Raw genomic sequence first — 144,179 nt, forward strand, 5'->3', positions numbered from 1 at the left:
TACTATCATTTTCACCAAACACCCTCTGCACAAGGACGACTTATTGCAGTCCCACCCCACAACATTACGAGCACAACTGTTACTGAAGCCAATTTACACTGAAAAGAGAAAGAGTGAGCTGGGCGGCTGAAATGCGGGAGCGGTCTTTCATTTGAATGCAGCGACCACCTGCCTTAATGACCTGGCGGCAGAAGACTGTAAAGTGGGAAGGCTGAAGCTTGTGACCAGATACGACAAATGTTTAACTGTAATTGGAGATTATGTAAAGAAGTGGAGAGAGCTTCACGTATGTAAGAGAACTGTTTTTCCAGTAAATACTGGGTTTTCATTTTGTATAGCTAAACATCTATATTTTCAGGTTGTTCCTCCTTTCTCCAAATAGGGATTCTTTCTGTGGCATGGTTCACTACCCTTTTGGATGTTGGACGTAAGAGGAAAGGAACTAACGGAAAGATGAAATGTTAATTCAGTCCGCGTGGCATGCTCAGATAGCTCAATTTCCCATTTCTGATTACAATTTTAATTTCTCATAGAATACTGGGTAACACGAGAACTATGAACTCGACCTGTTCAAATTCTCAAGTACTGATGTCCAGTGTTCCAATACCACCTCCGAGGAAAAAGACCTCCCATCTTGTATTGTGCAATTATTCATGTCGGCAGCACTCGGGATCAAAAGGAGAATAAGTCTACGAAGCCTTTAGCAGGGGATTCCTTAGGTAAAAAGTTCCTATTTACCTTCCTGCGTCAAATTTAGAAAAAATCCAAGCATTCTGTGACAGTTTCCATCATCGTCGTTGTAGGCTAAGTCTAAGTACCGCCAAACAGACGATGCTCCAACTTCTGTGCCCAGAAAACGGCATCTGGCTGGATTACCTAACCGAGATGACGCATGCTGAAGTGGAGCCAGAACCTCCATACACTACGTTAGAGTTCGCTGTCCAGTGTCGCTTGCAGCCAAGTCTTCCTTTTTCCAGCTTTCTTTATCAAGTGTATGCTTGCTTGCATTGCTATGTGCATAGCCAGTGTCTCTGATGAAGTTACCATAAAGTTCCCACTGCTTTCTTAACCACAGACTCCCAATAGTTCGATACGTGGGCAAGCTTTCTCGTAATTTCAAACGTAATCTTGTGCTTACGAAACAGGCAATTTTCGGCCACCACTGACTTCAAAATTCCTTTATTTAAAGTCACGTTTGATGTTCAGTACAGTGACTGCCAATATTCTGTATACACTTCGCCCGTAACTGATGTCAGCTCGCAAGGAATATTACAAACGTAAGTACCATTCTCGGTCGAGACGTCGGTAGTCCTTGTCAAACTTCCATAATATTTCGCCGGTGACACTGACCGACGTCTTCAGCTGCGGGGTAAACACTGCTGTGGCCTTTTGATGCGAGTCTGAGGCGAGACTGCTTAGGAGCGTCCGCGCCAAATTCGGTAACCAGTAGCGCAGGTATCCTGATCCGTAGCGAAAGAGTTCTCCCAGTACAGGAAACAGTGTGGAATACAAAAACATTAAAATTCTCTCGTCGACGTCTCCGGATTGGGACAAAGTTATTAAAGAAGCAGTGGAAATCCGCAGCTCTACTAATCTGCTGAGCAGGGTCAGGACATCATGGGCAGCATGGGACCATAGCGACCGCAAGGAAGAATTGTTGATCCTGCAAGGGAAGACGCAGCAATGGCGACATAGATACTCGAATGACAACGTCGAGGAGGGGCACACGCCAGCGCGGGCAAGTACACTATGTCATCAAAAGTATCCGGACACCTCCAAAAACAAACGTATTGTGCTGCCACCTACTGCCAGGTTCTCCATATCAGCGGCCTCACTCATCATTAGACATCGTGAGAGAGCAGAATGGGACGCTACGCGGTATTCACGGACTTCGAACGTAGTCAGGTGATTGGATGTCACTTCTGCCATACGTCTGTACTCGATATTTCCACACTTCTGAACATCCATAGGTCCACTGTTTCTGATGAGATAGTAAAGTGGAAACGTGAAGGTACACGCACTGCACAAAAGCGTACAGGCCGACCTCGTCTATTGACTGACAGAGACCGCCGACAGTTGAAGACGGTCGTAATGTGCAGTAGGCAAACATCTATCCAGACCACCACACACGAATTCCAGACTGCATCAGGAACCACTGCAAGTACTATGACAGCTAGGCGGGAGGTGAGAAAACTTGGATTTCATGGTCGAGCGGCTGCTCATAAGACACGTCACGCCGGTAAATGCCAAACGACGCCTCGCTTAGTGTAAGGAGCGTAAACAATGGACGATTGAACAGTGACAAAATGTTGTGTGGAGTGACGAATCACGGTACACAATGCGGCGATCCGATGGCAGGACGTGAGTATGGCGAATGCCCATTAAACGTCATCTGCCAGCTTGTATTGTGCCAACAGTAAAATTCGGAGGCGGTAGTAATATGGCATCCCTTGTTGTTCTGCATGTCACTATTACAGCACAGGCCTACATTGATGTTTTAAGCACCTTCTTTTGTCCCAATGTTGAAGAGAAATTCTGGGAGGGCGATAGCATCTATCAACACGATCAAGCACCTGTTCATAACGCACGGCCTGTGGCGTAGTGGTTGTACGACAATAACATCCCTGCAATGGACTAGCCTGCACACAGTTCTGACCTCAGTCTTATAAAACACCTTTGGGATTTTTCGGAACACCGACCGACATCGATACCTGTCCTCAGTGCAGTACTCCGTGAAGAATGGGCTGCCATTCCGCAAGAAACCTTCCAGCGCCTGATTGATTAGATGCCTGCGATAGCGCAAGCTGTCGTCAAGGTTAAGGGTGGGCCAACACCATACTGAACTGCAGCATTACCGATGGAGGGCGCCACGAACTTGTAAGTCATTTTCAGCCAGGTTTCTGGATAATTTTATACTATAGGGCATTGAGTCTGAGACGGAACTGCGCAGGCGTGTGCCCACCTAATTTCAACAGAACCGATATCCTGGCCAGTAGCGAAGGATTTGTCTCAGTACAGGAAACAGTGTGGAATAAAAAAACACCAAAATTCTCTCATCGGCGTCTGGGTCCGGGACAACGTTGTTAAAGAAGCAGTGAAAATTCACAACTCGACTAATAAGCTGAACAGGGCAATGGATACCAGCTTAGCATACTACGGGATCACAGCGACCACAAAGAAGAACTGATGGACGCACAAGGGATGGCGCTGCGGTGGCGATACATTTATTCTAACGACAACGGTAAGGACGGGCCCCCGCCAGCGCGGGCACATGTATGGGCAGGCGGTTCCCGACAGAGGGCGCTGGGGCGGCCGACAGCAGCGCACGGTATGGTTCGCAGTCTCTGCGCCTAGCCGAAGCTGTTGGTTCCCCGACCGACTGGTGTAGTAGCTTTGTCTCTCGCTACCGGTTTGTATATCTGTATTACAGCCTACCGAATTTGGTGCGTTCACACCTGTGCAGTGTCTTCTGGGACTGGCATAAACTGGAGGTTTGTATCGCATAGTCAGTGAAGCGAGCGATTTTACTACTGTCCAGTAGAAGAGCCACCACAGCAATAGTGTAGAAGAGCTACACAAACCACGCGAAAGACGCGTTGACGAGATAGAGATAATGAGCACGTACCACACATTGCACCATCGGTGGTACCGCCCACATATGCCCAAGATCCAGATTAAACAGCAGCGACTGAACAACAAGAAACTAACCACCTCGAACTACTCGTGGTACCACTAGTGACCATTTGCAACACACAGCGCTACCTTGAACTCAAAGACGATCAGCTCGCTTCTCGACTGCGGTCTGAAGGCCATTTATCAACGGGACAGAATAAAACTTCGACATGTTCGCAGACCAGCAACAAACGATGTTCCTTTTTCGACAACCACAACATACATTCTTTTACTCACCAATCTCCGGAGAATAAGCTGCTAAAAGACGTCATTAAACGCCTGCCAGAGCAGGTTCCTGAGAAAGAAAGGCTGAAAACACTACGCGAAAAGGCTACAATGTCATCGATCTACGTCAGCACCACAAGAGATACGGGAAAATTAAGAAACTCGTCGCAATCAGCGTATTGTGTACGGCTAACAAAGGGAAAACATAAGATCTACGATCTGAAATATCTCCTCTGCATAAGAGTGTGTGTAGAAACCTAAAACTCCAAGGATGGCCCATTCTAGTGCAAAGTATTTCAAAGGGGGCAGCACGGCAAATTTCTGATGCCTCCCACCGAGATGTGTCCGATTTGGTGACTGTCATAAATTAGCGGACTGTCAAGTAAAAAACAGAGAAACCTACATGCGCCAGTTTCTGAAAGAACCATCCCGCGACACTGGAGAGAATCAGCGGTGTCTGCGCAGCACCCCATCACACCAACCATCATGGATATCACCTCACTATTGACCTCACTACATCAAAAACTGAGTACCATTCTCTTACTGGTAGAGAACCTCTCAAAGCATTCGTTTCGCCCTACAACGGGCGGCAGACTCCCCTCAGTGCACCTCGCATGTGGAACGCGAACTGCGTCAAAACGAAGATGACAGAACTAACAGACTTCCTGGCACGCCACAAGATTGACGCTGCGCTCATTTCGGGGACACTTTTAAAGGAGTCGACAAGTACCGCATATGAAACGTGCACATGGGCTATACAGATCAGGTCGCTGAAACAGGAGACTGGCCTGCCATCCTAGCCAAAAAAGAAACTCATCATCACGAGGAACAACTTGCAAGGCTGTGACAATTGGAAGTTACGGCAGATAGTGTCGCCACAGCTGTAGGAAACATCACGTGTGTTGCTGCATACCTCAGTCCAAATAGGCACTGACTACCTGAAGACCCACTCTTCAACCGTTTCGACGGGGTACTGCTTTGAGACGACCTCAACGATAAGCATACTGCTTGGAACGCGTGAGAAACGAATCCGTGGAGTCAACAACTATTTGATCTGGACCTAAACATTACTGAGATCGGTCAGAGGGACTGTACGAGGGTGCCACATTTTTTTCCACCACCAAGCAGAAGCCCTTGATATAGCTGTTGTTAAGAAAGTCAACGTGAACCTTCAACTCCATCGTCTGGTCACAGTTTCAGTGTTTTCTGGACAACAACTTTCTGTCAATACAAACGTCTCATCGAGGGCTGCCATCCACGCAGCGGCACGGACTCCAGTGAAATATTTACAGAATATCTTGTGAGGATACAGTATTTCCCCAGTTTCATTATTAATTGGTGAACAATGTTGAAGTCTTCTGTCAGAAATATCCGTCTTTGAGAGCATTTAGCAGAGTGAACACCAGCGTTGCCTTAGAGTGTGCTGCGAAATTATAACAAGGCACGTTGTACACAGCTGTTATCTTAATGTCACCTAGCCGTGAGCACACAGTCCATCTAGAAGGAGACAATCGTGGTGACTTAAGAGTTTATGTGTAGGAAAGGCCTGGAAAAATTTAATTGCAGGTGTATGGGCGGAAACATGTCTGTTCAGCTGCAGACGGCTGGGCACTGTCTGCTGTGCTGAGCTGCAGTAGAAAGTGCTTTAACGGGCAGCAGCTCAGATAGGCTGGCACGGTCAATAGGAGGAGAACAGCCCATGCAGGCATACAACTTCCTACCTTGAAGGGAGTTGTCAAGTAGTTTTAACTAGAAATAGCTTATAGTGGTGTTTTGGTTCAGGTTGGTAAGCTCTCGCGCCGTACTTTATCGTGAGCTTTCTCGAGGTCCAAAAGCACTACGGCGGAGCTGAAGTTTGGAGGAGAGTTGACTAGAATCCGAATTCTTCCAGTTGGATCAAGCTGTACCGTACGACATAGTGTCTTGTAGTCTCTTGAGTAATATCCGTTCGAGGAGCTTCCCTAGTGTTGGTAGAAGACTGATCGGGCGGTAATTGTTCGGAAGGGAGATGTCCGTCCCGGGTTTTGACAGCGGCACCACCCTCGTCGTCTTCCAGGCCTCTGAGAAGTATCCACGGTGGATAAAACTGTTGACTATTCTTGCGTTTAGGATCAACGGCCTCCTGGGAACATGTTTTAAGACTTCCTGGTGACGGAGTCGGGTCCCAGCGAGTTGTTGGCCCGTTTACGGATGAGTAGTTTAATTTCCGCTGGAGAGACGAATTGTCTGGAACTGTGTTGGTGCATTCCGGAAAGTCGCAGATGCGGTCCCCCTCATGTTATTCCTAGTATAGGACTTCGTCATGTTATGCCGCTGGAGTTAGAGTTGTCATCTATGCCTCGGCGTTGCCAATGGATCGTTCATAAGGCAATCTGCGCCACGTACTGCTTAGGCTTTTGGGTGACGCAGGTTCTTCACCACTGCCACTCGTCACGCGTTGGTAACAAAAAGTCGCACATCTTGGTTTCCCAGACTTCCTGACATCATTTGTAGAGTTGTCTGTTCAGCTGGTACATCTGTCTTCTATCGTCAGGATTCCTGAAGCCAGTCCAAAGTCTATGGAAATAATTCCGTTACGTTTTGATGGCTTGACGAAGTGTGAGAAACGCCACAAAGTTGATGTCTGGTTGAAAAATTCGTGTTGTTGCCCGACGTTTCGAGGTTATTTTTAAAATCGAGTGACTGTTACTTGGCTATGCGAACTCTTTGCCCCGCTGTAGCTGGAACCAGTATGGTCACGTTGTTTCCTTGCAGTACGAACGTAAAAGAGATAATCTAAAATGACGCGGAAAAGACCTTGCGAAAGCTGCGATAACTACCTGTGAACGTTAGTAATTAATGAGAGCAGAAATGGCGTGATAGTGCCGTAAAAAGAGGAGCAAGCGATGCCTGACATGCGAAAGTTGAGTAAGTTCATGGAGAGCAAATTACAGAAAGGGCATGATGGCGAGTGGATCAGAATTCAGGTATTTGTCCCAAAGAGGAATAAGTAAATTGCACACAATAAATATTTCGTTAGTATATACAAACGTGTTATTGGACAGCAATTTCTGCAGTGTTGTGAACAAGGTAAGGAAATACAATCGCCGTAAAATAATTCATATCTTAAGTAGCACAGAACTGGACTTCCAGGCTACCAGAAATAGTGTTCCATCCATGCTATCTGAATTTGAAGAAGGCCGGAATGAACGAATGATAATGTACGGACGTGAGAACGTACTCCCAAAAAGAGCGTACTACCTTAAATGGTTTAAATGAAGCATAAGAACGAAAGCGACAAATGCTTTATTTTGACGAAACGTGTATTCATGTATATTTCACTGTGAATAAATGTTGAAAAATTGCGAGAGTTCGAAAAGCGTCGACAAAGAATGGTGTCAGCTGATGTTCAATTGATGTGAATACAGAGATTCGCTTCGTGTTCACTTCTTATTTGTGACTACATCGGGAAAATTTACGACCATTATGTAGAAATGGAACGAAAAATTACTCAATAAAAATCTATTTAATGTATCACTTTTTAAATCAGACTAAAACGTTACAATGATTTCTCCAAGTTCGATACATTTTCCTAACCCCATTGAGATAGCCCTAAAAGTAATTGTGAGATCCAAACAAAAAGTATGGGACGATACTGTACATATGTGATGCGTGAAAAATTCGAGTGTTCCGGTTGAAGTCTTTCAAGTATTTTTATAGCATTCGCCCCAAGTTTCTCATTTTAAATCTTACAATTACTTTTCCTTTCTATTAAAACTTCAAAATTGCAAAAGTTTTAGAACTTACGCATCGTATATGAACTTCATGTGCCCCACGTTTTTCGTGTTAAATACAATTATTTTTCCTAGCTATTAAAAATTAGCTAATGGTAGTTTTTTAGGAGTTACTTTATGAGATTAAGAATCAATTTGGGACTTGGAGAAATGATTGAACATATGTTAGTCCGATTTGGAAACGCGGCATTTGGGAATAGATTCTTTTAATAATTATTTTCTTCTTTTTAGATATGTGTATGAGGAATTTTGTCAGTTGATTTCAAACATTTTGAGATTACAACACAGACATGTGGTAAATTTCAGGTTCGTTTCAGTCTATCTTTGTCAGAAACAACCGATATATTGTTTCCCCCCACCTGTGTCCCGCGAAAAGACCGTGAAAGCAAAAGTTAGAAAAATACAACCGTTCATGGAGGCCGACCAGCAACTATGTTCTCGGGAACCACTCGCAACTGGGACAGGATTTGGGGATAAAACAGTGGTAGACAAGCTAACCGCGCCACACATCAGACAATAAACCGAATTAATATTGCATTGCCACCCAGTTCCAAGTATGTAGCTCATCGAGAAACGATAATGGTAAATGAAATATCCTCTGCTATGCGTCGCACAAGAACATGAGTTAATATTGCGTTGTCATCCACTTCTGAGCTATATTGCAAGTTTCGAGACTCTAGCTCACAATTTGTATACAATCAACTCCGAAGTTTGTACCCATCGGACAGGTAAAGCAGAGAGGAAATTAAATAAAAACGTGATAAAATGAGTCATGTATGTACCAAATTGGGTTGATATTGCTCCAGGCATCCCTCAGTTACGATTTACACTACTCCTTTTCATACCCACCTTCAGCGTGCTAGGGGGTCTTACAGTCACAGCAATTTTTTTTCTTTTACGTTTTCTTTCCGGTTTGCAAGTGGTAGGTGAGGTGACTCCTTCAGCGTCGTGTAATGCACGCACTTTGCGCCCGTAAAGGCCGTGACGCAGTCCGCTAGGCACATCATCGTGCAGGAATCCCAGTTGGACTAACGGTGCACTGTGTTATGCTTCTTTGTCACCCCGTCTCGGTCCGCCCCCGGCAGCTGAATGGTCAGCTCGATGGATTGTCAATCCTCTGGGCCCGTGTTCGATTCCCGGCTGGGTCAGGGAATTTTCTTCGTCCAGGGACTGGGTGTTGTATTGTCCTTATCATCATCCTCGTCGACTGGAGATCGTCGAAGTGGCGTCAAATTGAAAGACCGGCACCCGGCCAACGGTCTGCCCGACGGGGGGCCCTAGCCATACGATTAAATAAAATAAAACACCGTCTTGACTCTCGTTCCTCCCCTTGCCCCAACGGTAATGCATTGTTATCCGGTTCTGAGTTACGTCCAAAATTTCAGACCTCTAGCTCATCGGGAAGTTAGTTGAATATAAACTGCAAAATTTGTACCGAAGAGGCAGACAGATAGAAAAGAAAGAGAGCTAATAAATCGTGGTAAAAAATTAAAAATAGGTAGAGACAAGGGAAGCTGAATTTATTGTATTGATTAAGGACCACAACCTTCTCCCATTTTGCAAGTGAATGTTTCCCTTCCCACTGGCACCATAGCATGTAGACCTAAATCTTATAGAACTGCTGTGCAAACAATAAGATCCATAGTCGTAACACTGAAGCATCTCTAACGTGTAAAAATAACGACTTTCCAGTTTTAAACATTACGGCAAGATGTAAAAGAGAGAAGAGGAGGGAGAGAGGGAGTGATATATATGCGCATATGATAAATACCTTTCCCCAAAAATATTTCCCTCCTTCATACCTCCTCTGTGTTACCACAGATGACGTGTCACTGATCTCATTTGTACTAAGATTGCAGTACACGCGAGCGGCCTATTAGCTTCCACCACCCTGCGTGGAATGCGTAAGTTCTAGTAAAATTTCACCTACCTGCAGTCTTCTATAGCTGTTGTCTCCAGCGCAGAAAACATCACGATGTACTCTTAGCGAGGAAGTATTATTTTAGAAATGATTAAATTTCCAGTCAGTTTGTTCATATGAGATGCCACTCGCTTTTTGTTTTCAGAACACGAGAAACTGCACAACTACATTCCACTTTAGAGTCACAAATAATTTCTATTCATCAACAAATTAATAAACTGCATTTTTCCGTAATTACTGTCCCACTGATCTCAACTATATGTACCAAATAACCATACGTTGCCAAAAAAGTCTTAACTAGCACCGACCGCGGCAGGCAACATGTTTGTCCTCCTACATTGCCGAAAAAGCTCTGATTTACAAACCATGGATCACTAATAAAATCTTTAACTGACACTGATCGCGGCGGACAACATGTCTGTCCTCCGACACTGCCGAACCAGCTCTGATGTTACAGCCGAACCACTTCGCCCACCATACAGGTTAGGTGCGATCCAAAGATCACCGAAGTGCTTCGTCTGCCTTTTCGTTTAGCAGTTGTTTACTGTTCTGCTGGTTATTAATACTTGTAAAATAATGGAATGATAGGACACTATTAAGGGATGCTGTGATTATAAAATGCAAGCAAATACACTGTTTAGTTTGTCTAATATTAATAACAGAATATTGTCATTTTGGCGCTCAACTTCCGAATGCAGCAGCGACCACAATTTAGGTAGGCTTCCTCACGATACCCGTACCGAACAAACCATATGTCATCGGTACCTTACATCACATTACGTCATCTTGCCACGTCTGCCTTCTCAGCTGCTCTAAGAAGAGCTTCTTGTACATGGATATGATGGCTGCAAAGCCAGAAACATTACAACACGGCTGTCCCCCCTGTAACCGTATGTACGTTTCATCTTAACAGTCACCCAGCCAAGGGGTTGCAAATAATTGTTTGGTGCAGTGACCTAGGTTTTGGACACCTCTGAGGATGTCGAAACCTAGGTCAATGTACCAAACAGATATTTTCAGCCGACTGGCTGTGTGATTCGAAAGCTGAAACTGACTCTTTTGCTGGTAACAGAAAAAAAAATATCCAATTTGGTGTAAGCCTTTGGACATAGCGCTAGGGCCGCAGCTCGTGGTCGTGCGGTAGCGTTCTCGCTTCCCACGCCCGGGTTCGATTCCCGGCGGGGTCAGGGGTTTTCTCTGCCTCGTGATGCCTGGGTGCTGTGTGATGTCCTTAGGTTAGTTAGGTTTAAGTAGTTCTAAGTTCTAGGGGACTGATGACCATAGCTGTTAAGTCCGATAGTGCTCAGAGCCATTTGAACCATTTTGACATAGCACTATTTCGGCTACCTGCGCGCCAGTTTAGCTGCTTTTTATTTAAGGAGCATTTCAGTTGGTCTCACAAGGCTGAGTGGACATAATGGCAGACTTCCCACAGGGAAAAAAGGTCTGAGCTGTGCGTCGGCAATGAAACCGCGAAGCCACGGCGTCTCTGGCTAGCAACCCTAACAGCAGGACCACGTGCTCAGTTTGCTTTTGTTGCTACGCCTTTAACGTTTTCTGTTTCCGTCCTGGTGGTCTAAATGTTCAAGTGCGTGTCTGGAAAGCGAGAGGTCCCGGGATCGAATCCTGGTCGGAGAGCGGAAATTTTCGTTCTACCTGGCGTTCACCTCTCAACGACGTTAGGAATCAAGAGGATCAACACTTTTTCGGATTCCATTTGAAACTATGGGTCCTCTGTCCTCGGATGGATAACAAGGATGGGATGGGCACAAGCGAGACCCCGAAGTAGAATCCAACTGAAAGATTTGCACTCGGCCACTGAGCCACACGCCATTATTATATTATCTTTTCCCACTGTAACACAAGGAGACTAGAAAGGCATCCTAAACTGACAAAAAGTGTGTGATCACAGGAGAAGAGATATTTTAACAGTCGAGAATACTAAAAATGTAATGAAACCAGTCGGCACAGATTCAAACAGAGAGTTGGTATTATTATCCGTGACTAAAACAGCAGACGACGAAATAACGTAGACACCTCTGGAAAACAGCTACGTCGCTGGAGAAAGTAGTTTTACGACACTGACACTGAAGCGTCGTGAGCAACTAAAGTGAGAACTGTCCTAGTTCTGAGTGAGCACTTCATTCAGTGGCACGTACAGACGTGTAGCGTGTGACAGTCCTCCACTTCTAAAACACAGGAGTACTAGAGTGTACTCATTCCCCTCTCTGCTTCTCTGGCGTAAAAACGACGGTGCCGCCTCCCCCCCTCACGTAACCAACTCGCTTTTATAGAGTAATAGCTATATTTCACTTCCTTCTTTATTATTTTCTTAGGAGATATCTCCTAGTGAAGTCCCAGTTGATAAAGTAGCTCCGTTTCATGCTGGTTTCGTTTTATTTATTGATACATCACTTCTTTTGCGAGTAGTTTCAGGGTTGCAGCCCTTACTGAACAAAATAAATATACTATAAAGTGTAGTTGTGTAACTTGCATTTCCAAAACACAGACTAATTACATGATTTGGTGTAATGGTGATTATAAATGATGATACGATAGCAAATGAAGATCTCGTAATATATTTTTCTGTGTAAATACTAAACCAACATTGCATCTCAGTAAACTTTATATTGTTAATGCTGAATTTGCTGGTCAACGTAACATCAGTTGGGTGCGTCAAGATTTTGTTCACATTACAGCGACGGAGCAGATGGGCTATAGCTCCGTTTGTTTCAGGCAATAAGCAATTAGATCAGTGGTCCCAATCTCCTAAAGCATAGAAACAAATTTTATGCATCATGAATCAAAAACGGTTTAACCATATTTCGATCACGAAATTAAATTACTTTTAGAAGATCACTACTAATAACATTATTTTAAGAATATAATACTCATTATGTAACTTACTTTGACGCATAACACAATTAGGTGGAGGTTATAGTTCGTGAAATCAATGTGTAACATTTTTCATACACATTACCCCCGCTATAAAAATTCTTCGTAGTACGACAGTAAAATTGAGGCATGTGTATCATATATGCAGACTTCGCGCTGTAGGTAGTTCCCCCAGTGGAACAGAAACTGCTCCATAATTGACTTCACAACTGAAAGACGAGACTATTGACAGCATAAACAATAGTAACTATGTAACTACGTAGCTGTAAGGCACACATTAGTGTTAGTAGTAGGAGGGGGAGAAGGAGCAGAAGCAGGAGTGATCAGGCACAAAGCACTGGCAGGCTGAAGTCTTCCAGTTTCTGCCACTTAAGAAATTCAGGGATTAAATGATTTACAAACAGTATGTGCAGCGCAGACATCATAACTTGTCAGGTTTTAAGTGAAAAAAGGATCGCTAGGGAACGAAGTGGTGGAGAGGAAGCATGATTCGTAACAAGTGTCTGTCCTCAGTACGGATAATCAGCTTCCTTTCTGAGGAGTTATAAGTAGCATTCGCGATGCACTGGGAATTACTTCGTTCTATAAAAAAATTTTATTAGAAAAAAAACCGTGCCAAATGTCTCATTCACTCTTACATCCTGGTTTAATAACACGTCTACAAAAACTAAATATCTTTCTTTCTTATTCTAAACTTTGCTGATGATGGGGATGTAGGGGCAATCGCTAATATCTTATGGGACTCAGGGATAATAAGAAAGATTGGGAACCACCGAGCAGGACTGCACTCGTGAAATTCTGTCGTTCTCGGCTGTGTAAACGAATCACTTTGGATCTCGAGAACAGTGTCCTCGATTCCTTGACGCTCTCAACTTGAGACGCATAGCTGTCCGGCCCGACACCGGGATACCAGATGTCCGGTCAAACTATAAGCCGGATAAGAGGGCATCTGGTGGCCGGATATTCGGCAGAGCGTTGTTACGGGATATGTCGGAACGTGTACGTCTGAGCGACCCTGCGGATGTCAGGCGTGAACAGTCGGGCAGATTCGGGCAAATTAGGGCATCACCAAAAGAATGACATATTCATTGACTGACTTGACTGTTTGATGAGCTGTGAACTGCGTCCATTTTCACTTGTTATTTTAGGTTACTACTGGTAATAATTTGAAAATTGCAAAATAAGTTAGGAAGACATCGTCGATAAAAAAAAACGATCGCCTATTTTCAAATATTTTGATATTAACATTAACAATAATAAATTTGCCGTTCGTTTGTTGTGCAGTGTTCAGGTTTCTTGTGGCAGAGTAGAAGAAACAATAGGTACATACCAAGACCTTGGCTTGTCTTTCATTCTTTCGTTTTGCATTGTTTCATTACACTGAGAAGCAAGCTGTTTGTCCGCAGATATGAAAATTAATATCGCAAAGATGGTACATATTTATCTAGTCCATTAAATTTCGGGCATGCAGCCGCGCAAATAAAATTTTCTCCATTGATACTTCGTCCGCGTATCCTCAGACTGAGTCACTCTGGAGATGGTACGTATCTATCTAGTCCATTAAATTTCGGGCATGCAGCCGCGCAAATAAAATTTTCTCCATTGATACTTCGTCCGCGTATCGTCCGGCCATCCTCAGAGTGAGTCACGATACGCGCCAGAAATATCAGTGGAGGAAATTTCATTTGCGCGGCTGCATGTTCGAAATTTAATGGACTATTCGCTGCGCCGCCAGGGTTGAAAATGCACAACTATTTATCTATTTGTAATTAAATTTGTTTGGGATGTGCGAGTACTTTTATTGGACATAGTTTTAAGAATTTGTTTAAAGTAATAGAAAATACCTAACTTACCCTAAAACTAAGGAAATTTACATTACCTGATGGGTACTTTAACTACGAAAAATTTGTTGAACACTAAACGTAGACATAAATTCCAAGTAATTAATAAATATATAGGCGCATTCGTGCACACGTCATCTTCAACCATCTCCGGTACAAGTTTGTCTTCAACATCGATAGAAAAGCAAGTGACAATGCCCCTATCTTCCGACAGCAATTTCCTGTGGAATACAAACGGCGCAAAAGCCGAAGAAATTCATTATTCAATTCAAACAAACGGTTCTAAGGACATCACACACATCCATGCCCGAGGCAGAATTCGAACCTGCGACCGAAGCGGTCGCGTGGATCCAGAATGAAGCGCCTAGAACCGCTCGGTCACAGCGGCTGACCATTAAGCAGTGGCAGAAGTGATTGCACTACACAAAGAACCATTATCTATCGTGGAAAGAATTGGATTTGCCAGACTCCTAGAACAAGATTGCTCTCGCTATAACACCGCCAGAGCAGGTTCATTTTGAGACCTCATCCGCAGCAGCTCTTTCGTCCTAGTAGAATGAGGATAATTTCATTACGAAAATGGGCAGATCTTACAGGTGGCAGCGATGGACTTGTTGTGCCTATCACCACTACCAGTCACGTATCGTAATCACCACTGTAACTGTCAGAGTGGAAATCTGCCCTGCTGCTTGCTACACTACTCTTACAGTACTGCTGAATCCGCTGTTTGAGCAAGCTGACCTGCCTTGCAACATTGCGTCGGCCCCGTTGAATTATTAGTGTCAATACTCTCGGTCGCCTGTTGTCAGCTATGCTGCAATACGCCAATCAAGCTCACACCACTATGCGCATATATGGTCGGTACGCTACACCACTATAAAATGCCGAGCCGTAACCACTTTTCCTCAAAACTTTATTACGAAATTCCAACAGAAAATCTCCAAAAAAGCCATTCAACGTGCTCTCACGGTTTATGTAACTTCTTCTATGTGGATCGCATAACAATACCAACTTCTCAAGGTTGACAGCTCAATGCTTGTCTTCTGTATTCCAGCTGCAACATGGAGCTCCTGATGCGAAGCGTTTTCTGGTTTCTCAAACTGGGGAGAATATAGTACGAGAACTTCATACAAAAATGGTTCAAATGGCTCTGAGCACTATGGGAATTAACATCTGACGTCATCAGTTCCCTAGACATAGAACTACTAAAACCTAACTTACCAAAGGACATCACACACATCCATGCCCTAGGCAGGATTCGAACCTGCGACCGTGGCAGCAGCGCGGTTGTGGACTGAAACGCCACAACGGCCGGCTACTTCATACAGACTGCTGAGATACTCAAGGAAGTAAAACACATTATTCCTCCGTGGCAGTGGCTGTAACGTGGTGAAATGTGTCCTAGAGGCTGAGTATGATTCTGCTAGATGATTTATCCATTCGCTTCACAGCGCTGTAACTGAGCCATTGAGGTTCCAGCCTGAAATAACAGGAGTATCACTATTGGTAGACGTCTCTTAACGCAGTCCAATCATTGAAGCTTAGCTCGGCGATGATCTAAATTTAATGGAGAATCTGTTGGTCCAAAATATCAGCGCAAGGAGTTATTTCACATTTTATACGGTAAAGTGAGTAAAGTCATGTGAGATGACTCACTAGGAGCCCCGAAGGTCAGTTCAGCTACACGGGTAATCTATCGTTTGCACCGTAAGCATCTTTCATTTGCAAATTGTGAGCTTGTGTGCTTCTTTAATTGTAACTGTTAAGTGTACGTAACTGTAACGTGCGTGCGTGCATGTGTGTGTGTGTGTGTGTGTGTGTGTGTGTAGTGTTTGTCAGGTATGAGTTGGACGACGATGAGAGAAGGGAGAGGGCGAAATACGGTGCGGCGCATAGCCATCTTCTAGGGGGTCGCAGTGCTTAACATCCCCATCCGACGGAAGGATCAGCAGTGTCGTATGCCCTCATAGCGTGACACACTGCGGAGACGTTTGGAATTTAATCCAGGAGACTGACACAAAGACTGGTGATAAGGGCTTCACAAAAATGGTTCAAATGGCTCTGAGCACTATGGGACTCAACTGCCGTGGTCATAAGTCCCCTAGAACTTAGAAATACATAAACCTTACTAACCTAAGGACAGCACACACCACCCAGCCATCACGAGGCAGAGAAAATCCCTGACCCCGCCGGGAATCGAACCCGGGAACCCGGGCGTGGGAAGCAAGAACGCTACCGCACGACCACGAGATGCGGGCAAGGGCTTCACACCAACAAGCATTCTGTTCCCTCTGCCATGAAGCAAAGAGTAAATTGCTAAGTACGACGTAACGTGACGGTGATCTATCCAAGTACTTACCATGCTCGAAGGTGCTTAATTTCAGTGATCTGGGGCGAACCGATGTATGCACCGCGGAATGCCCGTTGACAGAGTTACATGGTAAAGCTTTTGTTGGAAGAGATAGAGGCTGTATTGTAATGATACCGATATTAATGTGACTTTTCATCAGTAACCTTTGAAGAAGCATTGAGTTGAGCTTTCGAAGCCTTCTGAAGAAACAAAAGAAAGAAAGAGTTCTGGTCTCTCTTGCGTATTCGAAGTAATACCATACGTTGCTGTATTAAATAATGGCGATCAAAAGATTCCGTCTGGGAGCGTTGCCGCAGGCGTATATGCAACGTAAGAGATTAGTGTGGCATTCATACATTTCCATGTGGGTGCGGTAAATGCGGAAGCGTGACCTGTGGTGACGTTGTTACCAAAAGCGTTCAAATAAGATCAAATTGCTTTTATTCCTTTGCTGGTGCCAAAGTATAAAGACCGGTACAAATCCGCCGGAGAACAAGAATGTATGTGGAGCAGGAGGTCTGTTGAAAACCGCCGTTGAGGAATGTTTCATCGTAGTCGCGATTCGACAAAATATCCCAGTCGATCTGAGAGGTCATCCTCAATCAAAGCCAACCCAAGTGGAAGACACGCGAACAACATCCGTAATGTCTTGATGTCTTTCATTGTGAGTGTTAAGCCGTCAGTCCCTTAGAAAAGACCCTGAATGGTAGACGTTTCCTGTCGGACACGGTTATGCGACATGCAGTTGCAGACTTCTCTGCACAGTAGCCCACCGAATTTTAACAAACAGGTATCTTCAAATTGGTGCGTTGTTGGTATGATTGCCTCAACGCCAACGGCGATTTTGCCTAATTGGCATACCGATTCTTGTGTATATAGCCTTCGGGCGAAAGCTTTTTGATCGCGCAGTCCAAAGAACACCTGACCTCCCATACATGAGATCCTCGTTGAAATCGGAAAAAGAAAGTTTTTTCAGCTCCTTAAATTAGGTTCCAAATTACTTGATTGTAATTAGTCTAGATCCAAGAGACATGATACGTGGGGGTTCCTGAAGCTAAATCGACTCGACTGAATGTCCTGTTAGAAGCTCCCACCACACCCAACAATTTTCATCTGCAGTGACTACTAAAAGTACTAGAGGAAGCGAGACTGAATCAAATGTGGCTCACGAAGCTCATGGTAGGAGTTTGGGATTGTTTTAACGAGATGAAAGTTGAAAATAATACTCAGTGTGACTCTCAAGAAACAAACGTGACTGCAAGTAAGATTAATTCCAAGCAAGATTAACTTTTATTTGAAGACAATTCGAACTGATCACATTCCAGACCAATACCTTTGCTGTTCAGCTAATACGAGAAAGTACTTTAATTTGACAAAGTATGGAAAATTTATCGTACAACGCCTAGCAGTAGTGCATACTATTCGATCAAAAGTATTCGGTCGCTCCTGTGTAATGGTTAATTAACCCCTAGATGTCACTAGGGGCCGATGCAGCAGTATACAATGAGGTGGGGAGCATTGTGTTGCAATATCAGTATGTGTTGTTCAGGAGGGCTCAGTGACTTTGAAAGTGGACAATCATTGGACGTCACCTAGGAGATAAATCCATCAGTGACATTTCATCCTTCTAAAGCGACTATACTTAGAAGAAGCAATGATGGGGAGAAAGTTTGAAGGTTGGGATCAAAATTCAAGGTGAAACGATTTCAATGATAAGGTTCACTGAGGACATTGCTGTCGTCACTGAAAGTGAAGAAGAATTACAGGACGTGCTGAATGGAATGAACATTTCCATGCGTATAGATTATGGACTGAGAGTAAACCTAAGAAAGACTGAAGTAATGAGAAGTAGCAGAAATGAGAATAGCGACGAACTTAATATAAAAATTGGTTATCAGGAGAGGACGAAGTTAGGGAATTCTGCTACCCTGGAAGCAAAATAACCCAGACGTACGAAGCAAGGAGGAGACAAAACGTAGACTAGCACAGGGATAGAGGGTGTTTATGACCAAAGGAAATACATTAGTATCAAACATAGGTCTTGATTTGAGGAAGACATTTTTGAAAATGTAGTGGGTTATGAACTTCGGGAAAACTGGAACAGAAGAGAATCAAAGCGTTTGCTAAGTGGTGCTTAGAAGAATGTTGCAAGTTAGATGGACTACGCGGTAAGGAGGGATCATGTCCTCCGCAGAATCATCCAAGAAAGGAACATACGGAAAACAATGACATATACAAGGGATAGGATAAAAGGACAATAAGTTGGCTAAGTCGACAGTTGGTAATGTGACTGTGAAGAATAATCGTGATGGAACGACCAGAGTTAAAGCTAAACCAGGCAGACCACATTTACAGACGGAAATAGATCGTCGACTGTTGCGGAGTGTATCCGTAAAAGACAGCATGAAATCAGCGGAAGGAATCACTCGTGAGTTCCAAGGTAGTAGCACTCCAGCTAGGACGATGACTGTGTGTAGGGGCTTAAAAAGGATGGGGTACTACGGTCGAGCAGCTCGTTATAAAGTAAACATTTGTGTAGTCAGTGCTAAGCTATAAGGTGGTGTAAAGAGCGACGACAGTGGACAGTGGATGACTGAAAAGGAGTGATTTCGAGTGGTGAATGACGCGATACACAATGGTGGTAATACGTTTGGCGAATGCCTGGAGAACGTTACCGGCCATTGTGTGAACTATCAGCTGTGAAGTACAGAGATGTGGCGTTATGGCATGGGGGAGTCTGTCGTAGTTAGTGTTTGATCTCCTTATTGTGGGTAACAACACGCTAAATGAGGAGGGATATGAAAGCATTTTACAGCTTTGTCCACTGTATTCACTAGAGGAACATTTCTGAGACGATGGTTGTTTGTATCGGAAGGCAAAACGCCCTGTCATAAAGTAGTTGGAGGCAATGGCTCGTGGATAATAACATTACACCATTGGACTGGCCTGCTCAGAGTCGCTGCTCGAAAAAAAATGTAATTATCGTTTGGATGAGAAAGAACGTCGATTCGCTCCCAATCACAGCGTCCAACTTCACTAACTTCACTGGTTTCGTCTCTTAAGGAGCAATGAACTGTCATCCCTCCACAGATATTGAGGTACCTCATTGTTTCCAGCACAATTCAATCCACGTTAAAGGAGATGGGTAGACACGTCCGATGTTAATCTTTACTAATAGGTGTCCAGACAATTTTGCTCAAAGAGTCTACATATCGCAGAACTTTTCTCTAAGGCTATCCTTCTTTACGAAGACAAATGATATAACTTAATATCTTTTAATTCAGAGAAACTGCTATTCATTCACCATAATTTACTTCTACTTCACCATGAGTACTAAACGGCGTTTTGTTTTGAAGATATTGTGGTTCTATTTGTATTTACAGCGTCTTACACGTGAATTAAGTAAAGTCGATTTCACGAAATTTTCATAATTTATTGAAAATTCGGTACGTGCAGTATGTGTACCTACTATTTGGTGTCTGGTTGCACAACTTGCAATGCTTTTTCTGGCTGTATTTTTTTGCAAGCTACGTTACGGCTAGTACAGTATGTCATCGTATTACTTTATGCAGGCTTTAGTGGTCCACGCAAACCCTTAGCCAGGATCCACGGCTCCCACCGCGCAACAGAATTATGCTGCAGAGTTGTGGACGTGTGGAGGTGTGGGTTGCGTGTAATTCTTTGGTCTTCTCAGATGGTTCAAATTGTTCTAAGCATTATGGCACTTAACATCTATGGTCATCACTCCCCTAGGCTTAGAACTACTTAAACCTAACTAACCTAAGGACACCACACACATCCATGCCCGAGGCAGGATTCGAACCTGCGACCGTAGCAGCAGCGCGGTTCCAGACTGAAGTGCGTATAACCGCTCGGCCACAGCTGCCGGCCTTTGGTCTGCTCTTTAGTATTATCTTTTAACTGCTTACAGCAGACAGACTTCTTTTAATATATATACAGGGCTATTCCAAATGATTGAAGCGATTTCATAAATTCACTGTAGCTCCATTCATTGACATATGGTCACGACACACTACAGATACGTAGAAAAACTCAAAGTTTTGTTCGGCTGAAGCCGCACTTCAGGTTTCTGCCGTCAGAGCGCTCGAGAGCGCAGTGAGACAAAATGGCGACAGGAGCCGAGAAAGCGTATTTCGTGCTTGAAATGCACTCACATCATTCAGTCATAACAGTGCAACGACACTTCAGGACGAAGTTCAACAAAGATCCACCAACTGCTAACTCCATTCGGCGATGGTTTCGGCGATGGTATGCGCAGTTTAAAGCTTCTGGATGCCTCTGTAAGGGGAAATCAACGGGTCGGCCTGCAGTGAGCGAAGAAACGGTTGAACGCGTGCGGGCAAGTTTCACGCGTAGCCCGCGGAAAATTGGCTCATGCCAGAACTGGAGACCGACAGCGCCGACTTCATCTTTCAACAGGATGGTGCTCCACCGCACTTCTATCATGATGTTCGGCATTTCTTAAACAGGAGATTGGAAAATCGATGGATCGGTCGTGGTGGAGATCATGATCAGCAATTCATGTCATGGCCTCCACGCTCTCCCGACTTAACCCTATGCGATTTCTTTCTGTGGGGTTATGTGAAAGATTCAGTGTATAAACCGCCTCTACCAAGAAACGTGCCAGAACTGCGAGCTCGCATCAACGATGCTTTCGAACTCATTGATGGGGACATGCTGCGCCGAGTGTGGGAGGAACTTGATTATCAGCTTGATGTCTGCCGAATCACTAAAGGGGCACATATCGAACATTTGTGAATGCCTAAAAAAACTTTTTGAGTTTTTGTATGTGTGTGCAAAGCATTGTGAAAATATCTCAAATAATAAAGTTATTGTAGAGCTGTGAGATCGCTTCAATCATTTGTAATAACCCTGTATATATATATATGTGTGATATGGATGGAATTTATTTTTCTTAGGTTACTTAACAATCAATTATTAATAATGTAAGAGCATGTTTGTGTAACAAAACTAGTTTCTTTGAGTAGTGTAGGCCTACTTCTTAATTTTGTACATATTGCGTAAATGCATGATCTGTCAGTGTTTGAATCATTGTGTACCATAAATTACATTTATATTACATTATATTATTACATTTCCATTGATTGAAATCCCTGGACTAGCAGGACAGCGCAGGTGAGGTTACATTAGTGGAAATGGGCCAAAATAAGATGTAGTCAGTTACACTCAACATATAAATTTTATTACTTAAAATACACAATAACATAAGCAAGAATTAAAAACTCTCAAGGTTTTAACGAAAGAGCTCCTTTGATTTGATTTAAATCGGCGAAAAGCCACGTACGAAAATTCAGGGCCCAAGGCCTAAGCAATGAATTGAGGTCCAGGGGTTCTTCTGGAAGTTTCACTTCTTTAAAGAAAATTTTTTTTTTGCTTCAATAAAAATAGGCTGAAGGCCACACATTAAGCAAGAAAAGTGTTATGGCTTAAGGCCAAAACGAAGATTTTCCATGTTAATTCTAAATAGGCTGAAACCCAGCTGAAGGCCGCACATCAACCAAATAATTTAACAGCTTAAAGCCTAGGAAGAAGGGCTTTCAATTTAACAGGCTGCGGGCCTTAGCTTAAAACATTTCATGCAAACTCGACTGAAGGTCTCATATTAAAGAATACCAATGTTATGACTTAAGGGAAGACCAACATTTTAAATTTTTAGTTGAAGAGAGATTGACACTCGGCTGAAGGACACATACTAAAGAATACCAATCTAATGACCTAAGGACAAGACCACAATTTTGAAATTTTAATTTAAAAGAGATTAAAACTTGGCTGAAAGCCACAAACCAAGTAAAAACAATTTTAAGGCTTATGGCCTAGGAAGAAGAGCTTTCAGTTTGAAAAGGCTGAGGGTCTCAGTTTAAAACATTTCTTGCAAACTCGGATGAAGGCCTCATACCCAAGAAAATAACAATGTTATGACTTAACACCAAGAGCAAGATTTTAAATTTTCAGTTTAAGAGAGTTTAAAATGCGGCTGAAGGCCACACACCATGGAAGAAATAATTTCACGGATTAAGGCGTAAACAGAAAAAAACTTACAATTTTAAACTAAAACTAGGCTGAAGGCCTCACAGAGTGCTTAGAACTAAAGGAAATCACGATGTAAAACACTAGGAGCACCGCTCAGAAGGTTCCAAGGGTCAGCCTGGGAAGTAACACTAACGCACGTTTAGTGCAAATCAGTTCTTCTCCACCCGACGAGCAAAACGACAACAAGAAGTCAATAGCTCAAGATTCTGTATACTGGTTCCCAATCCATCCAAGTCGTAATAAATGCCCAAAACTACGAACACACCTCAGCTGTCGAACTACACGCCATGCTAGACAGCAACAACACAACGAGGAAAATACACTGCTAACTATGTTGTGTTCATGTTTAGCGTGGATTTTAGAACGATGTCTGGCAACAGACTATTCTAATTACTTCTGCTATTAATTAAATTCATGCTTAATGGTCCGCAGCTCGTGGTCGTGCGGTAGCGTTCTCGCTTCCCACGCCCGGGTTCCCGGGATCGATTCCCGGCGGGGTCAGGGATTTTCTCTGCCTCGTGATGACTGGGTGCTGTGTGATGTCCTTAGGTTAGTTAGGTTTAAGTAGTTCTAAGTTCTAGGGGACTGATGACCATAGATGTTAAGTCCCATAGTGCTCAGAGCCATTTGAACCATTTTCATGCTTAATGAGATATAACTTGCAGTTCCTGACTGATGTTCATGTTACTTGTTGTGTATATTTTGTGTGTTTTATGTTGTGTACGTTATTTGTGTTATGTCAGTGTTGTCACTGTCACTCGTTACATCGTTAGAAGTGGAACTACTCTCGCTGTCTATGTCGGCCTGTCTTTGTCTTGTGCACCTTCTAAGTTGTTCAGTCTGTCTGTATAAATCATCTACCCATCTCCTTCAACGTGGCTTGAATTGTGCTGGAAACAATGAGGTACCTCAATATCTGTGGAGGAATGACAGTTCATTGCTCCTTAAGAGACGAAACCAGTGAAGTTAGTGAAGTTGGACGCTGGGATTGGGAACGAATCGACGTTCTTTCTCATCCAGATGTTAGCAATTGGGTTCAGCTGTGTCCTTGTATCAGGACTGCTGTGTGCTTCCTACAGTGTATTTTCCGCTATGTGTTACAGAAATGCCTGCTCTAAATCATTTCAAAAGGAAGCGTACTGGGAAACCAATTCCGCCATATGATCACACATAGCTTTCTTAAAGAGCGTGGTATAAGAGCCGCGTCTATTCGCAAAATTAACCATGCTCAGGCCGCGGTCGACACGGCAACTCCACCGGGTGGTCAATTGATAGCGACCAGACCAAATATGTCACGAAATAAGCGTCAAACGAAAAAACTAAGAAGAACGAAACTTGTCTAGATTGAGGGGGAAACCAGATAGCGCTATGGTTGGCCCGGTAGGTGGCGCTGCCATAAGTCAACCGGATATCAACTGCGTTCTTTTTAAATAGTAACCCCCATTTTTTATCACATATTCGTGTAGTACGTAAAGAAATATGAATGTTTTAGTTGGACCACTTTTTTAGGTTTGTGATAGATGACGCTTGATAGTCACAAGCATATGGCTCACATTTTTAGACGAACAGTTGCTAACAGGTAGGTTTTTTTAAATTAAAATGCAGGAAGTAGGTACGCTTGAACATTTTATCTCGGTTGTTCCAATTTGATACATGTACCTTTGTGATCTTATTATTCCTGAGAACGCATGCTCTTATAGCGTGATTACCTGTGAATACCACATTAATCCAATAAATGAACAAAATGATGTCCGTCTACCTCAATGCATTTTGCAATACGTGTAACGACATTCCTCTCAACAGCGAGTATTTCGCCTTCCGTAATGTTCGCACATGCATTGACAATGCGCTGACGCATGTTGTCAGGCGTTGTCGGTGGATCACGATAGCAAATATGGTTCAGCTTTCCCCACAGAAAGAAATCCAGGGACGTAGATACGGTGAACGTGCAGGCCATGGTATGGTGCTTCGACGACCAATCCACCTGTCATGAAATATGCTATTCAATACCGCTTCAACCGCATGTGCCGGACATCCATCATGTTGAAAGTACATCGCCATTCTGTCATGCAGTGAAAAATCTTGTAGTAACATCGGTAGAACATTACGGCGGAAATCAGCATGCATTGCACCATTTAGATTGCCATCGATAAAATAGGGGTCAATTATCCTTCTTCCCATAATGCCGCACCATACATTAACCCGCCAAGGTCGCTGATGTTCCACTTGTCGCAGCCATCGTGGATTTTCCATTGCCCAGTAGTGCATATTATTCCGGTTAACGTTACCGCTGTTGGTGAATGACGCTTTGTCGCTAAATAAAACGCGTGCAAAAAATCTATCATCGTCCCGTAACTTCTCTTGTGCCCAGTGGCAGAACTGTACACGACGTTCAAAGTCGTCGCCATACAATTCCTGGTGCATAGAAATATGGTACGGGTGCAATCGATGTTGATGTAGCATTCTCACCACCGACGCGTTTGAGATTCCCGATTCTCGCACAATTTGTCTGCTACTGACGTGCGGATTATCCGCGACAGCACCTAAGACGCCTTCTTGGGCATCATCATTTGTTGCAGGTCGTGGTTGACGTTTCACATGTGGCTGAACACTTCCTGTTTCCTTAAATAACGTAACTATCCGGCGAACGGTTCGGACACTTAGATGATGTCGTCCAGGATACCGAGTAGTAGACGTAGCACACGCCCGTTGGGCATTTCGATCACAAAAGCCATAAGCCATACATCGACACGATATCGACCTTTTTCCCAATTGGTAAACAATTTATTTTAACACGGGTAATGTATTACGAAGAAAAATACGTTTGTGACTATTACAGCGTCATCTATCACAAAGCGAAAATGTGGTCCAACTAAAACATTCATATTTCTTTCCGTACTACAAGAATATGTAATAAAAAATGTGGGTTCCTATTTAAAAAAACGCAGTCGATATCCGTTTGACCTATGGCAGCGCCATCTACCGGGCCAACCATAGCGCTATCTGGTTTCCCCCTTCAAGCTAGGCGAGTTTCGTTCTTTGTAGTTTTTTCGTTTGATGCTTATTTTGTGAGATATTTGGCCCGGTCGCTATCAATTGACCACCATGTATAATGGCTCCCGGATATGAACAGACTCGACTGTCCGGTTGGACAGTAAAATTTGGCCAGAAATCTGACAGTTGCCAGACATTCCTTTGAACTCTAGTCTCAACTACGTGCGCGCCTGGCCACCAACTGCGTACAGCGAAGGAGACAGCTTACGGTGTGCTTAGCGATGTCGCGGGTGGGCCTTGAGCGGTGGGCGGCGTGTGGCATGCTGCGCGCGGATCGCTAAGGAAGCCACTTGTCGCGATCCAATTTAGCGGCCGCCGTCGCCGCCGCCGCCGTCGCGGCCCATTAGTGGCGCTTGGCCGGCACGCCGCCGGCGCCTCGCCTCACCTCCCAGGGCCACTCAGGCGCCACCGCCGGCAGCGCCAACGAGGCCAGCAACCAGAATTACTACACCGCACGGACATAAAGCTGTGTTGAGAAGCAGTCTGAGGCTGCTATAACGTTAACGTACGTCGTATTAAGTAGATATGGACAACAGAATAGTTCATGGCGCACCGTCACTTAAAGAAGGGGTACGTAGATGGGCCACGTCCTGAGGCACGGAGGAATCGTCTTTTTGGTACTGAAAGGAAGTATGGGCGGGAACAATTTTAAAGTGAGACCAAGGCTCAAATACAATAACCGGGTTCAAGTACACTGCCTGAGAAGAAAGACTGAAGCACCCAGAAGCGGAGGAGGAATGGGCTGAGTGGGTATACGATCTTTGATAAAATAATTTTGGGTATTGAACCGCGTCATTGTAAACTACTAAAACAACTAAATTGCCGACGTTCCGATCAACTTTCTGTTGTCCTTTTCAGGAACTCTTCAGCACCCTCCCAATCAGCCACCAGGCTACCACAGGCAATATCGTCCCGTACAGCCATCCACTCTATAACAACGTCTTAAAATTGTCGAATAACTGCTAAGATACGTGACGTCGGTAGCCACCAGATAACCGAAAATGACAGTATATAGAACAATACATTCACCAGTATACAGCAGTGAACCGCCCTGAAGAAGATTGCAGAAAATCGGTCGAAACGTCAGCAATTTATTACACACTACCATGCACGAGGGACAACCGCAACCACAAGTAGACACTTCGAACAATAACCACTTGGCTACTCTTATAAGTAAAACGGACCCGATTTCCGCCACCGACACGGTTTATCGCTCAGTCCATAGCTGGCCACTTTTTTTTGTCTGCATCTCCATGCACTGTGGTCTCCTGTATTTACGACACTATGGATGGTTCAAATGGCTCTAAGCACTATGAGACTTAATATCTGACCGAGCGAGGTGGCGCAGTGGTTAGCACACTGGACTCGCATTCGGGAGGACGACGGTTCCATCCCGCGTCCGGCCATCCTGATTTAGGTTTTCCGTGATTTCCCTAAATCGCTCCAGGCAAATGCCGGGATGGTTTCTTTGAAAGGGCACGGCCGACTTCCTCCTCCATCCTTCCCTAATCCGATGAGACCGATGACCTCGCAGTTTGGTCTCTTCCCCCAAACAACCAACCAACCAACTTAATATCTGACGTCATCAGTCCCCTAGACGTATAACTACTTAAACGTAACTAAACTAAGGACATCACACACATCCATGCCCGAGGCAGGACTCGAACCTGCGACCGTAGCAGCAGCGCGGTTCTAGACTGAAGAGCCTATAACCGCTCGTCCACAGCGGCCGGCCACTCTGGATGGAAAGTGTTCGTATATCCAACGGTTAACCGGTTAGGTTCGTCCTACTTTGGTCCGTTTTAACTCATGGTATGCTTGTGGAACTGTGGACACATAGTTTTCGCTTACCTGACGATCCACTAATTGCGTCATTCATTCACATAAAAGAAATGTTCGGTACCCTCCATGTTCGAACTTTAATGTCATCACTCGCTATATTTAACCTAATGATGTTGGTTGGTTGGTTTTTGGGGGAGGAGACCAGACAGCGAGGTCATCGGTCTCATCGGATTAGGGGCGGATGGGGAAGGAAGTGGGCCGTGCCCTTTGAAAGGAACCATCCCGGCATTTGCCTGGAGCGATTTTAGGGAAATCACGGAAAACCTAAATCAGGATGGCCGGACGTGGGATTGAACCGTCGTCCTCCCGAATGCGAGTCCAGTGTGCTAACCACTGCGCCATCTCGCTCGGTAAACCTAATGATGTGGCTTCTAGGCTACGAAACGGGTCGTCAAATATATTATTAACAAGAGCAGCTTAGTATTGTCATTCAAGATGTAGACAGTTTAATTTTTTTAGTAGTTTACAATAATGTGGCCCAGTACCCAAAGTTATTTTAGCGAAAATGACACAGGCTGTGGAAGCCTACGAACCTATATCAGGGTATATGATGTTTCAGCGGTTACTAAATCGAGTCAAATTAATAAAGAACTTTCCGTTATGAGCCGACTCATCCCTATGACGTTACATCCCTAAACTGGTTGATTTGGGAAAGGTGGCATGAAGCCGCTGTGCCCTCTCCTGAGTCTTTGTTCAAATGGCTCTGAGCACTATGGGGATTACCATCTGAGGTCATCAGTCTCCTAGACTTAGCACTACTTAAACCTAACTAACCTAAACTAACCTAACACAGATCCATGCCCGAGGCAGGTTCAAATGGTTCAAATGGCTCTGAGCACTATGGGACTTACCATCTGAGGTCATCAGTCTCCTAGACTTAGAACTACTTAAACCTAACTCACCTAAGGCCATCACACACATCTATGCCCGAGGCAGGACTCGAACCTGCGATCGTAGCCACAGTGGCCGGCAAATGTTAAGTCTCCTTAATATCCTCGATACGGTAGTGGACGGAGTTCGTCCCACACGTATCGGGGACAGATCTGGAGACCTTGCGGAGTATGACAACATCATGTAGATATTTCATAGAAGTGCGTGCCACATGTTGACGAGCACTGTCCTGTAGAGAAATTGGACACTGTCAATCCTGTCGCATAAACAGTAACATCGGACGATGCAGAATATTTATGATAGACCATTGTGGTGTCAGTGCCAGTTGTAATCAGAAGTGATAATCAGTAGCCCCCGCACCATCGCCGCGCCTCTTCAGAACATTGGATGTATGGGACTTTTTTCCAGTTCACCTCCGTACTTGTCGAAGATCGTCGTCCGAGGTAGTGCAGTATTGTGATACACCACTGACCACAGTTCGATGCCATTTATCAGCAGTCCTTGCCTCCTGGTCACAGCACATCTCAAAAGGAGCCGCTTATGTTGTGGTGTAAACGGCAGCATGGTGTGGGATGATAATCTACTAGTCTCTTGCCAGTAGTGCGGGATGAAACAGAACGTTGCAGGGACTCCTTTCCTTGGTTATCAGGCCTCAGATATGAAGCGGTTACGATGTACTTGGTGACCAATACGGCCGTTCTCTAATCTGACTGTCAGATGTGGTCCAGCAGAACTTTGACGACCGGCCTGTCACCAATATTTTCATGCAGCCTAACTTCGGGCCATTGCTATATACGAATGTCTCACAAGTCTGACATTGCACGATTCGACCAGCTTGCCAAAAAGAGAGCCACGTTGAGGCTGTTTAAGAGACTGTGAGGTGTTGGTAATGGGATATCACACAAGTACATGACACCTCCGTGTGCTTCACAATGACCACTCCGTATCTGATGTTCACGCCATTTATATACCTTACTAGGCTTGGAAACATTATCCAGAAGTTACAACACTTATGCATTTTGGATGCCATCCTACCTGTAACATAGATGATTTATGTAGCCGCTGAGTGTGTGTGTGTGTGTGTGTGTGTGTGTGTGTGTGTGTGTGTGTGTTTGTATGTGTGTGAACAAGTTACGTTGACATACGACCAGGTCTTCGCCGTGCTTTACTTTTGGTGTCACGCAGTATACACTGACGGAAAAAAAATCACAACACGAAGAAGGAGTTTTGAGACGTAAACGAAGGTTGGTAGGCGTGTTAACATATCTCATTGATGATATCTACTCAGATTTCGAGCCAGCTGCAGAAGAGTTTCGCTATTAGCGCTACTATAAGGATGCAAGTTATGTTTGCTTTAATTGCACGCTGTAACGGTAATGGACGTTAGGTATCTTCGAGATTGGGCGTGGCAGGTTGATGTTAAACAAGAATGCCTTCAAGGTGACAACGACGCCGTTGTCAACACCTCACTGAACTTGAAATAAAATTAGAATTATATTATTACCTTCAGCTGCTGACGGGTGTTAACTGGGACAGGTGAAAATGTGTGCCCCGACCGGGACTCGAACGCAGGATCTCCTGCTTACATGGCAAACGCTCTATCCATCTGAACCTCCGAGGGCACAGAGGATAGTGCGACTGCAGGGACTATCTTACGCACGCCTCCCGCGAGATCCACATTCTCACCATATATGTCCGCACACTACATTCGTAGTGTCCCACCCCAACACACTCATTACTTGTGGAAGGAAAAAAATGGTTCAAATGGCTCTGAGCGCTATGAGACATAACATCTGAGGTCATCAGTCCCCTAGAACTTAGAACTACTTAAATCTAACTAATCTAAGGACATTACACACATCCATGCCCGAGGCAGGATTAGAACCTGCGACCGTAGTGGTCGCTCGGTTCCAGACTGACGTACCTAGAACCGCTCGGCCACACCGGCCGGCTACTCGTGGAAGACATTCTTACCAAGTCCCTTAAGACTTCCAGGAATGTGTGTGCATCTGCACAGAAGAAGTAAGTCATGGCCGGTACTTCCAGAACTATATACATATAAGATCTTGAAATAGGTCATGTAAAAGGGCTAAGAGAAGTTGGATGTTACTTCTGCGATACTGCAGAAACACTTGGGAAGAAAGTAGCCACTGTGAATAAATGCTGGCAGCGGTGGTCACGAGAATGTACTGTCACAAGAAGAACGCGCTCTGGATGGCCACGTGGAACTACTGAGAGGGAAGACCATCGTGTGCCGCGTATGGCTCTGACACGTCATACTGCATCTGCAGCAGCAGTTCGACCAGATGTTCGCCACAGTAACTCAATGAACTGTTACAAATCGGTTACTTCAAGGAAAGCTCAGAGCCAGATGGTCTGAAGCGTGCATTCCACTGATGTCAAACCACTGCCATTTGCCACTTCAGTGGAGTAAATTGAGAGCTCATAGGAGAGCTGGGTAGAGGCCTGCTATATTTTCTGATGAAAGCCGGTTCTTCCTCGGTGCCAGAGATGGCTGTGTGTTGGTTGGAAGGAGGCCAGACGAGGTCTTGCAAACAGCCTGTCAGCGGCCTATACAAAATGGACCTACCTCTGGAGTCATGGTTTGCGGTGCGATTTCCTATGACAGCAGGACCACTCTCGTGCTTATCCCTCGCACACGTACTGCAAATTTGTTCGTCTGTATGGTGGCTGGACCTGTTGTGCTGTCATTCATGAACGCCATTCCTGAGGGTGTTTTCCAACATGAGCTCGAACAGAAAGGTTTAGATGTTCGTTTTTCCCGCGCGCTGTTCGGGAGTGGAATGGTAGAGAGATAGTATGATTGTGGATCGATGAACCCTCTGCCAAGCACTTAAATGTGAATTGCAGAGTAATCACGTAGATGTAGATGTAGGTGTAGATGCTCGCCTGCAGACTGCTGTTGTAACTCAGCATGCTGTACAGAATGTCGACACGTCGCCTTGGCCTGCTCGATCACCAGATCAGTCTCCCATCGATCACATATGGTACATTCTGGTACAACGCCAGCGTCATCCAAAACAAGCATTACCCGTGTCTGTATTGACCTACCAAGTTCACCAGGCATCGAACTCCATGCTACAAACTGGCATCCAGCACCTGTACGTTTGCGCGTTTACATGCTTACATTCAACACTCTGACGGCTACACAGGTTATTAATGTACTAGTTCTTTCATTAACCTGTAATCTTACAATTTTAATCACTTAAATATATTACCTGCACAAATGTATTCACGAAATTTCGTTATTAAACATTAATTATTATTTGGTGCTGCGATTTCTTCCGCCAGAATACATGAAAGTGCAGTAGCTCCACTATGCGATCAAAAGTACCCGGACACCACCAAGAACATACGTTCTTCATTCTAGGTGCATTGTGCTGCCATCTGCAACCAGGTACTCCGTATCTGCGACCTCTGACACCGTGAGAGAGCAGAATGGGGCGCTCCGCGGAACTCACGTACTTAGAACGTGGTCAGATGATTGGGTGTTACTTGTGTCGTAGGTCTGTACGCGAGATTTCCACACTCCTAAACCTCCCTAGATCCACTGTTTCCGATGTGATAGTGACTTGGAAACGTGAAGGGAGACGTACAACACAGAAGCTACACGACGACCTCGTCTATTCACTGACAGACACCGCCGATAGTTGAAGAGGGTCGTCATGTGTAATAGGCAGATATCAATCGAGACCATCACACAGGAATTCCAAACTGCATCAGGATCCACTGAAAGTACTATCACAGTTAGGTGGGAGGTGAGAAAACTTGGATTTCATGGTCGAGCGACTGCTTGTAAGCCACACATCACGCCGGTAAATGCCAAACGACGCCTCACTTGGTGTAAGGAGCGTTAACATTGGACGATTGACAGTGGAAAAACGTTTTGTGGAGTGACGAACCACGGTACACATTGCGCGGATCCGATGGCAGGGTGTGAATATGAAGAATGCCCATTGAACGTCATCTGCCAGCGTGTGTAGTACCAACAGTAAAACTCGGAGGTCGTGGTGTTATTGTGTGGTCGTGTTTTTCATGGAGGCAGCTTGCACCCCTTGTTGTTTTGCATGGCACTATCACAGCAAAGGCCTACATTGATGCAATTCTGGGATGGCGAATACATTTTGCAACACGATCGAGCACATGTTCATAATGCGCGGCCTGTGGCCAAGTGTTTACATGGCAATAACATCCCTGTAATGGACTCGCCTGCACGGAGTCCTGACCTGAATCCTATAGAACACTCTTGGGATTTTTTGGAACGCCGATTTCGTGCCAGGCCTCACCGACAGACAATGATACTTCTCCTCAGTGCAGCACTCCGTCAAGAATTGGCTGCAGTTCCCCAAGAAACCTTCCAGCACGTGATTGAACGTATGCCGGCTAGAGTGGAAGCAGTCATCATATAACTCCATGTCACCATATAACTCCAGCATTACCAATGGAGGGCGCCACGAACTTGTAAGTCATTTTCAGCCAGGTGTCTGGATACTTTTGATCACATAGTGTGTGTAGAGATAGACAGACTGGCGTAGAAGAGACTGACGCTAAATCAGACCAGCACAACAATAGTACTACGTATCTCTGGCTGGCTGATTCAGTCCATCTCTAGCACCTCTCGCAGCACCCCATTTTATTTATTTATGCTTTTAATTTACCTTACAAGATTACATTACCACACACCCGTTGTACCTCATTACAAAGTCTATACTACACGAGCCATCACCCGAGCCATGATAAGCGATATGTAGCTGGTTAACGTACGCAGTTCTGCATGCAGAACCTGAGGGATTTCTGACACCGATGCGACATCAAGTCATCGCGACGAAAAACGTCAATGAATAGATAACTACTACAGGGAATGTGGGTGATTAAAAGGAGACCGTTTCATCGTCTCTGTCGTAATATCGGACGCGGACGTTGTCCCAAAGCGGGTTGTCAGAAACCTACAGAGCCTGTAACTGAGTTCTCCCTTCTGTTGGCAGTTGCCTTGTGCTGTTGTACTCTAAGAGGTACAGAACAGTTTGTCGGATTGTTGGAGAACATAGCTAACTTAGTACGAGTTGTTACTTAAATGAAGAGAACCAATGAATAATAATAGCGATAGGTACAGCAATGAATACACGAAATTTAAAAGAAGAGGTCACCAATTTTTTGTTAAGGAATTCCTGATTGTTGAATGTGAGTGGACCTAATGACACTAAACACAGATATATGGTAGCAGTAAGTGTTGTACCTGGAGTGTAGTGCACCAAGGAAAACACGATGTTTTCTGCTCGGTGCATCAGTTGAGTGACTAATTTCAGAATAACACCGAGAAACCCGCATCAGAAACTGTCATAAGCATTTTCCTCCATTTCCTAAAGCTTTTGTTGTAGTTAGAAATCAGGTGGTAATTTGCGTAGCATTTACAAATATTTTCAGGTTCTACAAATTTAAGTTCTGTATATATTTTTGCAATATGTTGTAAATTTTTCAGGTATAGACAAAGTGCTATATATTTTAGGAATTATTTATTTAAGATGCGGACGGTTAAGCCAACTCCTCGGTCGTGCATTACCTCGAAACAGGAGGAGGTCTTTTACCATGGAACGTATGATATGTGCAAATAAAGTCAATTCGTTAATGTCTTAACAATTTTAAATACACTGGAAGCAGTCTTGATCGCATAATTTTTTTTAATGTGGTGACAGATTCCGAACTTATTATAAGATCGGAACCGGTCACCACATTAAAAAAAATTATGCAATCAAGATTGCTTTCAGTTTATTTGTAATCATTATAGATCGCTGTTAGTAAAATAATAACTATGTTCTTTAAAATCTTAACAATTTTACCTGTTCTCGAAAATGAAAATTTGTTTTAGTTTCCAGTAGTATTTATTTCAAAATGTATTTAATTTCTGTTGTTTCCATAATACTAAGGCTACAATATTTCAAATACTGATTATTGGTGAGTAGTAAAGAGATGATGAGACAGATTATTAAGTATAGCATTTACAAGATTTCTCGAATCCAATACTTTTAAATTTGAATATAAAAATACTTTTATTACACGTTTTCACGTTATCAAAACCTGAATTTTCAAGGTAATTTTCATAATTTTAGGAGAAAGCTGCTACACATAAAAACTGAATTCCGTCATTTAAATATGGAATAAGAAAATATATTAAACTTGTATTACAGAGTTGGCTAGAAGCGAAAGTATGAAAAGTGTACCAAGATACAACACTTTCTCCTACAGAAGGAACCAAAGACGCAGATGACTGGAATGAGGGACCGCGAGACAATAGAGTAAGTGTAGCAGATGAGATGCAAGAAGGAAAATGGGTACAGGTGAGAGACAGTGTTGACAATGTGACAGACACAGTTGGACGGAAGGAAAGTACTGCAATTGTGCCGAGAGGAAAACTACACCAATGGTAACACACAATACTTTAGGAATACAAAATGGATTCGAATGGGACACACTACTAGGCTGTACTGTTCCATAGTTGTATCGCTGACATGAAGAAGGAGTATATAAATAGAAAGTATTTTTATACAAAAAAGTAAAAAAATCCGAATAGGGCTCACGCTTTGAGGGTTCCACACAAACTTAATTATCTATGTAGGTGGATCATCTGTAAGATGAATGAACCTGAGGAGTTTCTATCAAAACATGTGACACAAATAGCCATACCATTTGAGTGCATTGACTCGTAATCTTAAACTTTCTACACTTGCAGGAGACCATAGACCTTGGTTTTTGACATAAATTTCAACTATACCTCTACCTGTTATTGAGAAGAAGGGGTCTTAACAGATGGACAGAAATACGGACAACAAAGTGATCCTATAAAAATCCCGTTTTACCAATAGAGCTACGGGACCCTAAAACTGAACATGACGACATTGATGGTTAACTGGACGTATTTGGCTAAACTGGGGAACAACACAGTACCCGAAATGGAATAGCTACTATCGTGAGCACTTCGATACCAATTAGGCATCTGCATCAATGTTCAGGAACAATCTTAAGGTATGTGATAGATGGTACTTCCGGTACCCCAATAAACTCTCCCTTCCACCTTTGCTGTTTCGCTTAACCGATGTTTTGGACGACTATTGATCAATTTCCGTATGACCTCTAAAATTTGTGATTTTCCGCCCATTGAGCATCAGAAGATGTATATGGCAGCAAGTAATATGTTGACTGATTCTTCTTGCAATGGACACTGCCTGAATTTTAGCACTAAATCTGTGTGAGGAGCATACGCCCCTCCTAAAAGTACTTAAAAGACAGATCAGAATCACTGGGTCGCTTGAGAGAGGACAAGTTACTGTTATTAAAGATTTTATTACAACCTGACGCACCATGAGTGAGACTAGAAATTTAATGGCCTGAGCAAACATTGACAGATCCTGGCAGGGCGCTACAAGCATGAGGTGTTTTTATGGTTCTTAGCTCGTAGAAACTGTGTGTTGGGAGTCGAAAGGAATTGGCAGCATGTCCATCCCTCAGTAAATCTTGCCAGACAGGTCCATAGCCATACAGGGCAGACAGGGCAGCCCTTGTCAAGACAGGTCTCCAGCAGAACAATGTTGAGCTACCTGCTGCAGCGCCAGCAGAAAGCTGGGCTGAGGGTAACGGACTTAAAGAACACATCTACACAGTGGAGTCTTAAACTGGACAGTGTGTGCAGAGCCATGCATAATAAAAATTCACCTGTTTTAGTGTTCACTGATAGTTCAAGTAGGCCAGTGAACCACTCCCCCAGCCGCCTCGGTTATATAAAAAAAATCCGGCATCTGATATATGTTTGGAGATTATTATACATCATAGATAGGAATAACAAGCTCTGAGGCCCAGGTGATTTAGTTAAAGACCGTTAAGATTGTATCTGTTCGCTTGTTGCCGTGGGAAGCGATACGGCTTCGGAGAAAATCATTTTCCTCCTCTGGGAATTCTTAAAAAAAGCCAGTAATTGCCATTTTTTTCCAGTCGCGCAGGTTTCTTAACTCTTGCACTGGTTCGACATGAGTTTGTGCTGTCGTGTAGAAGAGGAGATTTAGTGCCTCCAGAGCCCTGTGATTGGTTCAAGATGGCGTGAAGGTGGTGTCGTTCATGCACTTTGCGGGAAAACGGATATTTTTTCTCAAAATGTGCGAAGCACTCAGATAGGGGATATCGGTCTGGAAAGCCCTTCTGGTCGATTCTCTGGCATGTGTGGTTGATGCTTCAGATCTGTTCTGAGACTGAATTCAGTTGTGAGTAGTTTAGACTGGGGATCCTGTGGTGAAGTTATTACTGTACCAACAGTGTGACTTCAAACGTCTCGGACTACTCGTTTGCTGATGGCACACTTATTCGTTTTTGGTTTACCAGTCTTGAAGCTTGGTATCCTTATGCACTCTGTCGTATAAGTGAGCCAATTTGGTCCTTGATACGACCAGCGAATGGGTGTGGCACACTCTGAACTCTACTGTGATTACAGGGCTATGGTAGCGAGTAAATTGCGATTTGTCTGACTGATCGCTAGACTGTGAGATTTTTGCATTTCTGTCGTGGCCACGATCGATTCACAGGTGCCGCCTCAAGTCTCACCTCCACCGCACAAATCTCACCAGCTGCAAGTTACATCGCTGCTTGAAGCAAACAGGGTGACATACTGCCACTGCGGCATTGTCAGGGCGTACAGATCTCAATCGCCACTTGCTCTCAGCTTCACCTATGTATTGAAACTACAATAGAGTTTGTCAATGTTTGCTGAGTGTCAGATCAATTCAGACTGCGCTATCCACTTTTTTAGGGTCAGAGTACTTGATTCCCTCTGCCACCAGGATCCTTCTCCATTGTAGTCTTAAACCAACTGTTGGTTATTTAAATTATTCAATAAATAACTTGTTTAGCATAATTTATGTCTGGTTTAGTAAAATAATGTTGTTAGTAAATTTTACTTAATTATCAATCATTTATATAGTACCCACGGGGGTTACCTATCTCGCCCTCACAGTAAATAAACGAAACTCTGACCTCTTGTATTGTATTGTATGGAACTGGGGACTCAGAAACTCTGGAGAGGCTTCGTCCCCACCGTAGCTCGCAGTGGTTCACAACCCCACAACAGGCTACAGCAGTCCACTCACCCCAACCGCCTCCCCACCAAATCCAGGGTTATCGTGCAGTTCAGCCCCCAGTTGACCCCTCGGGAACATCGCTCACCAGAGAAGTGTAACCACAATGTTTGCATGGTAGAGTAATTACGGTGTACGCTTAGGTGGACAAAGTGTTAGCGCAGCAATCGCCGACATAGAGTAACTGAGGCAGAATAAGGGGAACCAGCCCGCATTCGCCTAGGCAGACGGAAAACCACCTTATAAACCATCCACAGATTGGCCGGCACACCAGACCTCAACACTAATCCGTGGGCGGATTCGTGCTGGGACTGGCACGCCTTCCCGCCCGGAAAGCAGTGCGCTACGCCGCACGGCTACAGGATTCAACTCTGACCTAACTCGCCCAATACATTGAACCTTATCTACCGCATCCATTAATCTCACCAGCAAAGGTTGTACTAAAAACCAACACATAAAGCAGGCTTGACGAAATAAAAAATGGTTCAAATGGCTCTGAGCACTATGCGACTTAACTTCTGAGGTCATCAGTCCCCTTGAACTTAGAACTACTTAAACCTAACTAACCAAGGACATCACACACATCCATGCCCGAGGCAGGATTCGAACCTGCGACCGTAGCGGTCGCTCGGTTCCAGACTGTAGCACCTAGAACCGCACGGCCACTTCGGCCGGCCACTTGACGAAATAAATTATAAAAACTGGGGACCTAGTCACTTGCCCTAACTGCAATTCGCTCCTGCCCGAGATATTCAAACTGTTCTGAAAGATAGGACAGTTGCGTACTTTCATACATGTCTGTCAGCAGTTGTAAGTATTTCTTCTCCTGAAATGTGTTTGCAATGACGAAGTCTGTACGGTATTCTCTGTGCAGCCAACCTTGGCTCTTTCATATCCTGCCCTACGTATCTTATAGGCAAATAGAATAAATTAAAGTTCTAAGGTATGATTGGATTGGATAACCCGAAAGGGAGTTTCTGCCCCATAGTAGGAAATTTTTTTCCTCTCCTCCGCGCCCACAGGCGCCTTTCCTCCGCGAAGTGTGAGAGCCGTGTACATAAGTGTTAAGCGTTACTGTAAAGAGTGTGTGCTCAGTGTAGTGTCGTGTTCATGTCAGAGATGATGGCAAAAGAGAGAGGGTGAAACCCGGTGCCCCCACGCTGCCTACTCCTGTCGAAGGCCACTGAGATCAACGTCCCCATCCCTCACTTCGTTTAACACTGTGGTGAGGTTTGGAACTGAATCAAGGACACTGGCACAAAAACTGGCTGTCATGGATTTTTACTTAACCAATCCTTCCTGTCCCTACTGTCATAAAGGCAAAGGGAAAATTGTCGACAAATGCGGCGTGCCCAGAACATCACCCATCCAAATACTGGCCATGTCCAATAGTCCTTGAGTGATCTGACGGGAACCGGTGTATACACCGTCTTTTTCCGCATGGCAGCCGTTTACACTGTCCACGTTTTTTCGTGGAAGCACAAGAGGAGGGCCGGGGGCAAAGAGGACAGGGGTCACCCTTCCAAGGCTTGGCCAGAATGTTCCATTCCCGCCTTCCTGGAGCCAAGGAAGGAAAGAGGCCTAAGAGGATCAAGAGATTTGCATTTCAAATTTTTTTTGCTTTCTTTCTAAGTCATCTTCTCGCAAATTAATGGAGTGGGGACTCCCTATAAACCGTTTCCTTGGAGGATCAATCATGTTCTGTGAGTCTTCTTTGAGTGTGCCTTCTCGTACTCGGAACGCCCCAATGGACAAAAGGAATCACGAATAATGCCCCTAAATAGTTCGCTAATCGTGTCTGGTCAATGCGTGCCGGTGGAACGCCTCGTGAGTCATCGTCAGACGAAACCACAAGTCGAGAGCACTTTTGAGCGCGGCTTGCAAAATGTAATACATCACCACGTCCTTCGGCCAGTTGAAGCGTTCGTTCTGGTGGTGGGAAGGTAAACAGTATCTGGACGTAGTTCGTCCAGCGTGATAGAATCAGGCTGTCGCCTCAACAGGAGCGCCAACATAGGTTGTATAAGATCCCAGCAGCTATCCTTCATAGCAAATGTCAAGCAGTGTGCATCGGAATCGACGACCGCACATTGCGGGCACAAAGGGTTGTTCAGAAGGTGGATGGAATGGAGGTGCTGTCGTGTTGCTAATTTACCGTTCACCACCACGTAACACAAGAAACTAGCGTTCGTGGTGAGGTGTATGGTGTGGACGGCTCACCACACTCTGGTCTAGCGGATTGTCAGGTTCTGCTGTCCGACCTTGTTTGGGGGTTGTCGTGCTTGGTAGGGGCGGTAATAGTCTACCGTGCTCGGCGCTTTCGTCGAGGCTAGATCCTTTGTCATGTAGCTCAGTTCGATCAGAAAATCTCGGTTGTAGGCGAGAGACGGAGCTTTGTGACCCATGGCGACCGGCAGTCGTAGATCTCGGGGTGCGATGATCTGAAAAGTGATCTGCTGGAGCCGCCACAGACCACACATGTCGCGTCGTCTGCAGGTGTAGCGCTCAAACGCAACTGTGGACCGTAGACCTCCAGCCAGCGGACATTGAGTATGTGACCTGTACTCACGAAATGTCAATACGCCACCTGGAAACTATGGGCCACAGTGACCATTAAGGGATGAATGTATCTGAAATAGTTAAGTTCGGACTCTAGGTAAGTGTTAACGCAACACGTCCAGAGAATCCCATCCATGTGGCAGAATTTTCTGTTATGGAGCAGTGCACGGGTCCATTGTAATAGCCAGTGATACGTGGCCGCAGCATTCAGTAAACTGTACAGGAGGACTGCACTTTCAGTGAGTTAAGTGTGGGAACATTCCGGAAGGGAATCGCTTTCCGGCAGAGAAGGCCTCTTCCAACATCACATACGTCGTCCTTGGCATGCTGTGCAGCGCCGGTTCGAGGGCCGCCGCGAGTAAGACCTCTGATACACGACATTCCTGTTGCACTAACCGTGACGATTGTGTTCAACTTAACGGCCGTAACAATTCCAGGAGCGCTCGCCATGGATTAAATGTAGGAGCACACCTGCTGACACCTGCGAGAGGCTCATGCTTTCAAGCGCAGCATGAACGAAACCTGCTCTATAAGATCAAAGGTGTGATCAAAATCGACGGCGACAAGGACACCTCGGAGGCATCAGGCGTTGCCAGCGACATGATGTCACGTTAGACGCCAAATGCCCTGTGGATCTTCGAGTCACCGCCTAAACATGCCTTGTCAGGATGGATCATGTGTCCGATTGTGGCCAGAAGACGTGCGTGGTGCGTGAAGGATACGATGGAAAAGTTTGTAATCTGAGTTTAGGAATGTAAGACAACGATAGTAATTACAGCGGTGTTAACTGCTCTGTTTTGGAACCAATATCATCATGCCTTTGAAGAAATTCGTGGGGACGGTAAAATCGTCGAGGAAGAGGTCATGAAAATCTGAATCCCGAGTGCCCATCAGTTCAGTAAGCCGCCTGTTCCCGGTGATTTGTTTAAGGCGCCAAGCGCCAAAGCCACTATTCTTCAGCAGTTATGGGCGACGAGCAAATAGCGCAGGATGGCTTCCTGTCGCGGACGATCCTTTCCATATAATGTCCTGTAGTGATGGACGAACACTGTGGCGATGGAATGTTGCGTGTCGATGCGTCCCACGCTGTTGTCTCTACTGGCGTTTTAAGTAGGCGCTTTCAGTGGAGCTTCTCTGGAATGACATGATACACAGAAGCCTGGACTGGGGCTGCGTCAGTCTGTTCTGCAGTGACACTGGCTAGTCAAGCTTTGAGACGATTAACCAGTGTCAATCTCGTGACGGCGGCTGTGTCATTAGTTGCCACAGCACTGTGTAATAAAATTCCGATGTCGCCCGATACCAGTACACTCTGTTTCGGCCATATCCCATGAGCGTTAGTTGGAGAGCCAGCTTGGAGCTGTCGACCCACCAATGTAACGCAGAAGCATGTGCATGCAGACTCCAGAGGCAGTTTTCGCACGTAGCAATGATCTCCCACTGACATGCGTTCTTGTACAGATAGGAAATATTAAATATGGACCACAGATTTGGCTTGCGAATCGTCAGGGGAGTGTGACCAAACAGATATATACCAAATGATCAGAGAAGGCTGTTGGCCACAGTTCTGTGTCCGTTGTCGTGGCTCCAAGTACAAGGGAGACGTGTATCTGGTTGAGGCAGCTGGCAGAGTTGTCGGTGAGGTATGTATATACAGTCCCCATGAAGGAGACGCCATATGTCCACGCCCGATCCCACAAGGGTGCATGTAGTGCCAGACAGGTCGAGCAGCACACCTCTTGGTCTGTGGCATCTAGGATCCTATTAAAATTGCCACCTAAGATGTATTGCTTTGTATTCCCATGCAGGAGTGGAGCAATTTCGTCCGAAGAAAAGGTGCAGTGAGATGTAGCAGAGGGTGCGTGTACATTGGCAATGTGGACTGTCCCCATAGTAATGGCTAGGCCTCATGCAGCCGGCAGATACGGTGATATCCACCGCGTTGATGCCATGACGGTTCCACCGGCACAGTCAGTAGATGGTGTGCTGTAGACTGTGTACCTGCAGATGTCTAATCGAAGACTTGGGTGGGCTACCTGAAAGAGAATTTTATCCAGGTCTGCCGCCTGGAGCATGTCATGAAACGTACTTGTGTTTATGACAGCATGTGTGATGTTGACGTTCACCAAACCGACATGGTAGGATTGGGATATCTTAAAATGGAGTAAGTAGATACACATGGCGGCCCCTTGGTGGTAACGAGGTGCTTGCCTACCTAGCCTTGTGGTGGGCCACTCTGCAGATGTCAGACTCTCGCCATGTGGGGCACCAGCCCCGTGTGGCGGAGGATCGTCGAGGGTGTCTGGTGCTTCTCCCACCTCTATTTCGTCAGCACAGTTACCAAGCGCCGGATGGATCAGTGACGGCGTGTCGTCACGGGTAGAGGGCTTCATCACCTGGTCCTCATCCTAGTAGCGTCTGTCAAAGGATCGTCTGGGGTGGGCCAGGCCCCTGTCCTGTCTGCATCATTGGATGCCTGCCTTGGTGCGGTAATGGTGGAGCCCGTTGGATGGGTGAGTCAGAGGCGGTGTCGAAGTTTGCTCCCTGTCTCCACCCCACTTGAAGTCATTCAAAGAGAGGCAGCGTTGCTTTTGAATCTTCGGCGACCATTGTTAACAAGGCCGTTGTCCACCCCTGTTAAAGGACTAGGATCAGCACGTCAGCCGTGAGGCCGACTACCAAAAGTGATGCTCCTGATGCGACGACGGTTGTGGTGGCGGAGCGTGTCGTGTCCTTCAAGTGCACCTCTTCATGTGGCACCGCCATCACGGCCTCATCGGCGGTTGAGTTCGTGTTCGATTGAGGCTGCGGCATGGGCACGGTGTCTGTGCACAGCGGCCGTTCCACTTCTACTTACGAAAGTCATGATGCCGTCGTCACCGGTATCTGTACTGGTTCCACACATGGCATCTGGACGAAGCGGAGCCGTAGGCAGTCCGATCTGTCATAAATAATGATAGTTCGGCAACCGCCGATGAACACGTAAGACAGCGGAGTTCGATGGGTACCTATCGGACGCCATTGAGAACGTGATACGTTTCAAATCTGTTACACCTCTCTTCCATGTAACTTAAGAGCTTGCCATGCGGCCGTAACGCCTCAAAGACGAGCGCGGCTGGAATTTAGATTGGCAGTTCGATTATCCTCACCGTACGCACACCCATAACCGTGTGGTCCATGGTTAGCGTGCCGACTTTACCGTCAGCATGGCGAAAGCGGTAGCCGTTGGTGGAACGTCGTACTATGTTGATTCCAAACGCCTCTTCGTTCTTCAAAAATGGCTCTGAGCACTATGGGACTTAACATCTATGGTCATCAGTCCCCTAGAACTTAGAACTACTTAAACCTAACTAACCTGAGGACATCACACAACACCCAGTCATCACGAGGCAGAGAAAATCTCTGACCCCGCCGGGAATCGAACCCGGGAACCCGGGCGTGGGAAGCGAGAACGCTACGGCACGACCACGAGCTGCGGACCTTCTTCGTTATTCATATTGAGTTAGACTGTACTGGAAATGACAGACAGATGTATGCCTGTCAGGTCGTGGGGCTCGACACACATGTCGTCTCTCAAAAATTCTTTCGATTGCATAAGCCTTCGGTCGCATGTAGAATTCGGCGAACGTAAATTTCACCGTCGCCTAATGGTAATAGAACGCCATATCACAACCACGATTGCAGTACCTTCGCAAGCGAGTAAACAAACACAAGTGTGGAGCGCTCCTCGGAGCACCAAGCGTCCGAACCTTGTCGCGGCTGAAGGCCGACTGTAACTCGACACGGCCGTTGACGAGCTGTAGAAATAAATATGTTTCAGTGAACCCATAGTGTGTTGTGGCGCGACCCCTCTGTTGTAGAAACAATTCGAAGGCCATTAAACAATATTTAAGCCATCTTTGAATTTGAATTATTCCTAGAAAAGAAATATGTCCTATAAGGTCGGTCTTTGTGGAATCTACGTTGATTCCCGCAGATTTCTGCCTTCAGCAGGGTCATAATGTATGAGCATTAACCTTACTCTGTTTAGACACTGTATTCATGTGAGCAGTATACAATTTATTTTCGAGACCTTTGTTGTAAATGCGAATGTACTGCACCGTTTTCCACTACCTCGTATCGCTTTTCACTTGCGACGAGCTGATGGTAAATGAAGACCTTCTTATAATCAACAGAGAATCATACAGGTTCCTCATCATATGATGCTGCCTTTACTTTTGTGAGTTCTATTATTTTACTACTTTATCAGATTTAACCTCAGTATGTACCATTCGGACGTTCGGACGTTCCAACGATTACTGTAAAGACAACCCGTATTACGAACGTCCCCAATAAAATGATGTCGGAAATAATTCGGTCCTCACTTTACGCTTCCGATGCTATTATGCTCATGTCAATCCGTAGAGACAATTTTGATCCATTCGTGTACTACCATTACATAATACACTAACTTACTAGATATTTTATAAGACTGATGAGCAAAGTTTTACATTAGAGTTCGTTCAACGCATCACTCGCTGCTCGTCTAACTCTCACTTTTGCATTGGCCAGCTTTCGTTTGGGAGGAAAGCTTTCACTCCATTTACAGTCCCATTGCTTTAGTACCAACTTACTGCCAACAGTTACTGAGCGTCGTTATACGGGCAACCTTCAGGGACCTGCCCACAGGTTCACCTGATCACCAGTTCGTCCGCTTTCCCCAACCTCATTGCGCCCTCCAGTCGCTGCTAGTCGCCCTACCCCCTCCCCGCCAAATATCTCCGCTCCACACCCACAAAAAAAACAATCGCGAGTTTTTAGAGATAACACCACTGTGAGAAACGATATAGCGAAGAATTAACAGAACCACATTGCTAAAGGAATTAAGAAGAATTCTTCCTCTCAGGGATGATAATACCGATACGTGATTGGGCTTGAGAGGAAGAATAAACTGCTAGGTGGCTAACTGCAGCTCTGAATCGGTCTTGAATCTATGAATTGAATTCGGATGACGCAGTCAATAGCGCACAAAAGTCACGTATGCGCGTTGGAGTGCCATCCTGTCAAACAGCGATGAACTGGTCTAAAGTACCAGCCGTAGTGGACGCAATGCTCAAGGGTTAAAATGTCACCAAAACCGAAAACGAATTGGCAGGCGTTGTGAAAGAGTAACAAGCCCAATATTATTCCATTTTCTTTTTAAATTCCCTTAGTACTCTTTAAAAGAAATACAGTCTCGGTTGCAAAATCTTTCTTATTTACAAGGAATGACGCGTTTCGCCATCTGGGGTATTATCAGATTGACGTAAAAATTGTTGGTGGAAGCCTAACATTCGTCCATTAATGTCCAAAAACGGAATTAAGATAAAATTTATAAGGAACCGTCGTCCTTTCGTCATGGGACGCGTTCCGGTGTACACAACATGAAGCGATGCGTAAAGCTAATAAATAGCAAATACTGCGGACGAGTACAGGATACCTGCAATCGAGGCAGTTTCATTTCAAGAAATTCAGGACCATTTGCTGTACCAGGCGCCCAGCATGGATTGGAACCATATCCATTTGTAATCTCCCACCAATGGACGCAAATTATGAGTTAACTTCGTGTTAGGTCGAAACTGTGTGCCGGACGGAGATTAAATATCGGAACTTTGCATCTTGTAGGAAATACTCTTACCCAATCATCCAGGTACGAGTCACGAAGCGCCATCAAATACTCCATTTTCACAGTACATGTTGAAAGGAGTGTGCATTTGTACTTTTACTTCTCATAATTTCGTGTCGTGGTTTATGACCCCCAGACGCTCATGTGCATCATGTTCACAGCCTTGCATACACGTCTTAGGAATTTAAACTGCTTGACTCCACTAACTTACTATCTCGGACACAAAAATTTTGCTTTTGTACAAGAGTTCCGTTTCAGAAACTATAAGCATTGCATTTAGCTACAGTTTAGTGTTAATTTGTTCTTTTGAAGCCACCTGCTGATTTTACTGTCTATTCCAGTGGTGTAGCTACACCATTTATGCATTTCGGGAACAAAATGCAACACCATCAACGAGATGAATATTTTTTTGACAAATGACACGTAGTTCATCACTGTGGGAGTATACGATGACAAATTCAGATCAAGTCAGACACACATGCCGTACTTCAAGCTTTCCTAATCGTTGAAATAGTGTACATCATATCTGCGTTTAAACTCTGCAAACCTCGTTGCGGTGTGCCGTGGAGGGTACTTTGTGGTTCAAATGACTCTAAGCACTATGGGACTTAACATCTGAGGTCATCCACTCCCCTAGACTACTTAAACCTAACTAACCGAAGGACATCACACACATCCATGCCCGAGGCAGATTTCGAACCTGCGACCGTAGCCGCCGTGTGGTTCCGGTCTGAAGTGCCTAGAACCGGGTACTTTGTGTACCACTATCACTTCCCCCCTCCTCTGTTCCAGTCGAGAATGGTTTGCGTGAAGAAAGATTATCACTAACTCTCGTTGCGGGCTCCGTCCTTCAGGCTCCATTCCCGTTTCGCCAAATATACTTTGGAAGGAGCAATATAGCTGCTGACTCTTCTAGAAACGTACGCTCTTGGAATTTTAAAAATGAATCACACTGTGGCACAACTTCTGGTGCTCGACTTGGTTGATCATCTCTGTGACGCATTCGTGCTTGCTAAATGAACCTGTGATGAAATGTGCCCTTCATCTTCGGATCTTGTCTATTTTCTCCGTCAGTCCTATCTGCTACGGGTCCCATACTGACGAGCAATATTCAATAATTAACCAAACAATTGTTTTGTAAGCTACCTTCTTTGTTGATGAGCTGCACTTGTTGAGGATTCTTCCAACAAATTTTAGTCTGGCATCTACCTTATTTGGGACTAATATTATGTGGTCGTTCCATTTAAAACCGCTCTGTACCTACACTCCTAGGTATTTTATGAAAATAACTGCTTCCATTGATTGTTCTGCAATCAAGTAATCATGGTCTTTCTGTCTATGTTTTCGCAATACCTTACATTTATGTTGAAAGTCAAGTGTCACTCAGCATCAGGCTTCAATCAGCTGCAGGTATTCATGCATTTCGCTACAGTTTCTTACCGTTAGGATTTCTCTGGATACAGCAGCATCATCCGCGAATAGCCTTTTGAAGCTTTCGACCTTATATGCTACGTCAATTGCATATACCGTGAAAAGCAATGGCCTTATAAAACTCTCCTGGGAGATACCCGAAGTTTTACGTCTGAAGACTTCTCTCTCTTCAGAATTACGTGCTGTGTTCTGCTTGCTATAAATTCTTCAGTCCAATCACACATTTGGTCTGATATTCCGTACAACCGTATTTTGTTCACTAGGCGGCTATGCGGAACCGTATCCAATGTCTTCAGAAAGTTAAGAAACACGGCATCTACTTGAGCTTTCTGACGGTTTCTGAGTCTCGTGGGCCGTCAGGGTTTCAGAAGATCGTTGTTTTCTGAAGCTATGTTGTTTCCTGTACAGGAGGTTTTCGGTCTCCAAAAATATTATAATACTAGAGCGTAAAACACGCAAAATTCTACAACTGAGATGGGCCTATAATTCCGTACGTCTGTTCCACTTCCCTTCTTGTAGAAAATGAATGACATATGCTTCTTACCAGTCCTCATGAACACTTCGCTCCTTCAATGACACTGCTGCTGAAAGGAACAGTATCGTACAGTATGGCCTTTCCTCTGTTGAGTGATTTCCATTGCTTATTCCGAAATAACCTCATAGTGTACTTCCTCTGGCGACAACCCAGGAGCGTATTTTCGCACGCAAACGATCATTAAGATGCCGAGGGCTATCCACCTGCAGATGGTCCCCAGCAGCTTGCGTCTTTTGTTGCAATTTGGCAATCGTTCTTGCAGACCCTAGAGAACGACTAAGCTACAACTTCATCTTGTCCCATGCGTGTTCGCCTGGCAAGACATTTGGTAATCTTGCTGACCAGAGCATTTGTTGCATACTGCGAAGAGCGCGTTGCGTCTTAATCAGCATGTGTGGAAGTGAATTGTCCTCCTGCAAAAGCAAATCACCTTTCTATCGATGAAACGAGAGTAGGAAGGGGATAACAGCCTGTGCAAATTAGCGGGCACCGGTTATTTTACACTCCATAACGCAATAACATGAATTAGAGTTGTTACTGAGGCTTCCAATAGCATGAAATGTCGGGTGGTATCTGTGTGTCGTGGGCTGTGCACTCTGGAATAGGCAGCTCACCAGATGCACGCCATACACGTGTACCTTCATCACTGGCCTACGGATGGAAACAGCTGTTGCCACTGAAAACAACAGAGTGTCATTCCGCTCTCTAGTCAACTCTTTCACGATAACAAAGTAGCCATGCCTCGCAGTATTGTGGTATCATTTGTAGCGTGGTCAGAGGCACACGTAATCTTAATCCTGGTGCGAGCAGACAGTTTCCAACGGTTTCTACCTACACAGCAGGCGCAACCTGTGTCCTAACTTCGTCACTGGATGACATTCGATCGGCCAACACTGCTCGAACACTGCGTCGATCTCGACGTCCGTCTGTATTATGCGGATTTCCAGAACCTGGTCTACAGGTGCGGGAAATTTCCACAGACCTCTGTAGAAAGCGTTGGCACAGCACCAGTTTATTATGCCAAAATGTGATGCAGTCAGTTGATACGTCCGTCCAGCTTCCCGTAGGCTCACAATGCGACCCTCTTCAAATCGCTGATGTGCTCAATAGGCGTTGTTGCAGCGTAGAATGAGTAACTACTTCCCGAAATGGGAAGCTCTGAGATATTTATCGAGTCGTGGAACGTATATCGGAAAGACAAAATACAAGTCATAGGGGGAGGTGGTTTTAACTTTGCTAAGCGTTCCTCTGGCCAAGGGACAGGATAAATGCTGATCTCACTTTGCACTTTAAATTTGACGTTAAAATCATAACAAATTCTGTGGAACCATTTGCTTTCTCCACGACGAAAATGGGAGTCGTGCACTGACTAGATGAGGTTGGAGTAATTACTCCCAATTCCCGTTAGCTAACTCGGCCTTCACTACATCATGCGTTGCGAACAGAGCATTTAGGCAACGTGGAATGCTTGAGTGAAATATATGAGTCTAACTCTTTGGCCCTAGCCTGTGTTGATTGGAATAACTGCTTATAATTACCTAATAGAGAGTCGACCGGGGTGGCCGAGCGATTCTAGGCACTATAGTCTGGAACCACGCGACCGCTACGATCGCGGGTTGGAATCCTGCCTCGGTCATGGATGTGTGTGATGTCCTTAGGTTAGTTAGGCTTAAGTAGTTTTAAGCTCTAGGGGACTGATGACCTCTGATGTTAAGTCCCATAGTGCTCAGAGCCATTTGAACCACCTAATAAAGATTTTAACTCTTGAAACGATGCCGAGGTTAACCTCGCCAATTGAAAGAAAAGTGGTGAACGAATCAATTCTAAATTAAAAATAGATACAGCCGATAGCGAACTTATGATTTGTCATTCCACGTTCTTGTATTTTGCCCGTACAGTAATTTGTCCTCGTAAAAGGATCTTTTTCCAGCTATATGAAACAACCTGCTGCTGTGTTGAATGCCGCCAGAAGAACCCCAGATGCTGATAAACGGGGTTAATCACCTGTATCCACCTGGAACTGGCTTGTAATACCCGAACACAGAGGACTGGTCATGTTCTGCTGCACATAGTGTATTGGAGATCGTTGGGAGATCAGCAGTGCTGTTTTCCTGCCCTAACACACTGCTGCTAAGTGACCTCGCTTGTGAGAAGCGTAGCATGTGTCGAAGAAATGTGAACACTGGTAACGCTCGTGGCATCTTCAACAGTCTGGGCAAGACCTAAGCACCAGTGGGGGAGAATATACATATTTCACTGGACAGAAATGAGCCTCTTCAGAAATTAAGTGGTCAGGTGCTACACGTTCGATGTGTATGGATGTGGATAGCGCATTTTTATCCAATGAATGTGATCTACTTCTAGCTACCCACATAGGCTGCGCCTATTTAATAATTCCACTGAAAAATACTTGAGAGCAAGAAACGTTTACTTGCTGAGGACAGCGTAATTGTCATCCAGGGAACTAACATGTAAGCACGTGACGAAAAACTGAGATATTTGTCAACTATCATATGTTCTCCAGACACATCAAATATTTTGACAATATTGGCGTTTGTGCTTAGCTCGTGAGTGGACGGTTCCAAAGCTCTAGTCTGGACATCGTTGTCCAGTAGTAATCTGGAAACTGCGTCTCTGATTAAAGAATCTGTGTAAGAAAAGCTGCAGTTAGTACCTTGAAACTGGCATTTATTGGTGTGGCTTTGCAAATCCGTAATCCACGATACACAAGACTGATCACTACGCTTCCCGTATTGGTTAAACTGCAATCGCGCTGCGCAATATAAGTTTAATAGCAGAAATGGTAACTCAGCATATTACACAGTTTGGTAAATTCTAATGCTTTAGAGTCCGAGCGCGGGCGCTGCTTCTGAACAGTTTCATAACGACTACCACTACTGCTAAGTAACACTCTGGGCTACAAGCTCTGATATGTTTCTTACCTTGCAACACAGCATTAACATACGCACTATCGTCAAAGTCACCAAAGCCGTCGTTGAGCGCACTGGAGCTCAAACCGCTGGCTGCATGTCGACGTTTCGGATCAACAAGTGTTTGATGAGCTCCTGTGGCCGTTGAACGGCGTCTGTTCCTGCTGTTGCTCTCACAGCGATATTTGAAGCTGTCAAAGCTCCAGAAACTGATGATCCTTCGTTATGAGCTACATTACTTGCCAGAGGCAGACTTATCTCCATTTTTGTAATGAAATACTTCGGTGGGTAAATGTCACCAGGCGCCTTCTCTGGAAAGCGCTAAGTGTTCGAAAAAGGCCGAGTCGACGACAGCAAACTACAGGGTGGCAGTTATTGTATTGAACTACGTGAAATAAAATCCTCATAACTTCTGAACGGCTCTTTTTAAAAAAAAATCCGTTATTCTACCAATAATATTAATAAATAATAACCCACCAACTTATACATTAGTGGAGATTGAGTTTCTAGAATACAGTTATTTATTTTAACAGCATTGTTAATATTACAAATTTCCTACCTTCTTACTTGTTACAGGATGTGAAAGTGTTTATTTTGTTATGGGTAAGTGCTACAGTCTACTTAACTCTATGTTACTGTACTAGCAAGCTACTCCTGCAGCGTTACAGATATGCCAGTTGATTTATAAACTTACATTTTGGCCGTGCCCACCGAGCTAACCCCAGTGGGCATCCCCCTGGCACTGGGCTGGCCTTAAACTGGAAATCGCTGCACGTACTGTTAGTGAATATCCAAAAATCTATAGTCTACCAAAACTATAGTCTACTTACTATTGTAAGTCATTATTGGTGTGCTATATGTCAAATCCAGCATATTTTCGCCACTTCCCCCTACTCCAAGACGCAGCGGATTCGGACCGTCACGGCGATCGGCCAGTCCACGCCCCGGCGGAATGGGATAGGTGAGGCTGTGTCATATTATGATCAACGATTTATATAATTTTCCCTACGATATTCTTGCAGGACTTTTGCTGATATCTCGATGCTCTTGAATGTGGATGGATCCCTAATCAGCTGGTATGTGTCTTTATTAGGTAACTGGCGTCTTAGATCGGTGCTACGTCATCGAAAATGTGACACTCGTTGATCACGTGGTCCGGAGAGCCAATTTAAGTACCATAGTCACACGAGGGGTAGCTCTCTTCCCGAGCCGGCAAAGATAAGCCAGATACGGCCCATGACTTGTAAGGTAGTGCAGCAATCTCTTGCTTGGTTTAAAGTGCGAAAGTTGGAATCGTTCCTTGATATTTGGCAACAGCTGGTATGACCTCCCTCTTGTCATTTCTCTGTCCCAGAGTTCGTGCCACAGTTCATCCCCTCTTTTTGTAACTGCAAATTTGTCCCCTGCCCGCACACCCAGAATGTGTTCAGGTTTTTTTCTTTTCCCCTCTTTTAACCCAGTACCAGGCTGCTTGTTCCCTGATTTTAATATCTAAGGGACATAACCCCATGAGAATTAACATTGTCCCCGCAAAAGATGTTCTGTAAGCTCAGATCTAGCATAAAAGCATGTTGCGCTGCACCCTCCTCACAGCCATGGCAGGCATGACCATCGTGAGCCTGTGTGCCCACACCCCGGGCCCGTAACCCACGATTCTGAATGGTTTGCTTTAGGGTGCTCAAATTACATGGTTGGCGGTGGGGTATGTAAGCAAAATTGGCACTTTTGGGGGTTTGAGAATCCGCATTTCGCGATCGAGAAGTCTCTTCAGTCTAAATGGTTGACTGTGTGGTTTGCAATGCCTAACCTCGGAATAATTGATGTGATTTTCCTTGATGGCACTGTGATTACCGAATGTTACGTGAAGTTTTAGCAAGATGATTTCGTCCCCATTATCCAAATTTACCCCGATTTCGACAAGGTGTGGTTCATACAAGAACTCGACCCAATCGAAGCAGGAGAGTATTTGATGTCCTGGAGGAGCACTTCGGGGACCGCACTCTGGCTCACTGGTAACCAGAGGCCACTGGGATGGGCCTCGATTGGCCGCCATATTCTCTGGACATGAACACATGCGACTCCTTTTTGTGGGGCTATATTAAAGACAAGGTACACAGCAATAACCCCCAAAACCATTTCTGAGCTGAAAACTGCCTTGCAGGAGGTCATCGAGTGCATTGATGTTATGACACTTCAGCGGGTCATGCAGAATTTTGACATTCGCCTGAGCCACATCATCGCCAATGACAGCAGGCATATCGAACATGTCATAACCTAAATCCGAATACCTGCAGTGACGTTTACATGTTGACATAAAGTGTGCGCACGTCGTAGTTCGTAACTAATTTACGTTTTTTTTTCGTCGTATAGTCAGTAATTGTCAGTCTGTATATTCATATCTGAAGAACAAACCGAAAAGTATTCCATTTTGAAGCCAAGAAATGTAAACAGTGTAGGAACAAAACCTGAATTGCAAACTGAGATAAATAGGCAAAAAGAATTGTGTGCAGATGGTAACGTAGGCAGTCCGGAAGTACTGGATACATTAACAGAACTGGCCGAGAAACGCTGAAGCTCCTTCCATATTGAATACACCACCACCACCAGAGAATCTCGAAACTGGTGCGTCCATGATAGAACACTTCACCTTGATATCATTGTCCTAATCTGGTGACGATTCTAAAATATTTCTTTCTTTGTACCTTATTTTAATCGCAGCTGTGAGAAATCATTATTTAGGATTGCAAGCCGGCAATCAGTAGGAAATGAATAGAAATAAATAAGCGAGATCAAAGAAGTGGAAGTGAATTCATGACTGTAATAATAAGGGTGTAACCCCCCCACAAAATAAATTCCTTAACCTCCCAACAGTAAAAAGCATAATTATTTTTATCATTCACATTTAGTGTAAGCTTCCAACATATTTATTCGGTAACCTCCCAACAGCAAAAAATAATGTAAATAATATTCTCATTTAGCGTAACTACCCAACAGTGAAAATATGTATAGCATTGACATTTAGCGTGACCTACTAACAGATAAATTGCCTAACCTATCAATAATAAAATGCGACTAATCTCTCAATAAAATTGCGACTCACTTATAACCTTTCATAATTGACTTTGAATTTAAACTGGTAAATTTTGGACGTCAGCAGTGCTGCGTCATGGCCCTGAAAATTCATTCTGAATAAATTGAAAAATCTTACCTCAATTAGGTCTCCGGATAACGCGTATATATCTGCTCCTATAAGAAATTTTTGTGGCGCAGCTCTGTGCAATGCTGCCCGATAGATTTGTCATGTATAAAAAGAAACAACTGATTTTTCCTTTCAAAAATAGGGATGACCAAGGATTGGAGAAATTAGTAAATGCTTTAAATTGAAATGAATGGTTGTCAAAAGTTACTTTTTATGAGAAAAATTATTATTAAGAGATTTTTAAAACATTTACATGGGACTTGATATAATAATACTACATATGCGCGACGCTGCTTTTACCTTACACTACAACGCTCAGTCTCCGCCATCGCTCCACACGACCGGCCCAGCCAACTCGATACACCAGACTGCTCGCTACTACTACACAGTTCCTACTGCATACAACACTGCTCTCTGGTCTGAGATTCTCTTATACCTTACATATCGCAGGCAGCGCGTGAGCAATCCATCGAAATTACATCTGCTCAAGTGCGATAGCAACGAATTTCTTAATCATGGACCTCTTACAAGGAGTTGTTTAAAAAATAACTTTTTCTGCTACCAGTATCAGTTTTCTTTTTATTTGTATTTAGCACGATGCGTTTTGGAAAATGATTCCCATTTTCAATTACGTGTTCTGTGTACTGTACGACTTACTTGTGATGTTTTCGATGTTTGTGATGCTGCATTTTTCTGTTGTCTGTGCTATAATACACGAAAAAACACCCGCAATGTTTAGTTGGTGATCGATGTTAATACAAAGTTAATGGCGAAATTTTGAGATAACTTGTCCTTACGATTTTTTTCTGGTTCTTTTGTGCAGGAACCCACACTTCCCAAACATCACACCTATTTTCTATGCACAGTAGATAATGAAAGCAGCAAACACATAGAAACTAACAGTTACACAGGTAGTTTTACGTATAGTGAACAGTGATAACGTCCTAGGTATCATATAATTTCGTACACAGGATACGAGTATTTATCTTAATAATCTCAGTCATCATTTGCCTATTTATGTTCACAGTGTTAAATGTTTCTGTGTGTCACTACTTATATTTAACAATACTGTCGAAGAATCTGAAGAAACTTATAGATTTAATCTATAGTTTTTCATTTAATACGTTATTTGCCTTAGTTACTTTACGATTTTTATGATTACGGATCGACTGTTGTAACACGTTTCGTCAGTACTGATAATACAGAGTAAAGTACCAGCAACTGGACTCTGATATTCTGCTTCCTGGGGACTCGACAGTGCGAGTTTGCATCTGTTATTAGGCACGACGGTGATTACTAGACTATCGCGGCTAGGAACTGATACTGACTACCAGAAAACAAGATAGCACCGCAAGTTACAGCCGTGGGCGCTACCAGCCATCGGAACATCTCCCTCCCCCCTCCCCCCTCCCACAGTTCCCCACGCAGTTCTAGTCTCCTACCCAGCGGACTAATCTCGTTTCCGCGGTAAATGAATTTCGATCCCTGCCCGCTCTGACTCGCTCTCTGAGGTTTCCAGCTACCAATGCGAAACTGGCGGCTGTGTCCTCTGCCTCTGAACGCTGCACACGTATTGATAATTACTAACCTGCAGTATTTCTCATATATTCTTTTTTTTTGTATGAACTGTACACATCAGGGACATAACGAGATGAGTTTTTTTTTTCCTCATCAAATGAAGTGGTACGACGTTCAACACATAAAATCAGAAATGTTAGTAGGAGAAAATGAAACTGCACAGACACAAAACTACCAACATCTGTTAAAGAAACATTATGGATGATTCACGATTATTAAATACTAATTATTCTGCCGATTTCACTGAATAACTTGGCAGACGAATTATGACGTTGTACGTCGACAAAAATGCTATCATGTATCAGCATTTACGGTATGTATTACTGAGGTTTCTATGTAAGTGCCAAATTTTAATAGTAAATTTATTGCCATAGCTCATTATTTGTACCATTCATTTAGGAGTGCAGATGTACCAATCTACAAAAGCAAAGCAGGGAAATGGAATGTAGTAGAATTAAATCAGGTGATGGTGAGGAAATTAGATTAGGAGACGACACACTTAAAACAGTGGGTAAGGTTTGCTATTTGGATACAAAATAAATGATGATGGCCTAAGCAGACAGGTTATAAAATATAGATTGTCAATGGCAAGAAAAGCATTTCTGAAGAAGAGACATTTGTTAACATCGTCTACAGATTAGAGAGCAAGGAAGTTTTTTCTGAAGATATTTATCTGTAGTGTAGCCATTTACGGAAGTGAAATATGGCCGATGACAGTTCAGACAAAAAGAAAAATAGAAGCTTTCGAAATGCGGTGCCGTAGATGAGTGTTGAAGATTAAATCACCTAACTAATGAGGAGATAATGAATAGAACAACCACATACACATTTCTCTCCTGGCCTTACCCTCAAGCTTACAAGCAATGACGATCTCTCACCATTAAAGTTATGTGACCTGTGATATAACATAAACGATAAAGAAGTAGCCTCAAACAGCAATATGTCGCTTTACAATATTCTTTCAAGTACTTGATACCACTGACCATGCAGTCAAATTGTTTCCTTAACTCGTTACACAACCGTAATTAGTACTTTACATAGAAAAACCAAGGAACGGCATATGGTGGTCGTCATTTTGTGCATGAATGGTCATAATACTGATTGATTTATGAAGGTTAGAAGGCAAATCGCTACAGACGAGTGCCTTTATATGAACACCAATATCATCAAGTCTCATAGATATTCGTCGTTACCTGGTATCCTTAAAAGAAAACAGAAGTGCAAGATACTATTATTATTTATATCCTTTAGAAGTTAAAACACTGTAAGGCAGCTAATATCTAAAAGGCACACTCGCAAAACCAATTCCTCCCTTTATTTTTCCGTTTCTTCGGAGTGTATCTAAGCTATCTCAGCATAATCAGAAGACAGTACTCCGTTCGGCAGTGGAAGGTATCAAACGCACATAACGGGAAATAAACACATACGACTTTTTATAATTCCTATTTTATGAAATAACTCTAATAAAAACGACCAGCTTAAAAACTGGATATACAACTATAAAGACCACCAATGAGCATAGCTACATGTCTTTTAAAAAAGTCCAGTTCAACCGTTCAGTTAGATAAAATCCGTTTGTGGAGTACATCATCTCACAACAGCTTCAAAAATAACTTGGGGGTCCGGCGTTTCCATCTGTTTTCTTCTCACACAGATTAATTACGATTCAGAGGCATCACACTCTTCAGTGATCTGAAACACAGATAAAAATGTTTTAAAATTAAATGAGTAACTAAATTCTTTTAGACTTCGAAAAGGACGAGGAACACCTTGTTACATAATGTGATCTGAACACAAAGTAACGGAGCCGGAACAGACCTTAGCCGGCCGGAGTGGCCGTGTGGTTCTAGGCCTACAGTCTGGAGCCGAGCGACCGCTACGGTCGCATGTTCGAATCCTGCCTCGGGCATGGATGTGTGTGATGTCCTTAGGTTAGTTAGGTTTAATTAGTTCTAAGTTCTAGGCGGCTGATGACCTAAGAAGTTAAGTCGTATAGTGCTCAGAGCCATTTTAACCAGAACAGACCTTAAATCAGAGCCCCATTGAATGAAATTGTACTTTTAGCTACGACGTAAATAGCGAAGTTTTACTAATACTTGGAAGAAATATCAGGTGTTAAAAGATTGAAACAACTTTCCCGCAATATGATTTCAAAATCAGCTTGCATGACATGAATCCCATTTAACGAAAATTCTCTCTCTAAAGTAAACAGATCAAAAATCCTTACTAGGAGCAGAGGTATAAAACATATTTTCCTTAAAACAATTTTCAAAAATTAGTTACGATAAAAGTGCCTGCTCATACATAATTTTTAACAACGTTACACCATTAAGCACCAATATGACTACACAACACTTAACAGCATTCGACAAAAAAAAAGAAATCGAGGAATTGTCTAACCACAGAGTGTGCCCCTCACAATATACGTTTGGACACACTGCTCTCAAACACCGTCAGACTGTTAAACAAAATAAATCAAAAACGGTTCAAATGGCTCTGAGCGCTATGGAACTTAACATCTGAGGTCATCAGTCCCCTAGAACGTAGAACTACTTATACCTATCCAAACTAAGGACATAACTCACATCCATGCCCGAGGCAGGATTCGAACCTGCGACCGTAGCAGTCGCGCGATTCCGGACTGAAGCGCCTAGAACCGCTCGGCCACCGCGGCCGGCCAAAATTAATCGGTGTCGTACGTTGATACCAAGAACTGACGTTTGACTCTGTATAGCTCACCGTTTATTCGTTTGCATTCCCCCCTTCTTTTGCTACGACGAAACTCCACGAACAGTACGGTGAAAACCAGCCAAATCACCAAATAACACGAGCCACACTTGTTGCGTCTGCTAACCTTCAGATAAAGGAGACAATACATTTGGCAACGCACACATAACTCGTAATCTCATCAGAGAACAACCTGGGCCAGCAAGCATAACGCATTTCTGTCAATGCTCAGTTTAAATTCCAGACAGAACTCAAAATTCAACTTCACTTCCAGGTGAATACATAAATCTGTTACAAATGCTGCCACTGGTCCTCCGTCCGAGGTAACACTGTGCCAGTGCCGCAGCATCATTTCCACACGGGGACAGCTGTTACACAGAACTCATTGGCTCTTTCATTCCCTGGATGTGAGAAGACCATGCGCCGATCCGCGTACAGCGCTTTAAAGCTACATCGCTCGATCTCGCTGCAGCCTACTGGGACACCGGGCAGGGCGTTGCCAAGAGACGCAGCCTTGGTATCTATGAATATCGGTAACGAAACGACTTATCCTGCCTCATGTAAACAAAACCAAGGAGGACTAACCACTACTCGGCTTCCTCAACATGATGACCTCTATTGTCTAACTCGAGCTGGCTTGCATAAACCCGAATAAATCTCTAGGGTTTTCTGTACCAAGTAACTGACTGGTGTCATTTTTTGGTCAACTTTACTTGGTACTCTGTGTAACAGTTCTGGTACTAATTGTAGCACTTCTGCTACTAAATGTAACTGAGTTTTCTCTTTTGATGCTAGTCAATTGTCAGGATAAGCATTACTGCAAAGGGCATTTGATTCTAAAGCATTATGTCAGGGTGAAAATACTAAATTAATTACTTTTCTCTCTTAACAACATGTGGGCAGGGTGGGTTCTTCCTTGGCTCGGGTATGAGGTAGAATGAAACAGCATTTTTACATCAGATAACTTTTATTGAAAGTTTTGTACAACTGTTTCTTACTGGATGTCCTGGCTCGGAGAACGGCAGCTGTGTCGATGGCGTAGCCTTCTGCTGCGGCAGCGGCGGCGGCGGCGGCGGCGGCGTCTGATTACGCGTAGCGGTGTGTATCTCGTGTCGCCGTCTCGCCCAGTTGACTGGAGACGCGCCTCGTGCGGTGGCCCGTTTAATTATTGAGAGCCAAGTCGTGCATCGGATGGTGATACCTTGGATGTGGCGTCCCAGTGTTTCTCTTCTCTAAGCGGCCGCGTGTGTTGTGCGTCGGCCAGCGGAGCGGCGCGGCGGGGGAAGGCCAGTGTCCTGGACTCGAACAACGGACTCCTGCTTGCCAGTCTTCGGCCATCAGATCTTCATCCCAGCTCACAGGTAAATGCTGATGTGAGGCCGTCTCCTTTCCGTCCTCACGAGTCACCTGGGTAGGTAAAAATCAGACTTCTAATACCTTTTAACTTCTGTCTTCTGGCGCTGCGGCTGCTGCTTGCTACTCCATTACAGCGGCGGACTTGGTGCGTCTGTGCATGATGTAGTCTCTTCTTGCATGACGGACATCAGCACCGAAACTGACTGAAAACTACTGCTACTCTTCTCTTCTTCCTTCGTCCTCTTCGTCTCTCGTCTTTATTCACTTCAGTTTACTGGAGGTGAACGGCTTCACGGTCATTGCCTCTACTGTCACGTTGAAAAGCTTCTCGAAGAATCTTCTTAACGTCGGTCATTGGCTCTTAGAATGTAGGCGAGGGCCTTTGCTCACATGCGACAACTGAGAAACAGGTGAGCCGGTCGGGCGATGCCCTGACGGCTGAATCGACAGTGCCCGCTTATGTGGAACTTGCTGACTTCACGGTCATTGTCTCTTCTGCTCTGCTGTTCTGCCCGCTGTTTGCCAGTATGTAACTCTCTAAACTAAACCAAATTTTTCATTTATATTCTAATTTCTACTTCACTTTGATTTCACTAATTTATTTACTTAAGTACCACTCAACATCTGAAAAGCAGTAACATCTTTTAGTTATTCCCTGTACAGATTTTGTAAAGAGAACCTCCACTACGATCTTTGTTGTACCGTCTAGCCTGCCTCTGATGTACGAGAGAGATGTTGTGATACGCCGCATGCCATCCGAGTTGATCTTTCCAGTTGGAGATGGACAATAGTCCACAAAGTACTAAGCGGAGAATTATTAAAAAAGCCTAACATGAGCTTAGCAGGGTCTTACGCATTTCATGTATGGCGGTGTTAAATTCATAAGCGAACCAGCTGACTGTACCACCCCGCAGTGATTGTTTGTGGGAATGATAAATGAACAAAGCTCACAAAATTCCTACTGATCCACTCCCCAAAAGGATGGGGAAAATGAGGTACAGTGGTAACAGGAAAAATGGCATGATCGAAGCAAAACTTCATAAAAGATCTAGATACATAGACAACCGAATTACTGGACACCAAAACTTTGAGCGGTTCAAAAATAGGAGGAATGGTAGTCAAACATAGTATGATAACATTCGCTGTAATTGACCAATGAGCGAAACAAATCTACTGACCTCGCCCACAGCAAGTAATACGCAGCGACTTCCATCATTAGTACAGACAAGAGGTCATAAGTAATCAATAAATGATATTTTCCCTGGAAGAGCAAGTCAGATCCTGACGTGTGCTGGGATTCAGCTTAGCTACTTTACACAACTAACACTGACCGACTAGCTTCCTAGCGCCTTTGTAAAGTCCCTTCCAAGTCAGGTAGTCCTTAATCTTTTGAACAGTCGTGGCGGTATGAACACCAGACCAAGACAGACGGAAATAATTGGAAACAGGTGGTGTCAGGTACTTTGGAAACCAAATCTTCAGCTGACTGTTATACTTAGTTCGGTAACACAATAAACCTGTTTCAAACGAATACCTATCCGTTATGTCACCTTTACAAAAAAATTTTCAGAATTTTCCCAAGCTCTGGATCTTATTTCTGCCTCTCTCTCATACTGCTAAATAAAATGGGAAAGTCGATTAAGACTTCTGCAACACTTTCTGATGGCTGTTCAGTGACATGGTGATGCTGGGTTGGAGGCTCTTCCTGAAACATCCGACTCAGCGTATCAGCAATTTGATTTTCCGTCCCAAAATTGGCTTAACCTGCAATTTAAAGGCCGAGATTCGTACCGTCCGTCGGACAATGTGACTTGTTTTCCTAGCAAATGTCCAGCTCAATGCGTTCCGAAACGAAAAGGTAAAACCAAAGCTTTTCCAGCTAATGCATCCAACTCGTAGGCCGAGTACTTTTGCTCAGATTACGGCAGCGATCATTGAGCATACAACGAGGGCTGCGTTCACCTTCCTTTTCTCGCCACTGTTCCACGGGTCCCACTGACACTAAAAAAACCCTACATGTAATAAAAATAATCGATATAAAAACACCACACTCACACAAAACATAGCCGAAAGATGAACGAACTGTTGAAGCACAATTTGGGGTGGAAGGAAGTATTTGTTTTGGTGGGGATTTATTTTATTGCAATGTAGCACATAAACTTCGTATTCTTCTAATATACAGTGATAATTTCTGCTACGTTTACATTCATTCATTACAACATGACCAAAGTCGCGGTTCCTGAAGGAGACGGATGCAATGCAAACAAAGATGATTGTGCAACAAGACAGACGTGAAAAGCTGATATCTTGAATTTACTTTTTCAGTTTATGGATGATCATTTTATTACACGGACTAGAGACCTGAGCTGACCCCACACACACACACACACACACACACACACACACACACATACACACACACACACACATATATATATATATATATATATATATATATATATATGTGTGTGTGTGTGTGTGTGTGTGTGTGTGTGTATGTATGTGTGTGTGTGTGTGTGTGTGTGTGTGTGGTCAGCTCAGGTCCCTAGTCCGTGTAATAAAATGATCATCCATAAACTGAAAAAGTAAATGTGTGTGTGTGTGTGTGTGTGTGTATGAGAAAAAGTACCGCCACAGCTGCATCTTGAGAAAGTCTTTTTCTAACACACGACTTGTTTCGACTGCACATTACCGCCATTCTCGAACCCACTGCCAAAAGAGTATTTGATTACCTTGGTCATAGTGCATGCGCCAAGGAAATCAGATACTCTTTTGACAGGCTACAACCGTGTTTCACTCCTTTCCCAACCACTGCTTTCCTTTCATGCCCCTCGACTCTTAAAACTGCCATCTGCTTTCTGTACAAATCATAAATAGCCTTTCGCTCCTTGTATTTGACCCCTGTCACCTTCAGAATTTGAAAGAGAGTATTCCAGTAAACATTGTCAAAAGCTTTCTCTAAGTCTACAAATGCTAGAACGTAGGTTTCCCTTTCCTTAATCTAAGATAAGTCGTAGGGTCAGTATTGCCTCACGTGTTCCAACATTTCGAAGGAATCCTAACTGATCTTCCCCGATGTCGACTTCTACCAGTTTTTCCATTCGCCTGAACAAAACTCATGTCAGTATTTTGCAGCCGTGTCTTATTAAACACCTGTCAACACCTGCTTTCTTTGGGGTTGGATTTATTACATTCTTCTTGGAGCCTGAGGGTATTTCGCCTCTCTCTTGCATCTTGCTCACCATACGGAAGAGTTTTGTCATGGTTAGCTCTCCCAAGGCTATCAGTAGTTCTAATGGGATGTTGTCTGCACCTGGACTTTGTTTAGACTTAGGTCATTCAGTGCCCTATCATATTTTTCACGCAGTATCATATCTGCAATTTCATCTTCATCTACGTCCTCTTCCATTTCTATAATATTTTCCTCAAGAACATCGCCCTTGTACAGACCCTCTCTATACTCCTTCCACCTTTCTGCTTTCCCTTCTTTGCTGAGAACTGGGTTTCCATCTGAGCTCTTGATATTCATGAAAGTGGCTCTCTTTCTTCCACAGGTCTCTTTATTTTTACTGTAGGCTGTATCTATTTTAGCCCCAGCGATATATGCCTCTACATCCTTACGTTTGTCCTCTAGCCATCCCTGCTTAGCAATTTTGCACTTGCTGTCGATCTCATTTTTGGGACGTTCGTATTCCTTTACGCCTGCTTCATTTACTGCATTTTTATATTTTCTCCTTTCATCAATTAAATTCAATATCTCCTCTGTTGCCCATAGATTTCTACTAGCCCTCGTCTTTTTACCTCTTGATCCCCTGCTGACTTCACTCAAAGTTACCCATTCTCCTTCTATTGTATTTCTTCCCTCCGTTCTTGTCAATCGTTCCCCAACGCTCTCTCTGAAATTCTTTACAACCTCTGGTTGTTTCCGTTTAGCCATGTCCCATCTCCTTAAATTGCCACATTTTTGCAGTGTCTTAAGTTTTAAGCTACGGTTCATAACCAATAAATTGTAGTCAGAGCCCACATCTGCCCCTAGATATATCTTATAATTTAAAACCCGGTTCCTAAATCTGTGTCTTACCATTATATAATCTATCTGAAACCTTCCACGGTCTCCAGTCCTCATCCACATATACAGCCTTCTGTCACGATTCTTAAACCTTGTGTTAGCTATAATTAAGTTATGCTCTGTGAAAAATTCTACCAGCGGCTTCCGCTTTCATTCCTTGCCCCCATCCCATATTGACCTACTAATTTTCCTTCTCTTCCTTTTCCTACTATCGAATTCCATTCCCCCGTGACTATTACATTTTCGTCTCTCTTCAATATCTGAATAATTTCTTTTATCGTATTACAGATTTCTTCAATCTCTTCATCATCTGCAGAGATAGTTGACATATAAACTTGTACTACTGTGGTAGGCGTGGGCTTTGTATCTGTCTTGGCTGCAATCAGGCGTTCGCTACGCTGCGAGTAGTAGATTACCCACGGTCCTATTTTTTGTTCATTATTGAACCTATTCCTGCATTACCCCTATTCCATTTTGTATTTATAACGGTAGGACATGTTCTGAGGCATCAAGGGATCACCAATTTAGTATTGGAAGGCAGCGTGGAGGGCAAAAATCGTAGGGGGAGACCAAGAGATGAATACACTAAGCAGATTCAGAAGGATGTAGGTTGCAGTAGGTACTGGGAGATGAAGAAGCTTGCACAGGATAGAGTAGCATGGAGAGCTGCATCAAACCAGTCTCAGGACTGAAGACAACAACAACAACAACAACCCTGTATTCACCTGACCAGAGGTCTTGTTCCTCCTGCCATCTAACTTCTCTAGTTCACACTGTATCTAACTTTAACCTACCCATTTCCCTTTTTAAATTTTCTAGCCTACCCGATTAAGGGATCTGACATTCCACACTCCTATCTGTAGAACGCCAATTTTCTTTCTCCTGATAACGACTTCGTCCTGAGTAGTCCCCGGCCAGAGATCCGAATGGAGGCCTATTTTACCTCTGGAATATTTTACCCAAGAGGGCGCCATCATCACGTAATCATACAGTAAATCTGCACGCCTTCGGGAAAAATTATGGCTGTAGCTTCCCCTTGCTTTTAGCCATTCGCAGTACCAGCACAGCAAGTCCGTTGTGGTTAGTGTTACAAGGCCAGGTCAGTTAATCATTCAGACTGTTGCCCCTGCAACAACCGAAAAGGCTGCTGCCCCTCTTCAGGAACCATACGTTTGTCTGGCCTCTCAACAAATACCCCTCCGTTGTGGTTGCACCTGTGGTATGCCTACCTGTATCGCTGAGGCACGCAAGCCTGCCCACCAACGGCAAGGTCCATGGTTCATGTGAAGGATGATTGAGACTCATACTTCCCATAATTTATATTACAACGATCATCCTCATGGAATACAGCAATATATTGTAATTTATCTCTCCAAAACATTTTGTCAATGCTCGGGACTAGCCGCTTCACAACAGCTACGTAGCCTCCCCGTCCCCACCACTTCTGTCTCTATATTTTAATAGCAAATGTAGTTTGAAGCTTTTGCAGGGTGCGTGGATACGTGGATCCTGTTTTGTTGTGAATAGCTTGTACTTCTGAACGGTTTTAAACTTAATCGTCTGCTTATTGTCACAGGTAATCTCTCGCTAATTTAAATCTCTACGTGTATTCTGTGCAAATCTGTAAGACTCAGACAGCAGTTATGAAATGTCGTGTTTCTGCTGATTGTAACAATCAGTAGCTGAGGTTTTAAGTAGTCTACCTGTATTCTCTTTGTAACACTTATCAGCAATCATGAACACAATTTATGATTCATCGCTGTACTTCCGATATATTTCACAAACATTGTAAATATTTGCTAGCGTTATGCTTCTATGTATGATATTGTTTTTTTAATGATTGTGACGAACAGCCTCCAGACAAATTTCTTGATTCCACTTGCATAATCCACCTCATCCTGTGATTTTAATCGTCGAATTTTATGAAATGTTTGTACGTTGTTTTGACAAAATTTTTAGTGATCTGTATTGCCTCTACAATCCTTTCTAACTGTGTACCTACTGTAGCTGATTGATACAGCCACTTGACATTATTTAATGTAAAGAAAGCGTAATGATCATGTTATAACCACAAAAATGCTTAATTGTAGATTCACTCGATCATTTTATATGTTATACAAACATGGAAAATATTTAATCCTTATGTTTCTAAGTTAGCATGTAAAAGTCTGCTATCACCTGCTGGAGCCCATAAACAATACGTAGGCCGTTTGACTAATGCCCAGCAACGTATCATCGGTTGTGAAAATGGACACAGCTAGCAATATCCTATGAGATAAACGTATATCATCAAAAATTTCTTTGCGTGTTTGACACAATCATGGTTTTACTGTGTAAAGTGCAACGCTACACTGGAACATTTTCTTTAGTGAGTTATGTAGATCATGGACATGTTAAATTTTATATGTTTGATGTTGGAATTTTCATAGCAGTTGTTAGTTGTATCACATTTGTTCCCCGATATGTTGATGACTCAATGGTCGTGCACTACAAACAGTGGTACAATGGTCTCTGTACATGGTATGTAATACATGTTTAAAATTGCTTCTTTGTGATCAACAAAGATTACTAGATTGCAAAAAATTTGTAATAGTTTTTCAGATCTAAAGATGGCAATTTAAGCTGTCCAAACCAGTAGTCTCTATATACGATCTCGGCAAATAAACATATAAGATTATATTATAAATAATTTTATTTTGATCTTGTTTTCTAGATATGTGTCCTTTTGCACCATCTTCTTTGTCTGTGTTTCATTTCTGTCTTGTTCTCAAACCAAAAAAATGGCTCAAATGGCTCTGAGCACTATGGGACTTAACAGATGAGGTCATCAGTCTCCTAGAACTTAGAACTGCTTAAACCTAACTAACCTAAGGACATCACACACATCCATGCCCGAGGCAGGATTCGAACCTGCGACCGTAGCGGTCACGCGGTTCCCGACTGAAGCGCCTAGAACCGCTCGGCCACTCCGGCCGGCGTTTTCGAACCAACTTTGGTTGCGTTATGAAGAATGTATGCAAATATAGTGAAGGTTCTCATTGTAAATTACGAAAATATGCAGTTTATGTGCTATATTGGAATAAAATAAATCCTTGTCAACACATATCATGCCTTCCTTCCTAAAATCGTGTTTCGGCAGTTCATTTGTCTTTTGGCTTCGTTGCATGTCAGTGTGGTGGTTTTACTCTCTTCTTTTATTACAAGTTGATGTCATATTGTAGTATATTGTGAACATCCAGTGAGTCTGAACACAGTTTTTCTGATTGGTAAATATTGGAACCTTCATCGAAGGCCTTATTATTTGTAATATTAAACAGTAATTGTTAACCAGTATCATAGACTGTATTTTCCTAATATGGAACATATTACATTAGTTTTGTCCTGTTAAACTGGTGCTTGCTTGGTGAAACTATACTGAACAGCTTCTAAAAACTTGATGTGATGACAGTCCATTCTACGAGTTACCACTAACACAAAATTGAAATGTCAGCGCCAAATGCAAATATTACAAACTTATACCACTGTGACACTTGATAATAGCTTTGGAACAGTTTACTTGTGGAAATATTTAATTTACAGGCTCATTGCGGCATACTGCTTACGCAGATGTAATCATAAAAATTACCTACTTTAGATGTGATTTTTTTATTCACATGCATGTTGAAGCATGACAGTCGGACTGGGGTACTTGTTTGAGAGTTCGCAATGTTGTTTTATGCACAGAATTGACAAATGTGTATGTGTGTGTGTGTGTGTGTGTGTGTGTGTGTGTGTAGAAAATAACACTATCATAAGTATTTAAAGTAAACCCCATCCTCAGCAATAACGTATTTCTAGTTTATCAATCACATTTCATAAGCAAATATTGATTTTTATCCATTTATCGAGAGTATGTTTTATACTCATTCTCATAACCCATTACGAATGCTGTACAGTTTCCAACGACATTTACTGATGTGACTGCCAAGACATTTAGTCCACAAACAGTTTTTGGTAGGAAGGAATGGAAACATTTTTCTTAAACATGCGTCCATATTAGGGAATTCAGTCGATATATAATGTGTGTGTGTGTGTGTGTGTGTGTGTGTGTGTGTGTGTGTGTGTGTGTGTTTTCCTGATGTATTTTAGATGCGCAAATACTGTAAAGTAGTTTTTTTGATAAATAAATCAGGTCCTTCAGACAAATTTGGGTGCAGCATGATGGTTTGCACTGTGAATGGTTCTTTCACTTGGATGGCCACTGAAGTACGCTCTGTAATTGGCTCTTCCATTTTAATGGTGCCGCATATACTCTGTTCTGAATGCAATAGATGGGAAGTGTTAAAAAGAAAATAAAACTTGGCTAATGCCACCACCCTGGATTATTTTCATTATCATGCAAGCACACCTGGGTTATTACCGTCATCTTGGATTTTGATTGGTTACTTCATTGTAATAGCCCCTAAACTACTATGCTTTGATTGGATCGAGAAAGGAAGTTTGGGAGTGGCAGAGGGAATTTGGGGATGTGGAGGCGTGGCTTCAAACTGCAGAATTACACCAGTGGCTAGCTGTTCGCATACACTGGTTCATAGGAAGGCTTGCCTGAACCTCCTTTGGGAGGGTTCGGTCTCCCAATTCCTGGCTGCTAGTGAACGTATGAACAACTAAAACAGTGGTACTATTATGTTTTCTAGAGTTTGACCCTCTTTAGTTTTCCCCACACCAGTATTTAAAGTTTATCAACTATCTGGGCTTCTTCCCTAGAAAGCCCTTTACGGTGTTTTTTGCGACTGTTCTTTTATTTATTTTCTTTTTTGCTCCTTTTTTCATCAGTTTTGTGACTAGTTTGATGTGGCCCACCTTGAATTCCTTTACTCTGCTGACTTCTTTATCTCTGAGTAACGTTTGTAGCCTATGTCTTCAGTTATTTGCCGTATGTAATCCAACTTCTGTCGTACGCTACATTTTTACTATCTACAGCTCACTCTAGTACCAAGGGAGTTATTTCCTGATGTCTTAACATATCTCCCGTTATTCTCTCCATTCTTCTTAATAGAGTGTCGTGTATGGCCTTATCTTCGACGATTCTAACGGTAACATTTTCTGTCGATGAAATTCCTTACGTTATCAGTCTGCCGAATTTTCAACATGCATCTATAGTATCTCAAATGTTTCGATTCTCTTTTGTTTTGGCTTTTCCAGTCCATATTCACTACAGTACAATGCTGGGCTCCAGACGCACATTCACAGAAAATTCTTCCTCAAATTAAGTCCCTGGACTCTTTGCCTCTGTTAGTCTACTTTTTGAGCCCTTCTTGCTTCATCTGTCTTGGGTTATTTTATGTTTATGTAGCAGAATTCATTAACTTCATCTACTTTGTGATCCCCAGTTCTGATGTTAAATTTCTTGCTGTTCTCATTTCTGCTACTTCTCATTACTTTCATGTTTCTTCGGTTTGTTCTCAGTCCATTCCATTCAACACATCCAGTAATCCTTCTTCAATATCAGTGACGACAGTGCTGTCGCCAGCGAGTTTTACCACTGATACCTCTCCACCTTGAATTTTAATGGACATTTCTTTTATTTCTGTCTCTGCTTCTTCGATGTGTAGATTGAAGAGTAGGAGCGAAATACTTCACCCTTGTCCAACAAAATTTTCAACCTGAGCACTTTGTTCTTTGTCTTCCAGTCTTAAGGTTCCCTTGCGTTTCTTGTAGATATTGTATATTACCCTCCTTTCCCAACAGATTACTCCTATTTTCATCAAAATTTCAATACTTTGCGCCATTTTACATTGTCGAATGCTTTTTACAAGTCGACAAATCCTATGTTCGTGAGTTAATTTTTCATCAGTTTTGCTTCCATTATCAGCCGGAACTCAGGACTGCTTCCCCAATGTGGAACGTTGTCTGTCCCTCATCTACATCTAAAGCTAGACGACTGCTTTATTTGATGTTTAGGTCTCCCACAACTCTTTTGATTTCTGACTAATACTGGATCACATACGTCTTCCTTAAGGACTTCTCCTGTCACGTCATCAGACAAGTCTTTTCTCTCATACAGGATTTAAATGTACTTTTTCCATCCATCAGCTATTTCGTCTGCGTTTAACAGTGGAAATCCCATTCCAAATGTCGCCATCCTTGCTTCTAACTTCGTTTCTTGTTCTATTTCTTCATGTGTTTCATCTATTCATTCCTCTTGGTTTCACTGCGCTTCCCATTTTATTTCATTCGAAGTGATTTATATTGCTGTATTCCTGTCTGAACATTTCTTACTCTTTCGTCGGTCAGTTGAAGTTCCTCCTCTGTTACGTAGGTTTCTTTGCAGCTACCTTCCTAAAACCTAAATTTTTCTGTCCAACGTGTGTGACTGCTCATTTTAGGGATGTCCATTGTTCTTAAAATTAAGTGCAAGCTCTTCGCAGTATCCGCATCTTTAGTGAACTTCAGACGCTTTTCATTTTACTTCACTACCTCAGTATCCCACTTCCTTCCACGCTAATTCTTCCGTACCCTTTCCTTAAACTTCAGTGTACCATTAATAATTACTAAATTGTGATCTGAATCTGCGTCTACCCTGGGTAGACCATTCAGTCTAATATCTGGTATTGGGCTCTCTTCCTGCCCTGATGTTATCCAGCTGGAACCTTCCTGTGTCTCGTGGTCTTTTCCAATTATACATCCAATTGTTGTGATTCAGGAACTAGCATTCTTTATTACCAGCTGCAACTTTCTGCAGAACTCAGTTAGGAGTTCTCCTTCCTATGCCTGCAATCAAGCCCATATTCTCCGGAAACACTTTCTTCTACTTTCTCTCTACATCCACATTCTAAATCCCCATGATTATTAGATTATCGTCAGCCTTTATCCTCATTTGATTTCTCTATCTCATCATCTTCTGTCTGCGACATCGGAATTTATAGCTGATTTTTGTCGGCGATGGTTTGTTCTCGATCCTGATAAGACAAATCTTATCACTGAACTGTTCACAGTAGCTCATTTTCTGCCATACTTTCCTATTCATAACGAATTCGACTCCCTTTATAGTTTTCTGCTTCTCTTGATATCACCATGTATTCATCGCACCAGAAATCCGTGTCTTCTTTCCATTTCACTTCACTCACCGCCACTATATCTAAAATAGACCTTAGCGTTTCCCTTTCCAGATTTTCTAGTCTGCCTGCCACGTTCAAACGTCTGACAATCCAGGCCCCTGACTCATAAGGTTTTATCATTTTCGTTCGTTATTGAATCTTTTCCTCATAGTCACTGCCGTCATGGCAGCCCCCTCCACAATATCCGAACGGTGGATTAATCCGGAACCTGTTGACAATGGGGATATCATCATGACGCTTTTTCAATTAGCCGACCACATGTTCTGTTGATACACATTATGTGTTTTTAACACTGTAGTTTCCATTACCTTCTGCATCCTCAAGCCATTGATCACTGCTGATTCTCCCACCTCTTTGGGGCAATTTCCCACCCCACGGGCAACAGATTGCCCTGAACCTTGTCCGCTTCTCCGGCCCCTATTACAAGGCCGTTGGTACAAGGCCGTTGGTAAACTGAGAGTGGCTGCTACGGCCGACATTGCTGACCACTTATGTTCAAAATTTAGGCAATGGCGGGGTTCGAACCCTGGACCGAGAATTTTTTGATTACTAATCGAAGACGCTACCCCTACACCTCGAGTGTATGGCGTACAAGTTTGTCATTTCAAGCGATATGCTCGTCTCCGGTAATATCGGCTTCTCGTTGTGCAAATGGTAGTCGGCCGGAGTGGCCGCGCGGTTAAAGGCGCTACAGTCTGGAACCGCGCGACCGCTACGGTCGCAGGTTCGAATCCTGCCTCGGGCATGGATGTGTGTGATGTCCTTAGGTTAGTTAGGTTTAAGTAGTTCTAAGTTCTAGGGGACTTATGACCACAGCAGTTGAGTCCCATAGTGCTCAGAGACATTTGAACCATTTTTGCAAATGGTATAAAGCTATATAAGTACACTTCTGCGTCCTGCCTGCGCGTCCACCACCAACGTTTTTCCGCTACACGTCGCTCTATTTTTCTACGATCTCCATCCCCTTCTAGTCCATGATCGTCCACCTGTTTTAACACTTCATTCCGCAACTTAGCTGGTTTCACGGTACGAGGTCCGAGTATCTGTATTGCAAATACCTTGCAGTTTACATCTGCTGCTTGTCGCTTGCTCCACTTCACAGAGGTGGAACCTGTATTGCACATCTCTCATTCAGGCCAACAGCATTTCTCTGTGACGCACGAGGTTTATGAATCATCTAAAAACCAATTAGCTGAGTTTTACCACGTTGTAGGTTGGGCTCTCAGATCCTTTTGCAGGTTGTCAAGACTGGCCGAAAGTTCAGACCACAAGACGGTGACATAGCAGGTAGCAGAGTACGTCAAACAAGGATCTATTTATTCCTTTAGCCTTTGTGGAGTGAACTAAACTGACGGATCTGATGCTGCTGGAGTATGTCTTTTGGAATCCTGGTTAAGAAGAGTATGGCAACAGGGTTTACAATCCTTGCCACTTCCTGATTAGCATTTAGCGTGCCATTGGAAATTGGAAAATCATCTTTTGTGGTATCCATTAGCTCGCCACAACAGGAATTGATGAGGAATTACATGAGGCTACACTTCTTGCTCCATTGTAGGCGTAACTTCGAGAATGGTCCAGAACGTTTGTTGGGACGATTGCTCTTCACGTTTTACGTTAATGTTCATGCGGTCAATATTAACTGTAACGTCAGACTTTTCATAGATGATACAGCCATCTGTAATGAAATACTGTATGAAAGACGCTGTACTAATATTCGGGCAGTTCTTGATAATATTTCAAGGCTGCAGATTTTTGCAGCTTGACGTAGATGTTCATAAATGTAAAGTTGTGCATTTGAACCAACGAAAAGCGACAAGACGTAGTGTTCTACAATTATAAGTGGGTCACAGCTTGAATCGGTCAACCCATACGAGTATTTGGTTGTAACTCTTTGTAGCGGTGTGAAGTGGAACGATCACAAACGCTCACTCGTCGGTGAGGCAGATAGTAGGCTTCCGTTTATTGATAAAATACCAACGAAATGCAATTAGTCTGCAAAGTGGATTGCTTACAAAACACTCGTGCACATCATTCTATAATACTATTGAAATGTGTGGGACCTGTGCCAGATAAAACTAACAGAGGACGATGAAAGTATACAGAGAAGGGCATCACAAATGGTCATAAGTTTATTTGACTTGTGGGGAGAGTCACAGAGAAGCTGGAAGATCTAAAATGGCAGACATTTGAATATAGGTATAAACTATCCCGATAAAGCCTACTTACGAAATTTCAAAAACTGACTTTAAAAGATAGCTCTAGGAATATAACCCCGTATGTGTCACTCTCGTAGGGATCGTGAGGACAAGGTTAGATTAATTACAGAGCTCACAGAGGCATTTAAACAGCCATCCACCTCACGATCCAAGAGTGAATGTAACGAGAAAAAGCCCTAGTAACTGGTGCGATGAGACGTACCCTCTGCCATGAACTTCACAGTGGTTGGCAGGGTATAGATGTAGGTGTACACTGCTACCCTCAGTTAATACCGTAATCACATGTTCTGCAGCCACTGCATTACAATCCACCACTTGTGCGATTTGTCAGCATGTTGCTTCCATTCTTCTCATGTCAGTGTCTCGACCTCTCTCGAAATCCGAAAGACTGTGATAAACTGCATGTGCAGTTCCTCTGGGCATACTGTGTAGCGCATTCGGGAGGACGACGGTTCAATCCCGCGGCCGGCCATCCTGATTTAGGTTTTCCGTGATTTCCCTAAATCACTCCAGGCAAATGCCGGGATGGTTCCTCTGAAAGGGCACGGCTGACTTCCTTCCCAATCCTTCCCTAATCCGATGAGACCTATGACCACGCTGTCTGGTCTCCTTCCCCAAACCAACCAACGAACCATACTGCGTTGCAATCTCCAGTGACGTTAGACACACACTACAGTCAGCACGTACTCACACCGTTCTTCAATTGTAGCAATGGGCTTGCTCTGTACTGAACATATGCTGGTATATGGATGAAATTTGAATTACCGTATCGTTTGGTGAAGGCGTTCGTGGCGTACCACATTCCTTTTCAGTCAGTGAGGTGGAACACGCCAATTTAAAACATACGCTGGTTCTTTTTTTTTTCACTTACGTAGTCATGACGAGAGGTACTATTTTACGAAAGTAGAAATATAGTTTCTGGGATCGGGACCTGCACACAAATTTACATTTTTCTACTTAACAACAACGAACTGAGGCTTTCATATGAACAGTCAATCCTTATTTCTTTGCCGCTACAGTTATTTATAATGTTCGATCCGATTACTGAATTTGCGCTGATAATCTTAGTATTTTTCTATAGCTGCCCGACCACGTTCTGCTGTGGGTCGTTCTGCTTAAATGGAAAAGAAAGTACAGAGGAATCTCACATTCTAATACGTATGTATATTGGATATACGTCTTTATCTCTTTCTCTCCCTTGTCCTGTCCATCTCTCCCTCCCGCTTTCATTGTCCACCTCCACTTCCACGCTGCTGTCCACTACCTCCTCAGCCTCTCTCTGTCCATCTTCTTCTCCCCCTCTTTCCTTCCATCTCATCCTGTTCCCTCTCGCTCTTGACCTTGAGCCTTGTTTATTGTTATTGCAAATTCATATTCTGTAATAGTGTTTAACCTCAAACCAGTAAGGGTAAATACAATGATCCTCTTTGTTAACAACACTTAACTATTACGAAAAAGTACATAGCTACATTTATAGTCTACTTATGTCTAAACGGACAAAAATTAGTAAGTAAATCGGCGGAAAAGTACATTTTGAGATTTTTAGTAACAATGTTTTCTCTTTAACACGTGAGTATTCGAAAGTAACGTTGTATCAAAATTTAAAAATAGTTCTGCGTTTCTACTTATATAGAAATTGTAAATGTTCTTGATCGGAAATCTCCGAAAATTTTTTGATCAAAAGCTTTGAATTGAACACTTGATATAACGTTGCATTGGAATAAATAAATATATATATATATATATATATATATATATATATATATATATATGTATGTATGTATGTATGTATATGTGTGTGTGTGTAAACTCTTGAAATAACCCTGCATTGGAAAATATTATATATATATATATATATATATATATATATATATATATATATATATATATATATATATAAGAAATAGGTACCTAAAAACACGCCTGCCTTAGATAAACGAAACGTTATGTCGCAATTTCAAAGCAATCGGTCAAGAAAATTCGGACGTACACGGTTTTGAACAAACGAACATTTACATTTTGTTTATAGAGATTGGAAGAATATATGCTAGAGAAACTGTCAGCAAAGGAACGCAGCAAGTAACACAACCGTCGGACGTTTAATTCTGCGCAAGTTGCACTGACGGAGAAAGCTCCCAACACCAAAACATAATTAATGTATAGTAATGAAATTTAATTACTACATTTGTCTAGGTAACATGTTTCAGTTACTAACACTGTAAAGCCACAGGTTAATATAGATGCGAGATAAGCCATTGCAGATGTGCAATGCTGGTCCTTTAAAAACCGGTATAAGCACAAGAATGTTGAGAACAAGCATGCAGACGTGCATTCATTGTGTTGTACAGGTGCCAGGTGGTATGGATTTCAATGTCTATTGCACTCAGTTGGTCAATACAGGTACGGTTATTGCTGGTTGCCGACGACGTTAAAGTTGTCGTCCAAAGATGCCCCATATGTGCTCGATAGGAGACATTTCTGGTGATCCAGCAGGCCGAGGCAACATGCCGACTCTCTGTAGAGCATTTTAGATTACAACAGCTGTATGTGGTGGAGTGTTCTACTGTTGGAAAACATCCCCTGGAATGCTGTTTATGAATGGCAACACACGCGCGGAGTAGCCGCGCGGTCTGGTCGCCTTGTCACGGTCCGTGCGGCTCCCCCCGTCGGTGGTTTGAGGCTCCATCGGGCATGGATGTGTGTGTGTGTTGTACATAGCGAAAGTTAGTTACCTGAAGTTAGATTAAGTAGTGTGTAGGCTTAGGGACCGATGACCTTAGCAGTTTGGTCCCATAAGACCTTACCACAAATTTCAATTTTTTTTTACTGAGCGCTCCCTTGACACTACTGAAGTCCCAAATGGCAGTGGTTTGAGGTCAGTGGAACGCAGGATACAGGGACTCTAGCTTGGAGCGGCCCTTGAAATAACCGGTTTGCAATAGTTCGTTGTGCCAACTGCTGCTGAAATTGCTGCTGCGAATGCAGAACGATGCGCCTGAGGCTTACACCGACCACGATGGTCGTCACACGCGGTAGAGCCAGATGGCCTTCAGTAGCACGGTCTTCTTGTAACCTTACAATCTCGAGACCACCATTCCCAGCAGTCATGTACAGTGCCTACATTCCTGCCAAATCTTTTTGCAGTACCGCAGAGGGAACATTCAGCTTCTCGTTGCTCCGTAATACGACTTCATTCAAATTCAATGAGGTGTTGGCAATGACGTCTTTGTCACCTTAAAGGCATTCTTCACCATGTTAAGCGCCAAAGGTAACTAACGTGCACGACCGTCATAACGCGTATTTAAAGAAAACCTGATTTGCATCCTCATAGTCGTGCTACTAGCCCCATTCTTATGCGAGTCGCACGGTATTGATACAGACATCATCTATTACATCTAGTAACACGCCTCCAAACTTTCTATAATGCCACACAATTCGTTCTTGGTGTTGTGAATTTTTTTCAAGCATTTTACCTCTTAAGGTAGTTTATCGCTTGTGGAGTGCAGGTGAAGAGAAAGAACGCTGATTGAAATTCATGTCTGTACGTTAGCTGTAAGTGTGACAGAGAAGAAGCGGTGAAAATTCATGCTGAAAACACCGTTATACAGGGTATTACAAAAAGGTACGGCAAAACTTTCAGGAAACATTCCTCACACACAAAGAAAGAAAATATGTTACGTGGACATGTGTCCGGAAACGCTTACTTTCCATGTTAGAGTGCATTTTATTACTTCTCTTCAAATCACTTTAATCATGGAATGGAAACACACAGCAACAGAACGTACCAGCGTGACTTCAAACACTTTATTACAGGAAATGTTCAAAATGTCCTCCGTTAGCGAGGATACATGCATCCACCCTCCGTCGCATGGAATCCCTGATGCGCTGAAGCAGCCCTGGAGAATGGCGTATTGTATCACAGCTGTCCACAATACGAGCACGAAGAGTCTCTACATTTGGTACCTGGGTTGCGTAGACAAGAGCTTTCAAATGCCCCCCTAAATGAAAGTCAAGAGGGTGGGCCATGGAATTGGTCCGCCTCTACCAATCCATCGGTCACCGAGTCTGTTGTTGACAAGCGTACGAACACTTCGACTGAAATGTGCAGGAGCTCCATCGTGCATGAACCACATGTTGTGTCGTACTTGTAAAGGCACATGTTCTAGCAGCACAGGTAGAGTATCCCGTATGAAATCATGATAACGTGCTCCATTGAGCGTAGGTGGAAGAACATGGGGCCCAATCAAGACATCACCAACAATGCCTGCCCAAACGTTCACAGAAAATCTGTGTTGATGACGTGATTGCACAATTGAGAGCGGATTCTCGTTAGCCCACACATGTTGATTGTGAAAATTTCCAATTTGATCACGTTGGAATGAAGCCTCATCCGTAAAGAGAACATTTGCACTGAAATGAGGATTGACACATTATTGGATGAACCATTCGCAGAAGTGTACCCGTGGAGGCCAGTCAGCTGCTGATAGTGCCTGCACACGCTGTACATGGTACGGAAACAACTGGTTCTCCCGTAGCACTCTCCATACAGTGACGTGGTCAACGTTACCTTGTACAGCAGCAACTTCTCTGACGCTAACATGAGGGTTATCGTCAACTGCACGAAGAATTGCCTCGTCCATTGCAGGTGTCCTCGTCGTTCTAGGTCTTCCCCAGTCGCGAGTCATAGGCTGGAATGTTCCGTGCTCCCTACGACGCCGATCAATTGCTTCGAACGTGTTCCTGTCGGGAAACCTTCGTTCTGGAAATCTGTCTCGATACAAACGTACCGCGCCACGGCTGTTGCCCCGTGCTAATCCATACATCAAATGGGCATCTGCCAACTCCGCATTTGTAAACATTGCACTGACTGCAAAACCACGTTCGTGATGAACACTAACCTGTTGATGCTACGTACTGATGTGCTTGATGCTAGTACCGTAGAGCAATGAGTCGCATGTCTACACAAGCACCGAAGTCAACATTACCTTCCTTCAATTGGGCCAACTGGCGGTGAATCGAGGAAGTACAGTACATACTGACGAAACTAAAATGGGCTCTAACACGGAAATTAAGCGTTTTCGGACACATATCCACATAACATCTTTTCCTTATTTGTGTGTGAGGAATGTTTCCTGAAAGTTTGTCGTACCTTTTTGTAACACCCTGTATATCCGGGCGCATCAGCTGATGGGCTTCGCTTTCGAGAAATTGCTGGAGAGTCTTCCCTGTCAGACATTAGGCGGAAGACAGCCGCGAGTATTTCCTGCTGTTAGACGTCCGAGCAGAATATATTATTAAAGGCGTACAGGGCCATATTGCATAGTCCCGCACGGACATTTACATTCTTTATGGAGACGCCATCTCCCGGCATATTTCCGCTACTTTCAGGCACGTTCCCCTCCGCGTAGCAACTTTTCGTCCGAGATAAGAAAGCAGCTCTGAGCCCGGTTTCCTTCCCCTCCCCCTTGTCGTTGTCGGCGAAAGCCACTTCGTCAAGTAGAAAACGGTTCAGGGGACGAGTTGGGCACTGGCAGAAGAAATCCCCGCCTGTACTGTGTGTGCCACGGAAGAAAGGGATACAACTTATGGTGGTTGCTGCACTAACTAAACGAAACAATTTTTTGCATTATTTCAAGAAACTTAATTACGGTTGTATTGCCTAGGTTTAGGGTTTAAGTGCACTTCCCGTTACACAGCTGAACCCAAGGATGGCAGCCAAGAAGAGATAAACAAATATCATCTTTATACTTTACCCGTTCTAGATGTAAATTACAAAATCAATTTCTTTTGACTACTTTGTCGCAGTTATTTTTCTGTTATACAAATTTCTGACGTTCCTTAGGATAGTGTTTACTCTAACTATGGACAGACGTACACTGGACTAGAGCTATGCGCTTAGGAATGATTATTTTTTGCGATTAATATTTTATGAATGAAGCTACAAAAGTTCACCTCTGACACAGAAGTTGCAACATTAGCTAAAAGCGATGAATACTGGAATTGAGTCTCTTCATTGATAGTAAATAACGAAATCACACACCTGTCTATTAATTTCTTGTACAGTAATTGTATGAACATTGTACCCTTTACTTTCAGATTTCTGTTGCATATTTGAGATTCTGATTCAAGAATAGTTCACGAAAGAATGAATCTGATGTCTTTAACGTTCTGCCTCTGTGGTATTCTCTGACCCTAGTATAATTGACCGTCCACTCTGTCCAGTATAGCAGGAGAGAGAGAGAGAGAGGGTGTTATAACACCCCCAACGACCCCCTTAAAGTCAATTAAAACAGAATATCATAATATGCAGTAGGGAAGAGTTATCTTGGCAAATACGACATCTTTGTCGATAAGCTAGCATCAAGAAGTTTTGATAACAACAACATTATACATCACTGAGAGTTTTTGTTATGAAAAGAGGAGGAAGAATGGACAAATATGCAAGTGATAATTGCAATTAATATGTCACCTTCATTAATTACAAATTAATTTCATCTGTAACAAATTAATCCGCAGCACTGTACTGACAAGCTATAAATAGTAAGAAAAAATTGGCCCAATTAATACATAATTAAATCAGTATATTCAACGCTCTCTTTAATTTCGACGTGTCCCATGAGACGTTTTCACTTAGCCCCAGGTGTGGGCTGCCCTCACGCAGTACGTAATAGTTCAAATGGCTCTGAGCGCTATGGGACTTAACTGCTGTGGTCATCAGTCCCCTAGAACTTAGTACTACTTAAGTCCAACTAACCTATGGCCCGAGGCAGGATTCGAACCTGTGACCGTAGAGGTCGCGTGGTTCCAGACTGTAGCGCCTAGAACCGCTCGGCCACCGCGGCCGGCGCAGCACGTATTACCCGCTTGTATACCATTACTTCAATTCAGCGAATGAAAGAACCGCAGACTGATTTCTCTCAAAAGAATTAATGGATAGCTTAGTCAAATAGAGTAGTTTCAGTTGAAAGACCGAACAGATGCGACAGGCTGTTTTCACTCGAAGAGAAAGAATGAATAATTCAGTAAATATGCAAAACTGCAACAGAATGACTCGACTGTTTTCATTCAGTTGCTCCCACAGACTAGAAAGAAATGAATGAATAATGATCCAACTGATACGCAAAACTGTAACCAATTGACCCGTTTGTTTACATTCGAGTGCTGCCAGATACTAGTTTCATTCAAATGAATGAATGTATAATTCAGCTGATACGTAGCACCATAACCGAATGAGTCGACTGGCTTCCAACAATCGAATGAGTTTATTGTTTTCATTCGGGTGTTCCTATCACTAGTATACAGAGAAATTGCAACGTTAGAAAACTGTAGCGAAGTGGAGGGATAGATGCTTGGTGCACGGGCTGGCAGTTAACCACTTAATATAAAAAGTGTAACGTACTGCACACAAATAGCCAGACAGACCCACGTACTGCAAGATTAAACGATTGCAGGATACCCACTGGAAGAAGTCGCTTCCACCTAATATCTGGAGTATGCACACAGAGCAGAACAGAACAACCACACATAACAGAGCGTAGGAAAGGCAGATGCCAGACTGAGATTCGCTCCAACAATTCTAAGGAAGTTTAGTACATTCACATAGGTTGTAGCTCACAGGCTCGACAAATGAATAATGCTCGTCAGTCTCGGATTCGTTCTAGGTAGAACTGATAGAGCCACTAGAGGAGATCTAAAGATGAGCAGCGCGTTTCGTTACAATTCCATTTAGCAATCGTGTGAACGTCAAAGAGATTTTCAATTAACTCCAGCGGCAGACACTGCAAGAGTGGCTTTCCGCATCACCGTGATGTTTACTGTTAAAATTCCGAGAACATGCCTTTCCAGAGGAGTTAACCATTATAATCCTTTCTCCTACTTGTGGCTCACAAACACACCATGAACTCAGAGATATTCCGGGGAGCTCACACAATGGCTCACCAACAAACGTTCTTCCCGCGAAATGTTCGTGACTGCAACAGGAATGTGGGGACATCAAAGTAGTACAAAAAATACTCTCAACCATAAAACGTCCGGTGTGTTGCGGAATGTAGATGTACAGTCTGTTAAATAAAGTTGCGGTCGGGTTAATCAGGAGAAAAATGTATTTGAAAACAAACTAAAAACATACATACATCATATACAAAGAGAAAGAATAATACTGTTACAATTAAAAATAAATCCAGTCACCTACAGTGTCGAGACATCCTTGAAACCAAGTTTTCCCTGTATTGACGTTAAAGAGATCTCGAAATGTGACTAATGTCCGTAGGCTTCTGTTTCAACGAAAATTTTACTTTCGCTTGATGCAATGTTAAGAATGGGTTTCCCGAAACAATGTTTATAACAGTTCTGCCACTTTTAGAGTCACTTTATCGATTAGGCCTCACTCTTCAAAGTTATCCATGTCTTTAACCAATTTATAGCATGTTACCCACCTTTATCTGAACTTCAGTAGTATTCTCGTCAAACGGTGCCCAAAAAGGCATGTTTGGTTTCTGTGCTCAGGCCGGTTTGTGGGACATAGGCACTGACGAAGTGGGCTTTTCGTCTGTCTGAGATGCAGACAATTTTCATAAGGCGATCGTCGTAACGCTGCTCGTCAGAAGCATCGAATTTCGCTGATATCACAATGCCGATGCCATTAGTTGCACTGCGGTTTCCACTGTACATCAGCCACAACCAATGTCATACGACTTTTCCCCACTCCACCTTGTTTCTTGAACTGCACAGATGTCGATACGCCTCTTTTTGAGTGCCTTAGCTAGTTCGCTGAGTGATGCGAGAGAGAATGAGTGGGCTTGCTTGTTTCGCACTTGCGACGGTAACCCTTGCATACTTGCCACTCTTACTGGGCCCTGCCAACCTGTGTCGCTTTTATGGGACGCCCCAACCGTGGTACCGAATCCTTGGGACAGTATTTTCATAAGGATGTGACAGTGGTTACACATTTGAAAAAATTAAATTGAGTAAAACGTAACATAGTGGGTTTTTCACTATTTCTGTTGCGGGATTCTAGGCTACAGACGGAATGCAGCAGCTAAAGTTTTCATAAAGGACAGGAATTTACCGTTTGAAAGTAAAATGTTTGAAGATCGGATCACTTTCAAGTCTCCAGTTTCATGGTACGGACACTTCAGAGACAAAGAGCCTCTGACTTACGTCATCGACATGAGCTCATGGCACGGGAAATCTTTCGATTACTCGTCGTCGGTTGCCCTTCTACCTGACGGAGGACGTCCTCTTCCCAGAGGACAGTACGGCGCGTCCGTGAAACATTGCTGTCAGACCTCCTTATTGTGATTGTGTCACCTTCTCGCAGCCGTTGTTATAGTCCGACGAACACGGTATATGATCTCATAGTTACAACAGGGACTGACGGCGACGTTCTCTTCTCAGTTTGAGGGCGTAGCGTGAAGGGAAAGATTTGAAAGTGATCCGGTCTTTAAACTTATTTTATATCCAAACGGTACGTTCCTGGACATTGTTTCGTTGTCAAAACATTATCTGTTAATTTTCTTTCCGTCCGGGCTCGCAGCATACAATACGTCATAATATGACATTTTATAATGAATTATCCCAGTAAATGTGGAAATAGTTTAATGTGCCTCTTCCCTACTACAAGCTTTTTATAGCTACAACGCCATTCTCAAGTAAACGTCTAGTTCGAATAAACGTTCAGATTGCGTCAGTGAGTAATCCATCGAGTTACGTTAATGTATCCACTATGATAAACTGTCAGTCTAGCAACAAGTGAAGAGTCGACAGCTTACCCACTGATGCTTTATAGGCGAGGCGAGTATTCCAATTATAGATATATCTGAAAATGGTACTATAGTCGAAACAAGCTGCTAGTAAGGAAGAAGTATTACTAATTAAACTATGAGCAGCTTGCCTGGAATAATTCTTACGTTTTTCACCTTTATTCTCAGATGCCCGTAACTTAGATCCGATATGTGATCCGAATGTCTCTACATAAATATCACAATACTCCACTATATTCACCAGTGGCAGAAGGGTAGAGCCAATCCTTCTCGAATGATGTCTCGAACTATTCCACTTTCTTCGTTCATTCTGCCCCTAAAGTCACTTTTCGCACCACCGACATTCACCACGGTCATAACACTTCAGCCAATGAGAGCTAGAGCAGCCCCCCCACCACACGACACTTCACCAATATGCAAATGGACCACCATCGCTACGCTAATGATTCTATAACTAAAATACATATTCTAATTGACAGGTTACGTTATGACTTATCTGCTGACACGAATTCTTGTGTTGTTGCTGCTGCTGTTACTGTTGTGGTCTTCAATCCGAAGACCGGTTCGATGCAGCTCTCCATGCTACTGGATTCTGTACAAGCTTCTTCATCTCCGAGTAACTACTGCAATCTACATTCCTTTGAACCTGCTTGCTGTATTCATGTCTGAGCCGTGTGCGGCTCGGGTTGATGCCGTTCAAAGCTTGGCATCTTGTAATAGGGATAGTGGCGTCTCTTTTCTTAGTGTGTTCACTGGCGCCACCACGTTTGCTCCCCTTGTCTCTCCGCGAGTGGCACCAGCAGTGCTTATCGATAACACGTATTGCAGTACCATCTTTGGAGCGCTCTCTAGGTTTTCCGGACCGTCGTCCGTCGAGCGAGGGGAGTTGGGACGGAGCAGCAGGGAGGTCTGGATAGCCAGTACTTGCCTGACTTCTGGCGACACACATGCACTGTCCGATGGAAGGATGTGGTCGCGAGAGTGCAAGACCACGTCAAGGACCGGATTCAGCGAGTTTTAGTTGCATGGACCGTGATATACGTGTAATGCAATTTTCACCTGTGTCTGTGTGTGTGTGTGTGTGTGTGTGTGTGTGTGTGTTTGTGTTTGTGTTTGTCTGTCCGCCCGTCGAAGTGACCTATAAATGGTTCAAATAACTCTGAGCACTATGGGACTTAACATCTGAGGTCATCAGTCCCCTAGAACTTAGAACTACTTAAACCTATCTAACCTAAGGACATGACACACATCCATGCCCGAGGCAGGATTCAAACCTGCGACCACAGCAGTCGCGCGGTTCCGGACTGAAGCGTCTAGAAACGCTCGGCCACACCGGCCGGCGAAGTGCCCTTAAGGCAATAAGTTGTCAGTCGACACTTTATGCTGGGATCTTTCCCGTGCCTGACTTGAGTGGGGACGACCGTTGGTTGGTTGTTCGGTCGGTCGTCGCAGCGGACGACGTGCATTTGGTCTTCCGACCGCCTTCTGGCTTCTCTGTGTTTGTGGCGACTTGTAATTCATCCGTGTTGTTTCACAGTGACTGGTTTCAGTATTGTGAGTTGTTGGTGGAATTGTTTTCCTGGATCCGTGTGTATCTTGCGGTTTTGAAGGAGCAGCTACTTTAATGCTGTTTGCGTACTGGATTTGTTGAGATGTTGTTATCGGACATCAGTTCAGTTGCGGCGCAGCAGCGAACAGGTCCGTGCAGCGCGAGGGCAAGCCGGGGCCGCTGGCAGCGTGCTGCCACTGCCGGGTAGAGGAGGGGGAGCTGCGAGAGCGACGACTCCGTTGCACACTGGACCCTGGACGTTTAAGTTGAGTGAAGAGTTAACTGCTAATGCAACCTCGACTATTCTGAGATCTCGCCTTTGGTCGGCGGGTTGTTGCCCCCCGAGGGCCGCTGAGCCTGGCGGCAACGAGTGAAGTGTTTTGAGGTGGTGAAATACACTCCTGGAAACTGAAATAAGAACACCATGAATTCATTGTCCCAGGAAGGGGAAACTTTATTGACACATTCCTGGGGTCAGATACATCACATGATCACACTGACAGAACCACAGGCACATAGACACAGGCAACAGAGCATGCACAATGTCGGCACTAGTACAGTGTATATCCAACTTTCACAGCAATGCAGGCTGCTATTCTCCCATGGAGACGATCGTAGAGATGCTGGATGTAGTCCTGTGGAACGGCTTGCCATGCCATTTCCACCTGGCGCCTCAGTTGGACCAGCGTTCGTGCTGGACGTGCAGGCCGCGTGAGACGACGCTTCATCCAGTCCCAAACATGCTCAATGGGGGACAGATCCGGAGATCTTGCTGGCCAGGGTAGTTGACTTACACCTTCTAGAGCACGTTGGGTGGCACGGGATACATGCGGACGTGCATTGTCCTGTTGGAACAGCAAGTTCCCTTGCCAGTCTAGGAATGGTAGAACAATGGGTTCGATGGCGGTTTGGATGTACCATGCACTATTCAGTGTCCCCTCGACGATCACCAGTGGTGTACGGCCAGTGTAGGAGATCGCTCCCCACACCATGATGCCGGGTGTTGGCCCTGTGTGCCTCGGTCGTATGCAGTCCTGATTGTGGCGCTCACCTGCACGGCGCCAAACACGCATACGACCATCATTGGCACCAAGGCAGAAGCGACTCTCATCGCTGAAGACGACACATCTCCATTCGTCCCTCCATTCACGCCTGTCGCGACACCACTGGAGGCGGGCTGCACGATGTTGGGGTGTGAGCGGAAGACGGCCTAACGGTGTGTGGGACCGTAGCCCAGCTTCATGGAGACGGTTGCGAATGGTCCTCGCCGATACCCCAGGAGCAACAGTGTCCCTAATTTGCTGGGAAGTGGCGGTGCGGTCCCCTACGGCACTGCGTAGGATCCTACGGTCTTGGCGTGCATCCGTGCGTTGCTGCGGTCCGGTCCCAGGTCGACGGGCACGTGCACCTTCCGCCGACCACTGGCGACAACATCGATGTACTGTGGAGACCTCACGCCCCACGTGTTGAGCAATTCGGCGGTACGTCCACCCGGCCTTCCGCATGCCCACTATACGCCCTCGCTCAAAGTCCGTCAACTGCACATACGGTTCACGTCCACGCTGTCGCGGCATGCTACCAGTGTTAAAGACTGCGATGGAGCTCCGTATGCCACGGCAAACTGGCTGACACTGACGGCGGCGGTGCACAAATGCTGCGCAGCTAGCGCCATTCGACGGCCAACACCGCGGTTCCTGGTGTGTCCGCTGTGCCGTGCGTGTGATCATTGCTTGTACAGCCCTCTCGCAGTGTCCGGAGCAAGTATGGTGGGTCTGACACACCGGTGTCAATGTGTTCTTTTTTCCATTTCCAGGAGTGTATATTGCAGCCGTCTTTCTCTATGTGTTATTCATCATTGAATTTAGTATTATTCTTCTTAGTGAAGTGTAGCCAGCGGTATTTTTCTGCCTTGTGGCCGCTAACGCCCCACTTACGTGCCCTCGGGGTTAGCGTACTTTTCCAGCGGTGTATCATTCCTCGTCGTGTTGATGCTGTCCGACACAGCGTGTAGTTCGACAGCCTCTTGTATTGTACTGTACTTTTTTTTTTTTTTGAAGGGCTACCTTGGTTCTAGTGTTTCTTTCGGCCTTGGTGTCTTCTGCAGACGTAGCGCTGTCTGTCTCTTCACTGTTTCCTAAAAATATTCCATCGTTGTGCCGGTGATCGGACGTTAGGCGCATTAGGTTAGTCGGTCGGTCGGCACTTAAGCTGCCCTTAGTTTAAGTTTCCATCCTATTACGTGAGTACAACTCTTGACTGCCTGTCTCACCTTACCTTATATTTGAGTTACCTTTCGAGGCCCACCCTTGGAAGACTTGCTGAGAACCGCTTGTCCTCATTCCTTAGATTGTGATGTTTGTTTTAAGGATATTTGTAATTTTCTAATTATTGTTGGTGTGGCCTTCAGTCAAACAATAATTTCACTTCTTTCGTGATAATGCCTTCAGCCATTTTACAGTACGTTTTTTTTTATCAAGCTTGTTTTAAAGGCAGGGTATTATTTTTAAAGGTGCTGTTTGGAATTGTATTCCTGACTTCTAATTCAGGCCTTCAACCGTTTGTTATTTGAAATGTTTTGTGACTTTCAGCAGAGTAATAATTTCACTTCTTTTACAATAAGGCCTTCACCACTGTTACAGTTTGTTGAGAAACGAAGTATTTACCTTAATATGTGCTATTTGTAATTATTCTTCTGACTTCTAATTCAGGCCTTTCAGCCGTTTGTTGTTTGAGGTATTCTTGATGGCCTTCGACCCTCAAAATTGTGGATTTTTTCCCCCTTGTGATGAGGCCTTCAGCCGTCAGACAGTCAGTTGTGTTTTTTAAGAGATTGTTTTAAAGTTTTAATGCTTTTAAATGAATTTTACGTATTTGTTGTGTAACCGAGAGTAACTGATTACGGCCCCATCCACAATCATATCCTTATCCTGCCCCATCCTGAGAAACCAGCTCTCAGTTTCTAGGTCTCCCTCTACGATTTTTACCCCACACGCTTCCCTCCAGTAGTAAATTTGTGATCCCTTGATTTCTCAGAATGTATCCTATCCACCGAACCCTACTTCTAGCCAGATTGTTCTGTAAGGTTCTTGTCTCCTCATTTCTTTGCAGTAGCTCCTTATTAGTTAGGTGATCTATTAATGTAATCTTCAACATTGCTCTGTGGCACCACATTGAAAAATATTCTATGCCCTTCTTGTCTAAACTATTTATTGTTCATGCTTCACTTCCATACATTGCTCTACTCCAGGCAAATTCTTCCAGAAAGATTTACTAACACTTAAACCTATATTCGATGTTTCTCTTCATCAAAAATGCTTTTCTTGTTGTCAGTCTACCGTTTATGCACACTCTACTTCCGCCATCATCAGTTATTTTGCTGCCAAAATAGCAAAACTCGTCTGTCTCTTTAAGTGTCTCGTTATATATTCTGATCCCCTTACCATCACCTGATTTAATTCGACTTCATTCCATTATCCTTGTTCTGCTTTTGTTGAAGTTTATCTTATATTCTCCTTTCAAGACAATGACCATTCCGTTCAATTGCTCCACTAAGTCCTCTGGTGTCTCTGGCAGAATTACGATGTCCTCGGAAAACCTCAAGGTTTTTAGTTCTTGTTTCTGAACTTCAATTCCTATTCCAAATTTTCCATTGGTTTCCTCGTTCGATGTACATATTGAATAACATCGGCGACAGGCTATAACCCTGTCACACTCTCTACTCAGCAACTGCTTTCCTTTTATGTCCCTCGAAACTTGTAACTGCCATCTGGTTTCTGTACAAACCGTGAATACCCTTTCGTTCCGTATATTTTACCCCTGCCGCCTTTCCAATTTGGTAGAGAGTATTCCAGGTAACATTGTCAAAAGCTTTCTGTATGTCTACAAATGCTATAAACGTAGGTTTGCCTTTCCTTAACCTATCTTCTATGAGAAGTTGTAGTGTCAGTATTGCCTCGCGTATTGCTACATTTCATTGGAATCCAAATGAACTTCCCCGAGGTCGGCTTCTACAGCTTTTCCACTCTTCTGTAACGAATTCGTGTTAGTTCTTTTCAAACGTGATTTTTAACTGATAGTCGAATAATTTTCACTCCTGTCAGCACCTACTTTCTTTGGAATCAGGATTATTATATTCCCCTTGAATTCTGTGCCTGTTCCATAAATCTGGCTCACCAAATGGAAGAGTTTTGTCGTGGCTGACTCTCCCAAGGCTAGCGGAGTGTTGTCTACTCCTGGGACCTTCTTTCGACTTAGGTCTTCCAATGCTCTGTCCAGTATCTCCCATATCATCTTCATCTACGTCCTCTTCCTTTTCCATAATATTGCCCTCAAGTACATCTCCCTTCTATAGACGCTCTACATACTCCTTTGAACTTCCTGGTTTCCCTTTTTTGTTTATTACTGGTTTTCCATCTGAGTTCTTGATATTCATACTGATAGTTCTCTTTTCTCCAAAGTTCTCTTTAATTTTCCTGTAGGCGGCATTTTTTTCTCCTAGTGATATGTACGTATAAATACTTACATTTGTCCTCTAACCATTCCTGCTTAGCCATTTTGCACTTAAAGTCAGTCTCATGTTTCAGACGTTTCTGTTCCCTTTCGCCTGCTTCTTTTAGTGAATTTTTATATTTTCTCCGTTCAACAATTAAATTCAATATCTTTTGTGTGCTACCTTTAGATTTCTACTAGTCTTCGTTTTTGTATCTGTTTGAACCTCTGCTGCCTTCACTATTTCATCTCTAAAAGCTACCCATTAATCTTCTACTGCATTTCTTTCCCCTGTTCTTGTCAATCGTTCCCTAACGTTCGGTCTGAAACAGGTTATAAGGTCCCATCTTATTAAATTCATACCTTTTTGCAGTTACTTCAGTTTTAATCCACAGTTCATAACCAATAAATTGTGGTCAGAGTCCACATCAGCCGCTGGAAATGCCTTATAATTTAAAATCTGGTTGCAGAACCTCTGTCTTACCATTATATAATCTATCTGAAACCTTGTGATGGCTTCAGGTCTCTTCCAAGTATACAACCTCCATGATTCTTAAACCAAGTCTATCTACGATTAAATTATGCTCTGTGCAAAATTCTACCAGGCCGCTTCCTTTTTCATTCCTTTGCCCCTGTCCATATTCATCTACTATTTTTTATCTTCCTTTTCCTATTATCGAATTCCAATCCTCCGCGACTGTTAAATTTTCGTATCCCTTAACTACCTGAGTAATTTCTTTTATCTCTTCTTCAAACTCTTCATCATCTCTTGAGCTAGTCGGCATATAAAACTATACTACTGTGGTGGGTGTGGACTTCTTTCCTATCATGCCTACAATAATGCGTTCACTATGCTGTTGCAACCGAATTTCACTAATTCTCACTATATCTAGCTTTAATCAATCCATTTCCGTTTTTAAATTTCCTGACTTTCCCGATTAACGGATCTGACATTCCACACTCCGATCCATAGAACGCCAGCTTTGTTTCTCCCGATAACTTCTTCCTGAATAGTCCCAGCACTGAGAACCGAATGGGGGACTATCTTACCTCCGGGATATTTTACTCAAGAGGATGCCATCATCATTTAAACATCTAGTTGAAATGAAAACCGTCGGGAGGAATTACGGCTGTAGTCTCCCCTTGCTTTCGGCCTTCCACAGTACCAGCGCAGTAAGGCCGTTTTGGTTGAAGTTACACGGCCAGATCAGGGTCTCAGTCTCTCAGTCTCTCCAGACCGTTTCCCCTGGAACTACTGAAAATGCTGCTGCCCGTCTTCATGAACCACACGTTTGTATGACCTCCTAACAGATACCACTCTATTGTGGTTGCACCTACGGTACTGGTATCTGTATCGCTGAGACACGCAAGCATCCCCAATAACAGTAAGGTCCATGGTACATGGGGGCTGGGGCAGAAATTCTTATTTTTAAATGCAATTGTAATTAAAACACCAATTCTTATCGTTTTTTGGTTAGATGTCTTATAAACATTGAACTGTTTGTGCTTCTAGCACACCCTCCTTCATATTGTAATAAGTGCTGATCCTAGGTTAATAAATCGATTCACTAATAACTACACTCATGCTCATAAATTAAGGATATTGCAGAATGTGGTGCTACACAACATGGCGCTACACCATACTGGCGCTAATAGCATAGGCACGTAGGGAACACAAACGACACAGATCTGTAAGTGCACGGCATTGGTGGTAAGTTCAGAAAACCTTCCCGAAACACATGTGCTACAAAACGCCAATGTTTCCTGCGCATGTACCCCGACATCGATATGGGGTATGACCACCATGCAAAGTACACAGGCCGCACAACGGGTTGGCATACTCTGGATCAGGTGGTCGAGCAGCTGCTGCGGTATAGCCTCCTATTCTTGCACCAGTGCCTGTCGGAGCTCCTGAAGTGTCACAGGCGTTTGAAGACGTGCAGCGATACGTCGACCGAGAGCATCCCAGACGTGCTCGATGGGGTTTAGGTCTGGAGAACAGGCAAGCCACTCCATTCGCCTCATATCTTCTGTTTCAAGGTACTCCTCCACGATGGCAGCTCGGCGGGGCCGTCCGTTATCATCCATCAGGAGGAAGGTGGGACCCACTGCACCCCTGAAAAGGCGGACATACTGGTGCAAAACGACGTCCCGATACACCTGACCTGTTACAGTTCCTCTGTCAAAGACTTGCACCAATCATAATCCCACCCCACACCATCCAACCACGACCTCCATACAGGTCCCTTTCAAGGAAATTAAGAGGTTGGTATCTGCTTCCTGGTTCACGCCAGATGCAAAACCCGACGAGAATCACTGTCCAAACTATACCTGGACTCGTCCGTGAACGTAACCTGGGACCATTGTTCCAATGACCATGAACTATGTTCTTGACACCAGGCTTTACGGGCTCTCCTGTGAAAAGTGGTCACTGGAATACACCTTGCAGGTCTCCGGGCGAATAAACCATGTCTTTTCGGTCGTCTGTAGACTGTCTGTCTGAAGACAACTGTTCCAGTGGCTGCAGTAAGGTCCCAAGCTTGGCTTCCCGCAGTACTCTGTGGCCGTCTGCAGGCACTGATGGTGAGACATCGAGCTTCTTGTAGTGTTGTACACTGTGGATGTTCCGTAGTGTAGCGCCTGGACACGTTTCCTGTCTGCCATAATATTGAGATCACACTTTGTGGCACACGGAGGACCCGTGCTACGACCTGCTGTGTTTGACCAGCCTGCAGTCGCCCTACTATTCTACCACTCATAACGTCGTCAGTATTTGTTCTTTGAGCTATTTTCAACACACAGTCACCATTAGCAAGTCTGAAAACGTCTCCACAGTTACTCTCTGCATCGTACTCTGACATGCACCAACACACCTCTGCGTATGTGGACTGCTGTCAACGCCACTGTGCGACGACCACATATCAAATGCATGGTAATACCCGAGGTGATTTAAACCCGCAAACCGCCCACCAGAGCGTTGTTTCACCATGTATCAGAATTATCCTTAATTTATGAGCATGAGTGTACATACCGCTTCTTTTATCAGCGTAATTACGGAGAACGAGCTAGCTCGACACCCTTAGACATACATTTAAGATTATATAATATTTAAGAAGAAAAATGCAGTATTCGTTGTCTGTCTCGATGATGGATACTGTACAATGCCATTTTCGCCCACATGGTTTATTGGGAGTCGTAAAATTTTACGTGTAAACACTTGTGGTGGGATGAATGGTATAATTGTAAATATGTTCATGACTGTAGTAGGCAGTGCTATACGCTGTAGTGGAGTGTGTTTATTGGCATGATGTTGTCGTGTTTGCCGGCCGTTGTGGCCGTGTGGTTCTAGGCGCTTCAGTCCGGAACCGCGAGACTGCTACGGTCGCAGGTTCGAATCCTGCCCCGGGCATGGATGTGTGTGATGTCCTTACGTTAGTTACATTTAAGTAGTTCTAAGTTCTAGGAGACTGATGACCTCAGAAGTTAAGTCCCATAGTGCTCAGAGCCATTTGAACTATTTTTTTTTTGTTCTCGTGTTTACTGCACCTGTCTTCCTAGCCTCTTTTTTATAGGCTCTACTGCAGTCTATTGATTGACATGATGTTCTTGTGTTTATTGTACTAATCTTCCTACCCTAATTTCTTGTTATTAAAGTGTGTACCATGTCTGCCGTTAGCCAGACCTACAGTTTAGCATCCAACTACCTGCGGTCCATTGCGGCTGTCCTGCAGCCACCTGGTAATCGCCTGCCGGTGAAACCCAGTCGCTCGCTCGAGCAAATCTTCTCATAGTTCCTCCCCATACCTACTTAGCGGAAATCACTTCCAAGCTTTTACCTTACTCAAACTCAAAACCCACTTACTCGCAACTCTCTGTTATGTTTCACTGCAGTCTCAGGATTCCCCCAAAACTCGTTAAGTTACAGTCTTTTATTGTATGCGCTCCCTCGACTACTCAACTAACGTTATATAATTCCTATGTTCCGTACCACCAAGAGTTTTTCCCTAGACTCGTAACACATTTTACAACCACTAGGAGCCTGTAGCAGGGTTTTCGAAACACCTTGTACTTACTTAGCCTACCAGGGTTCTTTGGAAACATTGCATGCGCAAAGTTAGAAACAGATCGTTTGCGGATGGAATATCACACTAAACTGAGGAATAAGGAATTTCCAGGGACCAACAAAATGCGGGCATAAAATCAAATGAGAAATTGTTTGCTGTGTCTTAATCGCCGCACTAGTTTTTGATGGCTTAATTATGTAACTTTTGGTTCCTTGCGAAAGCTCCTCAGCTATACGCCAAAGCCACTGACCCTTATTCCTGCCTCTGGTATATAATCGGCCTCCTGGCTCGCTGGCTCGACACGCTATAGCGTACAGCGTACTGGAGGCTGAAAGGGGTTATTTTTGGGGCAGAGTGGAGGGTGTGAAAGTAAAAGCTGAGAACGCTCTCTTGACACATTTATGTGCGACTGCCCTAGTGTTCTAAAATCCCGTGTTTCACAGTCTAAATACAACTCGTTATTAATGACCAAACATGGAAGAGCTCTGTAAAAACTTCTTGTCCACAAAAGCATTTTAAAACGGCGAATCTAATTTTAGTGGCCATCTATTACTTACCTATTAAGAATCACAGGAAAAGATGCTTGCCACACATTTGTCGGGAAATGTAGCTTCACCATTTACATCTGTCATAAACGTGTCTGTGAAAGAAACATTATTTACTGGGAGTTACCATCCTTCGGAGTATTCCCAATGAAACATTCACTCTCCAGCTGCCGGCCGCGGTGGCCGTGCGGTTCTAGCGCTGCAGTCCGGAACCGCGAGGCTGCTACGGGTGCAGGTTCGAATCCTGCCTCGGGCATGGGTGTGTGTGATGTCCTTACGTTAGTTAGGTTTATGTAGTTCTAAGTTCTAGGGGACTTATGACCTAAGATGTGGAGTCCCATAGTGCTCAGAGCCATTTGAACCATTTGAACTCTCCAGCTGAGAGTGTGCTGTTCTCAAACTTCCTGGTAAATTAAAAGATTGTGTCGCACAAGAACTCGAACCAACGAATTTCTTTTTCGAGGGGAATCTTATCAGTTGAGCATTGCTCCAAGAAGTTCCCGAGTTCGGAGGAAGAAGAAAGGGAGAGCTGAATTTAGCGCCTCGGAGGTCATTAGAATTGGATCCAGGTTCGTGTAGCGATCCTGCAAACAATTTCAACCGGTCAAGAAGTGCAAAAATCATACACAAAAGAAAATTGAGAAAATGAGAAGAAAAAATATTAAAAACGATCAGTGGTTTTGTGAAATGATTTGTCTGAAAGTAAGAAATAACAAAGCTCAGAGAAACAGTTGCCGCACCTTTAAATGATCCTCCAAATCATGTACACTACTGTGATACTGATACGTTAGTGACTTAAGGAGACCGGAGAGTGAAATTCTACTAGTCAAATATCCAGAAATTCCACCACCTTCCTCTCGGTCTTCCACGGTGTCTTTTTTTCCCCTTTTGGTTTGAAGTTCTTTAACTGACGTAGTGGTCTCTCTGAGTCCATTCGCTGAATCCGTTCATTCCGTTTCTTTTTGTTTTCATCACAATCCCAATTTTCAAATCCTTTCGAACATCTTCCTTCCTATTTTATCTTGTCTTTTGCATGCCTTGACTTCTCTGAGAAATTTCATTTCTACCCCTTCTATTTGTTTATCTTGTCTTCTGTTCCATACCTGTGATCCACTTGCATATAAAAGAGTTGGCAATACGACTATTTTATAAAATTCCAGCCTTGTTTATTTTCGTGTTTTATGGTTTAAAGATATATTAATTGCAGCATAGATCAACTGTACAACTAAATCTGCATAGCTCTTTTTTATTCATACGATATTTTACGTCCAAGCTAAAATATTTTACCTGTTCTATATTGTCTTCAACTGTTGTCTTAGTTCTCACTGAATATTCCACACAAAAATCCATTGACTTGGATTGGGCAGAAGATAGTTTCGTGTTATATATTATGTGCTGCCTGCGATATGTAAGCTATAAGAGAATCTGAGACCAAAGAGCAATGTTGACTGCAGTTCGAACTGTGTAGCAGTAGCAGTAAGTTGTTGCTAGCGAGCAGTCGCCTGTCTGCGCTAGTCAGTCCTGTCTGGTGTATCATGTTGGCTGGGCCGGCCGCGGTGCAGCGATGCCGGAGCCTGAGTATTATTGTATAAGGTAAAAAGCAGCCTCGCGCATATCTAGTAATGTTATGTAAAGTCCCATGTAAATCTTTTAAAAATGTCCTAATAATAATCTTCGTGATATAAAGTAATTCCTAAAAAACAATCATTTCAATTTAAAGAATTTACTAATTTCTTCAATCCATGATCATTCCTATTGTTACAAAAGAAAAATCAGTTACTTCCTTTCATAAATGACAAATCTATCGGCCAGCATTGCACAGAGTTGTCCCGGAAAAATTTTATATAAGAGCAGATATATTCGCCGTTTTTATTAAGGTAAGAATTTTTCCTTTTTTTATTCAGAATGATCTTACAGGGCCATGACGCAGCGCTGTCGTCCAAATTCTACCAGGCTACTTAATTTATTTTTTATTACGAGGTTTAGGAATTTTTCTGTTTCGAGCTTACATTACATGGAAAACAAATTTTGTATGGAGGTTAAATGTGAATGAATTTCTGTAGGGAGGTTATAAATGGGAACCAATTTTGTTCTGAGGTTACACAATAAATAGAATCATATTCATATTTATTATTTTATAACTTTTTTTTTACTTTATATCACGAAGATTATTATTACACCAGACAGGATTGACTAGCGCAGACAAGCGACTGCTCGCTAGCAATAACTTACTGCTACTGCTACACAGTTAGTACTGCAGTCAACACTGCTCTCTGGTCTCAGATTCTCTTATAGCTTACATATCGCAGGCAGCACATACCTCTTACAATATCTTAGACATCTCATTTAATTCATGTATTCCTTTTTTAAAATTGTCTTATCTTGAAAAAATCGAACTGAGGTCGTCAGCATATAGCGGAGATTTTTACCTTTAGGAGTGTTTATCCACAAATTCCATCTGCGAACTGCATTGTCACTGTCAATAGTAAACAGCGTAGGGTATAAATTACATCCCCGTATCATCCCGTTGTATAAGTACTGTATATACACTGATGGAAAAAAATCGCAATACCTAAAAACCGTTAATGTAGAGTAATGAAATTTGCTCGATTGGAGATCGATCTGGTGATCGAGCAGGCCAAGGTAACATGTAGACAATCGGTAGAGCATGTTGAGTTACAAGAGCGGTATGTGGGTCAGCGTTACCCCGTTGGAAAACATCCTCTGCAATTACGTACACGAATGGCAGCACGACAGGTCTAATCACCAGACTGGCATACAAATTTGCAGTCAGGATGTGTGTGTGATAACTAGAAAAGAGATTTTTCTATCGTGCGAAGTCGCACCCCAGACCATAATTCCAGATGAAGGTCCAGTGTGTATAGCATGCAGCCAGGTCGGTTACTCAAAGTAACCTGTCTGTAAAAGTTTTTCGTGTCACTATGGTGCGAACTGCAATTCAAATATCTGTGCAGTATGATGCGCCAGAGGCATACACCGAACACTAAGGTCTTCCCTCTCGTTAGTGCCATGTGGCCACCCTGAGCCAGATCATCTTGCGTCCGCACATTCTTGTGACCACTACTGCCAGCAATCACGTACAGTGGCCATAGTTCTGCCAAGTCTTTTGGCAATATCGCAGAAAGTAGGTCGGCTTCTCGTAGCCCTATTACATGACATCGTTCAAACTCAGTGAGGTGTTGATAATGGCGACTTTGTCCCCTAAACAAGTCATCAACGTCCAATCTCAAAAGGTGACTAATGCTAATAACCATTACTGCGTTATTTGAAGCAAATCTGATTAATTTCCTCATAGTGGCATTACCGAAGCCACTGTTATGCGACGGGCGTGATATTTTAATACGCATCATCCTTCAGATGTAGAAACATGCCTACCAACTTTCGTTTACGTGGCACATCTGATTCTTCGTGCTGAGATCTTTTCCCGACAGTATATATGCCTTCTACATCCACGATTATTGAAGGTTCTTTGCATAAACTTTTGTTAGCTGATATAAGCTGTAAAGTGTAAAATCTGTGATCTATTATTCTCCATAACTTTTCTCTAACCTAGTTATCAAGTGCTCTCTAAAAATCAATAAGAGCATTATGTGTTTCATTGTTAAACTTTTGAGTAAGCAGTCATAAAATAAAAACTGAGCTAGTCGCTGAACGGCCCTTTCTACGTCCGAGCTGTTCCTGCAGAAACAAATAATTTTCTAATGTTTTTAGTCTTGTGATTAAAATAGTTAAATATAGTTTCTACCCTGTGTCAAGAAATCATATCCGTCTGCAGTTTTGACTCACATTTTTCTCCTTTCTTATCTGTCGATGTGACTTTCGTTTTCTCCCAGTTACGTGGTACTTCTTTTAGCGTCCAGCAAATATTAGTGTGCTGTAATGTCAACTCTTGGTGTTCTCGTAGTGACATCCCTTCTCATTTAATTAGCTGAGAATTAGTCCCAATTAAACTTTTCGTACTCTTCAAAAGTCTAAGATTCTAAATTCAAAATTTAACTTCAAGTTAAGTGGTACATGATTTGGAACACCATTCAGTGGCATGTCTAATGTTTCGCTAAACTAACATTTAAAAAACTTTTTTCCAATTTTTTTACGGAAAGCATAAAATGCAATATATTTAATATCAATCGATGTTAAATTGTTGTTATTCGTACGTAGATCAAAAGAAACCAGAGGTTTCAGTCTCTGCTGCGATATGACATTCTTTGAAACTTCATTTAAACACCAAGCGACATTTGTTAGTAAAATAATTCAATTTACACTGATTATTTTCTAACAATTAAACATTTTTTTTGCACAACTAGACCGTATGCTGCTCAGTTTGATACCAATTTTATCCATTAACTCCACCACTCCGTTTGTCCATGAAAATTCGAACCACAGTTCGGTGAATATTTACCTCAAATCAGTAATTATGATTTTGATGATTATCATGATTACTTTCAACCAATTATACCCTATTTGTCCATTCCTCATTCACATTCTGGCTATGAAATTTCGCACTTAAGTCCATTGCGTAATTTCTAAGGGGTCTATTTCTCGTTGTGCTCAATAAATTAACCTCGTAGAGCGACATGAAATGGATAATAGCAGAGTAATTGATCTGTATATTCCGTAACACGAAAATCTACACCGCTCACATAAATGGGAAGACGTCTGCACGGATGCTGGTACATGATCTTGCCGATACAGGTGTGAGCCGATGCTGGTATCAGCGGTTGTATCACCATTATTACCCATTCAGAATAGTCTACATGCTGCTAAGTAGGTTTGAATGCGCAGCGACGTAGAGATGACACACGCGTCGCTGAAATTTTCAAGAGGTAAAAAAGGCAACACAGCAATCTTCCCGGCTTTCTATACGACTGCATGTACCTGCAGCATTCGTCTGCTGCCTTACGTCTTGGTGATTGCTGTTTAGTTTATTCTAAGGAAAAGAACTTACCTAATTAGGGAAAACTGCCACAAAGGCGTTATCAACACTGTTCTACGCTGCTCCGTCCGGCGGACTCTTCGCTTCATTGTCTGACTCCCCTTTGTTTATTACATACGTCACAAACTTTGTGCGGTGTAAAATTAATGAATCTGTCACCTTTTCTCATAAATATATCTGTAGGTACACAATACAACGCTTATTATATTGTGCAGTGTATAACGTTAGCCTGATCCAGCATCATAGTTAATTCACCTACATCTGATATACAAACTATGTGACTAACTTACACCGAAGAGCCAAAGAAACTGATACACCTGCTTAACATAGTTCAGGGCCCCCACGAGCACGCAGAAGTGCCACAACACGATGTGTTATGGACGACTAATATCTGAAGTAGTACTGGAGGGAACTGACACCATGTATCCTTCAGGGCTCTCCATAAATCCGTAAGAGTACGAGGGGGCGGAGATCTCTTCTGAACAGCACGTTGCAAAGCATTCTAAATATGCTGAGTAATGATCGCGTCGTGGAGAGAGGGGGGGGGGGGGGAGGAGGGGCAGTTGCTGCCCATCGGTAGTGTTTAAATTGAGAAGAGTGCTCCTGAAGCCACTCTGTAACAATTTCGGACGTTTGGGATGTCGCATTTTCCTGCTGGAATTGCCGAAGTCCGTCAGAATGAACAATGGACATGAATGGATGCAGGTGATGAGACAGGATGCTTACGTACGTGTTACCTGGCAGAGTCGCATCTACACGTATCAGGGTCCCGTATCACTCCAACTGCACGTGCCCCACACCATTACAGAGCCTCCATCAGCTTGAACAGTCCCCTGCTGTCACGTAAGGTACATGGATTAATGAGGTTGTCCTCATACGCTAGATGCCCATCAGCTCGATACAATATGAAACGAGACTCGCCCGACCAGGTAATATGTTTCCAGTCATCAACAGTCCAATGTCGGTGTTGACGGGTCCAGGCGGAGCGGAAAGCTTTATGTCGTGCAATCATCAAGGGTACTCAGTGGGCCTTCAGCTCCGACATCCCATACCGATGATGTTTCGTTGAATGATTCGCACGCTGACACTTGTCGATGACCCAGCATTGAAATCTGCAGCAATTTGCGGAAGGGTTGCAATTCTGCCACGTTGAACGATTCTCTTTAGTCGTCGTTTGTCCCATACTTATAGGATCTCTTTTCCGGCCGCAGCGATGCCGGAAAATTGATGTTTTACCGGATTCCTGATATTCAAGGTACACTCGTGAAACGGTCGTACTGGAAAATCGCCACTTCATGCGCTACCTCGGAGATACCATGCCACCGCTCATGGACCGACTGTAATAACGCTTTCACACTGATTGAAATCTTGATAACCTGTCATTGTAACAGCAGTAACCGATCTAACATCTGCTTCAGACAGCTGTCTTATGTAGGCGTTGCCGACCACAACGCCGTAATCTGCCTGCTTACATATCTCTGTATTTGAACATGCATGCCTAAACCAGTTTCTTTAGCGCTGCAGTGTTTAACAATAAGTACAGGCCGACAGCTTGTTAGATGACTTTATTCCGGAGAAAAACTCACGCATTAAACTGTAGTTCAACGTAGTATGAAGACTGTGCAGTATTAAAATGTGTTCATCATATTCCATGTTCTAAGTATACGGAATGAAAATTACGAGATCCGACTTCAGCAGTTCGTAATCTTTCCATCGTAACTCCAATGTAAATTTCAGCGATGGAGTTAAACTAGTTTATATTAAATTACAAGAGACGTTCATTAAGTGGTGCAACATTTTTTTCTCGACCACTTTCGGTAGAAGAAACTAGGAATTTGTTTTGGAACAGCGTGTAATATTCCCACGGCGCTATATGTACCCTCCGAAATGACGTATATAAGAGAGGCGCGATCGAAATGCGAAACTCGTGAAATGGTCGTACTCGAAAGTATCTACTTCGTAGCAACCTCGGAAATGCTGCGTCCCACCACCCATGCGCTGTTTACATATTACAGCTATCAAATTGACGGCTTTCGGAATACAGATTCAGATTCGTGAATTAATTTGTTTAAACAGAACACCTTAGAGCATTGCTCTTATTTATAGCCACAACGAAGAATTCCATCTGCGGGAAGCAGTATGTGGATGATAGGAAGGTAACTGGTGCAGCAAGACGTTGGCTCCGAGGTCGACCAGGAGAATGTTGATGTTGTTGAAAAATAGGGTATTGTAGCCAAAAGTATGGGGAATAAGGAATAAAGTGCTGAATTGGAATCCAAGTGAAAAAATCGTGTTGCTTTGCTTACAGTAATCGCCCTTCGCCCTTCGTATTACATGGATGCCAGCAGAAGACCTGCGTATACGGATGTGGGGCTTGTGGATACGGTGCAGACGCAGATAACATTTTTCTTATCGGAGCTAAACCTTACGAAAGGAGGAAAAACTTAATTTGCACAGAAAATGATTGCTTTACTCTACCCCGAAGTAGTCTGTAGTGCTCGCCGCGTCTGTTAATTCATGGTTGCCTATACTGTGCCAAATGTGGAGCATGTCTTTGTTTGGATACAAATATTATCAACGCGAGGTTCTTAAGATGGCGAATGGTGAGCCCTAAAACACTGCATCTATGTGGCGAAGCCAGGAGAGAGACACTCGTTCTGTTACTCGCTCAGCTCAACAGGCGTGGCCCATCAGCACAGCTGAACCAACAAGGTGATTAGTTTACGTCACAAACCAAAGCTTGCGCACATCGCAACTTCTTTACCTATGCACAGCTACGCCTATGAAGCGGCGCTGGCACCTGCGTCACCAGGCCACGTAATGTAGGACAGCATCGGTAAATTCCACCAGACTGTAAATTTATTCGCCCCCCTTCAAACCACAGCCGAGCTAAAACCACATGTGTCACACGTGGGCAGTGCTCTAGTGACACAAAAGGTTTCTGTTGCGCTGAGATCTGGGCTCCAGAGACTACTGTGCCACCGGCCGGTGGAATATTGTGTGTCATAGAGAACAGGAATATTGCCTACCTGCATACACCGCGAGGCTGCTACAGATGTCTACAAGGAATCCCTTCCCTCCCTACCGAGCCCCGACATATGCTAATAGGATATGCGCTGTAAACACTAAACAGCTATAAGCATGTACGTATTGAGCTGCTTCCTGCATATTGCGATTTCCCCGTTGTATTTAGGTGCACCATAAAGTCCCTCAGGATGCCTGCGAACATGAAATAAACTGGAGGGGATTTACGTCTTTGCTCGTAAGGTCTATAAAACAGAGAGTGGAGTTCGTTTAAAGCATCTTGAGCGCTAGTCATCTTAAAGTCAGTCTGTACGCCAAAGATTTAGTGCACAGTTAATAGTAACTTGTGGTTAAAAAAATGTATGTATTAAACTGCATGACGAAAATAATTCCAGAAATTACTTTTCCCTAAACTCTATTAGATCATTGAGTAACTGATCTACTCTTCTTTTCATATCGTTGTAGGTTTCCGTTTCATCCCAGATTAACGCGCCCTTAGTGGCAATATGTAAATATAAAGATTCTGTGTGTTTTATAGTACGCTTATTTTGCACAAGGTGCTTAGGAAGGTAGATTTCTCTTTAACTGTCCCTACAGTATGCTCTTTCAGCCCAGTGTAAATGTTCCACCCGCTTTGCCCGCTAATAAAAGCAATTACACCCGTTGTAGTGCTACAACGATGAAAATTAATATTACGACGATGCCAAACCTTATTTTCATGATTTAAAGAAGTATTCATGATATTAAAAATGTAATTATAATTTTATTATTTTCATTTTTGTGTTCAGTGTAACAAAGACTTTCTAGTGCACGGAATAAATTAGCATTGTTTGTACTACGAAACTATATATGATTGTTAAGGGTTAAGCATGTAATAATTCGATGTAAGACATTTTGTTGAGTCTGAATTTTGTTCTCGTACTGGTCGGTAGAGAAGGAAAAGTTCCTTAATCGATGTGAAGGTATAAAGGCCGTAAAAAGGAGAGAGAGAGAGAAGGTAAATACAAGTTATTCGAAACAAATATCTCTAAAGTGTAACGTCTTGTGATTTCCTATAACTAAAAATTGCAAGGTCTAATCTGAGCCTGTCCTGAAAAACAGCGAAGAACATTTATGTTATCACATATTTTCTTCGTTTGATCACGGTTGTGATTCGCATGTTTCTTTTTGTTACGCGACGTGTTATGAATATTTTCATTATACGCGCAAAAGTCCACACAGCTTTAATCGAACCTGCATCTTTCGGAAACGATAACTTTTAGTCAGTACAATTACGCGAATACTGACTACATCGCAACAGTGATCGCAAAAGTGTTTCCTGGACCAAATAATTCTTACAAAATGTGTATTCTTCAAAGCGAGCAGCATTGCACTATCGCTGACTCGCAACAATCGAAAGAGTAAAAACTGTGCTTAAATAAAATTGCCACCTTTTAATAATTATTATTATCCCATTAAATAAATAGCAATTTAGTGGCTATCCAGTCAATAAACAGAGAGGGCAATTCACCGTCATAGAAATTTTGTAAATGGCAAAATTTAAAACTATTTCTATGGAATCGACGTTATGTGAACACACGTAATATTAGCCACTTTCTTAGGAAATATTTTTCAGAGATTTTTCTCGTATAGCTCATGCTTATGAACCTTAATTTACGTTTTACATTTAAATCGAGGTTAAACTTGATTTGATTCTTTACTGTAAGTATTCAATTTTCTTAATCCTATAGCCATTGGCCTTTGCCAGCTGCCTTAAAATTATCACCTCATTCATTTTCTCCTTGTTAGTAAGAGGAAAATTCAGCATAGACAAATACAGTTATCTGTTTCTGCGTATAATTCCAACTTGCACGAATAATTGCAGCTGTGGTATTTTCTTTCTTTTACTTACCGAAACTATGAATATTGTGTCCCATCATTACGTGTAATTCTAAAATGTTTGTTGCTACCCCTTCTCCCCCACCCCTTTCATGTGCGTATTCAGTAGTGAAATTTAGTTGGTTGGTTGGTTGGTTGGTTTGGGGAAGGAGACCAGACAGCGTGGTCATCGGTCTCATCGGATTAGGGAAGGATGGAGAAGGAACTCGGCCGTGCCCTTTCAGAGGAACCATCCCGGCATTTGCCTGGAGTGATTTAGGGAAATCACGGAAAACCTAAATCAGGATGGCCGGACGCGGGATTGAACCGTCATCCTCCCGAATGCGAGTCCAGTGTCTAACCACTGCGCCACCCCGCTCGGTGAAATTTAGTTCAGGACGCATATGTTGAAATTAGCTACAATAGGTTCGATTCTCCACGATCACTTAAAAATAGCCTTATCGTGTCTTCGGTATACCTTTCATAATAAATAAGCTTTCTTTTCATCTGGGGAATAATTTTAAAAATTTGCACTCCCTCGATATCCCAAAAATGTTGGGCAACGGCTCCAAGTAGAGGACTTTCGATGGAAAACCCTTCCCTTTGATTGTATATCGCCTAAAACTTGACGTAACTGACGCGTCATGGTGATAAGCTACATAACTTTGTCGGTTCCCAGCTTCTTATAGTTTATCAAGTCTGCCTTTAAAACGTCGATCGTCTCGTTAGTGGGAACATTCATGTATTGGATCTTTACGTCCAATAAGACTAAAGCAGTACCTTCGGATACTCCAATACTCTGTACTGAAGGCACAATTTCGTAGAGTGAGTCTTTGAGAATTACATTCATGTTTTTATACAAACTATAACAACGTCACCGTGTAGTGTCACGACAGATCGTATTAGTATATTCTTTCTTGCAGCTTTAACCGAGCGTTCTGCGATTCCGTCTGTGGATACAAGATTTCTAATCTGCCTTTTTCATTGCTTGCTCATACGAAACTGCTGTTATCGATCGTATGTCTGTCCTCCATTTGAAATTTCCTCGTGTAATCCTTTCTCACTAGGAATCATTATTGTTGGTAGAAAATTGTAGTTTTATTACTTATACAATCCTCCTTGTATATAAGAACTAAGATGTTTATTTTAAGTTCGAATAAACAGTGTACCTGGCATCCAATTTCGCGTTAACTATTTTGACAACTCGCTCTCTCAGTTGCTTGTAATGTTGCATCTGGCTAATCCTGTCTCGTTTTTTCCGGCTGTGTGTACCCCTAATCTGTATTGTTCTACTTCGTCAAACTTGATAATTTTCGTGGCTAACCTAACTTCAGCTACCTGGATACAGGTAGCCTCTTTATTGAGCTGTGAATCTAAATTGTACTTTGAACCAGGTTGTTAAAAATTCAGTATGGATGGGGCTCATAATTGCTTGTATGTACTAGTATCCTAAGTTTCCTTTGCTGTCGCCCCTCTAATTATATTTCAAAGGCATTAAACATTTTATGGTGATTGCGTATTGGAGTGTAGTCAAATTAAAGTTTAGTTCAATATGTAGGAAACATAACGATTGATTTGTTAGGCTGAAAAATGAACTTTCATTAATTTTTTCACCTTTCCAGCAATCACCCTGTAACCTTCTGATGGCTCTTAGGAACCTAAATCAGTAGGCCGACAAATGCGCATTGCGAACTCAACTGATAAATTTGTTTGTGGCCGCTTTAATCGTTAGCATTTCAAGTAGATAATATTTCACATCTAGCCCATTGTTATTTAAATATCTTCAACATTTCGCGGCCCTGTCAGCAAATGTATAAATATTAATTTTAATTATAATAATCAACAGCCGCAGATGCATCGCTTACCTAGAATTTACCTAGGTTTTAGTCGTGATAACCCATCCATCTTCAGAATAGCAGTAACTACCGTTTGTCCATAGTGGACATCGTCAAGCCAAAACTATAAATCCATAAATTATCGTCAAAAACTTATCTGGAACTGCCTCGGCCCCACTTAGCGACCGCGATGCGGCAGCCACAAGTGCTGAACTGGAACTGTCAGTCCACTATGGACAAACGGTAGTTACTGTTATTATGAAGAAGGATGGGTTATCCCGACTGAAACATACGTAAATTCTAGGCAAACGGTGCTACTGAGACTGTTGATTATTAAAATTAAAATTAATTACACATTGTTATTCACTGACAATGCTATCATTTTCGGAGGATCAGTCCTCCATCTTCACAAGCCTGTGAAACGTAGCTACATGACTAAAACATTCCAACCATAGATTAACTGCAGTGCATAAGGTTAAAAATTAATATATATATTGACAATACGGTCAAAAACCCATAAAAATTTTATTAAATGTGACAATGGCCGCGGAAGGGTAAGTTCATAATTAAAATTAATGTGTCCTGCATACACGCTGTTTCATTACTTAAGAGCTCATTTTAGTGAAAAATATAGTATCTAGATTACATGGGATAATCTTAGTAAAATATTAAAATTTGTCTCAAAAGTATGAAATTCATTATGTGATCACACGTTGTACAATGTGTTCCAAAAGTGTGCTCTTCCTTGTTCAAGTAAAACATACAAGGTTCCTTAAGGAAAGAACACTGTAACGACTAAATTCTATGAAACAGTCGAAATAAAGTATCTCACTTTAAGCCATATTATGTTTCTGGCACCACTAAACCGAGATTACAGCTGTCTCATGTGACTCCAGACGGCTTCTGTAGCTACCTAATCACCATGATCGAGAGCTTATTGTATCACTGTGTCCCCTAGAGCAAAGGAGAGAAGCCAACTGTGGAAACGTGTTGACGCACCACAGGCGAAATAGGAGAAGGCTCAGCCATCTGGCAAGGGGATGCTTTGTCCATTTTGGAACAGTCTTGGTCTGGTCCTAGCACATTACCCTTATAAGGGGCAAACCTACACAGGATCATACTGTCGAAATCTCTTCACGAGTTTCCGTGAAGCTGTGTAGACGATGCATATCAGGAAGCTCTCCGAGGTGAGGAGGATGTTTTTTTTTCTTTTTGTTTTTTCATGCCATCGTTCCAGTTCATTCTATGCAGGATACAACCACATATGCTGTTTCCTTACATTGTCATATATTGCGTCACCTATGTGGTATCCAGTGACTTGTTCCTCCCTTGGATGAGGAAACAGTTTTCATTTCCGAAATTAGGACGAGGTGATTTAAGATGTAGAACGTTTTCTGAACAGCCAAATTGCAGAATTCTACAAGCAAGATCTCTGCCAAGTGATGCGCATCGAACAGCAAAAGTGTAGAGGAGAATTAAAAGCATCACTAAATTTCATGGTCATATTTAGAAATTTTCGATGAGGTAACTCTAGTGAAACTCCAGTAATTAGGATTTACTGGGGCGCGTCTCAGGCTAAATAGTGAATGTTTGATCCCAAAAATGTTTGCTAATACAGTTATGACGTTATAATAAGGATCCGATAAATATTACAAAAATGTTCCACATCTCCTCCTAAACCACTCTACCGATTTCAACCAAACTATGAGGGTTGGAACTGTAATAGTGGCAACTATTTATTTACAGCTCGTACAAAATAAATACGTGTTTCAAAGTTTTACTGACCTTCAGATTAGTCATTAGCATTGTGTGTAACTCGTTGCCAGCGATGTGGAAGTCGTAGGATATTCTTAGCAATGTCAGTTGTGTTGACAGTTCGAACGGCACCGTGTATTGCCCGACGAATTTGTTGCAGTTCTAAAGCGAATGCCGTGTAGTGTTTCCTTCAGTTTAGAACTTTAGTTGAACTTACGAGGTATTAAGTCAGGGGAGTGCAGTAGGTGATATATCACTTATCAGCCCCATCACTCAAACAAATCAGCAACAGCTTGCACTGTACGTGCATGAGCATTGTGGTGCAAAATGATGGTCAGGTCCTGCAGAAAGTGTCATCTGTTACGCAGAATAACCGGGTAAGTTTTTATCTAGCAGCCTTGTGTTATCTTCTGAACTTAATAACCAATGATTGCAAAAACATACTTGACTTATTAGCCGTAAATAATTCTCAGTATATAGGGAGCATCAAGACAGATACAGGGATTCGTGACCACAAGATCGTTGTAACAAGTCTTAGTACCGTAAAATCCAAATCTACCTAAAATGGTTCAAATGGCTCTGAGCACTATGGGACTCAACATCTTAGGTCATAAGTCCCCTAGAACTTAGAACTACTTAAACCTAACTAACCTAAGAACATCACACACACCTATGCCCGAGGCAGGATTCGAACCTGCGACCGTAGCAGTCCCGCCAAATCTACCTAAAATAAATGCGAAACATATCAAACAAATATGACAAAACGTCTCTTGACGTCTTTCTAAGAGACAGACTCGATTCCTTCTGAATGTATCTTCAATTCAGTTTGTGCAAAATAAACTAGTAAGAGGCGAAGTGATCCCCCATGAACCACAAAATGTATCAGAAAAATTATTGCCAAAGTAATCAAAAGGGCATTAGAAATTTAGAAGAACGTGGAATCTCAAGTATTGGCAAAGTTTTCAAGAAGCTTTAAATTTGGCTCGTATTTCAATCGAGATACTTTCAATAGTTCTAACAACCAAAGTCTGTCTCGAAATCTGCCAGAAAATCCTGCTGCATTGTGCAGGAAAGTTTAATACACCAGCAGCAAGACACAGTCAATATCTTCACCGCACGACGAATTGCTACTAAAGTGGATTTAATAAATAGCTTTCTGAAATTCCTTCACCAAAGTATATGAAGTATATGTTCCAGTATTCGAAGCAAGAACCGCTACCAACATGACTAATTTAGAAGTAGTTACCTTCAGTGTAGCGAAGAAGCTTAAAACATACAATAAAGATAAGTCTTCTGGTCGATATTGTATACCAGTTGGATTCCTTTCAAAGTATGGTGTTATAATAACTCCATACACAGCAATCATATACAACCACTCGCTCGACGAAAGATCCTTGCCTAATGACTGGAAAGTTGCACAAGTCACACCAATACTCAACAAAGGAAATAAGAGTAATCCGCTGAATTATACATCCATATCACTAACGTCGATTTTCAGTAGGATTATTGAGCATATACAGTGTACGAGCATTGTGTATTACCTCGAAGAAAATGATGTATGACATGTAGTCGGTACTGATTCAGAGAATATCATTCTTTTTGAGCACCACAACAACTAACCCTTTACTCTCTTTACGTAAGGAATGGTATCAACTAGGGGCCTCAAATGGATTCGGTATTGTTTGATTTAGAGATGGCTTTTGATACCATACCTTACAAGCGGCTTCTAGTTAAATTTCGAGCCTACGGAGTGTCGTTTTAGATTTGTGACTGGATACCCGGTTACCGGTCGGAAAGGTCACAGTTGGTATTAACTGACCGAAAGTCATCGAGTAAAGCGGATGTGATACCCAGCGTTCCCCAAGGCTCTCCGCTGTAACTCGTCTATATAAAAGATTCGAGGGGCAGTTAGAGGCAACCTTCTACTTAAGTAATTAGAAGATCAAAAACGATTTAGAAAGAGACCTGTATGGTGCAAAACGTAAAAACTGGCCCCAAATAATGAGGACAGTAACGTTATCCACATGAGTTCTGAAAAGAATCCGTTAAATTTCGCCCACATTATAAATCGTACAAATCCGAAGGCTTTCAATTCAAGTAATTTCCTAGGGATAGCAATTATGAACAAAAACTGAAACGATCACATAGATAATGTTGTGGGGAAGGTGAACCAAACAGTGCGTTTTATAGACGGAACACTTAGAATATGCAACAGATCTACTGAAGACATCGAAAAAGTTCAAAGAAGGACTGTTCGCCAAATAGGGGAGAAAATGTAACGGATATGATGCGCGGGCTATGGCGGCAGTCACTTCTCGTTGAGGCGAAATCTTTCCAAATTTTAAGTTCAGACTTTCTCCTCCGAATGTGGCAGTATTTTTTTGACGCCCACTTACACATGGAGAAATGATTATCCTCATAAAATAAGAGAAATCAGAGCTCGCCCGGGAAGATTTAAAGCCGGCCGGAGTGGCCAAGCGGTTAAAGGCGCTACAGTCTGGAACCGCGCGACTGCTACGGTCGCAGGTTCGAATCCTGCCTCGGGCATGGATGTGTGTGATGTCCTTAGGTTAGTTAGGTTTAAGTAGTTCTAAGTTCTAGGGGACTGATGACCTTATAAGTTAAGTCCCGTAGTGCTCAGAGCCATTTGAACCATTTTTTTTAAGATTTAAATGTTCGTTTGTTCTGCGGGCTGTTCGAAATCGGAATGTTAGAGAAATAAAATGAAAGTGGTTCGATGAACGCTTAGCCAATGATTTACGTTTTTATTGCAGAGTAATCATGTAAATGTAGATCTATAATAATTGCTCTTCTTTCGGTTTTGCAGCTCTTACTCTAGACGCATTTACAGAAAAAATCACTGGATGGCAGGTACACCTATTGACCACATGAGCGTCTTTTAAATAACTTACGGGAATGCGGCCGGGTGCCTTTGTGCCATTTTCAGAAAGTCGGTGGATGTTCTTTATTTTGTTCCGTAAAATTTAAGCGTTTTAAGTAATAAATATTCTAATGAGATTATGCCAAAAATTGTTTTTGTCTGTTGTCACCACTTCAATGTTCGTACATTGTTTGGGAATGTAGGATCCTCTGTACGTTACTGGGCATTGATAGTTGTGATCTGATATTAAGCGATAGTACTGTGAGTGTGGTCAGCGACTTGACGTATCACTTTTATCTCTAAAAGTAATTTTGCTGATCTTATGCAGTCCCTTCAATTACGTACTGGGTTGGTGCATAAGTACGTGATGTTTTTCCGTAAGTGTAATAATAAACACGACAGAAACACATAACATAGACATTAGCCACAAAAATATATTCTCCTTCACTGCTTACAACAATCGCTAACTGTACAAATCGAATAGTTCAAAGGAGAAGAACTTTTCGAGCCACATCCATAGCGCATTTGATCCAGAAAGTAGGCTGCTTGAAGTTTGTTCGACAGAGAGCGGAAAAGATGGAAGTCTGAAGGCGCAAGATCAGGTCAAAAAGGTGGGTGCGGAATGACTTGCCAATCCAACACCTGGATAGTATTTTTGTCAGTCTAGCAGAATGCGGGAGAGTACTAACGTGAAGTTACATTCCTTCACGCTGTCTTCCTGGTCTTTGTTCTTGGACTGCGTCTGCGAGATGTCTCAGTTGTTGACAGTAAATATCAACAATGAATAGTTACACATCGAGGAAGCAGATTCGTAGTACACAACACCGTCGCTTTTGCACCAGATGCATAACGTTATATTTTGTGGATGCATGCAGGTCTTTCTGCGGGGAGTTTCTGTTTTGTCTGGGCTCAGATATTCCTTTCTCTTCCTCATATTAACATAAATACACGATTTCTCGTCACCAGTAACGATACGGAATCGGACTGGTCGGTGTTGCTCGCGAGCCAATTGATGACGAGCAAGCAGAGATGCGCAAATGGCCACCTGCTGATTTTTGTGATTTTTGGTTAGAGGATTTGCCAGTTCTGGAGTACCCTGCTGTGGACCATTGCGGACCTTCATCAAACGCCGAAGGTTTTCATGAATATCGATTGTCACTAATGTCAAAACTATCCTTCTTAAAACGAGAAAACCATTTTCTTCTCGTTCTCTGAATTGTGTCATTATCCCGACACAGAGCGCAAAATGTTTCTGGCTGTCTCCGCTGCTGTCATCCGTCTATTGAACTCAGACGGAAGAATATGTCGCAAATGTTCCCATATCTCCACTTATTCCATTTTCTAGCATGCGCCGCTCCACTCATTATCTCCAAATGACAAGATTAACAAAATGTGGAAAATAGCAACAGTAAACTGCAAATAAAAATGACAATCGCCAAATAAACCCATACAATACGAAATAGCGACATCCTTAAAAAAATGGTACGAACTTATGCAATAACCTAATATTAAAGTGCGCGTCATTTACGACGGCGGCCGAGTTTAGTTTCGTTCTGCGCATCTGACGTCACAAAACACAGTCAGCCAATGAACAGAGAACGACGTTGCCAGAGCTCGACTGCAGTGCAGAGCACTGACGAGTGTCTTCCGTTTTAGAAACGTTCAGCCATAAATAAAGTAATTGAACAAAGGCGGGGTCTTGATAGCAGACTTTCTTTTATAGAAAGTTTGGAAAAAGCATTCTTTATACCAATTGCTTCATATTCTATTAGTTAATTAAACCAAACAAGCAATAAGCCTCCTAATTCAGGTGATATCAAGGAAAGGTGTTGGTATCATTCTCACGAACCGCTTTTTCGCAATAAAGAACAGTGGTAATTCCTTATTTCCTACTGTACTTCGACGAAACGTGAGTAATTCATAGTCATACCAACAGTGTTTGTCGGTATTTTGCGTGATATTTTAGAGTCCTCCAGATGTTCTGCTGAATGACGACCTGCGTTAGCGTAATGGTTAAGGTTTTTGGCCACTAAGCGAAAGGTTCTGAGTGTTTAAACCTTGTTCAATGCTTAATTTTTCTTTATTTAAAAACGATATCGAAGTGTCCTACTTCATGAATTTTATTCGTTTGAATGAAATTTTTTGAAATTTCTAGTGCTTTGTCTCTTCATTATAATCATAATAAGTTTTCGGTTTTTTAATTTTGTCCTCCAATATTTCTTTCACAGCAATTAAAAACATTGAAAAGGCACACATACAATATTCATGTTATCTGTTTTGTTTGTATATCTTCTCTTCCGCAGTCGCTGTTTTACTATTCATATTGAGACATATTCTTTTGCAACAGTATTAAAAGTATTATTTAGAGCAGAATTTCGGCTCGTACGTTGCCGAGCTACTTGATTGTCTGACGCAATTCTTTGCTTCGCTGCTTTGGCAACATCATATTCAATGTTTTCGTCGACTGATCTATGTTTTGGTAAGTATTTGCTGTCCGTTGTGGCAAACACAAATTGTTTGCGCACTGCGCCTCACTGACAATACATTTTAGTTTCTATGTTTTATTACGTCCACAATTCAGTTTTGTGTACTTCGCCAACTTTGTTTTAATCAGAACGTTTTAGAAAAAAGCGAAATAAGTCTGGTATACAGTCGCGAAAGACGGAATATTTCTCAATATTACATACGACACCTATCTGGTACTTAAATTAAATGAGATATTGTTATACAGTAAATTTTATATGAAATTTAGGTATCTTGTCCACATTTCATTCTCAACATTGTGGCAACTAAAATCGACCATACGAAAAATAGACGCTATGGATTTTTACCCCTGCAAACTCTTCAAAATTTCGTGCAATGGTTTACTATATTTAATGCTGCACAATAACTGCGTTGTACATCGAAACAAAATTACGTCATTTATGGGGGGGGGGGGAAGGTATCAGTCAAGAAGATGTGTAGAAATCTATTTTTTGGGCCACATAGCTTTTGTGAAATCGAATGATAAGTGTGCCAAAGCAGTCGGAACACCATGTGTCTGCACAGACGAGCAGTGCAGTGATGACAAGATCGCTTACAGCGCTCTGTAGCAGTGAAAGGGTTAATGCGGCAATGGTGGCTTTACTTCATAAACTGCGCGCTCCCTCCTAAACGTAAATTTGCGAACTATACTATACTAGGCGCTGCTTCTCTCGGCTCGTGCGTCGTTTGCAACTGGCAACGCAGCAATCTCCCGCGTCTGGGCGGGCATGCGCGAGCCGCCAAGATAAAAGAATTGAACTATAGTGAAGTACGAATTAGTGAGGACGTGCTGTCGAACCTGACGATCACTGGTCGTAATAACAGGATTTGTTGCCAGAAGCAAATGGGTAGTCTTTACTGGAAACCGAACAGTGTTCGTAGAAATGAATACTGCTGGTGAGATGCTTCAAACCCCTCTCACGACAGGCCAGCAAACAAACTGAGGCGCCTCGCTACATGGCGGTGAAGGAGTGTCGCACGAAGCAACTGCTCAGACTCTCATCTGGCGCCAAACGTGGCACATGCATTTGACGGCGTACGCTTCCCCCCCCCCCCCCCCCCCCCCACAACCACACATCCCACTCGTGCCACCTCAGTACGCTCCGCACTTCACCAAGGATGCTGCAGCTTCATCTATAGGGTGGGTACGGGGAAGAGGGGGAGAGGTGGGGGGGATCGCGGTCGTCCGGGCCGCCGCTGACAAATTACGTTGCCAGCGGCCCAGAGTGCCGGCAGCCCTGACGCCGCAGCTGCGTCTGACACCGCCGTCTCGACGCGTCACGGGCCGTGGCTCTCCTGCAGCAACCTCCGGCCATACTTACGAAGGGCAGTTGCGACAACGTCGAGATTAACATCGAAGACATTTCCACCGTCAAAATTAACATCCAAATTATTACCAACGTCGTCGGTCTTTCAACTGGATTGATCCTGCCCTCCATATTACACTACTGTTTCCATTTGTAGTATAGGGCTATGGACTGTGCAGGTGTGGTCTGACATTAGCAAGAAATAACGTTCGTTAAACATAACGATTTCGTCACAAATTACCAAAATAAAATAACGAGACATTTCAAGTACTTTACACAGCTATAGTTCTTGACAGACTTCAAGAAGAATATAATAATTCCAATCCCAAAGAAAGCAGGTGTTGACAGATGTGAAAATTACCGAAGTATCAGTTTAATAAGCCATGGCTGCAAAATACTAACATGAATTCTTTAGAGACGAATGGAAAAACAGGTAGAAGCCGACCTCGGGGAAGATCAGTTTGGATTCCGTAGAAATGTTGGCAATACTGACCCTACGACTTATCTTACAAAATAGATTAAGGAAAGGCAAACCTACGCTTCTAGCATCTGTAGACTTCGAGAAAGCTTTTGACAATGTTGACTGGAATACTCACTTTCAAATTCTGGAGGTGGAAGGGGTAAAACACAGGGAGCGAAAGGCTATTTACAATTTGTACGGAAACCAGATGGCAGTTATAAGAGTCGAGGGGCATGAGAGGGAAGCAGCGGTTGGGAAGGGAGTGAGACAGGGTTGTAGCCTCTCCCCAATGTTATTCAATCTGTATATTGAGCAAGCAGTAAAGGAAACAAAAGAAAAATTTGGAGTAGGAATTAAAATCCATGGAGAAGAAATAAAAACTTTGAGGTTCGCCGATGACATTGTAATTCTGTCAGAGACAGCTAGGGACCTGGAAGAGCAGTTGAACGGAATGGATGGTGTCTTGAAGGGAGGATATAAGATGAACATCAACAAAAGCAAAACGAGGATAATGAAATCTAGTCGAATTAAATCGGGTGATGCTGAGGGAATTATATTAGGAAATGAGACGCTTAAAGTAGTAAAGGAGTTTGCTATTTGCGGAGCAAAATAACTGATGATGGTCGAAGTAGAGAGGATATAAAATGTAGACTGGCAATGGCAAGGAAAGCGTTTCTGAAGAAGAAAAATTTGTTAACATCGAGTACAGATTTAAATGTCAGGAAGTCGTTTCTGAAAGTGTTTGTATGGAGTGTAGCCATGTATGGAAGTGGAACGTGGACGATAAATAGTTTAGACAAGAATAGAATAGAAGCTTTCGAAATGTGGTGCTACAGAAGAATGCTGAAAATTAGATGGGTAGATCACATAACTAATGAGGAGGTATTGAATAGACTTGGGGAGAAGAGTAGCTTGTGGCATAACTTGACTAGAAGAAGGGATCGGTTGGTAGGACCTGGTCTGAGACATCGAGGGGTCACCAATTTAGTATTGGAGGGCGTGGAGGGTAATAATCGAAGAGGGAGACCAAGAGATGAATACACTAAACAGATTCAGAAGCATGTAGGCTGCAGGAGGTACTGGGAGATGAAGAAGCTTGCACAGGATAGAGTAGCATGGAGACCTGCATCAAACCAGTCTCAGGACTGAAGACCACAACAACAACAACAACAACAACAACAACAACAAGACTATTTCATCTCCCTTTACGTACTACATTACCATTTCAGTATCCTCATTTAATATCTTTATCACTTCATCTCCAGCATGCGACGTCGGCATGTTTAGCTGAAATATCGTTGTCGGTGTTGGTTTGCTGTCGATTCTGATCTGAACTACCGTATCACTGAACTATTTACAGTAACACACTCTCTGCCCTATGTACGTAGTCATTACGAGTCCTATTCCAGTCATATCATTTTCTACTGCTGTTGATATTACCCTTTACTCATCCGGTCAGAAATACTTGTCTTCTTTCCACTTCACTTCACTGACCCCTACAACATCTAGATACAGACTTCGAATTTCACTTATCAGATTTACTATCTTCCCTACCAGGTTCATTCTTCTGACATTCCACGCCTCGTAGAACGTTATCCATCCGTTGGTTATTGAATCTTTTACTCATAGTCACGTCTCACTTAGCAGTGCCCTCCCGGAGATGAATGGAGAACTATTGCGGAATCTTTTGCCGTATCATCAAGACGCTTTTTCTATTAGAAGCCACATGTCCTATCGTAACACATTATGTAGTGGTTTGCATTGCCTTCTGCAACCTCATGTCGTTTGTAATTGCTGGTTCTTTCGTCTTTAGGATCAGTTTCCCACGTCTGGGACCAGAGAGTGCCCTGAACCTCTGTCTGCTCCTCTCTCTCTCTCTGCTCTCTAATTTCTTCCTCGTATTGGAAGTGTTGCGGGGAAGGTTGTTGTCCCTTGGGGACATTTCCTTCTCTTTGACTTTGTGTGTGGGTATATGCTTTTCTTTTGTTTTTACTGTTTTGGTGAGAGGTGTGTAATTCTTTTTCTTTACTCAGGAGAGTAATGATCTAGGTCTTTTGTATTTGTCATTTCTTTGGTCATATTGACCTAGTGTACTGATGAGTTGGTTTTGTGCGGCACCGGCTGTGGCATAAAACTGTTCTGCCAGATGTCGGAACCGTGTGTAAAGTGTTTCGATGTCCGCAGCAGCATGTAAATCGGCTGTGGGGAATCGTGGAGGTACGTGTAGAGCTCTCCGGAGGGCTCTGTTTTGAATTTTTTGTAGGCGGCCTATTGTCGATCTGGCAGCATAGCCCCATACGGGGCATGCGTATTCCAGTATCGGCCTAATAAGGCTTCTATAGACCGCCACTCCAGTGCTGGGGTCTAGTGAACTGTGTTCATTCAGAATTGGGTACAGGACTTGCATTCTGCCAAGGGCTTTCTTGCGGAGTTCCTCGATGTGGCACTTCCAAGTCAGTCGCTTGTCCAGTGTCACACCGAGGTATCTCGCCGTGTTTCTCCAGGGGAGATTTTGCCCTTGTAGCTGCAGCAGTTGGATGGGTCTTCTTAGGGGTCGGCGTTTTCCGTAGCGTCTAGTTATCATTAGCGCCTGCGTCTTCTCGGTATTTAATGAGATGCGCCATTTCTTGGCCCATGAGTCTGTGCTATTTAATGCGGTTTGTAATCTTCTCGTTGCCAGGTTCCTGTTCGTGGAGCAGGAGAAGAATGCAGTGTCGTCTGCATATTGTGCTGTTTGGACGTGCTGCGTGACAGGGATGTCGGCTGTATAGAGGTTGTACAGGGTAGGACCCAGTACCGACCCTTGGGGCACTCCAGCGCGTATTCTTCTCCTGCTCGACTGTGATCTATCGATCTTAACGGAGAATGTCCTACCGGTTAGATAGCTCTGTATGAGTTTTACTATCGTCCCTGGGAAGCCTTGGGTGTACATTTTGTGCAAGATTCCGGTGTGCCAGACTGAATCAAAAGCCTTGGCGACGTCTAATAAGACAATCCCGCAATAGCCCTTTCGGTTGAAGCTTTCTGTAGCTGCTTCAACTACCCTCATTATTTGTTGGGGGGCGGAGTGTTGTTGTCGGAAACCGAATTGAAATTTTGGCATGATTTGCTCTCTTCTGATGTGATCTTGAATCGGAGTTAAGAGGAGGCGCTCGTACAGTTTGCTGAGGGTGGGCAGGAGACTAATTGGTCTGTAGTGCTGCGGGAACACCGGGTCTTTTCCTGGTTTTGCGATCGCGACTACTTCTGCGTGTTTCCACTGGGTCGGGAATTTTTGTGATCGCGTAATTTCATTGAAGATGTCGGCTAGGTGGGTTATTGCCAGTGGCGGGATATGTTTTAGAAGTTCGTTGGTGAGCTGGTCGTGGCCTGGTGCCTTTTTTACTGGCAGTGACTTGATGGCTCCTGCCACGTCTTCAGGGCTGAAGAGTGGCGTGTATTCATCTTCGTCTTCTGCCGCTAAAAAGGTGGCCAGTTGTCTGCGAACTGTTTCGACGTGTTCCCTGTCCTGTGCCTCTGCTGGCGTGAATTGTTTCTCGAACACGTCGGCTAGCGCGTTTGCTTTGTCTACGGCACTGAACTGCAGTCCACGTTCGCCGTGCAGTGGCGGCATTCTTGCGCGTCTTTTCGTGAACTGTTTTGTGGCTTGCCATAGACTGTGGTCTTCTAAGTTGAGAGTTGATAGTCTTTCGGACCATTGCTGGTTGCGGTGCTCAGTGAGCGCGACTTTCAACTCTCTTTGTAGTCTGTTGAGCAGCCTCCTTGTGTTTCTGTTGCCTGTGAGTTTCCACTCTTTGGCGATCCTGTTCTTGTGTCTTATTTGTGCGAGCAGGTGCTGGGGAAGTTGCCTGGGGCGGGGGAGACCCGCTGGCGCAGGCGTGGCTTCCTCAGCTGCTTGCAGGATCGCTTTCGTGAGGTCTTCCAGCGTTTGCTCGACAGTGTCTGCTGTTGGAGGCGGGGCTTGGGTCAGTTCTGTAGCTATATTGGCGCGGAACTGTTCCCAATTTGTGCGTTTGTGTGTGATTGTTCGCTGTGGGATAGAGAGCCATTCTCCCATATCGACCTCGAGAATGACAGGGTTGTGGTCCGACGACATTCTGTTCATTGAACTTGCGGACACAAACCCCATGATGTGTTTTGTGAGGGCAATGTCGAGGACATCCGCCCTGTTCCCGTTTTTCGGGAAGTGGGTGGGTTCCTCTGGGCCCCACACTTGGAACTGATGCGTGCGCGCGAGTCGTTGCAGTTGTCGACCAGCTCTATTACTTACTCTTGAGTGCCAGTCTGCGTGTTTGGCGTTGAGGTCTCCTCCTATTAGGAGCTTGCCTCGTATTTGGCTTAATGCAGCTATGTCGTCCTCTTCAAGCGTTGGGGAAGGGGGGCGGTAGGCTGCAACGACTGTGAGGGGTCCAGTTACGGTGGCTATTTGTATTGCGACCGTTTCTATCTGTTGGGTTGCTGGTGGGTACACCTGGTGGTGTTCTATGCCTCGTTTGACGTATACTGCGACCCCGCCTCCTGCGGTGGGCCGATCGCGTCTGTAACAATTGTAATTTGGTACAGATGCTCTTACCCCTGGTTTGAGGTGTGTTTCGGCTACTAGGCATACGTCAATGTTTTCCTCTTTTATGAATTCTCTAAATTCGAGGGCTTGGTTGAATAGACCGTCTGCGTTGAAGACGCAGATTTTGAGACCTTGTATGTTTGGTCGTCTATCCATGGTGGGGAGTTGGGTTTCCTGCGTTAGTCGCTGAATGCTGCGACTGCTCGGCTGCCGAAGCGAGTTCGGCTGGGAGGCGCGTGATGCTGGCAAGAACGTTGACCAAGACCCAACCTCTGTAACAACGCCGTTGGCACAATGCGGGTGAATTCTTATGCCGTGTCATCGGCCGCCAATACTAATTGTTAATCAAAGTTTAAGTGGTGGCGGGGATCGAAGCCGGGACCGAGGACTTTTGATTACTAATAAAAAGCGCTGTCCTTCGATCATACCGGGTGATCAAAAAGTGAGTATAAATTTGAAAACTGAATAAATCACGGAATAATGTAGATAGGGAGGCACAAATCGACACACATGCTTGGAATGACATGGGGTTTTATGAGAACCAAAAAAATACAAAAGTTCCAAAAACGTCCGACAGATGGCGCTTCATCTGATCAGAATAGCAATAATCAGCATAACAAAGTAAGACAAAGCAAAGATGATGTTCTTTACAGGAAATGCTCAATATGTCCACCATCATTCCACAACAATCGCTGTAGTCGAGGAGTAATATGGTGAACAGCACTGTAAAGCATCCGGAGTTATCGTGAGGCATTGGCGTCGTATGCTGTCTTTTAGCATCACTAGAGATGTCAGTCGATCACGATACACTTGCGACTTCAGGTAACCCCAAAGCCAATAATAGCACGGACTGAGGTCTGGGGACCTGGGAGGCCAAGCATGATGAAAGTGGCGGCTGAGCACACGATCATCACCAAACGACGCGCGGAAGAGATCTTTCACGCATCTAGCAATATGGGGTGCAGCGCCATCCTGCATAAACATCGTACGTTCCAGCAGGTGTTTATCAGCCAGGCGGGGGATGATGCGATTCTGTAACATATCGGCGTATCTCTCACCCATCACGGTAGCAGTTTCAAAACCAGAATCACGCATTTCCTCGAAGAAAAAAGGCCCGATAACGGTTTGTTTTAGTTATAATAAAACCCCATGTCATTCCAAGCATGAGTGTCAATTTTTACCTCTCTATCTACATTATTCAGTGGTTTATTAAGTTTTCAAATTTATACTGACTTTTTGATCAGCCGGTAGATGCATAATTCTGTTTGGCATTGATTCTACAGTCCTTGACAGATGTCCAGAAGTTTGTAGAGCTGTATGTCTGCGCAGTGTTCAAGCAATTCCGGCAAATTACAGGAATGGTGGTTTGCTCCCGGTAAGTGTTTGACTGGGTACGTTTACTGGCACATTTACTGGACAAGGCGTCAATGTACGTGCGCTATAATGTAGCACAATTCTGACCATAGAACATGGACAGTTGTCCTGCTGGAAGATGACATCGCCTTAGGGAGTGACTTCAAGCATAAAGCGATGGAGGTGGTCCACCATACCGTTCACCGCTGTCATGATACCTTCGATTAACACCACAGACCTCATTGAAGCGCAACAAATTGAACTCCGTAGCATAATTCTGCCTTCACTGACCTGTATCTGTGACGCGACGATTGTTTTGTGCAGCCGTTCGCCTGCATGATGACGTGTAAGGACACAACCATCGACCTAGTGTAACGAGAAATGCGATTCATTCGATAAGGCAACGCATTTCTATTGATACACGGTCAAAAATCAGTGATGCTGTGCCAACTCCAATCCTAACTGACAATGTCGTTGGGTCAACACAGGAACACGTAAAGGTCGTGTGATGTGGAGCCTCATGTTCTACAGCGACCTTTGAACAGTGAGACCCAAAACGTGTCTGCACCAGCATTGTGCTCTGTCTTCAGATCTGCCGCAGATCGCTGCCTATTCTGGATTACACGGTGGTGGATCCTCCGACCTCTACGTTTTGTGATGAGGCGTGATCGTCCATCAACATCCGGCCTACTAGTTATTTCACCATCCTTCAACCACGTCCTGTAGGTGCTGACAAATACACTCCTGGAAATGGAAAAAAGAACACATTGACACCGGTGTGTCAGACCCACCATACTTGCTCCGGACACTGCGAGAGGGCTGTACAAGCAATGATCACACGCACGGCACAGCGGACACACCAGGAACCGCGGTGTTGGCCGTCGAATGGCGCTAGCTGCGCAGCATTTGTGCACCGCCGCCGTCAGTGTCAGCCAGTTTGCCGTGGCATACGGAGCTCCATCGCAGTCTTTAACACTGGTAGCATGCCGCGACAGCGTGGACGTGAACCGTATGTGCAGTTGACGGACTTTGAGCGAGGGCGTATAGTGGGCATGCGGGAGGCCGGGTGGACGTACCGCCGAATTGCTCAACACGTGGGGCGTGAGGTCTCCACAGTACATCGATGTTGTCGCCAGTGGTCGGCGGAAGGTGCACGTGCCCATCGACCTGGGACCGGACCGCAGCGACGCACGGATGCACGCCAAGACCGTAGGATCCTACGCAGTGCCGTAGGGGACCGCACCGCCACTTCCCAGCAAATTAGGGACACTGTTGCTCCTGGGGTATCGGCGAGGACTATTCGCAACCGTCTCCATGAAGTTGGGCTACGGTCCCGCACACCGTTAGGCCGTCTTCCGCTCACGCCCCAACATCGTGCAGCCCGCCTCCAGTGGTGTCGCGACAGGCGTGAATGGAGGGACGAATGGAGACGTGTCGTCTTCAGCGATGAGAGGCGCCAATGATGGTCGTATGCGTGTTTGGCGCCGTGCAGGTGAGCGCCACAATCAGGACTGCATACGACCGAGGCACACAGGGCCAACACCCGGCATCATGGTGTGGGGAGCGATCTCCTACACTGGCCGTACACCACTGGTGATCGTCGAGGGGACACTGAATAGTGCACGGTACATCCAAACCGTCATAGAACCCATCGTTCTACCATTCCTAGACCGGCAAGGGAACTTGCTGTTCCAACAGGACAATGCACGTCCGCATGTATCCCGTGCCACCCAACGTGCTCTAGAAGGTGTAAGTCAACTACCCTGGCCAGCAAGATCTCCGGATCTGTCCCCCATTGAACATGTTTGGGACTGGATGAAGCGTCGTCTCACGCGGTCTGCACGTCCAGCACGAACGCTGGTCCAACTGAGGCGCCAGGTGGAAATGGCATGGCAAGCCGTTCCACAGGACTACATCCAGCATCTCTACGATCGTCTCCATGGGAGAATAGCAGCCTGCATTGCTGCGAAAGGTGGATATACACTGTACTAGTGCCGACATTGTGCATGCTCTGTTGCCTGTGTCTATGTGCCTGTGGTTCTGTCAGTGTGATCATGTGATGTATCTGACGCCAGGAATGTGTCAATAAAGTTTCCCCTTCCTGGGACAATGAATTCACGGTGTTCTTATTTCAATTTCCAGGAGTGTATAATACGCCAACAGGCGACCAGCTTCTCTGTTTCGGAGATTCTCGTTTCCAGTCTGAGCATGAAAAGATTGTTGCATTTTTCGAAACGACTCATATCAGTGGAGTTCCGCATTTGCAGCCCCTATATTCGCTATAATGATTGCCCACTCGTCTCTTTTCCTCAGTACATCACATGCATGCCCACAACACCACTAGGAGTCACTCAGTCTCGCAGTGTGCAGCGGTCATAATGTTTGGCTCATCATATTTCGTAGGAAAACACATTCAAACAGTTTTGCATTCTTACTGACACAGAATACCCTGTCCTGTTGATGTAGCGCAAAATTTCTGCTATGAGGGACAACTGAGATTAACAGTCATTTAGCATTTCAACGACATTGTTTGGAAACATCCCCGTAGAAAAATTAATGTATTACTGTGCTGATAAACCTCTTGCGTTATTTGATTTTCAAACAGCTGAGCAAAGCTTAACGTATTCAGACATTTCTCTCTTTACTTATTCTGATCATCACTAAACTGACACACAATATATTTAGCGCAACGTAGTCTGACTTTCAATAATCCCTACAAAAGAATGGCCCTGACTAACAATAACCTATACCTTTCATGAATCACTTACTTCACAAAAATCTTCGTTACTCAAACTACTGCATGCGCCAATACTGCCAGCTAAATAAAGGATTGTAACTACTGAAGGCACTAACTACTACTGATAGGCATAGTTAGCAAATGAAAGATTTTGATAAAGAACAAACAATGTATTTACCTTAATAGAGTTCAAAAGTCATAACATATACATCGGTTCACGACAACCAGTCTTACAAATTTACTCTTTCTGATGGACACACGTCCAGATAATTCGCTCTCAAAACTCCGCCATCTCTCTCCCCACATCCACCACTGCTGGCGGCTCACCTCCAACTGCGCAACACTACGCGCTGTTCACATCCAACTGCCCAACACTACAATAGCAAATATTCCAACAATGCAAACCAGCCACAGACTTCACACAGCACAGTCAGTGACTTTCATATAGAGCGCTATTAGGCGTTACCAACATAAGAACCTAAACAGCCTACGTACAGTTTTGTAATTTAATATGGAGGGAGTTCCTTGTTCTGTTGCCGGAGAGCTGCACTTATTGGCTTCTAACAAAGTGGCGGTCGAGATAAGTCCAAGATGGATATATATATATATATATATGTGTGTGTGTGTGTGTGTGATTCTCATCTTTACTTTTGTAAACACCGGTCAGCTAGGAATAGGTCTAAAGTTATCCACTGTATCCCTTCTCCTTTACTAAAACGCGGTTTCGCTACCGAGTACTGCTAGTTGTCGATCGTATTGCATATCTTCCCAGCAACTCGCCGACTTGCGTCACTGTCATTTCCAAATATTTTCCATCAATGATTCATCAGCTAGTCTACACCCCAGTGCATATTTACATTTTCACGCAGCAGCGTGTTTTGCCAGTTTTGCATTTCCTGATTGGTTGGCATTCATTTTGTTTGATTGGCTCTTTTCACGGCTGTCCATTGCTGTTCTGCATTTGAATTTCGTTACCGCTGTTTTCGCCAGAGCTGGAGTCCTTACAAAGTTAAATCATAATTATTCCTATTTCCTGTACAGGTAGTTGTTGCCAAACGGAAAAAGGGCATAAAGTGCCTCTGTTTGTTAAGACAGATACTCTACTATCACAATAGAGGAAGACATGCGTAACAATATGGAGACAAGAAAGGATACAGTATTTGAGCTTGACAGAGCATTGCAAGAATGATGATAATACAAATAATAAATATAAAATTCCTATGGTCAGCTCCAGTAGCAGTCAATCGGCCTTTCAGTTTATTTCTTTCGCATTATCTGATCAATCTTTCGATCGATTTTCTTTTCATATTTTGTACCAACAATTTCATCTCTATGCGGCCATTACACTCATCTTCCACTATAACTTGTCCTTCTTGACAGTTTCCCCTCTAATGCTCCTTCTTGCAGCTGGGGAATTAGTCCTGGATGCCTCAACAGATGTCCCATTACAAATGGCTCTGAGCACTATGGGACTTAACTGCTGTGGTCATCAGTCCCCTAGAACTTAGAACTACTTAAACCTAACTAACCTAAGGACATCACACACATCCATGCCCGAGGCAGGATTCGAACCTGCGACCGTAGTGGTCGCGCGGTTCCAGACTGTCGCACCTAGAACCGCTCGGACACTCCGGCCGGCGATGTCCCATTAACTTGCCCTATTTTCCGACGTTTCTTACTTGCTTTAATCTTTCCCTGCTATTCTTAGCACTTCTTTGCTTCCTACTTTATATCAGAATTATTTTTCTCTCATAATGTCCCCTTTAAAAGTCTTGTTTTCAAGTTCAGAATCAGGTTTCCACATCTCTGTATGACCATTATACACAATCTGTGTGAAACATCCTGGTGTCTCCAGGTCTCTTCGACATGTGTAACCTTCTTACCGATTAATAAACCAAGAGTTTGTAATGAATAAAGTGTTCTCTGTGGAAGATTCTACCTGATGGTTTCATCATTCATTCCTTTCCCCTCTTCTTCTCCTGTTAAATTTCATTCTCTTCCATTTTCTACTATCGAAATTTGTGGTAAGGTCTTATGGGACCAAACTGCTAAGGTGAGTGGTCCCTAAGCTTACACACTACTTAATTTAACTTAAACTAACTTACGCTAAGGACAACATACACTCGCATGCCCGAGGGAGGACTCCAACCTCCGGCGAGGCGAGGCAGTTATAAGGGTTGAGGGGTATGAAAGGGAAGCAGTGGTTGGGAAGGGAGTGAGACAGGGTTGTAGCCTATCCCCGATGTTACACAATCTGTATGTTGAGCAAGCAGTAAAGGAAACGAAAGGAAAATTCAGAGTAGGAATTAAAATCCATGGAGAAGAAATAAAAAATTTGAGGTTCGCCGATGACATTGTAATTCTGTCAGAGACAGCAGAGGACTTGGAAGAGCAGTTGAACGGAATGGACAGTGTCTTGAAACGAGGATATAAGATGAACATCGACAAAAGCAAAACGAGAATAATGGAATGTAGTCGATTTAAATCTGGTGATGCTGAGCGAATGATATTAGGAAATGAGACGCTTAAAGTAGTAAATGAGTTTTTCTATTTGGGGAGCAAAATAAATGATGATGGTCGAAGTAGAGAGGATATAAAATGTAGATTGGCAATGGTAAGGAAAGCGTTTCTGAAGAAGAGAAATTTGTTAACATCGAGTATAGATTTAAGTGTCAGGAAGTCGTTTTTGAAAGTATTTGTATGGGGTGTAGCCATGTATGGAAGTGCAACATGGACGATAAATAGTTTGGACAAGAAAAGAATAGAAGCTTTCGAAATGTGGTGCTACAGGAGAATGCTGAAGATTATATGCGTAGATCACATAACTAATGAGGAGGTATTGAATAGAATTAGGGAGAAGAGGAGTTTTTAGCACAACTTGACTAGATGTAACCTCCCCACAAAAATAAAAATGAATATTATGGATAAGATTCTAATTTTAGTGTAACCTCCCCACAAAATTCTTTCTTTCTCATTTGCAACCTCCCTACGAAATTCTTTTCACATTAACCTCAACACAAAATTCTTTCTGATTTAATCTAAGCTTAAAACTCATTCACATTTAGCGCAACCTCTCAATTAAATTGTCACTCACTTATGACTTTTCAATAATTGACTGTGAATTTAACCTGGTAAATTTTGGACGACAGCAGTGCTGCGGCGTGGCCCTGTAAGATCATTCTGAATAAAAAAGGAAAAATTCTTACCTCAATAAAGTCGCCGAATATATCTGCTCTTGCAATAAATTTTTCCGGCACAGCTCTGTGCAATGCTGGCCAATAGACTGGTCATTTATGAAAGGAACCAACTGATTTTTTTTTGCAACAATCGGAATGATCATGGATTCGAGAAATTAGTAAATTCTTCCAACTGAAATGAATGCTTGTTAAAAATTACTTTATATCACAAAGATTACACTGGTCAACACTCATTTTCTTGCCAAGGATATTTGAGTGGCTTTAGGATGGGTTAGTGGTGCTGAGGACGAATATAGCAACCATTTATGCAGTTTGGCTCTAGTTTTTGAGATAATGCATGATTTATTCAAAAAATTAGAAAAAATTGCTAATACTGAACTCGAGCGCTACAAACTACAGTGAACAAAGAAAATAATCTTTATAAATAGCTTCTATGAAAACCTGATAGGCATTTGTCCACGTATAAAACATAATTGAAAAGTTTCTCTATATCATTTTCCGTCCATGACGAACCGCTTCCTGCACGCTTTCCTTTTATAGGTCTCTTCAGAACAGTCACGTTGCAGATTCCAGCAATAATCTGCCATCATATGCCTGTCCCATCTTCCTTTATATCTTTCCTCTATTCCTTTCGTATCTTGATGGAACCGCGCTCCTTGTTCCTCACTGAAATCACCTAGATTACGAGGAAATCGATCCAAGTGGCTGTGAAGGAAGTGCAATTTTATGCTCATGTTAGCTCCTAAGTTTTGAAAGTTAGTGAGCATGTTTTTGACCAGTTCCTCGTAATTGGGAGCTTTATGATTGCCCAAAAAACATTTTACAACAGCGACAAAACTGTTCCAGGCCGATGCTTCAGTGACAGTCATGACACTTGTAAAATTGGTATCGTTGATGAGCCTGCGAATTTGAGGACCATCAAATATTCCTGCCTTAAGTTTTTCACTACTGAGTCCAGGGAACGTATTGCAGATGTATTTGAAGCAATTACCATTTCTGTCTAAAGCTTTGGTGAATTGCTTCATTAGTCCTAACTTAATATGTAATGGTGGAAGAACAATCTTGTCCCTACTAACCAGAGGTTCATTATCGATGTTTGCTTCACCAACAGCCATATGTTTCCTTGGAGGCCATGTTTTCTGCTTCCAATGTTCGTGCTTTGCCCTACTATCCCACATGCAGATAAAACATGGGTGCTTTGTGTATCCACTTTGTTGTCCAAGCAAGAAGTTCACCATTTTCAAATCAACACAAATCAACCACTGGTGCTGCATATACTGAATTTTCTGCAGAACCATCTTGATGTTAGCATATGCTTCACAAAGTTTTGTTGAGTGGACAATTGGAATAGATGCGTAACGATTGCCATTGTGTAGGAGAACACATTTTAAACTTCTAGTGGAACTGTCTATGAAGAGACGCCAGTCCTCTGGTCTATATTCCGGCAGCCCCAATTCAAGTAAAAGTCCAGGTATATTGCTGCAATACACTATAACCTCTTCTTGGTTGAAGTATGGAAGAAGGTTTTCTTCTCTCGTCCGATAAGTTGTTATTTTAACACTTGGATGAAGACAGTTCTTTTCCTTAAGCCTGGATGCTAAGAGTTCTGATGCTTGCTTTGAAAGATTGAGTTCTCGTATCAAGTCACTGAGCTACTTCTGGTCGAACTGCTGGGGTTGTGTCCCACGTCCTTCGTATTCCGAACCACTACTTGTACATTCCTCACCGTGCACCTCGTCATCTGATGATGTTAGCGTGGGTAATGTTGTGAAGGTTGGTACAGGAACATCGTTGCTGTGCACCACCGGTCTTCTTGCTGACTCCAAATCGGGATATTCTCACTTTCGTTTTTTGAACCTATTAAAACCTTTCACATTAACAATGCAAAAATAGCAATCATCTGTGTGGTTCTTCTGCTCTCGCCATACCATAGGCACTCCGAAGTTTAAGCTTTTCCTTTTTCGTTTTGTCCACTGCCGTAAGCACTCCACACAGCATTTACAAACTTTATGGGGTGCCCACGCCTTGTCTTGATCTCCAAGTTTAATTCCGAAATATGCCAGATACGCTTCCTTCACAAAAGGAGTGATATTCTTCCTGTTCTTTTGAAGAACGTATTCACCACAAATGTAGCAGAACTCATCTGGATGATTCACGCAAAGACGGCGTGAAGAACTCATGTTTTCCTAAAACAAAATTGCACAAATACTACATATTATGCAGAACTTTCTTGTAGTTGCATGTCAGTTACATCCAACAAACATCATTAATTGTTTTGTGTGAAATGAATACTCACCTCTTATTTGCTACGTCACGATGAAAAGGTTCTATCTCCTTGAAGCTGCACTGCACATGTGTGTGACTTTCGACCAACGCCATTTTTCTTGTTTACACTGAACGCTACCTATCGGCTGTTGCGGGGATTACCTCGGCCAACAAATGAATGTCGAGTACCGCCGAATTCAAATCTGCACAACCCTCAATATCTTCAACACACGCACCGCACAACAGGACTGAACACATGCTGACAGTGTGATGTTTGCATGATGTAATCCTCAACCGCACAGATGCACTCCCTGAGCACAATTGTTTAATAAAGATAGTACAATATCACTAATTAAAAAACAGGTAGCAAATACATTACACCATATATGGACCCTGCAGCCGATATTATCCACATGAAACTCTCATTTCCACAAATAACCTATATCTCAAAAACCAGAGCCAATTTGGAAAAAGTACAAATATACTCGGAATGAGTATCATAACAATATCCCATTTTCGTTCAAACTTCCCTGGCAACGAAAAAAAAATTTATTTTGTAGAGCTGTGTTATTATTAGGACATTTTTAAAACATTTACATGGAAGTTCAGATAACATTACTAGATATTCGCGAGGCTGCTTTTTACCTTATACAATAATACTCAGGCTCCGGCCTCGCTGCACCGCGACCGGCCCAGCCAACACGATACACTATACCAGACCAGAGCAAACTCCAGACTAGCGAAGACTAGCAATAACGTACTGCTACAGCTACACAGTTCCTACTCAGTCAACACTGCTCTCTGGTCAGAGACCTTGCATATCGCAGGCAGCGCATGAGCAGTACATCGAAATTACATCTGCTCGGACCTCTTACATAGAATAAGGGATCGTTTGGTAGGACATGTTCTGAGGCATCAAGGGATCACCAATATAGTGTTGGAGGGCAGCGTGGATGGTAAAAATCGTAGAGGGAGACCAAGAGATGAATACACTAAACAGATTCAGAAGGATGTAGGTTGCAGGAGGTACTGGGAGTTAAAGAAGCTAGCACAGAATAGAGTAGCATGGAGAGCTGCATCAAACCTGTCTCTGGACTGAAGGCCACAACAACAACATAGCTCTTGAGGAAATTGCCACCAGACTAACAGAAATAAAGTAAAATTCCTTCCAACACAACAGTAAAACAAATCAATCACATAACTCCACCTCTGCTAACCAGTTCCTACAACAACTACTCGCTAAAGAAGGAGTTGTGCGACATAAAAGAAACGTGGGAGGCGTGTTTCTGCATCTGAAAGATAGTGTCTATTAAAACTTCGCGTCATATACATAAAATGTTGACAATACTGGCAACATAATGATCCAACAGAGGCCTTTCTCTCGAGTCACAAAGTCACAAGACCACAGCGTGTTAGAAAACTTATATTTAAACCCACGATTCAGCACACGCGTCCCCCTCATGTGAGATAAGCCAGTCATGAACAGTTACACTCAACGTACTGTGCTTTCTCTGCTCACTGTAAACTGAACTTCACTAGACTCTGGCTTTGGCCTGCTGATAGAAAATCGCTACGGGTCACTAAAGTCAGCTCGTCTTGTATTATCGCGAAATAGGGGAGATAGTGTCACAGTCATGACACGTGAATTGGAATGGCAATCATAAAAACAAAGGCGATTTTCGTTGCGACGAGATCTTCTAATGAAATTTCAATCACCAGTTTTCCCCTCCGATTGCGAAAACATTATGTTGGCACCCACCTACATAGTGAGAAATGATCATCACGATAAAATAAGAGAAATCAGGGATCCCACAGAAAAATTTAAGTGCTCGTTTTTCCCGCGTGCCGTTCGAGAGTGGAACGGTAGAGAGACAGCATGAAGGTGGTTCATTGAACCCTCTGCCAAGCACTTTATTATGAATAGCAGAGTAATCACGTAGATGTAGATGTAGATGAAGATGAAGCGAAGTCCTAACAATCCTTCCTCTTTTAGCAACCGAAGCCTGTCTTTCTGGAGTCACCGGTCTTCCTCACCCCGTGGAAGGACGTCAATTATTCTCCTGATCTATTGGGTCTACATGGCTCGCCCATGCTCCGCATCGATCTTTAGTGATTCTAACATCCCGCCTCTGTGGGGCACCAGCTGGCGGTTCAATACCAATCGACTGACCTACTCATTTGCCGCCAGCTGCAACGGCAGCTGATAGGTTAGTCACGCCCCATCCGAACGATTCGACCACCTCCCAGTATAAGGCCTGGCACCATTTCGAGACTCGGCTGCCGCTAGCACTGCGACTCGCAGCCCGCTGTCCATTCCACCATGGCCACTCCACTTCCACCATTAGGCTCGGGTTCTCACCTCGGTCGACCACGCGCACGCCGCAGACATCCCAGTCGCATCACCGCGGCAAACGTAATGTCCTCCGGAGGCGCTGCTTGTTCAAAGCGGAGCTGGTGAAGGATTTCCTTCGACTCGCATCGTTCCACCTCACCTCAGAGAAGCGCTAATTGCGGTAGAAATGCCGTCGACTGCGTTCCATAGCCAAATATTGGCTCTAACGCGGCCGGCCAGTTGGGACCAGATGAACTATATGTCACAAATTTCAGATTCACGCCAGACATCTACACGTAGCTACAGATCAGGTTGTCTCTAAGAAACCATTGTACGAGGGCTATCCACAAAGTACATTACGTTTCCGTTTGTATCCGTTTGGGGCGGGGCTAGTGGGGCCATCTTGGTGTCATGGCATTCCGCCGCTCAGTCGGCATCCTGCCGTGCTAGTGAGAGGTTCGTGCTGTACTCCGTTGAGTTACTGTGACAGTTTGAAATGTCAACGTTAATTGAAAATGCCGCGAAGTGTGAAGTGCGTGCTGTAATAAGGTTTCTGACTGCAAAAAGCTGTACTCCGATAGAAATCTATCGGCAGCTTTGTGAAGGGGATGGGGACAACATAATCACTGAAGTGGAGCGCGTCAATGGGTCATAAAATTTAAAAATGGCCGAACTAACATTCACGGCGTAGAGCGAAGTGGAAGACCCAGCATAGTGACTGCCGAACTTGTCGAAAATGTCGATGCCGCGGTTCGTGAAAACCGTAATTTCACAATAACGGAACTCTCTATGAGTTTTCCACAAATTTCACGGTTGCACGAAATCATTACCGAAAAGTTTGGTTACCACAAGTTTTGTTCAAGATGGATACCAAAAATCTTGACAGAGATTCACAAAAATCAGCGAATGGCTGCAGCGTTAACGTTTTTGGACGCTTACGAGAAAGATGGCGACTCATTACTTGATCGCATCGTTACTGGTGACGAAACATGGGTTAAGCATGTGAACTGCGAGACAAAATTGCAGTCAATGCAGTGGGGGCACACAAATCCCCCCCAAAAACCCAAGAAATGCATGCAGACAATGTCGGCAAGAAAGGTGATGGCGACTGTCTTTTCGGACAGAAAAGGTGTGATTTTTGTGGATTTCCTGGAAAGAGGCACTACAATAAACTCTCAAAGGTATTTTCAAACTCTGCACAACCCCAGAAGAGCAATACAAAACAAGTGCAGCGGAAAGTTGGGCTCAAAGATCTTGCTGATTCACGACAACGCCCGGGCCCACACGGCAAATGCCACTCGTAAAGTTCTCGAATCTTTCAAATGGGAGTTGTTTCCTCATCCGCCGTACAGTCCCGACTTGGCACCGAGCGACTTCCACTTATTCCCAGCAATGAAGAAGTGGTTGGCTATTCAGCGTTTTGATGACAACGCACAGCTTCAAGAAGAGGTAACCACGTGGTTGAAGGCGCAGGCGGCCGAATTTTACGACGAAGGAATTTCCATGCTCGTCCATCGCTACGATAAGTGCCTTAATTTAAATGGCAACTATGTAGAAAAGTAGTATTTAAGTGTGGCTTTCATCTGTACATAATAAAAAAAATTCCAATACTTTATTTATTTTTAATTCGAAAACGTAATGTACTCTGTGGATAGCCCTCGTAATTTCATCTCTTGTGTTTAACAGATCTGAGCCGTGGTAAAAATTGCTGTTTTGAAGAGCGCGCCGCAGCACGTAGTGTGAAGCAGTTGCCCTCCGTTTCTGGCGGTGGCGCCGCTGTGACAATCGCAACTTTGGTTTCTCCTTCTGGTGGGAAAGGGGAAAGGTTGCCTGTTCACCTGCATTTAAGGGGCGCTATGAGCTCGCCATTGAGGCAGTCTGGGGTGAGTCTAGGTGAGTCTCTCATGCCCAGCTTGCTAGTCTGTCTCTCGTCCGCATTTGTTAGGCAGTTAGTGTCTGTCTGTCGTTCGTTGTGCTAGTACGTCTGTCGTTCGGATCACCCTTTAAGGCCGGCAAAATGAGAGTCCTTCCGCTCCGCCACTAAGAGAACTCAGCGAGTGGTCGCCCGGTCGGGGCTTAGTTCCTGCAGCTGAGTCTGCGCGTTACGCCGCCAGTCTCCTCGAGTTTGCTCAGGCAATGGGCATTGGCGGTTGGATCGATCGGTTGGTCGGTCGCGCAATGAGAGACAAGATGACTTGTCAGTCTTGAGCATCGGCGCATGTGAGGTCGCCACGTGAGTCCAGTTTGCCGCGCCGTATAGCGAGGGGTAGTGGCTTCGCGGTCGACACGTGAGCAACAGGAGTCAACCCAAGACATCGGTCTGGCCGATGCGAGCTGCGACGCCGTGAGACGGGAGATCGGCGCGCCTTCCTGCGTCCGTTGAAACGGCTGGCAGCGGATGATTCGGGAGAGCGATTTGGGGATGCTGCGCCAGGTTTTCCCGAGAAATCGCAGTTTATCAGAAGTTAAGTGATTGGTGATATGTCGTGTGATTTACTCATGTTAAATTCTACTTGTTTTCTTGGTCAGTCTCTCGTCCCCAGCTTGCTCGTCTGTCTCTCGTCCGCATTTGTTAGGCAGTTAGTGTCTGTCTGTCGCTCGGAGCTGCCTCTGACATGTTTGTCGGTTTTGGTGTGTTAGCGGATTTATTGCTTGGAGTGTAACCGCCTAATTCCTGAAACATGTTTTGATCTTGCCTATCATCTTGAGAGGTGGTATCTGTGTGCTGTAGAGCACTTTAACTCGTTTGGCCAAACCTGTAGAATTTTATATAAGATTTCATTTCATGGGCTTTTATCTAAATGATCATTTTAATATATAAAGTTGCCACCCTTTTACCGTAAGACTTTTCTTAGAAGTTAAAATCAAGCTGCACCTTCGGTGGCAAAGGTAATATTTTAATTTTTAATGTTTTGTACCATTTCCATCCCTCCTAGGGGGTGCATAGTTTATGTGCTTGTGTAAATTGTTAAAACTTTTAGTTTAAAGTAATCTGGTGTGTTGCAGATTTGCACCAGTGTAGTCTTTCGGAGGCTGTTGTGAGCGGTCGTACCTACAGCCGTGTCAAAAGGGAGCGGCAAGGTTCTCTACCCGAAAGCTCATACAGTCAAAACTCAGCCCCTGAATAAATTGTAACCTTGATATTCAGTGGGTGCTTTCTGATTATAATGATTCTTTTAAAAATGAATTTAGGCACTATTAAAGTAAATAAAATTCCCTTTTGTTAAAAGAAATTTGGTTATGATTTCATCAGTTACTCCCTGGCAACTACTTCCACGCTTACATAGTGTGATTAAATGTGTTAATGTCCTTGACGAATCGCTAGTAAATAAAATAAATTCTTAAGTATATTCTTTGAAAATAAATCCACGGTTCAAGATCTCAGCACTAACAGAAGCAAATCGTGTATGTCTACATGCCCACAACACAAACAGTATCTGAAGAAAAGTATCTGGACACTTGATTGTGGACGTATATCAAGCTCGTCCACGTTTCGCTTTTTTGACGGCTTGAACCCTGTTGGGGCACCATCAAGCACGAGTCTGAGCGCCTGCGGAAGAATGGCAATCTAAGCTAGACAGGGTAGGACGTTGGACGATGCGGTCTGGAGATAAATAAAAAATCCTACTCATCCAAAAGTGTACCATTACGTTCAGGTTGGGAGTATGGGGAGGACATTCCATTTCTGGTGCGTTATTGTCCATAAACGATTCCGTCACAGAGGCTGTTTTGTGGCAGGGTGCATTCTCATGTTCGTATAACAATTGTCTCCCAACTGTTGCTATAGTGTATGCAGTACATAATGTTGTAAAATGTATTCGTATTCTTCGGCAGTTAACTTTTCCTTAAGAGCAATAAGGGGACCATAACTTAACCACAAAAACCACACCTTTACTTTAACATCACTTCTTCCGCTCTCCACTTTTGGCACTACGCACGTCTGCAGACAACGTCATCCAGGCAGTCGGCAAACCCAAACCCTTCCACAGGGTATCACTCGTTTATGGTCATCCACTGCCCGGTGGCCTCGCTCTTAACACCACCTTTAGCGTCACTTAGCACTGATTTCAGAAATGTTTGCATTATGAGGAGTTACTCAGGCACTATACCTCATTCTTTTTATTTCCCTAGGCAGAGTCATACCGCATTTTTCTACTCACGAGTGATTCCTTCCTCCAATTTCATGCTGTTTGTTACAGTGATTCTCCCCAGCGAACGGGTGTGTTTTGTCCTAGTTTAGATATAGTTCTTCCTTCACGTTTCCAGTTCAGTGTCACATCACCAAGAGTCTGCTTGGATAGCCTTGGAAACGTTGAAATGTCCCCGATGTATTTTTTTACTCACGTGACACCCAATGAAACTACTGATCTCTCCTGCCAACAACACAATACCCCTGCCTCCTTTTATACCGACGGGTCGACCTCTCGTGATATCCGCTGGTCCGGTCCACTTACAGGGTGACAAAATTCTGAACGGTTTGCGTTAGGACGTTAAAACTGTACGGTTGGCCGCGTGGCATGATGCGAATTAGCATATGCAGCATCGTTTGGTTTATTGACGAAGCCCACTTTCATTTGGATGGGTCCGTCAGTAAGCAAAATTGGTCCTTTTGGCGGACCGAGAATCTGTATTTCGCGATCGAGGTATCTCTTCACCGTCAACGAGTGACTGTGTGGTGTGCAATGTTTAGTATCAGTATAATCAGTGCGATGTTACTTGATGGAACGGTGACTACCGAATGGTACGTGAAGGTTTTGGAAGACGATTTCATCCCCATGAGTGACCCTGATTTCTACAGGACGTGGTTCATGCACGATGGACCTCGATCGCATCGAAGCTGGAGAGTGTTTAGTATCCTGGAGGAGCACGGTGGGAATCCCATTCTGGCTCTGGGGTACCGAGAGGCCACTGGCATGGGTCTCGCTTGGCCGCCATATTCTCTGGATCTGATCACAGGCGACTCCATTTCGCGGGGCTATATTAAGGACAAGCTCTGTAGCAATAACCCAAAAACCATTGCTGATCTGAAAGCACCCATTCAGTAGGTCATCGACAGGAAGGATTTTCCCACACTTCAGCGGGTCAAGCAGAATTTTGCTATTCGTCTGCGCCACACCGTCGTCAATGATGGCAGGGACATAAACATGTCATAATCTAAATCCTAATATCTATATTGACGTTTATATGTTGAATAAAGTGTGTGCACGCCGTAGTACATAGAGTGTCCGAATAATTTTTATCTGATAGTGCATTTTCCCCATCTGTGTTCGAAGAATGTGTCTTTCGTTGATTAACAATGTTACGGATCGCATCGGAAAAGTGTTTACTATGTGTGGCGCTGAAACATCTTTAGACCTACCAAGATAATAAAAGAATGCTTAAGAATGGCAGTAGATGAACAATATCCGCCTTTTTCGCTGTAATTGGCGGAAAGTATATATTGGAACCACAAAAAGTGGTGTTACGACTCATTTAACAATATCCAAAAAGAGCTACAACCTGGGACAACTAAAAAATCGACCTTAGCCGAACGTGCTTTCCCAGATAGAAGCCAGTAAATAAAATTCAGGCTAGTATTTTAGCATAGATAACGCATTCTCACGCACTCGTGTACTGAGAGGTCATAGAGATTAATAAACACGTTAATAACTTCTACAGCAAAACCAGGGGGTCGAAGTAAATGCAATATTGATATCATCTTTGTGCCAACAGAATGACGGTGGATCACATTTAATCGAAGATAGAGATACCAGAGATAATCATACATTCAGCATCACGTGAGGAATGGTAATGCCCCTTATATGGCTCATAAATTCGAGTGTTTCTGTAGCCCGGAGTCGCAGACGAAACGTCAGGGAAGTTTTATACATCGACCAAGGCTTCTCAGCCAGTACTTTCTAACTGAAGTCCAGTGGTGGAAAGCAGTATAATGACATGCTAATTTGCAGGAAAATTGACATTGTTGGTATACGCAATAGCATGAGATCCAGTATATTGACAAATGGTATTGCATTTGTCAGTAATACAGTATGCAACAAAATATAAATCATCAGGTGGTAGAGAGTAGCACCAGTATAAAAACAGTCGGCTCTTTGCATTGTTAGTGTGTATGTACGTGGCTTTACTACAGACAGGAAACAGACGCCATTAGTGACAATGCTTGCTGTGCACATAATCTACAAACGTGACAGTGGTCCAAATGGCTCTGAGCACTATGGGACTTAACATCTGCGGTCATCAGTCCCCTAGAACTTAGAACTACCTAAACCTAACTAACCTAAGAACATCACACACATGCATGCCTGAGGCAGGATTCAGGATTCGAACCTGCGACCTTAGCAGTCGCATGGTTCCTGACTGAAACGCAGCAACCGGATAATGTAATGAAAAAGCAAAAATCGGTAAGTATATAGAAATGGAAGCCTTAATTATCGAATTGCTAAATTATTGTGACTAGACGAACTCTCACTACAGACTACCAAAATAGATCGATGCTACGGACGCCAGTTGTTGACAGTATTGACGATTATTGACAACTGAGACGTGCTGCGGCTCGCGTTGGTGCCGTTGCTAGATTGGCATCGTTTAGTTGGTATAGTTACGTTTGTCGCCTTCTTATTGTGTTCATTGGCGCCGCTCCATTTGCAGGCGTTGTCTGTCCACTAGTGGCAGCAGCGACGGGGTTATCAATATCTAGTAACGGTGGTACTATCTTTGGGGCGACGTTGTGGTGTTTCCGTGAGATGTGAGTCGATAGTTCAGTTGGGGACGGACGAGCAGCCAGGTCCGCACAGCGCGAGAACACGCCGGGACCACTGGTGGCACGCATGCTCTGCCGGATGGAAGGGCTGCAGTCGCGAGGGGTACAACCTCGTTGTCAACCGGACCCAGGAAGTTTAAGTTGAGTGGGTCTTAATTCAAGTAGTGAAACCTCCACCATTGTGGGATCTCGCCATTTGCCTGCGTGTTGCCGCTCGCAGTGTCGGCGAGATGAAGAGCAGCGAGTGGAGCGTTTGGGGAAGGTGAACCTAATTAGCCTTCCTCCACTTGTTATCATTAATTGTTGTATTCTATGTGTTATTATTTGTGAAGTTCAACCAGTGGTATTTTTTTTGACCCAGTTACCTGCCGTGGAACTTAGTATATGTTACGGCAGTGTACTTTTCCTCGCCTTGCCGATGCTGTCCTGTAAGGCATGTAGTTCGACAGCTTCCTTGACTGGGTGGTGAGTTTGTTTTTTCCATACTTTGGTAGTAGTGGTTCCCTTTCTGCTTCCGGATCCACTAAACACTGGAGTCTGAAGACGTACGAGGTGCATTCAAGTTCTAAGGCCTCCGATTTTTTTTCTCCGGACTGGAAAGAGATAGACACATGCGCATTGTTTTAAAATGAGGTTGCGTTCATTGTCAATACGTCCCAGAGATGGCAGCACCGTACGGCAGATGGAATTTTACCGCCAGCGGCGAGAATGAGAACTGTTTTAAATACTTAAAATGGCGACGTTTTCCTTACTTGAACAGCGTGCAATCATTCGTTTTCTGAATTTGCGTGGTTTGAAACCAATTGAAATTCATCGACAGTTGAAGGAGACATGTGGTGATGGAGTTATGGATGTGTCGAAAGTGCGTTCGTGGGTGCGACAGTTTAATGAAGGCAGAACATCATGTAGCAACAAACCGAAACAACCTCGGACTCGCACAAGCCGGTCTGACGACATGATCGAGAAAGTGGAGAGAATTGTTTTGGGGGATCGCCGAATGACTGTTGAACAGATCGCCTCCAGAGTTGGCATTTCTGTGGGTTCTGTGCACACAATCCTGCATGACGACCTGAAAATGCGAAAAGTGTAATCCAGGTGGGTGCCACGAATGCTAACGGACGACCACATGGCTGCCCGTGTGGCATGTTGCCAAGCAATGTTGACGCGCAACGACAGCATGAATGGGACTTTCTTTTCGTCGGTTGTGACAATGGATGACACGTGGATGCCATTTTTCAATCGAGAAACAAAGCGTCAGTCAGCTCAATGGAAGCACACAGATTCACCGCCACCAAAAAAATTTCGGGTAACCGCCAGTGCTGAAAAAATGGTGTCAATGTTCTGGGACAGCGAGGGCGTAATCCTTACCCATTGCGTTCCAAAGGGCACTACGGTAACAGGTGCATTCTAAGAAAGTGTTTTGAAGAACAAATTCCTTCCTGCACTGCAACAAAAACTTCCGGGAAGGGCTGTGCGTGTGCTGTTTCACCAAGACAACGCACCCGCACATCGAGCTAACGTTACGCAACAGTTTCTTCGTGATAACAACTTTGAAGTGATTCCTCATGCTCCCTACTCACCTGACCTGGCTCCTAGTGAGTTTTGGCTTTTTCCAACAATGAAAGACACTGTCCGTGGCCGCACATTCACCAGCCGTGCTGCTATTGCCTCAGCGATTCTCCAGTGGTCAAAACAAACTCCTAAAGAAGCTTTCGCCGCTGCCATGGAATCATGGCGTGAGCGTTGTGAAAAATGTGTACGTCTGCAGGGCGATTACGTCGAGAAGTAACGCCAGTTTCATCGATTTCGGGTGAGTACTTAATTAGAAAAAAAATCGAGGCCTTCGAACTTGAATGCACCTCGTAGTTCTGACCGCCGGTTCCGGCTTGGGTGTGTTATTTCATCGTTGCATGTGTCATCGGACGTTAGGTAGATTCGGCTAATGATTATTGGTCATGCGTTTAAAGTGCCACTAGTCTGGGTTACCCTCTCATGAAGTGAATGCAACTCTTGGCTGCCCGTATCATCGCTTATCGCTTGCGAAGCTTTGAGGGACTTTCCCAGGTCTATCCCTGAAGCAACGTCTCCTACCCCCCCCCCTTCTCCTTGGTGTGGTCAGTTTTGATGATTGTTTAAAAAAAATTAATAACTGTAATTTCAAGTTTGAAGATGTTTAACTGGTTCTTAAAAGATTGTTATTCAGGCCTTCAGCCGTGAAACAGTTTATAAATTATTGCTATTGGGGCCTTCAGCCGAGAAATAGTTTTGAATTGGTTGTCATTAGGGCCTTCAGCTGTGGGTGTTACTTGATGGTTGTTCTTTTAAAAATATTTTAATAACTGTAATTGCATCTTGAAGTAGTTTAACTGGTTCTTAAAATTGCTATTCAGGCCTTCAGCTGTGAAACAGTTTTAAATTATCACTATTGGGGCCTTCAGCCGAGAAATAGTTTTGAATTAATTGTCATTAAGGCCTTCAACCTTGGAACACTTCTAAATTTATTGTCACCTTTTATTTGTTGTTTTTTCTAAATAAAGTGTTCGTGGTTGAAAAATAAACTAAGCAACAGCAACTGATTACCGTCCCGTCCACAATCGTAACCAAATCCCGCCTTCCTTGGTACCAGGTCTCAATAACCTTGACTGAAACATAGATGTGTACCTATAATCTCTGACAGTATTGTCTTTGACAGTTGGTATATAATATTCGTATGTACTTCTGCAAACCTAAACTTACTAGTTCTTAACAGGTAAGAGTCGTCTAGTAATACTATTTTATTTCTACAGTACATAGTGTCTTGAAGGATATTTAGCTTATGCATGTTGTTGTGGAGCAAACATGTACTGGACATGCAGCTGTATCCTGCTGAATTTTCATGTATTTTTGATCCATCGATGTACAGCTCTATAAGTAGTTTCCAGATTGTTGTATGCCACATACGTGTTTCATTATTTTAAGAGTTTGTCTATATATACTACGAATGTTTTTTCCTGTTCTGTATTATATGATGATGGTTGCTAAAACTGAAACCTGTTGAGAATTGAGGTGTATGTGTACAGGACTGCTGGCTCAAAATTCTTTTCTTCAAATACGAGTACTTGACAGCCGTAAACAGTAACCTTCCAGAAGCTTTAACTATAATTATGTGTGAAAAAAGCGACGAATGCAAATACAAGACTTACTTGTTATTAACAGATCAATAACTGACATTCTCCTTCAATTTCATTTCCAATAATGGAATTCTACGCATCTTACTTCTGACTTCAGATGTTCTACAATTCCATTGTCCCCTGCGGTACTAAACGCAGCTAAAACATCCGGGTAATGCTAACACAGCATTGCCTTTTTATTTTGTGTTCGCAGTTACGGTTAAGACAGTATTGACCTCAGATTGATCACACGCTGGAAATTAAATGGCCGCACCTAACGAGAAGTTTCTTGTTCAGTGTGGGAAGTTTTCCTGACACAGAAAGCATGTCTTACGTAATTCCCGCTATTAGGAAATTGTTCAGACTTTTTTGGCGCTCTGTGAAGAATGCCTTCCGACTTATCGAGACCGGCTTTCGCCTTCCGACTTCTCGAGACCGGCTTTGAGGAAACCAATGTCGACTTAGGCCCAGCTGCGCTGATTGAATCTCAACAGACTTTCCTCTGTAATAACCTTAATCCACATCGGCTTCTCTCAATAGTTCCATCTGTCTTAGACGTCAAAATCGTCTAATTAAGACCTGTCGCATTGCTTGGTATCTTGGGACTCTAGAGTTTCACTCACTATATGCTAGTTCGGTGATACAGCTATTTTTGTATTCATTGTGGGTATCCCTCTTCAGTTGGTATCATATTTATATCAGTTTTAATGAACACACACACACACACACAGAAAGAGAGAGAGAGAATGGATACAGAAAGAGATTTTGCTAATTTGACTGTTTCATCGTTTACATTGTTATCAGTGAGAGCTCGGTTTTCATTTACGTGCGGAGGTAATGAAACAATACTTATTTTCGGTGTTCGATAGTTGCTACAATGACGAACAAAGTATAGAAAGTAGTTGCATGATGCGAAACGTTTCATAAAATTAACTACACGGGTGACCGAAATCCTCTAGCAGACGATGTACTAAACTTACGTTGACACAGAAATGAAAACATGCTACTCCAGAACTCATAGCCTTAGTTGAATTTTATTACCTGGCTGTCATGCTGAGAAGCTTCATTACAATATTCACAGTTACTCCTATCTTCAAGAGATATATTTTGTTTCCAATGTAGCACAATTCCTTAACTTCGTCTAGTTCGTGCTCCTGAGGAAGATTATCTCATTTCTGCTACTGCTACTTCGGTTCCCTTCGGTTGCTCTAAAGCCATATACTTTATTTATTTATTTAATAGTATGGTGATTTTATACAATATACAGTTGATATAAGACAAGTGATTGTAATACAATATACATATGATATAAGACAAGATTAAACCTTAAAGTCCGTGTTTTTCAACCAATTGATGAAGCTGGGTGTGAGGGTGAACAAGTCGTCGGGAATTCCAGGGTGTGAATGAAGTGGACAGCGTTAAACTGTATGTTCAGTTGTCTGCTCTTCTTGATTACATTCACACATTGGTGTGCTTCATTCAGTACATGTCGAAACAAATTTGTTAACTCGACACCAAACTTAACCTCAAGTAGCTGCAACGAATCAGAGAAAGGAACGCGAGTGAAAACAGAAACCACATCAAAACCATTAAAGTATCAGAGTCATTCAGACGCAATCCCTGCAATCAACGTAAGAAATGTGGTGTTCACACCTACCTACTAGTGGGCTCAACAAACTAGCAAGATGTTCAGCTACACGATATGTCGGAGCACCAATATTAGAAACAATAGGCGTTGGCGTAAGGCTGGTGTCTATCCTATTCCTTGCAGTTGTGGCATGTCTATATTGGTAGACAATCAGGACTGTGGAAGACCGGTGTATTGAACATCCGGATGTCTCTCATCAAAAAACAGAGGCACAGAATTAGTGCTAACTCACCTGTTGATTAATAGTCACTATCGATATTTCTGATGTTGTTTATCTATGGTTGTGTGTTGACTCTGCTGTTACTTGTTCTGTGTGTGGTATCTTCCTTGTTTCTCTTCTGTGAACCTAGGCATTAAATTCCCTTGCACATTACTTCCTCCTTGCATTGTGCCTTGAGAATGGCAGGGTGTGCTCCTGCCGAAATATCGGCGGTGGTCGACGAAGTCACCCGGCAGCAAACCCGTAAATTATTTGAACATTCAATTCGCCACGAAAAGTTAAGGTCTCACATTTCAGGTTGAGTTTTCCAACAGGATAATGCTCGAACGCTCTCCCTCATACGCTGTTTTAACCCAACATGCTCTTCGGAGTATCGACATGTTACCTTGGCCTGCTCGATAATCAGATCTGTCTCCAATCAAGCTCATTCTCGTTATCGACAACCAGCGTTTGCCATCCCCGTATTGACCAACCAACTACAGCAATACATGCACGCTTGCACCCTTGCATTCCATCTTTTGGCGTTTACACCGGTTATTACTGTACCAGCATTTCACATTTTCAATGGCTTACATCGCGCTTATGTTAACTTGTGATGTTGCAATGTTAACCACTTACATACATTACCTAGACCTTCATTATTTTTTGTTGTTGCGTTTTTTTTCGCCAATGTGCATATAAAACATTATAGAAAACTCTACTGTCGGCTGCTACTATCAGATTTTTCTTTATTAGGTGTACTGTAATGTCGTACAATTTCAGTCTTAGAGATTTATCAAGTACACTGCAAAGCGGAAACAAGGTAGATTCATTGTATTTGCAATTCGGCATAACTTGAAGATAAAAAGAAGTCAGATCTTAAGATGTGCTACGATTAAGACAACATACTTCACAAAAAATTCAATGATGATATGTTTTGTCATACCAGTCTGTAGGCTGTGTGCATTTAAATATTGACCATCGTCATTGCGCCTATAGTGCTGCTGTCGCAGTTGTCTTTAAATAAAAATCACTAGCACCGTTGGTATGGATGCACGTCAGAGTTTTTAAAATCGCGCATGTTTCACAATCCATCGCAGTAAACGTGCACGTTATGGCCTCACAACTTTTAATGTGGCCATGGGACACGGAACTACTATTGAAATACAATAAACTGTACTCTTACAGAAGCAAAATAGTCAATAAATGTCGCATTTTGCAGGTCGTTTGGTTCATTAAGAACTATCAGATTGGTCCCTTCGACGAGTATAAATTTTTATCTCCTTCTTTGCGTCCATTACTTTACCTTTTTGTGCCTAAAGCAAAACCTGTTACAGTTCATTAATACTAACTACTTTGTTCTTTGAGCCTTGTAAGGGTGCAGCAGTGATGGAGGGGCTACGGTCGCTTAACATCGTGTTCTCTTTAAACCGGGTGGATAACATCCCTCCACTTCGCCAATATAAAACTAAAACAAATCTCCACAGTTAATTATTTTTATCACTGATTGCGAGAAAGGTTTCCATTCACTTGGCGTAAGGCTCAACAGGCGTTGTACACCCTTGTTGTTCCTGTAGCTTGTTCTCACTTTTGTACTCTCAAAGCAGCGATAGTTACGTTCCGAAAAATATTTAGATCGTGTTCAATTTTTTTGTGTTTCTGTGTGTGTGTGTGTGTGTGTGTGTGTGTGTGTGTGTGTGTGTGTGTGTGTGTGTTTGTGTTTGTGTGTGTGTGTGTGTGTGTGTGTGTGTGTGTGTGTGTGTGCGTGTGTGTGTGTGTTTACATAATATATCGAATTAATGTTCAGACCACCTGGTTTGAAATTATTACGTTAAAAAATTTAAGCATTTCGGTTTTCACCACTTTCAATGTGAATTTTATCCTGTAATCTAAGCGGTTGAATTGTGATTGCATAACTTCAATGTTGTGCAGTCAACTGGTATTAAAATCTCGTT

This window comes from Schistocerca cancellata, chromosome 3 (assembly GCF_023864275.1).
Source record: "Schistocerca cancellata isolate TAMUIC-IGC-003103 chromosome 3, iqSchCanc2.1, whole genome shotgun sequence".
NCBI classification, from domain to species: domain Eukaryota; kingdom Metazoa; phylum Arthropoda; class Insecta; order Orthoptera; family Acrididae; genus Schistocerca; species Schistocerca cancellata.